General features: G+C 38.6%; 3 protein-coding genes and 1 pseudogene across 3 annotated transcripts; all 4 read right to left on the minus strand.

Moving 5' to 3' along the window:
* Nucleotides 1-1,999: 1,999 nt before the first annotated feature.
* LOC139712754 (vam6/Vps39-like protein) lies at nucleotides 2,000-97,419 on the minus strand. The gene is made up of 21 exons (XM_071624548.1): nucleotides 97,331-97,419; nucleotides 93,978-94,185; nucleotides 91,025-91,090; nucleotides 83,078-83,185; nucleotides 81,165-81,259; nucleotides 79,958-80,065; nucleotides 78,877-78,969; nucleotides 76,103-76,289; nucleotides 75,259-75,379; nucleotides 74,288-74,405; nucleotides 71,674-71,803; nucleotides 69,348-69,526; nucleotides 68,240-68,344; nucleotides 67,672-67,813; nucleotides 65,431-65,591; nucleotides 64,518-64,734; nucleotides 61,435-61,563; nucleotides 60,169-60,317; nucleotides 57,445-57,594; nucleotides 56,565-56,699; nucleotides 2,000-3,245 (listed from the first exon to the last, which is right to left on the minus strand). Exons 2-21 carry the CDS (start codon nucleotides 94,048-94,050, stop codon nucleotides 3,069-3,071), a joined length of 2,643 nt encoding a protein of 880 aa, XP_071480649.1. The 5' UTR covers nucleotides 94,051-94,185; nucleotides 97,331-97,419; the 3' UTR covers nucleotides 2,000-3,068.
* Nucleotides 97,420-101,504: 4,085 nt separating this feature from the next.
* Nucleotides 101,505-111,345, minus strand: LOC139712757 (thioredoxin-related transmembrane protein 1-like). The gene is made up of 6 exons (XM_071624551.1): nucleotides 111,157-111,345; nucleotides 107,918-108,079; nucleotides 106,601-106,729; nucleotides 105,836-105,881; nucleotides 104,649-104,750; nucleotides 101,505-103,748 (listed from the first exon to the last, which is right to left on the minus strand). Exons 1-6 carry the CDS (start codon nucleotides 111,294-111,296, stop codon nucleotides 103,515-103,517), a joined length of 813 nt encoding a protein of 270 aa, XP_071480652.1. The 5' UTR covers nucleotides 111,297-111,345; the 3' UTR covers nucleotides 101,505-103,514.
* An 8,052-nt stretch (nucleotides 111,346-119,397) lies between these two features.
* LOC139712756 (leukocyte elastase inhibitor pseudogene) lies at nucleotides 119,398-120,576 on the minus strand (annotated as a pseudogene).
* Nucleotides 120,577-128,622: 8,046 nt separating this feature from the next.
* LOC139712733 (steroid 17-alpha-hydroxylase/17,20 lyase-like) lies at nucleotides 128,623-143,091 on the minus strand. The gene is made up of 10 exons (XM_071624529.1): nucleotides 142,958-143,091; nucleotides 136,518-136,695; nucleotides 135,281-135,454; nucleotides 133,593-133,686; nucleotides 132,959-133,117; nucleotides 132,017-132,225; nucleotides 131,246-131,368; nucleotides 130,855-131,094; nucleotides 129,447-129,545; nucleotides 128,623-128,888 (listed from the first exon to the last, which is right to left on the minus strand). Exons 2-10 carry the CDS (start codon nucleotides 136,690-136,692, stop codon nucleotides 128,623-128,625), a joined length of 1,539 nt encoding a protein of 512 aa, XP_071480630.1. The 5' UTR covers nucleotides 136,693-136,695; nucleotides 142,958-143,091.
* Nucleotides 143,092-144,179: the final 1,088 nt, after the last annotated feature.

A 144,179-nucleotide genomic window follows, 5' to 3' on the forward strand; every position in this document is an offset into this window, starting at 1 on the left:
ACTGATGTAACCCTCAAATAATGTCACATTCTATCAGAGAGAAACATTGGTTTCTTTTATATGACTCCTACAACAACAAAAAAAAATGACAGTGTGTCCAATTTTCTGATCTTCTGCCAGCTATTGCACCTCACCTGAAATGCTATCAGTGATATCATCAAAATATCTTTGGAAGCGCTTGCATTGTGCCACTGTGTTTCTGTAAAAACTTGTTTTGTTGGTGTAAAAAAGTGCAAAGTTTTACCCTTAACATTCCATTATCACTTTGAAAATACAAGTTTTTCAAAATTAATATAGTCTATTCCAAATGCTCTTCTTTTGCACTAATCATTTATTAAACTGTGCTTACTGCACAATTCAGCTAGAATGATGATTGTTTTTTTTTTTTGGAACCCTCCACCCCAAAAGATATATGAATAAATAAACAACACACCACCAAAAAAGTGATATGTAAATGAGGGTCAAAATGATCACCAAATTTTCACATGTATATATTAATCAGGGACTGAACATTGTGAGAAACATACATGCTATGTTCTTCAGTACACAGTCTTTCATCAAACCAACAGAGAGAACCCATAACAAACGGAAGAACTTCAGGGGGCTTCTATTTGCCAAAGGAGTCCCTGGGTGCCGCTCATTCAATCACGTCCATTTAGTCGGTGGCTGACTGGTGAATCGGAGCATGCAGCTGAAGAATGGGGTCGGCAATGTTTATCATAACCAATACTACTTTGTCGTGAGAGGTGTCTCTGTAGCTGCAAAAACCTATTAGTCTTGATATCTTTCCAGAGTGGTGTGTCAAAGATAATGTGCATATTACTATACCATACAAAATTGAATAAAGAGACTATTTTCTTGTTATTTATCTGAAATGTCTTCCTTGAACACCTCCCCCCCCCCACATACTCTTTTCTGAAATGCCCACATACTAAGGTGTCAACATGGATATAAGACACACCTGTATTTCTCATCTATGTAGTGTAAAATAAAAATACAACAACAATGCATTGTTTTAAAACAACTTGAAAATAAGGGCCAGGAATTTGAGACAAGCTTCATTTTCTGTTTAATACATTGATGAAAATGTACCTTTAAAAAAAAGAAGAAAAAAAACCCCCAACATACCAGTTATCTGTACATGTACTATTAGGCATGCCTGATAACTGTGTGTTTTGGTGCCACTCCCCTTTTTGTGTACAGAATTATCATTGCATTTAAAGTTTCATTGTAATGACTTGGTATTGAGGAAAAAAAAACCAAATTACTTTTATAATGAATTTGATTATTACTAAGGAAAAAAAAGTATTACAGGAGAAAAGATATAGAGAATAGTCTTTGCTTCAGACGTCTCCATCATTGCCTTTGAGAGAAGAAAAATAATAAATGACAGAGTAATGTGCATATCCCAATATGGCTCCCTTTGGGAAAAATGGGAGTCCTATAAAAATGGCAAATTATGATGGTGACAACTTAATGGTCTACAGATGACAAGACAGATAGCAAAAATGTGCAATACTGTAAAGTCAAAAAATGTTCGCATGCATTTTGATTTCGCGAGAGCCAAGATTCGTGAACTTAAAATGCATGCGAAAGTTCTTGTCTACACTACATGCATGGAATGCCAGAGGCAATTTGCGAAAATGTCATGCTGTAAAAAAGGCTGTCAGCTCCCAATAGTGAAAATTTAATGCCACAAAAATATCTTGCTTTATATTATATAGATACTAGAAACATACTCATCTCTATTATTTTTATATTGCTTGCAGGTGTGTGAAGATGTGTCAGTCTCTGTGTATGTCTGTTTTCACATTTACAGTGACAGTGGACTTCTTATACATGGACATGACCATATACAAATCATGCTGATATGAAGGCAATACCATCTAACTAGCCAGTTGATGCAGAGTTTGGCAAAAAGTGACTGTGCAAATTAAAAAAGGGTGGGGTTTGGCATTCTTATAATACTTCCAATGCCCTCTACAAAACAATAGGCCCATTTACACACACTGAAAAAGGGTGAGTGGAGTCATGTTTCAAATCATGCTTTTTGGTGCTCTGGTTCACAGATAGACAGGCAAGGAAAAAATCGTGATCCAACTTGCATTAGTTCCCGTAAAATTATCTTGACTCAAATCGCAACGATTCAAGTGAGGCCAAACTGCGCGTATGGGAGTCTCTTGAGTTGACCTGACTTTGCCTTAATACAGATCAGTTCTTTGAACCGACTGTCTCAGCGTGTCCTGGAGCCTTGCATTATGGGATATAAAACACTTGCATGATCTTAATTGCACACTGTTCATACACACTTCACAGTGCAAATAATTGCAACAATTCTGAAAAAACAGCATGACTATTTTGGAAACATCACATTGGTGGTGCGCGGATTGCGATTTGAATCTCACTAACAGTTGTGATTATTAATGTCCACACATTAATGAAAAAAAAAATTGCAAATTGCGATGCAAATAATCGCAACTACTGGTGGCTGTGTGAATGGACTTAATGTGACAAAGATCTTGAAAAGTCACATGAGCTTGCAAATCTCCTTTCAGCCCACATACTGCTATGTGAGGGCACACTAAGACGATTATAAAGGAGACAATATATGCATGGGTGAACTATACAGCCCCTGGGATTGTAATCACGAAAATGTCTGTATTGGCAAGTCTCTTCACTGTACAACAAGCAAGGTATACTGGAGTAGCTGATACTAACAGAAAGCAGTGTATTGCGTCCAACACTTCTTGCTTCACACAGCAGTTGAGTATCATGCGAATATTTGCCTCTGCATACATGAGGTACGAAAACATGTTAAAGAGAGCTATGGACACATTTGGCATGATATGTCATCACTGGATCTCACTTTCACTCCAAGGCAAGAAGTTTAAAAAACAACTTTTTGAGGCTAAAAATAATGGCAAAACCTAGTTTGCATACCTACTTGTTATGTGATACATACGGGCAGAAAGATAGGAGTGCATTTTTTCCTTAATCAGCATTGTGATAAGAAGAAAAGTAATACAAAGATCAAGTTTATAAAAAGAAGTCAGTGTTGTCATTCAATGTCATGTAGGCTCTACGGGGCAGACGTCGGGATCTTTACAGCAGTAGTAGTGGACGATGACCTCGTTGGGATAGCGGGCGAAGGCGCTGTTGCCGATACGCCTCTTGCAGACCGCACAGTTCTTCTCGTCGTTGATGACGCAACGTTTGCTCTGGTAGTGGATATGTTGCTCACGGACCTGGATAAAGATAAGGGCGAGAGGAGCAAAACATTTTTATTTTCAACGATGTATTCAATTCTTGTTTTCGTTTTCCATTCCAAAATTCATCTTGACAGTCTTTTTTTGTCACAATAGATTTTGGAAAGGAAATACAATGATGCCAAGTTTACGATGAAAGTTGTGGAATCATTGCAAAGAAAACACCTGGTCATGTTTGGAGACATGCATAGCTTCTCTTTTTCCAATTCCCCTCATCTGAACAAAATAGATGGGAGGGAATTGAAAGGATGAGCCGAAATGCATGAATCACATTACAAGTCTGTGTAATCCCACCTTTGCACACGAGTGAGTACTTTGTATTAGCTAGGCCAATTGAAGGCAGTATGAACGTTTTACAGGGAAAATCACAACACTGCATGATAACAAAAAGCAAACAAACAAACAAACAAACAGGATACTTCTCGAAATCTTTAGAGCTGTGAAACTCTATATATTATGTATAAGTATACTTGGTGACCCAAAGTCCAGCAAAAAATAGGAATGGTGGATAGCTGTCAGTCACATATTAAACCAAGGCCTGTTTAAACTACTTTATCCCCACTCAACTACACATAGTCTTTGCCTGTTTTGGATGGCTGTAAGCATAGCAGTTCATAAGATGTGCCACTCTCACTCCTCCATTATCAACTGCCCTTTCTCCCCTGTCTCTCAGTCCTCTCACTCTGCCTTTTCACATCTCTTCCACTCCTTTACACATGAAAGGGTCAGACAAATCGTTGCGACCCCAATGTTTGCAAAGCGTCCAGTCCCCAAGAAGGAGACAACTGAGGTCTGGTGGGCAGGTCATCCAGCTGCCTTCGTCCATCTATTCAGCTGCGTGGTCTTACTTAGCGAGAGCCTACGGGGAATCCACACATCTAACGAAAGGCTATTTCATGCTCACTTGATGAAAGAATTACATTGGCATGCAGTTCTTCCCTGTTGTGGGCAGAATATTTCCACCATCTTTCCATATTCTCATTCATAGGGTGTCATGCATACTTTATGTAATAACAATAATAGCAAGATATGGTCATTGCAAAGATAACGCGGCCAAATTTCTTTTGCTGCATTCAATCTTACACTCGCATTCCAAGTACCCGCTACTTTGATTGTTGTATGTTGAGTTATTTACTTTTTAAAGAAAAAATATCTAGAAAGTGATTATAGTGGGACAACAGGTAATGTCAAAATTTATAGCCTTGAAAAAGAAAAAAAGAAAACACATAAGTATAGCTGTCTGAGTGTTTTCAAAAAGTCACGGAGTATGAAAATACAATATATTAGCAGTTACTTCTGAGGAATGCTTTTTTTTTTCTTCGCATGACTGGAAAATTCTGATTATTACTACGTAATAGATTTGGGAATACTGTTTCTGATTCAGGAGGAGTGATAAAACCACATTATTGGCTTTTTAAACCACTGACACAATTACAAAGACTATTATCTCACCAAGCTTGATCTAGTATTCAGACCTTGTATGCACTTGTGATTACTTGCCAGCTATGATGCTTAGACACACACCTACATGTAGGACATCCATGTGCTTTTTGACTATCCTAGGAATGTCATATGCTTATTATTATGTCATAAGACGATTTTGAATGAATACTCATTTGGTCACACAAAGTGAAGATATCCTGAAAATACTGTGCAACTTGCCTTCTTACCATCTCATTACCACACCATAACATGAACATGACACACACATACAACGTGAATAACTTGAATGAAAATTGACATGTACATGACCAAAACAAACAAAACAAACCAAAAACATAACTCATGATAAGTATTTTAAAAGTCATTATCACTGCCTGCAGGCTATTAACCTCCAGAAAGTCCCAATAACATAGTAGCTTGTTATGTCTACAGATGTTGTATGATCATTGTTTCAAACAGTCCTCATTGTCATGAACGTAATACTATGATATAGTAACACTACTTCCCACTGAACACCCTTAGAAAAACAACTGCAAAACCATCAGAAGTGCTTTAAAAAGCAAATTAAGAACATTTTAGGCTGCACAAAAAGTGCAATCTGTCATGTGGTAAGAGCTTTTTTGTTTGGTCAATACTGCTATTTGCAGGCTCACTGGATTTGATGCTCTGCATACACAGACAATACTGTCAACCATACCTTTGTCGATTTTAACACACTAAGCAGGCTTTACTATAGTATCACATAAGAAATCACACCTGCATTAGCATCCTACCTTAGTTGGAGTTTGTTTGTTTTTTTCCTTACCTAAGGTACATTTCTACAGCACAGCTGCTATGCATTATTTTTATATGATATACGATGTGCACTGCAATAGGATTTCTGCTTGATTTCTTTTTAGATTGTTTAGAGAGAAATAAGAGAAAGGTAAAAAAAAATCTTGCATTTGCAGGCCCACTTTATTAGTTTGACAATGAGAATACTGGAGACAGAAAGAGAGAGAGAGAGAGAGAAATGGGAAGTAAGATAACAAAAAGATTGATAATTTTTTGCAATCTGAAATGTATATCATGATATTGTGCAATATTAATCTCGCGATTCTTTTTTCAACTGTAATATTTTATATTTTATAGAATAAGTCGTACACTTCATTTGAGTTTGTTATGGATATTTATGTGTATAGTTCATCTGCTTGTACATGTATTCCTCTTTTGAGCTTTTTTATGTATTCTTTTATATCATTTGCTGTAAAGCATCACAATTCGGCCTTTGGCTGCGACGATGTTGATATCAATAAACCATTTCAATTCAATTCAATTCAATTCAATTTATCTGACTCTACACCAACCTGTCCACTGACCAGTCTCTTTATCCATCAATCTATTTACCTATATGATGCAATTGGCTTTGACCTTTGTGTCAATCAGTGTCAGCAGTATCCCTGATGATATGCTTTTGTTCATGTTGCAAATAATAGTGGGGCAAAACACTCAAGATGCACAGAGAATAAATTGACTGTCGCAAGCAAAGGTGCTCAAACAGCGGAGAATATTCTTCTAATTGTTTCCCACATAACGGGTCAACCTTTCTTTCTCTCTCCTCCTCTCTCTCTCTCTCTATTCATGGTCAGCCAAGCCCTAAGTCAGTGGTCAAGTACCCACTGGAATGTTACAAAGAGGACTGACATCAGATTAGCTGGGATGGAATAGGATTAGCTGACAATGAGCTGTCATCTAGAGAGCGCTGAGTTTTCTCTATGCGCTGGGAGGGGAAATCTGCGAGGAGGGACGTCGTCGTCCAACCTGAAAAACCTCCCTCAATGCTGCTCTTTATCGTTGATCTGTCTATCTCTTCCTAAAGTCTTGTTGGACCCTTCGGGCTATACTTGTGCGCAAGCTTAGCACTGCACGAGTTGGATGGGGCGCACCTTTCTCTTGTTGTCCTCGTTACAGTAGTAAATTTCTCAGGCTCTCTCACGAAAGCCATGCTATCGACACACATGCCTGCATATTCGGAAATGCTCATTTTCCTCACTGTATTGAAACATTTTCAAGATTTTAAAAGATGGATATTGCTCTCCCAGCTGCTGAGCTCCATTTACCTCAAATGAAAATAAATGGGAAAATATCAAGGCATTGAGCAAAACAAAACATGAAGTTGTGTGCACTTCAGGAATAGGCACAAGTATGGTGAAGACAGCGAAGACAAAGGGATAAAGGTGAAGTTAGATAAATGTTCACATTCGCTGCAGCAAAACATCCACTACGTAGAAAGGGTGACTGCCTAGAAGTGTCTTCTAGGGCACTTCAATTGCATCCCCCTGTATGGATGCCCCATTTCCTGGTGATGAGAGATTCCGTAGAAATTTAAACAACACGTACGATTATTGAATCCAGGTCATAGGAAGTACTACAATTGTATCTCAGACCTTTGGGGAACATAAAATAAACATCAACGTGAACAGCCACTAGGATAAACGACTACCTGATGGACAGATATCTCTAGATTGTATGCTTTTGATGAGTTCTGGGTGTACTCCTTGCTTCTTATGAAGCCATATGACTTTGCTAAATAAATTCCATCCATCCAAAACAGTACATACACTTTCATGTATCATGTTTTTTGGTTTTTCTTTCCTTTGCATCTTGCATTACCTTCTCTGCCTTCCTATGCAAAAAAGAAAAAAAGAAAAAAAAAAAGAGCCAAATTTGTTACATATGGGTTTGGGCAATCCTCAAATCCAGCTTGAAAACAGGAAATGATCCTGTAAAATGAAATTTGAGTCCTCAGCACCACTCTGTTCAGAGTGTAACCAGCCACAGAATCACTACAGTCTGTCACCTGCAGTACAAACACCTAAAAAAACAAGAGTCTGCATCTTGTGCTGCTACAAGTATATTGCCCTAGAGAGACTAAACTGTTAGTCACCGCTGTAAGTTCATATCACCTTTAGATTGTGATAAGCATCTATTACTTCCTTCCCTGCAGGAGTTAAAACGTGCCTAAATTAAGAATTTCTCTTAAAGTTATTACAATCATGTTTCCCATAATGTTACTTTTAACAAAAAACAAAAACAAAACAACAACAACAAACCCTAAAAAAACTGTGACTGATGGGAATACAGGAATACAGTTTCATTCATCATGGAGCAGAGCAAATAATGTTCAACTTGGACCAATTTCATAAATCATATTTTCATTTCGAATGTGACCGCATGACCATGAATGTGTTACTGTATATGCTGAGACTATTTTTGCATACAGATATTTTCGCGAATGAGGAGGTCACAGACTTTTTCGCGAGATGTTGTTTTCATGAATTGACACCTACGCCAACTTAAATGTACCATTACTCTAGCATCTGGCGACACTTTTGCGTGTTGTTAAATTCGCGATCCAACTGTGATTCATGAAATTCGCGAAAAAATAAAACCCTCGCGAAAATAACAGCTTATACAGTATTCTTAGCCTAATTCTAGCTTTGACAAAAACAACAACACAACGCATCCGTATGAAAACATGCTGAGCAGAGCAAATCGTTTAGATAGGGCGTTACTGGCCTGAAAAGTAGAAAAGATATTTTAGATAAGTATAATCAATGCAATAATGCTTGAGAGATTCTTGACAAAACAGGCCCATAAAATCACTGATGAAATTGATTAACTTTGTGAAGCACTTATGTTGGCATGTCAGGAGGTATGACAAAAACGGAACAAATTGCCTTAAAAATCCAACCACCTGTATTACACTGTCAGTGGGTAAAAATCACCAGAAACCCTGCTCAAATTTCATCACAATATGCAGACTAGTGAGTCAGAGACGGTGATGTTACATGCCGCTCATCTGCAAACATCCACTGGCGGAGCTGCTTTCCAAGTATGTGTCCGCCCTTGACGCAAATTGTCTAGACAATATCTGGGAGATGGGAGCTTTACTTTGGCCTCCCTTGAAATGACGAGGCAACTAATGAAGAGAAGAGCAGAAGAGGATGAAGTGATAGAGTGAACGAGAGAGAGAGAGAGTGAGGGATAGAAGGAAGGCGTGGAGGAGAGGAGAGCATGGAAAGGAGAGGTGATGAATGTTAAAATGATATAGTAAATGATAGAGTGAATGATGAAAACATTAACAAACTGATAGAGCCAGCAAGAGAGAGAGATAGATAGATAGATAGAGATAGAGAGAAAGAAATAGAGATAAATGATAAATATACTGCAAAGGAGAATAAAGAAGATATAGAAAAGGGGAGTGAAGGGAAGAGAGATGAGAGGAATAAAAATGAGAGGGTAACTGATGAAAAGAAGGGTAAAAATGACAGGAAAAAACTAATATACAATAGCAAGAGAAGGTGAATGAGATATTGGGAGAGGAAGATTAAGAAAAGGAAGGGGGGGGGGGAGAAGATGCCTAGATGGGGTGCTGAAAATGAATGATTCATTTTAGCTCTTCAAGGCATGACTCATGAGTTAATGCAGCGCTGTTTCTGGGCTGCTGCTGCTGCTTGGGGTGGCCAATTCTTCAACACGGCGGAGGGGGCAACAGCATTCATTAGCATTTCTATAAGGCCCTGAGTGATCCCTATTAGAACTTCTTTCCTGAAATGAACTGTAGCTCACAAACAGATCAAGTGTGTAAGTGCTGAGGGATTAATACGTAATTAATCAACACAGAAATGAAAAGAAAAGATGAAAATATAATACCATATCTATTTAATGAACAATCTTCTAAAAGTCACTTGTATGTGCTTTTCTTCTGTTTTTCTTGACACACTACAATATTCTCACTCTATATTGTCTGCATGCATAACATCTTAAATACATATCTCATCCTTACGGTACAACAATTTTTTTTCCCAGATTCTCCTCTACTGCCTTATCAAAGAGGTGTCAGGTGATATGCATTCTCCTAACCTGATTTATTTCATATGCTCCTTGAAAAAAAAAATTGCATATCACCACAGTCAGCTTTTTACAGTAAAGGCAGAAAGCCTAAAAAGTCACAAAACTTTACACCTGAGATATTTATTCACATAGTCATTTCAATTTGCAACATTGAATACATACAAGCATTCTATATTTGCATGTCAATGCCATGGACATTATGTCTAAAGTGATGAAAAAAAATTACATATCGGCAAAAGGTAACATGTGATATTCAAAATTTAAAAATGTGGCATGCACCAATCTGTGATTTGTTGGCCTTCCAAAATGAGGTATACTTGGTGACATACTTATATGAAATTGTAATGATTAAAATCATGCTCCATGCATGATTTCTTGGTACATTATCATCATGCACACATTGCAAATGCCACAACAAAGGAAGTCGTGATGTGCACAACAACAACTAGTACTTCACAAATTTGATGGAAATTGCTCATGTTGTACAGACCAGGGGCTGTGTTGGCAAAGAAAAAAAAAACAACACAAAACAAACAAATGAACAAACACATCATCCCAGGTGTTCAGAATTCCAGGGCTGAAATATGTTGAGGTGAGATGATTACATTTTCTAACAATGGCCAAAATTCTCCATGGTATGTGGTGTATTCTGAGGAGACTTTCAGCAACAATGGCTGGGCTGGATCAATCAAAGCAGTGACACATTATTACAACAAAGGAAGAATTCAAAGCAGACCGACAATTTCAATGTCATTCCTTGCAATCAAACTGCAAGAGTCTCCATTTCCGTACCTCTCTGTAACAAACAAGTTGCATGTACCAGGATAACAGAGAACGTAAAACTGAAATGTGTTCAAACATTACCTGGAAATATTTTTATTTTAAAAGAGGCAGTAACAATGGAAAATCTCTTTTATTCTTTTGTACACCATAAATGGGAATGGTTTCAGGCTTTGTGACTTCTGAGAAAACAACAGAAGTTAGAAAGACTGCTGAATAAGGATTTTGAAAGGACTGGAAATAGTACACAAATATACTTTGCCTTGAGAGTGTCTGGTTAAAACTATGGGCAGAGGCGACTCCAAATTAGTAATATTCACTGAGGGGCACAGATCCAAAGTGAATAGAACTCTTGGAGGCACTGAGGCCTATGATTTTAATCAGAAACTCGAAACTAGGCTGAGAGTACTCGTTTCATATTTTGGATAAAAAATGTAAACAAAAGAAGGAAAAAATGTAAACAAAAGAAGGGGAAAATGTGAGGCGAGAAGTTGCATGGTGGATGCAATGTTGTGGAAAGATCCTACACTGACCGTAAGAAGCAGCGTAAAACGTCTAAACTGCTTTGTGATGTCACAATTTTCTTGTTCGAAATTGTTACATTTCACAGAGTGACGGTACGATGCAGTACGCAATGTCAGAATTGCTTTGTGATGTCACAATTGTTTTGTTAAAAATTGTTACATTTCACAGAGTGAAGGTACAATGTCAGGCCTCGAAATAGGATTTTGGAGGGGCAAGGCCATTTAGAAAAGGGCACTTTTTCCAAGCGGCCAGGGCACTTAGGTCAGTCAGAGGGGCACCAAGGCCACATTGGAAAGGGCATATGTTGGGTGTTTATGAAAAAAAGAAAGAAGAAAAATACCGAGAAAAACAAACAAACACACACACACACACACACACACACACACACAAAGTGCAACGCACAACAAAAACCTCTTCCCTACGGCTGTAACACATTCCCGATTTCCGCGTTTCTATCCTAGGTGAAACAGCATTTTTTAAAACATGAATAAAACAACAGTAGGTATTGATTGAAACTCGACACCCTTTCAGGCCAGTCAGGCCAGGCTGCCATGTAACTTCAAAGCACATTCCGACAGCTGGCTGACAAAACCACAAGGCGAAGGAATTTGCGCGCGCGTGTGCGGTTTCTTCTGTTGATTGGTCTCTCTCTCTCCATCCCTCCCCATTCCCCAGTCTGGCACCTTGGCATCGTGGGATTTTTCTTTTTTCTTGGTGAACTTGGTGTTCACTCTTTACTACTCTATCTGAATATGCGCTGCCTAGCCTAGTAACTCTATGGCCGCTGCACTGCGGAGGCAGTCGGGACGGTAAAAGCCGGTCGGGCGTACATGTACGTACACGTCGTCTCGTATCGCGGAAAGATACTTTGAGTTTGAATCGGATATATTGGGACGCGAGTGAACTGAAGGTATGATATTTGAGATCAGGAAAGTTGTTCAAGCTTATTAAAGTGTAGACTTTGAGAAAGGGCATATTATACGTCATAAATAATAACTTTCATTCTAAAAGGGCACCACGGCCCCAAGGAAAAGGGCACATTTTTTTTGGCCGTAACTTTGATCAAAAAACAAAAGGCATTGCGGCCAACGAGAGGGGCACCGACGGCCATGGCCGTCGGTGGCCGTCGGTTAATTCGAGGCCTGCAATGTACAAAGCAGCATGCCATGTCAAAATTGCTTTGTGAATCATTTCACAATATACTATTTGGAAAATAAAAAATAAAAGTGATGTCACTTTGAAAATAGTACGCCACGGAGTGTCCAGCATGCCAATATTCTGACATAGCTGAAAATACCTATAATCATGTAAAGCTCTTTCAACCAATCACTAAAGATAAATTTTTGATCCAAAATACAATAACTGCTATTCATTGATGTCACTTTGAAGTTCAATGACAGACACTGCAAGCATGTATGCTGATTTTGTGTTATCTTTCTTGGTACATTAGCATTCACATCACAAAAACAAAAAACAAAAAAAATCTTGAAAACACCCAAGTTGACTGCTTCAAAAGAAGCTTCTATCAGGGGAAAAAAATTTGCATGGAAAACAGTAATGGTAGGCCCCTAATGATGGCAATGAATGCTCAAATGCAGTGATTATACCTATTAGTCCTAAACTGCATGTTTGTGATGAGAATAAATCTGCCAGTTACGAGACAGAAATAATTGCATAATCAAAACCAATACTCCACAGCTGTTATCTGCATTAAAATGTCTGCGTAATATTCCTGCTCTATGCGGATTTTTTTTCCCTCCTGAAATAACAGCTGCTGTAGTGAACATGGAGGAGAATATAAGCACTATTCATTTATACAGAAGTATCTGGAAGGATCCCCTCCTCCTTTTTACAGGAGTGTAGAAATGTCCTTACGAGACAGCCAATCTGGATACCATGCATACATTATCTTATACTAACATTCCATATAAATGCAAAATTTCCTCTCATTTCTTTCTCTTTATGCAACTGTTAGTTTTAAAAAAATAAATTAACTTGTGCCTGTGACAAAAAGGAAAAGGTCAACGCTTGGCCATCCCTTTGTCCTGTGATTAATGTTTCAGTAATAGTAGTGCACTAGAGAAAGACAAGATGTGGCTTTGACCACTACAGATGCCCTTCCTACCAAATTCCCCGCAGTCTGGACAGATATCTACAACTAATCCTCCCTGGAAATTCACCGAGCTCAGTAGCGAGACCTCCAAAGTACAAGCCACTTGTTTGAACGGAAGCGCAAAATGCTGATCATGAGTTGGAAAGAGCTGCGAGGGGAAAACTTGTGGCGAAACGAAAAAGTGTTCCTCCATCATGGTAATGGGAAATGTGCATCAATGCTAACAGAAAGCAGACAAGGCATGTCTCACTGTCAACGTAGAGTTCATCATTAGACTCTGTGGATTGGAGTCTTACCATAATGGTCTTGCCACCAGGAAATAATGATAATGGACAATTGCAAACTTACGTCACATGAAAGAATGCCGATCTTTTCTACTCAATTGTTATCATGTGTTCATGGGAGACATTATAAAGAATGTCTGGATGCAAAGGTTTTGCAGCAAAAATGGTTTCAGCTACCAAGATATTAATGATCAGATTATTGTAACAGCATTCACAACAATTCAGGTTTTGCAAGAAAATAAAATGATTTCATCAGTTCCAAAAGCAAGTGGTGATATTGACATGTGCTACAATGTAGTTCTTGTTGTGAAGACAAGTGGGATTTGAAGCCTTGACACAAGAATACACACATGATGTATCAATTAAAAGTAAATGCCAGGTTATTATCATCTCGCGGCTGCGAAGCCGTTTGGTGAGCTCTGCAGAGCTACGGGATACTGCCACACGACATGATAGACAGGCATGAATAGCTGGCCAATAATTTGGGTCACAACGAGCGGATTACCGCTCCTTTCCACCTCATAGCACTGCCCGCACTTGGGTCATGCCACGAGCAACATGTACGTTTTATCCAAGTGTGTGCAAGGAGAGAGTGTGAGCTATTTGGAGCATTTCAAAGTAATTGTGGATGAAATGTCAAGGGCACTGCTGCACCGGGCCATTTGTAGTCACATCTGTCAACGTTTAATAATCATACATGTCATAGATTGAGTAGAAGGAAATCCTCTGTGATCAAAACCTCGATAAGCCGAGAGCTAATGTATAAATCAGACACCTTTTCGACACCAAATTGCCTCTTGTTGGTGACTGCCTCCATCATTCATGCTAATATGCCCTTTCTGCAAAAATGTGGACAAAGTTAGAAGTCTTTCCATCGAGGAATTATGATATCTCTGACCATGGATGAAATATATTGCTGTGAATCCTGACTTGACTATATACAATAATTGCCTAAATTGAAAGTAATGGAAGACAATCGACTTGACAGTGACTGTAATTTTGACTACCTGCAGGTCATTCTAGCACTTCTCTGATTTTGCAGTCTATTTTTATTACCTAGTTGGTCCTGGACAATATCTACAGCTATTTGAGGATGTCTCAGGATGCTGGATAATATTTCATGTCATCATGCGAGAACTGATTCTGATCACAAATTGCTGGTAACAAGCATTTTGTTCTTGGCCAGTTTTCAACTTCAGACAGAAAAAAAGAAGAAGTTAGAATTATGCCTCGTGTGTGAGAAAGTCAGACCCCATTTACAGTGAGTGAAAGCGAGCCCGGTCGAGCCCGGCCGAGCCCGGCCTTCATTTCACTGTAAACGTGCAAAAGGCCAAATGCGGTACCACAATCGGCTGCGCATTTGGCCATGCTCTGGAGGTAATCTTGGCCACGGCTCCGCCGGCCGAGCCCGGCCATTTCTCACTGTAAACGCAAACTGGGCCAAATGCGGTACCAAATTTAGTCTGGCTTCCAGACCCTCTGCCTGTACTATTTCGCTATTCAGGATATTAACGCCCTCAACATCGAAAACTAGTGTGGTTTAAGGTGGTTTTGTCCTACAAAGGCCTGTGCCTTCGGCAAAGGCAGCGACTCTGTTGCGGGGCGGTGACTTCGTTGCTGCGGAGTCCAGTTGGCAAAGGGTCTGGAAACCAGACTATACCACATTGCGACCGGCGCCCTCCAAATAATAGTGTTCGTTTACAAGCAGAGTGCCACTACGACAAAATATTGAAAGGTTTGAATTAAAAGCCCGGGCCTAGCCCGGCACTGTAAACGGACAAAATTGCGGGGCCAAGTACCACAATTGAGGCCGGGCTCGGCCGCGGCTCGGCCCGGCCTTGCACTGTAAACGGGGTCTTATTCATTTTATTGGGTAATGCTGGGCAGCTGACAACACCAAAAAGAGTTGTACTGGGGATAGTGGTGGTGGTGGTGGTAGTAGCAATTCTATCCCCTGGTATTTCCACTCCATCGTCTCATTATTTCTTTGCCCAAAATCTTTCTTTTTTTTTCTTCCTTCTGTTCTGCAAGCACTATTCTCTTCCTCTCCTCTTTTCTTGCATGGAAAGTTACTATGTTATCTTGACAAACTTGTCCATGTGTTTCGCATAATGCTATCTTGAGATACAGTACAAATTTTGTTTACGTCTGTTACACAGAATACATCTGCTATCTCTTCTCCAAAAGATGAATGGAGTGATAATGAAGCACAGTTTTTCACTGCTCTATGGTTTCCAAATGTGACTTCTGGTCAGTTTAATGGTCAAGCATCCATATCTTACCTAGATCACAGTAAATGCCTTGTAACACTTTAATCAAGCTAGTCTTCTCAACCAAATGAGACACCTCTGCCCTGACTGAATTTCAGATATTTGTCATACACTCCATCCCACATAACACAGCTAAAACTTTTTATCCCAGTAGCCATAATCACTACATATATAACGCACTATCTAGTGAATCATTAAAAGTGTACCGTTTTGCACAGGAATATTGACTTTGTCACACAAAAATATACACATGTACACACCAAACAATCTCTTTGAGCAGAATTGTCTGACAGATTCACTACCAAATTCTTCTCTCCAGCGATAAAAGAAGTACATGCAATGAAGCACATGCATGCCATTTAACAAAAATGTAACTGGGTTAACCCAATTTTCCAACGATGTCTAGTGCCTCTTCCATGGAAGTGAGACTTCTTCAGACATGCTGTTTTTCAGGCTCCATCTGATTCTTGCACAGGCCAAATCTGATACAGTGAGGGGTTGGGTGGGGTGGGGTACCCACAGGAGGGGACTTGTAGGGCCAGTCAATAAGAAAATGAAAGCAAGAAATTAGATGTCACACGATCAGGGGCATCTTAAATCTTGTGACCTCAAAGTGCAAGCATTCCATCAGGGCTCTCTACTCCAAAAGATCACTGCTTCTACACCCCACAATACTGCAAAACCAGAAATGTTCGCATTTTAGTAACTTTCATGAACTCTGCGAGGAGCCAAAATCAGCAAAACTAAGTGCATATATGAATGTTTTTGTCAACAATCATTGAACGCGAGTGGAAATTTACAGAAGTTTCATGCCATGAATGTTTGGTTTTACAGTAGTTTTTGTAAATGAACCCTCCCCCCAAAAAACAACAACAACAACAACAACCCAGCAACAAATATCAGAATGCTGTGTTCTATCGTCCAATACAATGAAAGAGGATTTCCAGTTGTATAACAAAGGTACAGTACAGGTAACTTTGGAATGAAGACATTGTTGGTTCCCTATTTTGTAAATCATTATAACTGATTTTAAAAAAACTTGCTGTTCAGAGAAAAAACAGCAGTGTCCTGGCAATGCCTGTACATGATATGTTAGTATTGCTGCCTTGAGAGAATGTGTTGTTTTCAGAAACTCTCTTTGTTTGTAACCCTCTTGAGGTTCTATCGTATTTCATACATAATCATCCAGCCATCATAACTCTCCATATATGCACGCCTTTCATTCCAATAAGTTTTTTGCATGGGTTATTGATGCAAGTGATATTAAACTTATACTAACATCCGTCAAGGCAGGGTCTCTATATTAAAAAAGAAAGAAAACAACTGTTCCACACATAGAGATAAGAAAAACCTTATTTTCAAGGATCACTCTTTCGGCTGGGGGTTACTCTTCAATTTTCACCAGACTGCTTTCCAGAATTTAATCCTGTTTATCGATGCCATCTTCATTTTTATCATGCATGCTTGTGTCACTGTATGAACATCCGACTCTCTAAAAATAATAGTATGTTGTAGGTTGCCATTCATCCCCCCCCCCCCATCTCTTCTCACAGGAAGCCAAGTTCTGCTTTTGTTTAGACTCTGTGAATAGCATTTCGCCCCTGTCATAGCACCCTGGGTGCCCATTCTGTCACCGGCTATTACCCCTCAAACAATAAGAAAGGTGGGGAGTGGCAATTTGTAACTGTCATCTCCAGTGTCCGGACCGCATGTATCAGCAGCGGGGCGCGGAAATTCTCCCCCAATTCTGCTCAATATCGCTTAGCCAATGTTTGAGGGGTGGGTGGGTGGTGTGGGGAGCTAAAGCGCTCACTTATGTCTGAATATCATATGGCTGACATTTGGTTGCTACCACAATGGGATTGAATCTCAACTGGAGGGCTTCCATGCCCTTATCACTTTTATCTCTCTTTTTTTTTTGAACATGTCATGTTCAGTTGTTTTTTTCTTTCTTTCTTTCTTTTTTGAGCTTGAGATATGACAATTCTGCATGCTGTCTCCAAAGAGGAAATTTGGGATTTGCCACAAATTATGCTCAGCACACAGCACATGAATCTGCATCTTTTTCTCCTACGTAGAGTCATACATACTTTGAAACTCACAAAAGTGAAGTAGGCCCTATAAATTTAAAGAGAAATCTGTGTGACATATCAAAACACTTTCTATCACTTTTTAAAATCATAAATCCTCCTGCTGTATTCACTGCAAGGTATGAGTAAGTAATTAACCAATATTGAGCTGCCACCCTTCAAATTAACAACATCCTACCCTGGATTAGATAACAATGGAACCATGACATGTTTGCCAGAGCTAATGAACTATTGTAGAAATAGGGTGCTTTTGGCAATCAATATTTAGCATGATATCACACTAGATTGCTGCTTCTCGCTTTGGTAGATATAAACTCTCATATGTGCAAATAAATTTAGTAAAACTGGGGCTCATTTTAACTTCATTCTTGCAAAAAGTATTGAAAAAAATCATTAGCTTTTTATATATTCCTAAATCTTAACCCGTTCCATACTGAATTCTGAAATCCCCAAAGACTCAATACACAGGTCACCAGGTTCCCGTAGGAAAACGGGTTAAGTACATGCCCTCAGACAAAAAGATACTTCCCACAAGGTAAACCAGTATCCTGTCAAACTAAAGACCAAATGTGTATTGCATCATTTTGGTGAAGGCATGGCAAGTGCACTAGATACAAAAATGACATGACATCTGAAATCTATGAATACATGAGAATCAAAAATGCTTTCTTCCATGAGGAGGACATCAATTTAGCATACAGACAGACAATTCAGAATCAAAAAGGTGGAAGAATCCACAGTCATCCTGGTTCTCAACTGATGTCTATAAGCACTGTGACGACCAGACTGCTGAACACATAGACATAAAGAGACATGATCGTTGGGGAAGTCCACAAGATTTTGTGTCGATATACCAAGCCGCTCTCCATGAATAGATTATGGAGTCCTTCATATCTGTCACGGTCTGGCAAATTTCAAAGAGGAGAAGTGCTGAGCTTTGGTGGAATTGAGATTCCAATAGCATTAAGTGTCAAAGAATTTTTTTTTTTTTTTTTTTTTTTTTGCTGAAAAGGAAAGTAGGACAGAATATTCACCACATGACAATATAAACATGCCTCAGGTTTATCTTTGCTGCTGTATGATATTAGCGAGGAGTAAAGAATTGAATATCTCCACTGTAGTATAGCTTTCATTACTTCTGCCTGTCAGTTGCAATTATTCAGGTGGAATTGCACCAACTAAACTCTTCACAGCTTTAGAAACACTCCTTTAATTATGCTCTTTCTAAATCCAATGCAAGTGATGTCATGTGAATGTACGCATTGATGTACCCTCTACTTTCATAATCTGCATTGCATTTCTTCTTACCTAGCACAAGTGTTCTGTGAAATGTTTGAGCAAATACTGCGCACACGTGATGGTGGACACAGATGCTGGGGTTTTTAGAATCGTACCCCTGCTGCACCAGCAGCTGCGGCTGCAAAATGGGCGCCGCATGGATACAATAATACCAAGGTGAATCCGACTCGCGAGGAAGGTCCATGTTGACAAGGCCTCTGAGTCTGATATTGACAATGGGCCCTGTCTGTGTTTGCTTTTAGCACTGCACGACTGGCTGCGTGCCACTCCATCGAGAGCACTCATGTAACATACCGTACATGCAATGTCTATGTAGCTATATCTCTCTCCTGCTCCCTGTATCTCATAGCACTGCTAGACGGCTGGAGAAAACCAGTCTCTCGCGCCATTGATGTTATCACCACCTTTGTTTATGCTGTCATGTTTGAAGTAAGTCGCCCTCAAGAGCAAAGTAGCGTGGGTGTGTGGGGGGGGGGGAAGGAGAATTGGCTCTATGCAGCTTGCATATGATGACTCATAACCTTTGAATTTAGAGTTGCAATGTAACATTTCAATGAGAAATAAAAGATTTACTCTCATGTGACTCCAGAATGCCTAATATGCCGTACGAATAAGTGAATAGAAATTACAGTACATTTTGTTTCCTAATGGTTAAAATTGAATATTGGTTAATCTAGAAATCTTTAACTATGATACCTAAATCAGAGAAGCTGGGAAAACTTTGCACCAAATTCAAAAGAAAGAGAATCAACACAAACCAAAAGACGTCTTTCACAAGTGACATGTGGTAAATGGCTATAACTAATCTGAAATATAAACTGACAGAGAACACCACTATGGAAATATTGTCTGTTACCCTCTGTTACTTCTGTACCTTTCAAACTCATATCTGACGACGTACTTGATTATTTTATTAACATTTTATTTTTCTTTGGGTCTCTCATGTAAACAATGTCCTAAATCTCTGAGGCATTCATGAACGAGATGTATTTCTTTATGTGTGAGGGAAACAAGTGTTGTCAGTTTGTTGGGTTGTATGTTGCTATCTTGTAACCATACGACCATCATAACATTATGATGACTCCACAAGTGGTTTACTTAAAAGCGAATTGTTTCGACTGGATGCTGGTATTTATGATGATGATGCAGTCTAATTCTTACAAGAGAAAAAAAAATGTCCTGCATACATGCATACCTACATGGTAGCACTTTTATCACTGAAACATTTAGGTATCATAAGCGAAATATCACAAAGTCAAGTCCTAAAGAAAAATAAGAAGGAAAGGCACAACATGTACAATTTTTTTTTTGATAGGTGAGTAATCATTGTCAATTGACCCTATTCTGTTAGAGCAACCCTTCAATTTTTCAATTCTGTTGCAAACTGTATTTGATGTATGTGAAATGCATCCATATTATCAACCCTCTGCAAGCTGGTTTGCCAGGAACATCAGCTAAAAATGTATGGTAAACTGAGAGTGACGGATCAAGGAGCACTTGCTTCTGATAGACCAAACCATGGGACCCGTCATATCCGTCATATCATTGTGGATCTCTAGCTAGCTCAGATCTATATTTGGTTGCAGTGTATTGGGAATTGTAATTCGCTTGCTCTCATAATCACATGAGTTCTCTTTATTCATTTCCAGCTTTTCCCCCTGACATTTCAAATTCGATTGACAATATCTGGAGTGAAAACACAGACAATCTTTATATTTCAATATTTTACCTACTGTGCTCAGCAAGTGGAGAAAATGCATTTTCTAGATGCACTGTAAATAGAACATGAAGGCAAGGAACAAAGTACATTTATTTGTGCAGTAAATCCAAATGAGAACTTGATTAACGAGCAGGATAACTTCATCCCATGCATTCATTGTCTTAATTTGTTGTTGCCCCCTAAGATATGACATCTTCTTCACTGACAAATGAGTTAGGCACAGTTGTCCAGTAATGAAACGATCTCTGCATGATCTCTGGGTATATTCTACCAAATTGATGATGGGTGGATGATGCCAGGCTGTGTTTGAACTAGCCCACTTGAAGGAAAGTTCATAAAAATATGGAGACAAATACATTTCTCTCCCAACTTCCATAGAATTTTTTCTAATCCTCTACTTTAGCCAAACTACTTTTTGAAGGAAAAAAAAGAAGAAGAAGTTTATACTGTTATATTCTACCAAAGTTAAAATAAGGGCAATTTGGCTCACTTAATTTCTCCAAAAGATGAATTTTTATGATGTATGTAAACAATGCTTGCTCAGATGTTTATGACCATTCTGAGGTTACCAGTGCGAAATTATTCTAACCTGCTCTAAATAACTCATTTTGAAATGTTTGAAAGTTATTTTGATTTTTTTTTTTCCAGTCCTAACTTATTCATAAAGTTGACATTATCTCCACCTTCTAGCATGCAAGAGTGCTTTGACACTATCACAATCATTACTGTTCTTCAAGGACAGTATGGCATACTGGTATTCCCAAGTGTTTTCATCAAATACTGTTTCATAAACTGCAAGTATATTTCATGAAATGCACAAAAATTTAAAGATATGAAAAGAATGACACACTCGTATTTATCAACTCTAGTTAGGTGTGGGCCAGTAAATGTCTAGTTTCCATAAAGTTGTGCCTAGCCACATAGCATCATGTCGCTACACAGGGGGCCAAAAAGATTGCATTTGAACAGACTTTCACTACACCCCCTCCCCTATCCCATCCTCATTACACCTCAGTCAAACCTTCCTTTCTCTTGCTTTCTCTCTCTCTTTTCATACATACCTATACACATACACATACATACACACATACATATGTACAAGCATGCCTGATATGAGCTCACTCACGTACAATATCTTCCTCTCTCAGCAAATATGCAGATGTAAGTTGAAACCCATCATGTTGATTTTTTCGGTGAAATTGGATCGGCATCATCCCAAATCATGAATACCCCACTCCTTGGGGTAGAGAAATGTGGGGTAGAGAAACTGGCCATGAACATGAAGGCCTCGGTGCTGGCTATAAACAACAGATACAAGATGTTTGACAGCAAAGTGTCAATTCAGAGGCCACACTTCATGTAAAAATGGTTGAGTGTTTGCAAGAATTGATATCATATAGCTGTGTTTCAAATGAAAAAGAAGTAACATTTGTTCTTCATTGCACCTAAGAAACATGAGACAACTTGCAAATATTAAAAATGTTTTAAAGCAGTGCAATATGCGTGCATGCAAATTATACTTCTGAAGGTTTTACTTTCATTTTTTCACTCTGCCATTGCACCTGGCAACCTTCCAGCAGAAATGTCAATACCATTTCAATGTAGTGATGATAAGCAGATTAATTGCAAGGCATCTAATAATCTCACGGAGCCCTCCCATGATTTGCAGTATGTCCCATATACTGTATGATATGATGAGAGTGTCGATAACCTGCCTGCCATACCTCATGCAACTGCCAGGTTGTTGAAGTACGGGAGATAAAAAGCCTCCTGACCAATAAAGCTACCCTCTTTGGGAGGCCCCTTGCTCATTAACTATGCCTGATGATGGAGTATTAATAATTGATCACTGAGATAATTAGCAATGGATTTGTTGCCTAGCCAAAATATAGGGTACAGGGATATAATGATTGCCATGCTGCATATACTTGGCGGAGTGCATCGGTGACAAGTGCAGTTTATATTTACATCACATTTTGTGGGCTATCACAAGCAAACACACACCCACTTTTTCTCTTGATGTTTTCCATGCTAATGTTGACTTTCAAGTTAGTTATCCTCACGATGAAGATGAGACACTTCTCATGAATATGGATGCTTTCTTCTTAGTCATCAGAAGGGCAGGTCATTTTCCTGATGTACACAAGCTTTTTTCTTCAGCAGATCAATCCTTTTCTATTCTCTACTGCCGCATAATCCTGACCACTTGGCACCAAACCGGCCAGAAGTCATCTTCTGTAAATTTGACCACACACTGACCTTTTCGGGCAGGTATTTGCATTAGGCCGCCAGCTGACACGGAACTCCGTGTAACGAAAGCGACGGGCTGCAATCAAAATGGGCAGGACAATCGCTGTACGGCCAAGTGGGCTCTTATTGCAGAGAGCCTAATAGCAAAACCAATCTAACACTTGTCTCAATTTGCAAAATTTGCTAGCCTCCCTACACAACAAGGTTCTCTCTATCGACGCTACATGGAAGCTTTCCATTTTTGCCGAGATGCAAAGGCACTTTTCTGAATTGTCCATTTCTCCATGATATGCCAATCCTGATGAAAAGTGTGCAAGAGGGAACAGCAGAAGTTGGTGGAAATACAAAATTAGATTCCCCCTGCCATGACATGCACTGCAATCAAATGCGCACTCAGAATATCAGAAGGAATTGTACGTCTTCAAAGATAAATTTGCACTCACAGACATAATGGGCTGATGTGCTTTCATCAAAGCTTAAGGGATACATCTGCACATACCGTCGCTGGGAAGACAAGATTTTGTATCTTAAATTTGGGTTAAAATGACTTTTTTGGATTAATTGTGGTTTAGAGTGGTCCACAATCTACAAGCAAGGCTTTTTAGTGGACCTCTCATGAGTTCTCATTTTTTACCCTTCAAACATAGTTCTTTGTAATTCCAATATGTGTGCATATCTTTATAAGTCTGTTGATTACCATTGATTGTCATACTTTGTAATGTATGCTTATGACTGAATTTTTGATTTACTTTGTGTTATGTTTTGTTGAAAGAAAAATGAGAATGAAATAAATGAAATGAAATGAAATGAAATGAAATTGTCACATAATCAGTGAAGTGATGTCCTGTCCAAATCCTCCAGTTTGTAGCTGTAGTACCCCCAAAAATAAAGTCACCAAGCCATGTCAAAGGAAAGGTGATCTCATTTGTTATAGTGCTCTGGCTGATGTGTGTGTGTGTTTTCTCTCTCCTGAACATTTGACATTTTTGAGGTACGAGGTATAATGTCGCCCCAACAGCGATCAGCTCTCTTTACAGAAGACTGCAGATATTGCAGGAGCCAGAACAGCGCCACTACAAGAAATACTATAAAAGTGAAAATGCTTTTGGTGGCGTATTTTACGCAACATGAAACTGCTGTGAAAATAAAAGCATGCAATTTGTTTGATCATGTCATATTGCTTTATAACTTTGATTTCAAGACAGGTATATTTTACGGGTGTGACTGCTATGTTACAATGTGTATTTGTGTTTTTTTTTCCATGGTTTCTAGGCCCTGTGAGTGAATTTGTTGTCATAATTTTGAACCACTTATCTTATTTCTAAACCATAGTATGTGCACTGCCAAAACTGTTCAGCCGCTTTGGCAGCAGTGAGCTGTTTGAAGTGGTGTATAGTTGTATATCTCAATTGTGACTGTCTGCAAAATTCATTTTACCCATCTATTTATCTACTATACAATGTCGAAGTTTACAGCAGGTTATTAGTCCTACAAGCATTATACTGATGACAGCATCACTCCACATTTCTGCTTTATTTCCTTAATAATACAAAGAAAAGTTCCTGGACAAGAAAATGCATTGAGTTTAATGTTGCTATTCACACTGAAAATATCATGATAATGAATTATACTTCTGGTGAGGGTAATTCTCCAATTGCAGAAATACTTTGAGTGGTCATCTACAATCTATTCGTGATAATGCTTGGAGCAAAAAAGAAAAAAAATGTGTGATCTATTTGTTTGCTGTTTGGATATAGGCCTATATTGTATGGATAGCCATCATTTCCTATAGCAGTGACATCACACAGTTAATCAACATATGAATGCACTCAATCTCAACTTGCTAATCACCCAGGCTCAGCTCCATTCAGCACATATATCGTAGCTCTTGATCTTCCCAACACAGGACGTGCTGCAGCCCCCTTCCCCCACCCCCATCCCTTCCAGCCAAGAGCAGTTCTCTTCATACTCTGGAGAGTCAACCCCTTGGGGCCTCCACCAGAGAGAGAGAGAGAGAAAGTGAGAGGGTGGGGGAGTCAGCAAGTGAGCGAGATGCGAATTCTCCAAGTCCAAATGCAGGGATGCGGCTGTAATCTAGCAAATGTGATTATTCAAACACTGAATGTTCGCCTTTTGCGAAAACATGCGGATCCATCACCAGGTGCTTTGGGGACAAAAAGGTAATCCATTCTCCCTCCCAGATGTAGTCTCCTCTGCAGGGAGAACCATATTTGCAAGAAATTTTCCATCTCCCCTCCCCCCCCCCTAAATGAATAAACACATTTAATTGTATAATTAGTACTTACAGAAATTTGGGAAATGGCTGTAAAATTAAGGTATCATTAAGATATTCTCTTCCAACTGTTTCTGTCAGTATTGCCATTATCAAAAGAAAAGAAAGACTATTAATATGCAGTAACTACTGAATCCCCAATCTGCGATCCCATGAGTTAATCAAGCAAAGTAGCAAATTCTCATAAAAACTGCAGTTGTATCTTTGCAGTGAGACAAAATCCATTGGATAAAGAACTTGCAAATACTGCGATGAATCAAATTGATATAATTATAAAGGTTAACTTGCTCTGATTGGCTGATGATGCCATCTAAGCTCCTTGTTATAATCATTACAGATCTATGATCAAGATCAATGGAAAACTCAGTCAAAGGCATTTTGTCTGTTTCAGTTGCATCTCAGGTTGCCGCTTGCCACAAGCAAGGGTGGTCTTGAAAGAGACTAATTCTGGGGAAATTATGTTCAGTCCAGTGAGATCCAGAAAGGCATGAAGCCTGCTCAAATCTAGTGCTTTTTAAACTGATAATACCTATGTGCAGTATAAGCCACTGCTCGTTAACTCCCCTTCTACGCGAAATAATTGTAATACTTATGGGCAATCAAGTTTCGTCACATACTCCATTCTTATGATAAAGGAACCAAAATCAAAATTTTAAACTGACTCTGCAAACTAAATGTTCTACTTTGTAGCAAATAGGAGAATTGTTTCGCAATGATCCATCAAACCAAGATTATTATTGAGCACAGAATGCTTTGTGATAAACTGTATGGCTTTCCTCAATCATTTCACATACCCCTGCTTTCAAAAACATTCAGCATAATGATATGCCTGAAACTGAAGAGGGATTTATTTGTGGATGAGTAATGATCAATTTTCCCTAATATTGTTATATTTCATGATATCTTCCTCTTTTCTTTTTTTTTTATTCTATGTCATAATTTGTAGACTACATCTACACATGTACCAGAGGTGTGATATATTAGGTATTATCTCTGCTTCTGCTATCAGTGCCCACTACTTACTGGTTGATACTGCACTATCAGTATGAGAAACCTAGCTAAGATAGATGAAGTATTCCCCCCCGTTCGAGAGATGCTTGGGCCCCACTCATTATGCCCATGGAGGGGGGCCTCTCGTTACAAAACCGGGAGATGTTGATTGTTGTCTCCGGGGTGATGCGGCATTAGGCTTTCAGGAACAGACACTCGTCATCTATGCTTGACATTGCATGGATTCCAACCACTCGCATAACAAATTATAAATACGTCGCCCAAGCCGGCAAGCGACTTTATCGTCTCGCTGTTCAGGGGGAAAAAGATAAATAAAATGCCAAGCCGTAGTTCAATTGTGCGAGGGGGAATCCTAGGAAATGAGAATGAACAGTTATCAGTGCTCATGTAACCCAGGAAATCTATGATGAGGTGATATGAAACACAACTCTCAGTGAATTGGCAGCAACGATATATATTACGTAGCAGCAGCATCCCCCAATGGCAGAGCATGATGGCCAGAGATGAATAGTGGCTATGAGCAGACAGGGCGCATGTCACATAGTGTCTCGGCCATTGCGTCGGTTTACATTGCTGACATTCTTGCTAACCGGCATCATGTCCTTACTGCAGGAGTACCAGAAGGCATTAACTTGGACTTCATCCACCAGAGTTTGATGCCCTTATGGCTCCCATCTGACAAAAACGTCTTATGATTGACACACGTACACACAATATCTTGCTCTTTCCCATTTGTATTCAAAGGGTTAGAGGTGAAAATTTTCACGAAATTTTGTACTTTTTCACTTTCAAAGGAAAAGAATCTATAATCAAACACCAAAGCAATCAAAATGCTGTGTAATACCAGGTTAAAAATCTGATAATGTTTGAGGAGGGTAGACCAATGAAAGCTATAATATTTCTTTCATACAACAACCACTGATAATTGTTTATAATATCAGAAACAACACACTATGAAATCAGTGTTGATTGTAATATTTGTCAGGGTGAACTGAATACATAAATCACTGGGATCTGATAAGCACACACATACACACAGTCATCTCTATGGTCAGATTATTTAGCATTTTATTTACAAATCAGATTCATCTCGGATTTGATTAAACTAGATACAATTGGACCTTCATTCCTGTATCTACTCTACACTGATGGTGATGATGATCGAACTTGGAAGTATTGTAGTTACAACCATGAAGATATTCTGCAGGTGGATATACTATCACCTACTCAGTAATGATCTATAATTTACACATGTGAGACCTCTGGAGCACAGTAGAAAATGTGTTGCATGATGACACATCATTATGAACTATGCACCAAGACAACAGTACAGAAATATATAGGCCTTCTGCAAATAAATAGAAAATAACACACAAACTATTTGAAGAGCACATAACAAACTTTGTTTGTATAATAACAAAATATTAAGATTAAATATTTTGTGTAGGATAAGATAAAGTACTATCACAACAGATAGTGGGTTTAACCTTCACAAAAGGAGGTCTATACAAGGTTATAGTTGATTCTGCAAATATACTTTGACAAAAGACAAATACTAAGATACTACTGTGTCTTGCTGAATGCACAACAAGCTTGTCATACAAGTTTCTAACCTTGTTGTTTATTGTTGTTTAAATTGCTTTTGTTGTCTTTTCAAATGCGTGGGCAGAAGCAAGGTTCACTACCCTTTATTCAAGTTTGGCAAGACAATGTATACACAGCATTTTCACACAGTGAACCAAGCTTCTATAAAGTCAAACAAAGAGTGGGGGTAGCAATCAAATGTGTACCTGTGCTCATGAATACATGGATGTATGCAGAGGAATTCTTAAATTGATCATGTGGCTGGGCATGACTCCAATATGCACTCAACAAAGAGAGGATGATATCTGTTTTGTGTTTTCTTGTATCCACTCTATATAGTTCACACGGCATCTGTAATTTTTTGAAGCTTTAAACTTTGATGATTAGCCTGTAATTTTTAAAAAAGCTGCAATGCCTGTCTACACGATACCTAATCTTTAACCCATGGAAGACTAGTCCCGAGTATACTCGGGCAGGTGTCTGTGGGAAATGTGTGCTATAGCAAAATCAGTCCGTCCTCAACGGGTTAAAAGGATTGTACAGTATTGGTGGAGATGAGAATTGGGCTTTTAACTTTTTGCGAGATATCAAGAAAACACTTTTGATATAGTACAGAGCATACCAATTTAAAAGGAATTCAAAGTTTATTTGATGTAAATCGGGTTTGAAATGACTGAAACGTCCAAAAACAAAGTAAAACAAAGCGATCGCAATAAAGTGTGGGTCCCACACTTTATTAGAATCGCTCTTTTTTGGATATCTCAGCCATTTCAAAACCAATTTTCATCAAATAAACATTGAATTCCTCATAGAATTATGTGCTCTTTCATATTTCATAAGAGGTTTCTCATTATATCACCAAAGACTGTTAGAAACCTGGAATTAGGTCTCAACCAATACTGTACGATCCCTTTAAGTGTAAACTTTTGAGGAGAGTCTCACTGGATGATTACACCATACATTTCATGAGCATAATATTTTACCACTTGGGACAAGTGAGATCATCATGAGAGTGGTTGAATTCCCATCTTTTCACAAGTTGTTAATTTTGCAAACATAACTCAACTCACAAAACTTGCAAAAATCAGAACACAACGTATACTTTCATAGCCGTCTGATGATTGATTACAATGACTGATACCTGTGAAAATATGGCAGTCCGATTCTGGTAATTTGTTTGAATTACCAAAGTGTATATCTTGCATTAAGGCAATGAATATGACAAACTGAATATCTTGCCCATTTTAAGAATAATAACTTTGATTTATAATTTCTTAACAGTCACTGTGAGTTCAGCTCTTACAATACCGGTAATTCAAATTCACCACATCCTTCTGAACAAACTCATTCCTACAGGGATGCCAGCTGCTTCCAGTTCTGCAAAGAGGAAAACTTTTAAGCGGGTCAAGCAGCTGTAATTTTTATGATGAAGCCGGCAACATGTGCAATGACTAATATTCTCCACTGGAGGGGAAGACTCACTCAGTCTTTAGCAGAAGAAACTTCATTCACTAACATTTCTCTGACCCAACCATGAACTCATACCTGTTGTTCTTATGAGTAACTTGTGGAGGGAGATATAAAAAGGAAAGGGCTGCAAGAGAGTATTATAAGTAAGAGAGGAAAGGAAGGAAAAAAGTAGGGGTGATATAGTTCATGCGTACCTGGCAGGAACATATTACTTAGGAGCCGGGCATTGCGCAGTCATGTCTTGCCAGAAAATCTGTTGCCATGGAATCTTAGGATAATGAAATTACGTGGAGTGACATGTGGCTGAGCAGGTATCATGTGGTGATGGGGAAGTACAGGGTTTTCAGATATGCTGGATGGTGGTTACCAGGAACAGAATTTGGGCTGTATTCTTTTTAATATGCTCTCCAATACAGCATAGAGGGCTGAAGCAGTTTCTGCTTACCTTAAAGGACAAGTTCACCTTCATAAACATAAGGATTGAGAGAATGTAGCAATATTAGTAGAACACATCATTGAAAGTTTGAGGAAAATCAGACAATCCGTTCAAAAGTTATGAATTTTTGAAGTTTTTGTGCAGTACCCGCTGGATGAGAAGACTACTGCAGTGTATGAATAACTTAGATGTCACATGCGTACAACAATATAAGGAAAATATAAAGAGAATTTCACAAAATTCCATCTTTTGAAAAAAGTACACATTCCCCTGACTCGTTTACCGATAAATGTTATGGGTAATATTATTCCCCCTGCCTTTAGAATGAGGCAAGTCAATTGCTCTTTTATTATGCGAAAAAAGTGAAAATATGTTGAATTTTCTTTTATATTTTCTTTATACTGTTGTACGCATATGACTCACAAGCTGTAGTAGTCTCCTCATCCAGCGGTTCCAACACAAAAATTAAAAAATTTCATAACTTTTGCATCGATTGTCCAATTTTCCTCAAACTTTCACTGATGTGTTCTACTAATATTGCTGCATTCTCTCAATCCTTATGTTTATGAAGGTGAACTTGTCCTTTAATAGATAAGTAGCTGGGAGCAGAAGACTGGATGAATATTGCATAAATGACAATGATCAAAATGAATTCATTTCTATCTGTATTTCATCGCAACTTTCTTTGAAATATTGCACTAAGTACTGCTCTGTTTGTTATGGTAGAGTTATTTATTTGCTTGACTAAAAAAGAAAAAGAAAATCATGGGCCTTCAGGCTTGCAAAGCCTAGTTTCTGTCTCACATCACACTGCATAAGCCTATATGTTTTGGTCGTATTCTGTCAGGTACTTCTGGTTTCAAATTCACATATCGCAACCATAATATCACCTAATCACAAGCCACATTTAAAGTGTCCTACTCTAGAAATGGCATAACGAATTTCAGTCAAACACTGTATGTACAACTTTCTCTTTACAATTCAAGACATACACTTGAATTCTATAAACTTGTCGAATTTAAATACACTGGATTGTGTCTTGAATTACACAAAAAAGAAAGAAAGACAGACAGACAGACAGAATTCAAACCTTTCCACAGGGTCTGAAGCGAAAAAGACTACCATTTTTCCCCAGGGTTGAAAATTTCAGTTTGTTTTCCCCTACAGAGAATACTGCTTTATTCCGTTGCCAGCATCAATTTATGTTCATGTGATGTATGTAAAAATGCGCCGCTTGGTATCACCCATGAAACATAACACAGCAGGACCGCACAGAAACCGAACATCTGCTGCAACATAAAGGTAAGGAGAGAATAAAGAAGGGAAAAAAAAAAACCACAACAGAATTCGGAAGGCTGAGGACGGCGGTAATGTTTAAAGCAGGGAGGAGAGAGAGAGACGGGGAAAGTAAAGGGACGAAATGGTTGACAGGTGTCAAATGAACTTGTCCTTTTGGACAAGTACCTTGCGTGAATATGCTTATTCCTTTTGGAGAATACACAAACCGTACAAGAAAACTGAAAGAGATATCATGGAAGACAAATGATGTTCATTTTTTTGTTTTGTTTTGCTGGCTATAAAAAAAACAAAAAAAAAACTGCGTCATGATAGTATGTTTGATAAACAGTATCCCAACTACCAAAATAATTGGACACTGCCCCCCCCCCCCCATTACCCTGGAAAATATAGATGGGCATGGGGGTGGGGGGGGGGGGGGGTGGGGAGAGAATACCGGTATCCTGGCTGAAGGAATACAAATTTGGGGACAGAGGTAAGAATTATCGCAGGCTCTGATATAGCAGTGTTTCAGTGTGATTGTGAAGTTAAGAACAAAATCATGCAGAACAGCATCATGCCATTAAAAAGAAAAAGAAAAAGAAAAGGGAAATCAGAGCAGTCCATGAAATTAGAAGTAGATTGAATAAAGAAAATAGATCTATGGGAAACCACTGGACAGAATGTTATTTATGCAGAAATAGTTATAATACTGTCATTCAATCATGCGGATAATTGTACATTCCTACTGAAAGCAATTCTGAAATAACAATACTCCGATCTGACCTCTTCCTTTAAAAGCTACAGGGTAGAGGGACAAACATGTCGGCGAACTGCAGGCAAGTCAATATTTCAGTTTTCTTTCTCTACGAATTGTCACTGCCTGTACTCATATTATTGTGCCCATCATAGTCGAATAATCGTGGTGTGAAGATGATGCAGAGGTTATGAAGCATTGCAATGCATGACAATTCTGTTTATTTATCTATTCATTCATCTACGTAGCAGATTTTCAGCCAGGATATGACTACATAGAGCCATGCCCAGAGGCTATGCAACAAAACAAGTATGCAAATACACAGAATACAACTGCACAGATACATCTAACATGTTTCATTGAACTTCACTTGCCTTTGTTAACATGGGCTTTCACTGGGGGAGGGGGATGATTTAGGCATCACCAAACTTCATGATGCTAGAGTACTTCTATCTTCAAAAAGCATTTTTTTTTGGGGGGGGGGGAGGGCAGAGAGTACTGTAAAACACAATATGTGACTCGCTACAACAAAATGATCCTAAAGTCGGGCGAGGTCGATTATTTGAAAATTGCATGACACAATTCCCTAATCTTTCTGCTTTAAATTGATATATAACATGTCTTATAAAAATAATCGGCTGCGGAGATATCGATGTTTAAAAGAGCGCATGTCAAGACGTCTGGGAAATCACTGTTTCGAGAAAAGCGCCCTAAAAGTTCTCCTTGCGACGCAATCACGATCAAGGGACACGCAAGTCAGTATTCACCTCCGGACAATAGAAGTTAAGCCCTAGTAACCCCCGTAATGCTCATTCAAACTCAGCGACGGCGGTCTCCTCACCGACCAATCAGTGACCAGGATGTCAGGGGAAGCGGCTAGGCATAGCGCAACCCGCCCGCACGCACCAGTCAACTGGGCAGTGTGCGAGCTTCACGCTTCGGTTAGCGGCAAGCAGCAAACTGACCTATGAGATCACTCTGGTCGTTGTTAGGGGCGGAGCCTATGTGTGGCGCTCCATCCAAATGTTCGAACCAGTTTCTGCTTCGTTGAAACGCCAAAAAATCATGGCCCAGAAAAACGCTATTTTTTTGTCTTTCCTTTCATCATTTTGCTTCAAAATTTCGACAGATGATAGAAGACATGTCAGACTCTAATAATATGTCAAATTCAGAAAATCATAAGTTTTGACCAATTTTGATGCTCTAACTTCAAACTTGATTTTCACGGCTTCGACCGTGCGCGACTTTAGGACCATTTTGTTGTAGCGGGTCACATATTTTTGTGACATCAAATTTTCGCGAATTGGAGCTGATGGCCTTTTTTGCGGCATGACATTTTCACGAGTTACCTCTAACATTTAATGCGTATAGTGTAGAGAAGAACTTTCACATGTATGCATTTTAATTTTGCAAATCTTGGCTCTCGCGAAATTCACGAAATTAAAATGAACGTGAACATTCCTCATTTTACAGTAATCAGTGATATGAAACCTGTGGGCAGTCAATCAGATGACATTCAGTGATTTCACAGAGTCATTCCCGACATTAATGCACAGACTGATAACTTGATTTACGGGATCGTCTAGACCTGCTTGATTATCTTTCACAGGGGGCCTAGATTGGCAGAGGTATTAAGACTGTCCTGGGCAAGCATGGCAAGCAGTCCAGGAGCACATTTAATCACATGTCATGTGATCATCACTTTGGGGATTTCTGATTTTCTCCTGAGGTATGAGGTGTGTTAATCATGACTGATTTAGTCTTTGCATAATATGCAACTTGTCTGCCATTATGATGAGATGGACTCTGTCGGGAATACACTGAGCCTCTACCGTTCCTCATGAGGGGAGTAAGACTCTGGTCCTGCTTGATTCAGTGTCAAAGACCCCGTTTGTAGTGCGGGGCTGGGCTGAGCCACGGCCGAAATGCAGCCGAGCCCAGCCTCAATTGCGAGGCCGAGCCCCGCAATTTTGTCCGTTTACACTGCCGGGCTCGGCCGCGCTTTTGATTCATACCTTTCAATATTTTGTCGTAGTGGCGCTCTGCTTGTAAACAAATGCAATTTGGTATTGTCTGGTTTTCAGACCCTTTGCCAACTGAATTCCGTGGCGACAAAGTCGCCGTACGGGCAAAGGCCTTTGCCGAAGGAAAAAATACTTTGCAGGACAAAACCACCTTAAACTATACTAGTTTTCGACGTTGAGGGGGTTAATATCCTGAATAGTGAAAGATACAGGCAGAGGGTTTGGAAGCCAGACTAAAATTGGCCGCGCATTTGGCCCAGTTTGCGTTTACACTCAGAAAAGGCCGGGCTCGGCCGCGGCTCGGCCGAGACCACCTCCAGAGCGAGGCCAAATGCGAGGCCAATTTGGGCCTCGCATTTGGCTTTTTGAGCGTTTACACTGAAATGAAGGTAGACTCAGCCGCGGCCGAGCCGTGGCCGAGCCTTGCACTGTAAACGGGGTCAAATAGGCGTAATCAACACTGTGTCACACGTCCATGTGATTTTTAATGGTGCAATTTGAACAAAGTACAAGGATACAGGCCTACAATGAACTCGGTATGCAGATAACTAACATAAAATTTTACTCTTTTATGCAGAGCATGAAATTAATTTCTGTAAATTATGGATGACATTTTACAAACAATGACAAACACATTTGGAGTATAAACATGCTCTCTTATGCTCTAAAGTTGATTTTCAGGTGAATGATGCACTTTAAGAGTCATATTAGACATTGCGTAGTACAATGTTATTTTATCATTTGACTGCTATACTGAATGAGAAGTTGCTACATGTCTTAATTATATCAAATATTGAATAGAGCATAACATGATCTACATGAACACAGTGGACCACTTGGTGTAGGTTTTAAAACAATTTTCTTTCATCGTGTATTGCACATCAATTGCACATTAAGCCTACATATCGTCTGAAATTATTATCAGCACATATCATTTTCTCATTGATTTTACACTCTGTGGCTTTCATTTTGATTCCATTCAGATGCAAATAACCATTCATATTACTTTTAGGTTAATGAGCTCTCTACTTCTGTAAATATGATGGCATGTCAAAAACAGCCACTTCTATGCAATTCATGCTAACCTTCAACACACGCAGCAAACTAGCAAATTATGATAACCTTTTCTTGCCTGTATTAGTGATACATAAAAGTGCGCCGACTAAAAAGCACACCGCATGACGGAACTAATTATGGAGATGATCCCGAATGCACAGAATTAACAATCCCCTTGAACAAACAGGGGCACGAGGCACCGTACTCTTTGAGGCAGCCAAATATTCACGCATCTCTTGTAGTAACACTGCAAATGTGCACCTCTTCATCGAAAAGGCAGAATATATGATGTGTAATGAGCCAATAGTTAACATTGGAGGTGAGATGATATTGTGTGTGTGTTGTGTGTGTGGGTGAGTATATCCTTGAGATCAAAAAGGTCGAGTACCCCAACTTTCCACTTATTGCAGGAGAAATTTCTTCATGATTGAAAGTCAATTTTGACAAATTCACAGATCTTCAAAAAAGAAGAAGAAAATAATAATAGGCAAATCTGTCAGATGAAATAAAAGTTGTGATAAACTGAATGTCATATTTCTTTCTTTCTGCACACTCGGCCTGCTCTCAAAACTATAAGGGCTGTTTAATCTTGTGCATTTTCAAAGGCAGATGAAGTTTATTCCTTGACACATATTCTTATATATTGACAACTAAAAATAAATTCATTGAATCGTTGGCTCCTTCAGTAGAACATTAAAGGACAAGTTCACCTTCATAAACATAAGGACTGAGAAAATGCACATATATTAGTAGAGCACATCAGTGAAAGTTTGAGGAAAATTGGACAATCGATGCAAAAGTTATGAATTTTTTAAATTTTTGTGTTGGAACCGCTGGATGAGGAGACTACTACAGCTTGTGAGTCATATGCGTACAACAGTATAAAGAAAATGTAAAAGAAAATTCAACATATTTTCACTTTTTTCGCATAATAAAAGAGCACTTGACTTGCCTCTTTCTAAAGGCAGGGGGAATAATATTACCCATAACATTTGTCGGTAACGAGGCAGGGGAATGTGTACTTTTTTCAAAAGATGGAATTTTGTGAAATTCTCTTTATATTTTCCTTATATTGTTGTATGCATGTGACATCTAAGTTATTCATACACTGCAGTAGTCTTCTCATCCAGCGGGTACTGCACAAAAACTTCAAAAATTCATCACTTTTGAATGGATTGTCTGATTTTCCTAAAAATTTCAATGTGTTCTACTAATATTGCTACATTCTCTCAATCCAAATGTTTATGAAGGTGAACTTGTCCTTTAATACAACATTCATGATGTGGCAAGATTCTCCTTATGGCAGCTATCTTGAAGACTCCTCACAAGGCTTTGAAGATCTTTCTAACATCCCCATGCCAGATCCCATCAGCTCAGTAAGAATTAATAAAAGGGGCGCAAACTTGACTCTCGACTATGCATTCATCCACCTACGATACGGCCTCGTCGGAGTGGTTATTAAAACATGACCCAATTACTCCTCTCAAAGCCAATACCTGATCCATGATCCTTTGGGAATATTTGGCTATCGCTTCATTGCTTGCATTTACATACTGGATTCTACAGTGGGGAAGAAATCTGCATGGTGGGTCCTGGAAGCAGTCGAGATACCTATATACTGTAGATCATAGAGGATAGTACTACATGAGGCATACAATGGGACGTTTGATGGTTACTGAACACCCATAGTACACTCCCAAAAATTATGCATATCAATGTGAAAGAAAAATTTGCACATGTCACGGATGTCAGTGCATTCAACCTTTTAACTGAATTCTAGTACACTTCCTGGATAGTGTGCTCAGTGAATCTCTATCTCACATTTAAAAAAAAAAATGAAAAGCCAACAAAACAAAGGATGGTGTGCAGTGAAGTGCCTCCACCTCCTCATACTCATTGTGGCAAAACATAAACATAGTGCTCAAAATAGGTGTCCCATCTTTGTGGAACATCAAGGAAATTTGTCCATCCCCCCCCCCCCCCTTTTAAGGTCAGCCCTCCCTCTTACCATAATTAGTGATACTCTTCTTATGAAATTCATTGATGTGCCAGCGCTGTTATACAAGATAATCATTCTAAAATCAAAATTGGCACAAGCATCATCGAAGTCTAGAAGATTGATTCATAGCAACCCGAAATTCATCATTACATTTTCAAGTCACTACATTCAAATAAACTGTCCAAGGCTTGAACTTCATGATCATATGACAGACTTCCCTTCTGGAAGATGTCACAGAATCTCAGAATATGCCAAGGAACATATCATTCCATACAGTAAACCCATGGAGAAAAACTTTCAAGCATCTCCCTTGAAGGCATCAATTCTCTATTAAAATGAAGCTGAATGTAATATTTACGTGTCTCAAACCTCCTTGTTACCTATGCTGAAATGGCAATCAGCTGAGCAACAAATAAATTATCAATATTGTGTTCTTGTTTTTAAACTGTGAAATAATCTAATACCAACTTATTTAGAATCACTGATATGTAAATGAATTGGCAATTATAGGACACGTTATTCTTTGAAATGCCCCACCCAAAGACAAAATATAAAGAATTCCTTTGAATATATGTCAGAGCCAGTTTGTTTAATGCATTCCCTTTTAATGTTAAAACATGTACATCCCTTTACACAATGTAGATTAAAAAAAAAAAAAAAAATGACGCATAGCCATCATGTATACTTATTTATCATTAATCTACTCTCGATGTACACTATGTAGTTTACAATGTTTCCTATAGTTGTTTTGTATTTTGTATTTTCATATATAGAATGAGGTTTGTTATTACTGCAGGGCGCCTTTGGAAAGCAGTTTTACAAAACTGAACAGGCCAACCCTACAGTATAAAATGAATAAAACAAAATAAATAAATGATAAATAAATAAGAAAAGCAGTCTAGGGAAATCATCAGCTCGGTTGATGAAATCATAATGTTAAGAGTCACACCCCTTCATTTCTGGGAGTGTAGAACAACACAACCTCGAACCGCTCCTTTGCCTGACGGATTTGAAATGGACGGCAGGGTTTTCAGACATTGTGTGGGCGGGGCCAAGTGGGGAGAGAACGACAGAAGAGGCAGTGGCATAACGTGGTCCATGGGATCATGACGCAGAGATTTAAATGAAAACACGCAATATGTGGCATCAATTACTACATGTCTGCTCCCCGTGATTATCCACTAATTGATATAGGAACTAATCACATGAAGATGATAACTGCGGACAGTACAGAATCAACTACATGCATGCCACACATCTTGACATGCGTCTCTGGGTGTTTTACACTGCAAATTATCTTGTATATAATTTTTTCTGTCTCTAAAATCATTTGTGACAGGACAACCCCTCAAATTATAAATAGTAGGATTTGTTATTAGATTTTTGATCAGATTTTGAGATCAGCAAATATATGTACAAATATGACATTCTATTTTTATTTTTTATTCTGGAACTGAAGTGAAGGCTCACTCCAAACATGCATGCCAGGCTCAGTGTGCAACAAAATAGTGTTGATGCAACAGCTTAACAAATCTTAGCACATACAGTTGTATAGCTCTCCTGACTACTGGTAAACATCTTGATTTGTTACATTAAGTATAGATGACATTTATAAGCTTTTATAAGGCAATCAATATCCCCTGAATTAGCAGGATATCAGTCCCTTTATAAAAAGTTCCTCCAGTGATCATCCTCTTTTTCCACATAATGACAGACATGGACGTATCTTGGGAAACCGATCCTAACATCTTCGTCGGAACACACACCCAACAACTGACGACACAGCCTGTTTGTCATATTTCAGCCTCATCTCGGAAGGCCGTTTATAGTGCAAATATTAAATCCATATCAGACTGCCTGCCTAACAATGGGAATATTAATATAATTATTGGAACATGGAAGGAGAAGGGGAGAGGGGAATCAATATCAACGGGAGACTGGGAAGAACATCTGGCACTGGAGTGAAGATGGCACATCATATAAAGAGATTATCTATGTGATAAATTGTCTGTCTGATATGAGCATTATCGTGGGGGGGGGGGGGGAGGGAATTGTTTTCTATTTTGTTTCAAGTTTTTTTCTTGGTGCAGGATAAGAACTGGTTTGTGACAGATGAAGCAGGACAGAAGTAGGGTAGAGTAAACACAAGGCACAGGTATCATGGTGACTGAGAAATATTGTATTATATATCTAATGCAAGTGAAATAGGTAGGAAGAAGATAGCTACAGAACAGAAAGAGAGCATGGTATTATGGGACAACGCTGTAACACACTGTCAAAGAAAGCTGCAACTCCATTACACTAGAGTCACTCATGTGCAATACAGCCGAAATCAACATTTGAACAGAAAACATTTCACGCTTTCGTCCTGCCTTTCAGAGCTAAATGAAGATTATTGTCAATACTGACACAGACACAGCACAGGTACTATTTGACGAATCTTATCAAAAACTGCATTAACCAACCATGTAACTACTTCCTGGATTTTGCAGCCTCAAATACTTCTTTATTTTTAGTCGGCACACATGAAGGTGCATATAATGCATTCATGCTGTCACCCATGGTGGCTTGATCCACTGCTTTTATCCTGACTTTCCATCATGATGATGATTTATGAACCCGGCTTGCTCTTTTATTGACCTTGTATGGTATGGAGTCAGTGAGCATGTTCTACCACTTCCATTTGATATTTGCTTTTGCTATAGGGCCATTCTCATTGCAAAAAATCGTGATATGAAAACTTGTGATGTTTTACCCTTGCTTCCACATTGGCAGGTAAACATCGCGAAGTTAGCTCCGGTGCCAACAATCGCAATCTTTCATGATGTACTGAGCATGCCCAGTTTACTCCAATTGCGCGCTTGGCCTTTGTTTGGGGTCAAGCGGATACTGAAGTCACGTGAGTAATATCGCGATATTTCTGCTGCGTGCCTTCTCATTGCAAAACTCCTTGCAAAGTTTCGCTCGAAGTTAAAAAAATCGCACTCCGTCTTGCGATTTTTCGGGCGATGGTTTAGTGAGAGTTACTAGGCAACTTTCACCGTAACTTCGCGATTTTTCTAATATCGCGAGTTTTCACCTGCAATGAGAATGGCCCTTATTTGTGCCAACCATAAAAAAAGTTGGATATCAACTCAACAGAAAATGGAACAGACATTGAAAACTGTGGTAACGTGTCACTGCAAATGATCTGATCACATGGATTAATCTGTACATCTACGTTACAAGCATGTCTACAGTTGTACAATTTACTGCTGAGACTCAATCTTTGCATTTCCACAGTATAGTATATTATCCTATGGACAAATCAACTGAAATTTCTTCATTTAATAAAAAAAGAAACAAAAAATTAAACATATTCTTTCCCAGTGTGTTGTCCAAAAGAACATGTAACTCACTTTTCATAAACACAATGAATTATCAAAACTTACTGAGAAAATGAAACCTGAAAAATAATGTCTGACATACATGTATATTACAAGTATCGACATCGTCAAAAAATCAACAACCTCCAACTCTAATAACTGCATCTTCTTTCCCTCTTTGCTTGCTGTCTGTATTCATTTGCTCGTGTTTATTTTCCATTCTCAAGGACATATTTCCATTAGACACAAGAAGGATACTATATCAATCTTTTACTGCTGCTGTGTTGTGGTATGGAGAAAAAACTTTAGTGGGAAATGCCATCCTATAGTATGCTGCTTTGTACAAAAGAAGAAGTAAATCATCAATATATGGAATAAATTGACTGCTTAACAAAATGAATGAATTGTATAACATATGAGAATACACAGGCAAATTGGCAACTCTGCAAGAAGTACAGGTATTGAGCAGCTTTCCATTTTTGTACAATTGAAAAAAAAACCACCAATTTTGATTTTTCTCATATATTTTCAGCACAGACTCAACTTGTTCACTGAGGAGGACATGCAGAAATGTATTATTCTTATCACACACCCAGAAGAGGTCTGAAGGATTGTTGTTGTTGGGTTTCTTTTCTGGAGAAAAATAAAAGAAAAAAACCCCATTAAAACATGGCCAAGTAAGATGGTCATCAAGAATCAAGGATAGAGCCATACTAATTGATATGTGCTCATCCACCATTCAATGACTCTGCTATCATTTCGTCCCTATGTCCCAGCCGATAGAGCGCTGCCAACATTGTGGCTGAACTACTAAAATCCGAAATCAAAGGCCCGTTTGCGGTACATCATGGCAGATGGCGCAAACAATGCACCAAAGCCACCTAGGCTCACTACCGACCCAGTTTTGGAATCCTGAATTCTATGCATTTCTTGGCATGATCAGCGCATTCTCCGCGGCGGTGTGGCAAAATGTCGTCTGAGGATTTGGCTCCGACAGGAGGAATGGATATTTTTAGATACCACGCTGCTTGAGGAAAAATAATCATCTCATACAATCTGTTTTTCAATATCTGCAAACTTTCTTCATTGTGTAATTGCCTGCGAAGCAAAGCAAAGCAAAGCAAGAAAAAAAAAGAAAAGAAGAAAATTGAACTTAGCTGTGGAAATGCACTGCTAAGATATATTATATGCTAACAGAGAGCAATTGGACAGGTTTTACAACACATTTATCTCATTCACTCTTAATCATTTTTGTCACGAGCTCTGCTTCTTCCTAGTGTATAGACTGTGTTCCTTTTAGGATAAGGATGATTAATTGCACTATCTAGCAGTGTATCAGTCACAGGAAAGGCAGGAGAACTACGTTCTTGCTGAAATATTACCAATTTAGCATCTCAAAATTGAAGAATATCTATCACGGGGCACTGACATGCAGGAAAAACAAAATCCAAAAGAACGCTGTGACGGATGGTGTATAGACTTTTTTGCATTGATTGTTTTTAACACTATGAATGGGCAGCACTGATATTTGCCTTTAGTTGCTACCTTGCCATTAGGAAACTTCTGAAAATAATGGAACTTTGGCATACACTACAGTCTATAATATGTAAATACCACATAATCAATAAGAGGCAAACAGTTAAATACTGTTGTATTTTGTTTTGAATTATCAATTCTGCTGCAATTATTATTTCTGTGTTGTCAGCACCTTGCTATTTGATCGAACTAACCTGTATGCTAAAATTGTTTTTTTTTTCTTTCAAGGAAACATTGCGTGTGAAATTTACAAAGTCTATTAACTTTCTTAATTCATGTTATCATATTCTAATGTTTCTACACATTTGTTTGCTTGATTTTACCCTAATTTTTCAGAGTAAAGTGAAACATGGAATGGCATCTCATTCTAAATCACATTGAGCAAAATTACTGATTGGAGACCTTGAATAATATTTCAAACATGACAGCTTTTGTCTTCCTCAAGAAAGCGGAGAAAACAATCTCCTTTTTCTGTTCGTCATCACTGAGAGGCCAATATAGAGGCAAGGAACTGGTTATCTCCGGCAAACAGCCTCCCCTCTCCCAAAAACTGTTCACGTCAGCATTGGTAAGCAGGGAGGGTGCTATAAACAGCACATCCATCTCAATCCTAGAACAGCCCCCCCCCCCCCTTAACCCTCACAACTCATCCTCCTCGCATCTTGGCATCTTCTTTTCCCCTCGGAGGATGCTGCTGCCTGCTGAGAGTTTCAGGCGAGGAGGGCAATCCCAGCATCACCAGCTAGTCTACTCATCTAGACAGGCTATCAACCTCTCCAATGAGTAGTTCCCCCATAGTCTGGTATTGTACTGTGAGCTCTATTTCATTTCGGGAGGGATGAACGGCTACTTCTCGGCATGAAGAGACACAATCCACATCTTCTCCAAAGCTCCCTTATCTCATGTTCCTATTAAAAAAAAAAATTCAACCACCTTCGAGATATGGAGAGAGTTGGAGTCTGGTATTAGAAGACCATCTATTTCATACCTGCAAGCAACTATCACGATACAGACAGACCTTCAAGTTGACCTTTTTGCAGGGACCATCTCAACAAATCTCCTTTACAGTCACATGTATGTGAATCAAGTCTACAGCTCCTGCGCACCCATAACGACATCTGCACCACCTCCACTGATGATTGCATGCTGCATTCTGCACACACTTAACTAGACACACTGTGAAAGTGGCCTTTTATGCCCATGTTTGAAAAGCACTGCAGCAGATTTACCAGCTACAATTGCATATATTGGAGCATAATTTTTAGTAGCATTTTATGTACAGCTCTGTACTCTGACCAATTTTAAGATATTCCCTTTGAATTCTTCAAAAGGAGGCCTTACCTCCATAACAAACTTGATCTGAATGAAATCAGTGAGGTTAAAGTATCAGATCAATGACAATCTGATGATGACTGACATTTTGAATGTCAAGTTAATAATAATCTAACAAGTAGTTGCCAAAAAAAACGTGCAGTCATATGACGTTGATATCAAATTCACAGAAACCTCTGTATGGTTTTGCTCATGAAATCATTGAAGCAATTTTTAATTTTCTCCATTCATGTCACTTGATATGACATTCTGTATACATCTTACATATTTTTTGAGAAAAGTTATATTATTGGCCAGGGGAAAAAAATAGTGACATTTCATACTAAGATCATATAAAAGTTGAATGTGCTGTGAACCATGACATGTAATTAGGATGCCCACTGCACAGCATAGATGACCTCTAGATTTTCATATAGAAAATGGTCAAAAACTCAAAATGTCCATGTTATTTATGATTTTTTTTTTTGGTGTGTGTTTGTGTAGTAACTTTTGCCAATTTATTCCTTTTCTTTTGCTGTGTTCAAGTACTACAGATCTCCCAAGAGGGTACATACTCCGTAAGCTTGAGGCATTTGGAAGCCAATCTGTGAGTTTACAGCCTGTATCAAGAGACTAAGCCCAGAGTGGGCGGTCAGCATAACTCTGTGCAGTGCCTGAATTAATGTTACTGGGAGGTACCTCTGAGGGAGTCAGCCAGTGTGGCTCCTGCATTGCTAATGCGGCTACAACCTGGATGCAGTGAAATTCAAGGTGAGTAGATGTTAATGAATGCTTGTCATGTCTCCTATAGACGGCTCAATTTACAGAATGTGCAGGTTGAGATTTGCAATAATGATGGCTACAGAGGCTTCCAATAGGATACTCTTGTATCAAAGTATTTACAGCCTACTTTTTTTCTCTCATTTCAAAGCAAAACTCTTAATTACATACATTATGTCGATAGTTTATCACAATGGACACAAGGCAAATTGTCATTAAATTGGACCACCGCATCTAGGAGACTAGTACGAGAGGAAAGCACAACGGATAATGTCGATGCATTGGTGTTAACCTGGATGAATGCACGAGTAGAAAATGTGGGTGTGGCACGGATACAGCCTAGGATAGGCAATATCGGGTGAAATTAAAGCTGTCTTTTTTTTCCCTTTCATGTTTGCATTCTCTCTCTCTCCCTCTCAGCGACAGAAAGGCATTAGCCACTTAGCCGTCTAATTGCGATGAGATAGCTCCCGTTCGATGACCAGTTTATACCTCAATAGACGGTGCCCCCTGGGACAAGTTTCTGAGATGAGTATGAACAAGATGCCATCGTCCTGTGACACGGCAGGACAGCACCCCTGATTGAAAATGGCAGTGCCCCATCAACAACCCTCCTTGACATCACTAATACCGTATTGCTCCTGACCCCCCCCCCCCCCCCCCACACACACACACACACATTAAAATCTACACATTAAATTCGCTGTGGTCTATCAAAGGCCATTTGTATTCTATTTTGGTAAGTACATTCTGGTCATAATTAGAAAATGTATAGAAATTACAGAAACAGCACACACATACATACACACAAACACACACACACACACACACAAAATCACGAACAAGCCCCCCCCCCCCCCCCCCACCCACCAAAAAAAAAAAAAAAAGAGCATAGTACTCATCTGCATTTTCATGTTTTCTCCCAGACTGACCAAACTCCAATGTTTACATAACATCTACTGGTAAGAAACAAGCTCTGTGTATCCAACTCTTGCTTGGTACAGGGCTGACATTTTCCAAACCAGAAGCAGGGTGCCCTAAACGAGCGACATTTACTTTGAAGTCACACTTGGCAATGTTATCAATGTATTTGAGTGATATGCTCCCTGGCAGTCTTTTCATTTGTACTTGTTCACGGCTTAGATGCAAGTATGTAAAAAACATTGAGCTCAACTCAAATATAGGCCTACTGAACTAAATGGATTTGATTGATGTTAACATCAGTCAACTGAGGATTTTTTTTTCTGTCCTTAATGGACATTTCTAAATGACATTAAAGGCCAAAATGGTTTCATATCTTGCTATATATCATGGCCATCTTTACCATTTCATGAACCCTATGCCTGCAATGCATACAGGATAACCTTGGCAAAATTGAAAATGCTGTATCAATTTGATATTGACTTTAAATTGGGGGGGGGGGGGGGATATCTGATTTGAGCCTGGAAGGGCGACTGTGTTTAATATAATGTCTCTTAAAACCCGTTGAGGATGGGCTGATTTTGCTACTACAAGTATTTCCCATAGATGCCCGTCCGAGTATACTCAGGACTAGTCTTCAACGGGTTAAGAAAGCTCTACCCTAAAATACCAGTACAATACCTAACATCTCTAGGCAGATGTGACTTGACCCTAACACAATGGAAGTTATTCCTTTGTCTCATTCCATTCTCCGCTTCTCCCAAGCAGTCCTCTCCTTTCTCTCCTCATCTTTTCAAGCCCCCCCCCCCCCCACACCTTCATTATTGCCCTCTCTCCATCCACCCATATATCCCTTGAGCTGAGCCTCACTCACTCCCTAGCAGCATTCACACACACCAGAAAGTACTGGCTTTTGAAAATCAAGTTTTGCAATGCAATGAGAAAACTGTGGACACACACAAACACAAAAATTATCAACTCTCGCAATATGCATCATGATGTGACTTTTGAATGTCTAAATTGCCCTGCATGGTGTGTGTGTGTGTGTGTGTGTGTGTGAACAGCATGCAAAGAAACCATCAATTGTTTTAATCTCATAATGCATATGACCCCACATAGGCCTACAGGGTAGGTCCTCACACTCGGGTGCCCAGGGTCATGCCCCAGTCATTCTTCACACATATGCAGTCTGGAGATCTAAAACATTTCCTTTGCAGTCACATGACTTTTTTTTTGGCGAATGTGAGCAGTGGCAAATACAATCGATTTTTCGCATCGCGATGCAAAAGCTGTTAACTCCAATGTGTGAATGCGGCTAATTGCTGAAGCTATGATTTTCAGCACGTACTGCCACACATTATGTAACAATAGCTAATTTCATCACCTTTCCTGCAATATGTGTGGAGATGAGAATTCACACTTAGTTCTTGGAGGACTTCATCACACAAACACCTGATCTACTCTTTGTGGATCTGTCAAAGAATTTAGGTGTCTTGTACAGCCAGTATCTTGTAAAACCAGAACTGCTCTCCAATATAAACTCTTTAGAATATGCATATTAATCATATTTTCAAGTAGTATTGACCATAAACTGACTTCAACATTGCAAAAGGATGGTTTGGCAGTAGCCTATCGACATGATCCTACTCATGAAGAATGGAACAAGTCTGACGGTTGATTCTCCTACATTTCCTGAAGAATTTCCTCATCATTCAAAATACATGAAAATTATAAATATTAGAAGCAAGAAATATGTACTTACATGACTCCTATCCTTACAGGCGAGGCTCAGTATATTATCCCCAAAAGACAACATGATAATTGATACAAAAACACTCAATTTCTTTCATGAAGGTTTAATAGACTGTTTATAAAAAAATGATGTATGGATATTTTCACCACAGAGACTCATTCTACCAATGTTATTGTAGTTAGACTTTGTATCTCAAACACTTTATAGTCTTGCATTGTCTTACATTATCAAGTATGTTTTGATATGTGTAAACATTAATTTTCTGCTATAGTCATGGGTGAGGGTAGTACAACCCAAATAAGAGGCTTGATTTTTTTTTACTTACTTACTTGGTAGAAACTGTGCAACATTAGCTTTGAATGGCCAATTATCTAAAACAACGCTCTCAATTCTCGTTTCTAAAGAGATTGTGCTGATCAGCTTTTGAAGTAATGAAATGACACCAATAACATTCTTGTTAAAGATATACATACAATACATTACAAACTATTATAAATTAATGAGGTCATTTCCTGTTCTGGAATACAACGAAACACAGAACGTGCAAGAGCTGTTTTTATTTTTGTCTTCTGAATCATCATACTGAGAGTTATTTAATACAGTTGTGGATTTTAATAATGTCATACTCTGCCTCATTTTTCTTTTTTTTTCTTTTTTCTTCTTGAGGGGGGGGGGAATATCTCACAATGATAAATTCTTTTTACCCATTGAGGACAAGTCTCAAGTATACTTGGGCAGGGGTCTATTGGAAATGCGTGTTGCAGAAAAATCAAACTGTCCTCATAAAATAAAATCTTCTGATCTTTCTTCATTCTGTCACACTGAGGCAGCTACAGGCTACTAACACAAGTGTGTAGAGTGATACATCTAGAAAAAAAATGCATCACGAATGTAAAATGTGTGCACATACACACAAATACATACTGCTGCCCACAAGCCACTCGAAACAACTGCAATGTTTGTATTGCCACACCTTCCAACCGGAGGGCACTGTTGTGTCTGTACTCCATAGAGGGCGGACAGGGCGAGTATCAAGTGCAATGTTTGTACTACAATGGGAGGAATTTGTCGAACGCATGCCCAATGTTTGCTCACTATCCCCATAACCCCGACTGCTTTGCATTTCAAAATCGTGAGGAGGAAGACGGACTCGGCTAATGCTCCATAACAGCAGCCATCTTGATTGTTCCATTTTGCTACAGTATGCAAGTTCTTGTCAAGAGAGTGCCTAAAAGTCACACAATATATTACACCAGGCTTGATGTGAATGGATGAAGGAGTGGTCGTATAGTATGTTATTCATAACAGAAGGATCAGGATTCAAATTCCAGGGATTATCACTTCAGGACATCTTCAGGACACTTTTGAAGAATAAAAATATTGGTAGTATCAGGTGTATTTCATTCTCAGATAACCTTAAAGCCATTGTGACACAGGTTGCCCACCCAAAATTCACTATCCCCTCCCCCCTGAGATGTTCCCATATATATCTCATATCATGTACTTTTATATGTCTTACATCTGATCGCTTTGACAGTGATACTATGAAAGCCATAACTGTCTTAATGAAAACTTTCCAACTGCACCTCATTTAACATTCAGTCATTATGAGATGGCTGGCAGTTAACTCTGACTTGAATACCAGGCTCCTGATACAAGCATGTACAGTCATGGCTCCAGCTGTATGTGACAAGAACCTGCACACTATATGTCAAATACACATGTATTATGCATCAAAGAGTATTCAACTGTGCTTATAGGCTCTTTGATGTGGCTCTGTGACCTACAAACCGTTTCATCATAAAGGCTATTCATAATAATCACATGATACACAGGACCTTGCTCTCATTCATTTTGAGTAAATGGACCAGAGGTAATCAAACCACTCTAAGAGGATCCTCATCATATGACGGAGTGTGATCAATGCAGCATGGAGAAACGAAAGAGAATGTGTGCACAGACTAGGGAATGGTTTTACAATGTACTCACAGGAGCAGTGGTGTGACATCCCTCCTGCCCCCCTCCCCCAACCCTTCCCCCCACCGCCCAGCAGTCAGGTCTCAGTGTCTGAACAGTTTCCCCTCTAGAGGGCAGCAAAGCAGTAAAAAGTATGCTGGACACTTTCGGCCATGACACTGATTCCCCTGCCGTAACACAGGTCATTGCTTCTTTGGTCAAGCAGGCTTTTCACACAACTTAACATTACTCCATCACTAAACAGGTGATACTAGTAGTCATTTCTGTCTTTACTTGTCAGTCTACAGATAATCACAGGTTGTTGTTTTTTTTTTCATTATTTTCATTATGGGAAAACACTCACTGAATGCCCAGGGCAAATCCTTTCCAGTTTCCACAGGGAAAGCAATGTTTGGTGTTCTTGTAATACCACAGCATATTTTTTTTCCTCACAAAGAACTCTTAACGGAAGAGCCCGGAGGTTAGGAGAATAATTAGCTAATGTGGATAACAAATTCTTCCTGACAAGCACAACAATAGAGAAATAAATAACATTGACAGACTTCCTTCCTTTGAATGTGTTAAGTACACACAGAAATGACAGGCAAATTCAGAACACCAACAATATTGCAGGCATGTATTGAGAAGTAAAATATACCCTCTTGGGGCCTCCATTGTAAGCAAACTGACCTTGCCCTCTCCTGATTTTTTTCCCCATTTTTAATCATTTTTCTTAAGTCTGGTCATCTAGACGATGTTGAACCAGTATTATCATGCCCTATCCTCTTTGCCTACATTTTTACAAAATACTTCCTCGCCGGTAACACAACCTGTACGCTAAGCAACAGCAGTGCTGCCATGTTCACGGCACATGTGGTGTAGGGTAGGGTAAGAGCAGGCATAAGGAAACGAATCACTCTCCTTATTTTTTTCTTTCTGAATGAAGTGTGTAATTTGCAACAGATGTCTGTTGGCATGGCAACAGGAACCCTTGATCCCTTACTCACAAGCCCCATCTCCCGCAAGCCGTGAGTGAGCTGGCAGCCGACTGCGGGCGGCACTTGTGGTCAGTGATGTCATACCCTCTCCCTCTTCACATGATAGGAGGTCATGTGAATAATCAAGTAAAATGAGATATGAAGAAATGGAGGGGAAAATAGGAAGAATTGATGGATAGATGGATGGATGGTTGGTTGGCTACCCTGGAATTCTGCTGCACTTCATTACAGAAATTTTAGTCTCTGCTCAGCTCTTATTTTATTACTTCCTGTGGTTTATTCAAGTCAGAGTCAGACGGCATATCTATAGTCATATGATTCTACATAGTGTTCTGCATATTCTATCTCAAGAAAATGACTTCAAAAAAAAAAATCCCTCACTTTCAATGTTGAATAGTTCCCTTCAAAAGTACAATGTAGTTAGATGACAGCACAAAAAGTAAAATACCATGTGTATGGTTGCTGTCATGCACTCACAAGTTGGTGTATTATCATTCATAATCTCTTCCACTGCCTAATTTTAGTTGCAATACACAATTTCTGATATTTCCAGTATCTACATGCAGGCTAGTGCTGGGTCATTAAAAAAATGTATCAACATTTTCTTCTGAACATACTGGATACCATTCAAATAATAATCAAAAGCTGCCTCAAAAACTATAAACACATTTCCCTGATAACACTGTGCCAAAGGCAAAGCAGGCACATCATCATCTACATTTGTACTAGAATATATATACTCTGGCAATGTGAAAAAACCAAATTAAATTAAACCAAATCATATGCATCTTGATTTCACTGTCTACCTGCTTTTGTGTTATTCTCTTTGATGGTACACAGCATGTTTTTGTCTTGTTATGATGCAATAAAAGTTGAAATAAAACACAAAAAAAGACCAATTAAAGAGAGCTGAAGTATAATGCACAACTGCATAAACAGCAAATGCAACTCCCTTTCATGGAATGGCAAGAACTAGAGTAAGAATGAAAAGGATGAAGAGATGGTCAATGATTTCTATATAGAAAAAAAAGAATAAACAAACAAAAAACAAGCATTAGGCTGTTGAAAACAAATGAGAACAGAATCCACATGGTCTGGGCCCCATTTTATGAAAGTTATGATTGGTTATATAGTTGATTTCTATTAAAAGTCTATGGCAGCCTGTGTGGTAAGGAAATTTATAATCGATTATATCTATTGAAGTAACGGGGCCCTGGTTTCACAGGAGTGCATTCATTTTGCATAAGGTATTATATTTACACATTATGTTCATCTATGCTTAAACATACAAAAATCATCCCCAACACACAGAAATGTATATCCATCATATATTAAAGTGTTTTTGGGGTCATGCTGTATGGTCACAAGCAAATGGTATGAATTGTTTGCAATCGACTGCAGAGTGGAATCATCGGCTAATTGCTTCTACATCACAAGAGCTCACAAAGTAGAGCCATCAGGCCTTGGCATTCATATCCCTAATTAGCTTTCATTATGCGCACAGCTAACAGACCTCCACAACACATCAGCACTGAAAGATATGATATAGGCAGCCTCGGGGGTGCACAGGGCCGATGGTACTGGTAGAACAGTCTGAGGTTAGAGCAATATTAATGTGGCTAGTGCTGGCTATGTTAGGAGGGATCCAATTTCATAAGAGGGGTGGGGGTGGGGGAGCATATAATCGGCAAACCTGGCGCGCATGTTACTCCATGCGTGAATCATACCCCAGCCAGCAGCATTAGTACAGAGCTGGGCTGTCTCCCAGCAACTGATGGCTAGATAATGTAACTGGTGCCATGTGTTTTGTGCATGAGTATGTGTCCCAATGTATTGTGTATGTGTGTGGCGGGGGGGGGGGGGGGGGGGGATGGGGGTGGGGGTGGGAGGGGGAGATGGAAGAGGAAGATAGAGAGACAGAAGAGAAAGGTGGAGCACAAAGTAAGATGGCAAGTAAAACATAGAGAAAAGGAGTGATAGAAAATGTGAGCAAGAGAGAGCAAAAGAGGGAGAGAGACAGAAGGGATGAATTTTTTTAGAGTAACAGGGATCTAAATGAATTATGGTAACATGAATTAGAAATAAGAGGAAAGTAAAGGAAATTTTGGACATATACGAACACAGGAGCATATTAGAGAAGGAAAAAGATAAAGAGGTATAGCTTGCCTAGATACATTTTGATAAATATGTGGGATCAACAATTTTATGGGTTGATATGAAAATAGACAGATTGATAGACAAATGAATAGAAGGGTAAATCAAGAGAGGGAGAGAGGGTGAGAGAAAGAGAAGAAAGGCTGTACAATACGTGTGTGACATGGGCAAAATTAAATTATAATGAATTATTAGCGGTGAGGGTTCAGAAAAACACTGGTAAGTGGATCAGACGCTTGATTGCTAAGCTGGAAACTGGAATCTCTTTACCGTGGCAGCAACAGCTCATGATTTATGCTCATGGCTAGGTGCTGAAAGGGGGGCCCCTAGTCTGCAAAGTGGTTGAGGAAGATATTTTCAACTCTGGGGGAGTACACACAAACTGTCCTCTCTCATACAATGTATCTATTGAATGCTTGCCATCACATCTTCAGTTAACCCACTGAGGACAAGCTGATTTTGCCATCACACACATTTCTCATAGACACCTGCCCATGTATACTCTGGACCAGTCTTCCAAGGGTTAACGCAGAGCAATTTTAAGGCAATACAACTTGTATAATCTGTAATGATATGCTAGACTCTCTGTAACATATAAATACTGCACAGAAAAAAGAATCAGCTGAAATAAAGCTGCTTAAACCAATGGTAGCTAGTCAGTAGAGTAAAATGAAGTCAAAAGGTACCTGAGCTTTGTATAAATACCTAAAATATAAATCATATAGATACCTACATCTACTACTGATTTTGAACAAGATTCTCTACTTTTGAAAGCCGTATGTTGACAGGTCTTACGTTCAGATACTTTCCACTTTTTGCACAACAAATCACTTCATTGGAACGAATTTGTATGCTTCACATTGTAGTGATGTCATTGATTTTGCCAAACAAGTTGACCATCTAAATAACTGAAATAACATGCACAGAGTACTCCACACACAGAATATAAGCAACTTTAATTTCCATAAAAACTACATGTAATTTTGTATCATCACACTCGAATGGTATTTAAACCATCAATGTGAATTTCCTGCCTTTATCTATGCATGCATGCCATCTTGTATCATCATCAAACTGTAGGATTTGACATCACAAAATTAACTGACATGCTTCTGCCCTCTCTCCCCTCTTTACTCATACGGCAACCTTCCCTATCTGTTTCTGATCAATTTTCTCCCCTGAACCCCCTGACAGTGGTCTAATACATGAGCAACTTTGACCTTTGATCTCTGACTTCTGACGGATGAAAACTAAAATTCAGTCACTGTATATCTATCTTCGAACCATACTCCCCCTGCCATGCAGCTAAATTTCTTCATTAACAGGGCAAACAACAAATTTAAACGTGAACTTTGAACCTTGACCATCATATTCAATGTTGTCTCAATAAACTGCTCTGAAGAAAATCATTTTCTTGTGTTTGGTTTGAAACTTGAAGGAAATTTCTCTTACTTTATTCTACCTTTGACAAGAATTGCAGAGTTCCAAGTATTTTGTCTTGACCTTCACAGGTTTATTTTCTACACGCACATGACATGCCTCATACCTGTCTATGGCATTTAATCACACTTTTATATTTCATTGATTATTGTTCTTGTGGGAAAATACAGGTATAAAATAAAAAAAAATACAATATTGTACTTTTTGCTGTATTCAATATATGCATCATTAAAGTTCCCCTATAATGTGAAGGTTTAGTTTTTAAGTCTTACTCAGTGACAAACAACCACATAACCCTCAGGCCAAGAAGTTTGTAAAGGTACAGTGTACATGTACATACGATTCCAGGACATTCGCTCCTGCGACAACTGCTCCCATGGAATATCTGCATGCTATTAAAGCCAAATATAAATTCTGCCCACAAACACAACCCTAACCCTAATCCTAATCCTAATCTTCACATCAAATTAAACCTACGACCCTATCACAACCCTAATCCTAAGCATTGTCGCAGGAGCAAATGTCATGTCACCATACATTTTGTACAAACACATATCAAGTTTGGGAATACACTGTATGTCATTTTCTAGTTATTATAGTGATGAGAAATAACTGCGTGGACATACGACCTCAAAAACAAGAAAACTCACAATCACGTGTATATGTAACAGATGCATTGAAAACATGCAATGCATATTCTCCTCACTACCTTTACACATCATCTATACTTAAGTTACAGATATCTTCGCAGGCCAATTCCCAGATTCTACCCCCTCCCCCCCCCCCCCCAAAAAAAAAAAAAAAAAAAAAAAAAAAATCAAAAATTTTACAACTGGACACTTTGGCTCAGGATCACACCAATACACACTGAACATTCCCTGGGTGGACCATATGGTTGGCTTCCTTCTTTTTATACACTACCATTTTACAGTGTTATGAGTGCTCAATACCAATGAATGCTATTGCCATTAGAGGTGGTATTTCTATAAGATGATCCTTATTCATACTATGTGGCTTTTGTGGCAAATGTAAAATGTGCATACAGGGCTTCAAGCTTTGTGATTTTTTTGATATTTGATTTTTTTTTTTGATATTTGATTTTTTTTTTTTTGGGGGGGGGCAATATTTTTGTCAATCATGCAACACGACAAAAATTTCAGAAATACAAAACCCTCCTTGTTACCTCAGAGAGGAAAAAGAGGAGATATCACAGAGTTAAAAATTAACACATAACATTTGTCAAGAAAATATCAGGATGGATTGTCATCTGTCTTTCATATTTCTCTATTTCATGACAGGCAGCATCAATTCAATTAAAGTAAACCCTAATTCCTCACAATTGACTCTATGGTGGTAGTCCATGGTACGTATGTATATTTCAAACTCATACAGTATATGTGTCATAAACAAAATTTGACAAAGTTCTGCATTTCCATGCACCAGTTCATCTCTTCTTTATCAATAGTTTATCATAAACATGAAAATTTCGTAATGCTTTTTAACAGCACTTCTAATTTAAGAAAAATTGACATCCTGCACATTAAAGATTAAAAGTGTACATGTTTTCTTCTTGGAAATGATATTGATGAGATATTCAAATTTATTAGTCTGGATGATTTATACCCACTGTAATTCAGTTCGATGAAGTGAAAACATATGAACACCTACATGTATAACTGGCAAAATCAAGATGCTTCAAAAGGTAATGTTTATCTTGATTAAAGTTTGCTTCTATATCACTGTCCCAGTTATGATTTCCACAGGAACACATTCATGCACACACAATATCCATTGTGTGTGTATTTCTATCCACAATAAGGAGCTATATTGCCACATGCTAAGAGAGTCTCTTTATTGATCATCATTCTTTTGAAGATTGAAATCTCCCGGGCTGTTTCATTTGACTGAACCTTGCTTTGACTTCTGTGATTCAATTACAGCAAAAGGGCATAACTGCTTTGAGTGAAAGTTCTTGTTTGATTTTTCTTTTTGCTTTTACCCAGTGCAATCTTGTATCACAAGGAATTGTCCAGATTCTTCAAGTGAAAGTTTTTGTTTGATCTCTCTTTTTGCTCACAAAGAATAGTTTGAGTTTGTATGAGTTCAGTGTGATGAAGACAAGAGCACATAATGATATCCACAATACATGACTGGCATGTGATTCAGACAAGGCATTATCCAGTCACTTTTAAAGGAATCTTGTGAGGAATAATTAGAATCTTCGTTAAAAAAAAAACACACACACACACCAAAACACCCATATAAACAAAACAAAGCAAAAAAAAAAAAAGAGAGAGAGAAATTCACCTATGAGTTGGTGATTTGAAATGTTAATGGAGTGGATATATCCATAAATTGACAAGCATGTTACAATGACACATCTTGTTTTGTATTCATCATTTGTGTTGTGCACTTATGTCCAAGGTACGTAGGATGGGGGACATGCACAAACACCGTAATCACGACATAACCCGAGTAGAATCAATATGATGGTAATTCATCTTTAGAACATGGAAATTGATTAATTTCTCACATGCAGTGATATCCCAATCATACAAATATAGAATATTGTTTGTGGTGCCTTCCTCGTATGTGACATGTCACCACATAACCTTGATACAGTCCAGGTATTAAGTCTAAGACTACAAAATATGATATGATTTGTTTGAAAAATAGGAAATTCTGATATACATGACATTGTGTACATTTCACAAATCAAACGTTTTATATGATAATTACCTCCCATATACATTTCCACATCTAAGAGTGCCCTAAAATGGAAAACTTATAGTATTCACAAAAAATTCTACAGTGGTGTGTGAAATTGACCAGTTTTATGTTTTGATGCTTTTTACCCTCATGCATGCTGGACTGCATTCAAACCTACAGACCAATTCAGTTTGGGTACTGTTTTTTATGGTAATTTCTAACTGGGGGCTTCAAGTATGCCTAACAAAAGATAATTTATGCACGGACATATCAATGCACCTGGCTCATTGCATAACCCATTGAAAGTTCTTTTGTTCTTCTTTGGAAGCCCACCAGTTACAGCCTCAATAAGTTACAGTGCTCTGAAGTCAGATTCATCTAAAGGCTGATTTTGCACTGACTGTATCATATGGTTACCAACTTCTTTTTTGATATCATTTCTGCAGTAATTACATGGATACAAGGTGGGGAAATTACCAGAAGCTGAGAATGCAGGGGATGCAAAATCATCCAAATCAGCAAATGATATCTGCCAACTTTATCTGACTTTCATGGTGACTAGTGACATATGCCTCACAGATACCGAAATAATAGGAATTTTTTCTTTGCGGTCACAGTTCACTGAAAGCTTCTGCAGTCGGTTACCCATCTCTCAACAATGAAACTCAACACAACTTTCACTCTTGGGGGAAAAGGGGGGGGGGGTGGTGTGCATCTTCATTTTACACAACAACAACATGATCCAAACACCACAACAAAAAAGACAAAATATGTGTCCCACGAGGAAAACACTTGCTCACCTGGAGATTCTCGGAATAGAAGAGACTCTTGAGGACCTGGCTGTCTCTCTTCTGCATCGCTTTGCCTTCCATCACCTTCTCCAGGAAGCCACATATATCCTTGACCTGGATGTTGTCCGGTAGCATCTCCAACGCCTGGTTAGTGGTGGAACACAAAAAACAACCCCAAAATTAAAATCAGGGATGCCTGTCAAGCCAAGCAGCATTTTGTTTTTCCTTTTCTGTCCCATGAATGCGAGGGATTCACCCCAGTGTGTAACACCGATCCTGCAGAAGCGTTTGTGGGTAGATGAGGATCTCACCCAGTCTTGTGTGATTTTCAACAGGTGCACCAGCACATATGACTGTGCACGATAAAAACATCACAATCACAAAGAGGGGTGGGGCACAAAGTGGAGATATACTTTGCTTGCTTTCGACAAGGAAGTGAAGATTTAACTTGTCAGTTGTGCCGACAGCTATGTTTCTATGCTTATCATAGTACAGAATATCACAAAATTGTATTAGCATAGAAAATAAATGAAGTTTGATATCATTACAAAAGTGGTGTGCTGTACAAAAGGTCGAGGAATAAATGATATGAAGGCAGTGATCACACAGTTGAAAATGACCTTTAACTATCAAGAAACTCAAGTTACTCTTTCACCTTTCACATTTACAGAGTTCAAATTACACAGTGATGTTCAATATCAATAGATGCAAATATTGCATGCTGCGAATTTCCTTATCAATAACTTAATGCAACAGATGGGAATACATGCTTCTGTCTAACAGAAAATTTCCTTCTTCGAGTTTGTTATGACTTAGGATACAAACACAAGCAAGAGCCCTACTGTGGTCACAGATTGTACTTTGCTGGATGGAAACTGTTTCAACTCACCCTGGCAGTATCGATCTTATCGTGGTAGACTTCGAGAACGTTGAGGGCAGCCTGCACGTTGGGCTCTGGGGCGGGAGTGTTATTCATCATCAGCCTCATGGATTCTGGGTCTGGTGGACGGATGTACGTTTGAAACAGGCAGAGGTACACCTGCAGAATCATTTCCAGGAAAAAAAAAATGAAAGTAAAAAGAAAAAGATAATGACATAAGGATGCAGAAAAGACTGGACAATACTGAATTATATTGAAATGATTTTATGTTGATCAGATACTGATATGTTTAATCAGGTCCAGGGCTCACAAGAAACAAGTGCATTTGGATAAAAAACAAAAATGTATGAGAATTTGCAAGATATAAAGCAAGGTCTTAAGTTGCACATGACAGCTTAGTTGACATCAGACATGTTTCAACCTTCATGTAATATAGTGAGCTGCATCAAATTGGAAACAGGAAATAATCAATATGAAACAGTTAACTGTGGTAAAAAAGAAAGACTCTTGTTTTCAATTTGTTGTAGTGGAATCCTACTATCATGGTACTTAAACATAAGGAAATACAAGTAATTCCTGATGTTCTAATGGTGCCCAACATTACAATAGTTTCAAATCAAGTTATGCTAATGACTGCATGTAGCTTATGTTTTCATAAAAAGCAGTTTACTGCGATTTAATAACCTCGCCAAAGACACTGCAAAAACAATCAATCGCTACTAGCTTTTTGAACAGCAACAAATCCATTGGTTGAAATTGTATTGCTCTCTTCAAATTTCATGGGTATGGCTCATGACCATAATGTGCTTTAGGGCAGTACACCCCTGTCTTCTTTAGCACACGCTACTACACCTGGTTGACTCCGTCATGCTACAATAATGGTAAGTCCTCTTGATACCAGGTCCTATCAAGCACAAAAACCCTCAGGGTTGTCATATACACACACACACACAAGAAGATTTAACAGCTGACTTGTCAAGAGCTGTAGCTACCCCATGTTTAACACCTCTATTCTATGTGCTCAGCTTTGAGTTTAATCCCTGTCGACTCTAATACGAGGCCTAACAGCCAGTCTCTAGGCTGATTTCATACGGACCTCAACATACCATGATATTGGAGCCAGCCACTTGCCTGTTCCACTGTTTTTCAATTCATTGGAAGTGGCTGTTGTAAAGACCATAATTTGTCTTGTGCATGTATATATGTGACCGTGTACCACAAAACAAACAAAAAATCGCACCCCTTGATTTTACGTGAGGGCTTAAAAAAGGTGACATTGGTCAACCGAGTCAATCTTGAGTTTTTCATATTTTCTGAAAGAGCTATCCTTCTTCTACATTATGCTTTAATTTGGGATCATAACATGGATGAGAAAGTGCGTTTTCAGCAGTTTTTCTACAACCTTTTTTTAGGAGAGTAGAATGTTCAGGTCTGCTTATGAGGCCCCTTTTCCTTTCTCGAAATCCCTAGCACACTCTTCAATTTCAAGTCTAATAACTTTTGAAAGGATAATGCTACTGCTTTGAAAGTTGGCATTAATCATGGACAGAATGTGTTTATAGAACATGCTCAATTTCAGCTTAATCTGAAAATCCCTTCATTGTTGTTGCTCCAGTGGTTTACATCCTGTGTTTTGTCCCTTTCACTGGACAGTTCGCACAGCTTGGTGAAGATTAGGCGCTTGAATAGACTCTGCACTTCAGAGCCTCTTTTCTTGGTTCACACTTTTCCAGAGTGTGTGCATTCTTTCCAGTATTTAGATAGGTTAGGGGAGTCCATCTGAATTGAGTTATACATCATTTTACAGCTTAGAGTCTTCTCTTTCAGAATCTGCCCTCAGCTAAAAATCCATGTCTGGCGACTTTTTGTGTGCTTTGTGGTGCAGGGTCACATATGCATGGACGGAAATGGGACTTTTGACAATATTCTTAAAATGTTGCATCATTGAGATGCAAGTGTCCCTTACACAGAAGTATAAATTCTTAATAGGTAAGACACAATGAAGAAAATCAAACCATGGTAATCCCCCAGCGAGTCTTTGAAACCATATATCATTGGTTTGATGCTGTATGTTGTTATGACAAATTATATCATTCACTGCAAGTGTTTGAAATGACATAGAAAAATGTTTTTAGTTTGAGCTCCACTTTCACTCTTGTGTACCATCAATTGTTTCAGTTGCAGAAATATCAAGAGCCTCCTTGCTGCTAAATCATTAACCCATTCTTAAATTGGTAATATATTGAAGTAGATTTGAGTGCTTGTTTCTATCTCAAACATGACAATTTTTTTTACCTTTTTTCTTGACTTTGATTACAATTAGTGAAATTCCAGTACACTCCAACATAAGATATGCGGTAAAATTCGGAGTTGCCAATGTAAGGACAGGAGGTAATTTTTGGAGCAACATTTCCAGAGGATCTGTATGGGGTGATGTGAGACATGGTCGAGAACACTGATGTCTATGGGAAGTGTCTGGATATCTCACAGGACAATTGCTTTGAAGCCACCACACCGCCATCTTTAATACCACGCCAATCGCCCATACACTTGTGTACAGAGCTCAGTACATCACATGATCAAAATGACAGTCTCTGCTGAAAAATGTGTGCATGTCCACATACAGTGTGCCTGGTAAGATGGCGGCGCAGCGGCTTCACTTGTTTGTACAGCAGGAATGGGCCAATGAGATATCCAGATACGTCCTATAAAGCTCATTGGTTGAGAACTCACATCATTTGTCCCTTCCTTCTCCATCGAGGCTGTCCTTCTGCAGTACTCCTCAGCCTGCCTTGTGTCCTTCAGGATGTGTGCATACACTGCCAGCGCTTGCTCGTGTCTGCCGAGCCTGCCGAGTAATAGCGCCCTCTCTTCAAAGAAACCTGATGGAACGAGACAAACCAGCAAAGTGACATCATCCAAAGGATAGTACTACTATAGAATTACAGAGCATTTTGGAGATACCTTGCAGTGCTTAGGTTGATTTTGGATCAGAACATCCACCCTTTCCAAATGAAGCAACAGCTGTCTGAAATCGGTTTATTGCCACTTGGTCTAATATCAGATGGTCTACTTCCCAGTTCGTCTAATACCACTACGGCTAAACTCAATTGGTCTACTATCAATTTCGTCTAATGCCCGTTTGGTCCAATCCTCACTTGCTCTAATGTCCAGTTTGGCTAATTTTCATTTCGTCTTATTAGATGGTCTAACTGCAATTTTTACTCCTTGGATTTTTTTCCCCATTTTGTCTGATAAACTGTGGGTACTAGACGAAATGGGCATTATTGCCCATCTGGATGTAGACCAACTGGTAATGAGGCTAAGTGGCACCTGGACTAAATGGTCATTAGATGAACTGGTTGTAGACGAAACGGGATTAGACCATGTGGGTTAAGACTAAATGATTATTAGATAAAGTGGGAGTAGACAAGGTGATAGATCACCTCTGAAATCCACCTGAAAGAGAAACTGCAGAATTATGCAGAAATAGAAATGCTATTAATATTCTTGGCTGTTTAAGAGGTCAGTTATGTCAGTGGAAGGGACATTTCTGATTCATCGAAACTAAATATTTTGTTTTGATACATAATATAATTGATATGTCAATAATATTTTGATCCTAAAAGGCTATAGTTGGATATACTCCATGCTAAACCACATATTGTATACGCTGTTATTTTTGGGAATGAGGAGGTTGTTAACATTTTCATGAGATGTTGTTTTCGCGAATTTTGCCGACGATTAATGTAAATGCACTATTACCCTAGTCCATGGAGACGTTTTCGCGTGTTGTTAATTCACTATCCATGTGATTCAAGAAATTCACGAAAATTAAACCCTCGCAAAAATAACAGCTTATACAGTATATTTTACCACCAATCATTCCTCATTTTTCATGCAGGGGCATGATTCACTCACATACACCAATATCACTTCCAACTCTGCTCTATAGCAAATCTCCTTTTGCTGCGACATTGTGGCAAAGCAAGGACTTACTGTCAAAGGGAAACCTGGTAAGCAGTCTCTCTGGCCGATAGTGTTGTGACGTCTCCAGGAAGAAGAGCAGCTTCCTCCTGATGTCCCCCAGTTCTCCTGGCTCGGATCCGGCTCGCACAAAGGACTGACCTGTGCACAGATGCACACACAAAGAAAAAGTGAGGATTGGAATCCTTGTGGAAAACTTCTCGGAAAGCAGCTGATACAAACCTTTCTTTGAGATATAATACATCTTGTGAGATACTCTAAAAGAATAAATTTTCACACTTGTCCGGGTAAGTTGAATTTCATGTGTGTTGTATTCCGTGGAATGAAACCATTACATAATGGTATATACAGCAAGCAAAAATATTTGCATGCTTCATTTTTGCACTAGTTTCTGGTTGTGCAAAATACACAAAAATTTCCTCGTCTACAGCACTGCAAGGATCATTTCTCTTCTTCCCATGTGATACTAATAGGACTAATGAGATGACGTGAAAAAAAAAAATTATATAAATGTATGTAAATCAAGCCCAGGTATATGTAGTAAGCTTTACACATGACAACCTTATGGCTGAATCAGTGCTTAACCCACTGATATTCTATACTTCATGTGAACGCTGCTCTCACTGACCAATGGGATAATCCATAACAAAAGTAACTTGGACAAGGACATCATATAAATCTTTTCATAGCCTGTGAACTTTGACCCCAAATCCCCTAGTTTCTTGTCCAGCTTCCTTTCACTATTGTTTAGATTTTGGCATTTACTTTAGAAGTTTACAGCTAACAGATTAGGTCTACATGTATGTGGGATTGAGCAATACAGTATGCATACACACTGTACTGTAGTCCCACCCATACATGTAGGTTTATGATTTAAACCACAGCACCAATCAGTTTCCATTCCACATTTCTTCACATCAACAAGTACATACATGTATTACACCTTATCAGTTAGATACTATTGGAAAGCTTACATAACAAAGATTTAAAAAATGATGACTGTCTTTCCATATAAAGACTATTCCTATTTTCATAAATGGTTTCTTTGGAGTACATGATATGATTATTTATCAATGCGAACTTCATAGGTAAATATTAATATTATGTTCATATCACTATATTACAATAAATGCCATTATTTTCTCTTTCAACTGATACAGAGTTTTCCATACTTCTTCTGCCCATAAGTGTCAGTGACATCAATTTGAAGTTGAGAGAGCACAGCTGAGTGAACATGCATGAAATGGCATCCTGCACCAAGAGCTCATAAAACTGCATTACACAACAGGCGGATATGGGTTATAAGTTTTGTGATGCTTCACTACACACAGAAATTGCAGAGTGATCAAAGAGATCTTCCAATTGGACGAGAGACTCTGATTACATCTGTGATAAAAGTTTCTTGTCAGTATAATAGAAGTTGTTTTTTTGGCTGATCCTGCTACACAATTCTCTTGTGATACATGCAGGAAAAAAATCTAATGTGTGCGCATCCTGTTTGAATAGGCAGGGCACATCCTGCTCACTGAGTGTACATAGACACCAATGATCACACCTGAGGTGTGAATCAAAGAATGACCGTCACGTGCAAAACAGACTGTAGATAGGTGCTTCTCTGTAGTGTGTCTGTCTCCCTGGCTCTCTCTCTCTCTCCCTATGCATGTACAGCTTACCATGTGTGTAGTAAGCAAATAATCAACGTTGGTGAAGGTGATGGGACAAACTAATCACTTCCGAGGCGATCTGGATGTAGCTATCTTTCCGAAGCGCAGCTGAGGAAAGATAGCGTACACATTCAGATCGTCGAGGAAGTGATAGTTTGTCTCATTGCCTGAAACCAAAAGTTGATTATTTGCTTTATATTCCACATCTAGGGTCCTAGATATTCCCATTTTATTCCACATCTGAAACCGTTTTAGCTGTCTTAGCGTATCCTCAGGGCTTAGGCTACGTAGTTTACTTTAGACGTATGCGCGTAGATGACAAAACAACAAATTTGCTCCGTGCCCCGCGCGTGGCACCGAAATAAAAGTGCGTTGCACTGTGGTCGATCACTTGACCCAGGTCAAGTGATAGACCACAGTGCAACGCACTTTTATTTTGCGCATACTCAAAAGCGTAAGTTATATTGCTCGTTAGGACTGTGTGGACTAAGAGATCAGTAAAATAAAATGACTATCATCATAGAGTGTAATGAACTTTTCTTCTCAGGTGATGTGATGGGCAAAACTACAGTACGCTTTATCACGTGTTCAGCTCTTGACCAATCCTATAGCAAGATTCTTGGTATGTGGAATATAATGACGACTAAAAGGGGGGGGGGAGGAGAAGAAACAGATCGCTGACAGTAATGATAGAGTTCACATATTATTTCTCTCTGATGCAGATTGTATTGACCATAAACGATAGTAGGAGACTGCAAAAACAGATTAGAGTGCATACTGTCGGCTGAGGAACAGAAGGCTGTCATCGCAATTTCGGGGGGTATTGAATTATTGGTATCATATTGTAGAGCGCTATCTCCTCCACATTATGGCGTCAATTCTTAACTATTTTCATTTTCAATAAAATGTTACGAATTACAACTGCAAAGGTGCCCTTTTACCCGATATTTGGAACAATACTTATCAATCTACCCACTTTTTATTAAATGACCTTTTCATTACATGAAAAATAATTGTTCGTCTTTATTTACACATGTAAATCATAGAACCCGAAAGCACCCTCCTGGTTCTCAGTCGATGGATTATATTTCTTCCCTCTTAAAGGAAACCAAAACCCAAATATGAATAACATTACCCATCACAAATGTCAGTAACAAGTCCATGGAATTTGTCCTTATTATGAAATATGACATTTAGTGAAAATTAACCTTATATTTTCTTCATATTGTTTTTCTTACATGACGTTATGAACTGTGGTTGTCCTCTCACCTAGTGATGATGGCACTGCAACTTGAAAACTTTAGAATTGATTGTCCAATTTTCCTCAAACTTTCACTGATGTGTTCTATAGATATTGCTGCTTTCACTCAATCCACAATTATACTTGGGTTTTGGTTTCCTTTTTGTCAAGATAGACGTAGAATAGCTTACCCTCAGGAAGGGTGTGCTTGTAGTCCTCCATCAGGAGCTGTATCCGGTCCTTGTAGAGGTTGACTAGCCGGTTGTGGAACTCTGGCGTTTCGTCGGCACAGTTCATGATGACGTGCTCGAGGTATGGCACGGCGAGGTCCTTGGCTGTGCACATTAGGTAGTCCAGGACCCGCTCCCGGGGCAGGCCCTCCACTTCTGGGATGTCCTCTGTGAAAATCTGCCGAGGAAACAATGCAGGATTTGGGGTAAAAAAAGACCGAAAGGTAAGCAGTGGGTAGGGTAACAGTGCTCATTACAGAACGGGCTGAGAAAATTCTGTAAACTCATTGTTCAAGAGCCGTCCATCAATTTTTACTGGCAGCACATTGGATATCGAATAATCATTGTGATCACTGGCGACAGACACTGTAAACATGCTATCATGCACTTGTAGCAAAATTGTTCAGCACTTGCATAGCGTTCATACGATCGTGCACTTAGCCAGAGATGACTAGCTGTGCATCTGTGCAAATGAGTCCACACTTGAATGGCAGTTAAAAATGGCTGTAAAAATTGAAAGTTTAACACAAAAGGATTACAGGTACCAAGAATGATACTGTTCAAAAGCTTTGTGAGTGAAAGGATGTGAGAATTAAAGGATTGACAAAAAAGCTTTCAAAATTTCTACTAAGGAACAGCTTTGAAAAAAGAAGAAGGTAACATTATGATAACAAGCTAAGGCTTGTAGAAAGACTGGCTAACCGATGCAACAACAAAAAAGCAAAGCAGTTGGACGCAAATGTTTCCATGCTAGAATCACAACATGGGAAATTTATGAACATTGTCACACAGCAGATACACTAGTATTCCATGTGTACATCTGATGGCGCGGGATAACATGATCAGACTAGAAACGTCCACTACCGGTACTCACTTTCAGTCCATCCTCTGGGTGAGACTTGAGCACCCACTGGGCGTACTCGCAGATCAGCTCAAAGTGATCAGCTCCTAGCCTCTGGAGGTAGGCCACCGTCCTCTCATGGCCCTTCAGGGGGCTGCTCACCTTTTGAGACTGCCTCAGCAGGAGGTCAAGGGCTAAAATAAAAGCAACAAGAAGAACAGGATGCATGAAACTTGAAGGAGGTAATCTGAAGCACAAGTCTCTAAGAATGATTACATCATACACAACTATAAAATCCAGTTTAGGTATGCCCTGAATATTCAACAAAAATATTGTTAAAATTGTGATAGTTTCATGACATGCTTTTTTTCATGTTGATATGTCCTAAAAAACTGTTCATATCCATTTCCTGACATGTATGCACTTAAAACAAACCTTAACCCATTGAGGATGAGCTGATTTTGCTATAACACAGTCACGTATCCCACAGACACAGAATATAATCGCGACTAATTTTCAACAGGTTTAAAAAAAAAAAATCACATGGTAAATTCCATTGGAATAAAGTTGAGAAGTTAATGAGCTGCAAGAATGTTCACCAAATAACTGAAAATTAAATGCACCAAATATCCAGTTTATTATGAATAACAGCATAGATACAGTATTCATCGCATAATCGGGACAGGTTGGGAGTAGCAAACACGACCCCTTTAAGCGAGGTGCCCGATTTCGCGATGAGTACTCACCACACACTAACGGCATACGACATGTACATGTAGTGCACACACAACACACACACACACACACACACACACACATGCATACTGACGTACTGTACATGTACATGAGTACACAACACGCTACCCCTCGGCGCGACCCTCCAGCTCTCCCTGCATTCTCGCAATGATGTAGAGTAATCGCAACCGGGTTCGATTCTTCTGTCAAACATGCGTGTACACGTAATCAATGTCAGCTCATAGTCTAGATTCATAAAACGTTACGTATTCGCACATACATTGAACCCTTCTCATCTTTCACGCTCTCCCTCCCACTCTCTCCCCCATTTCACTGACTACGTAACTGTTCATAGCCTTCATTTCAATCACGTAACTTTTGCCCAGTCACAACTGAGGAAGATTGTGACGTACACACAGATCACAGTGTACAGCTGTATTGAAAGTTGAAACCAAAGACAGTAGATAACAAGATACGAAGGCGCGCGATAACAATGGACTTTGCCCTCAGAGTGTATGACTGAGATTAAACAACGCACACAGCCTGGGCTGTATGAGCGAGGCATGTTTTTTATTGGATGTGAGTCGAGTAGAAATTGCAAGCGAGCACATTGGGCTTTGCTTATGTAGGGGAGAAGAATGTTCGCGAAGGCATGTGCTTTGCAATGGCATGGATACTTATACACGGCGCTTTCGTGGCTATGCATGTACATGTACTGGATGGACGGAGGTCAAAACACACCAATCCGAAGCTTGCTTTGTAAGTTTGTTATAAACGACAACTGATACTGAATCTTTGAAACATTGTTGTGGTATTTTGGTAGATTTTTTGTGTAAAATATTAACAAAATCAAAGATCGCTTGAAGAAAAATTGTCCCGTTTATCAGAGTCCCCGCCCGATTATCCAGTGAAAATTACGTGCATTGGAAATGTTTCTGGGAAGCGTATATCATTTAAGCGAGGATCCCGATTATCAGATGCCCGATTATGCGATGAATACTGTATATCTCTATCAAAGTTTATCAAAAGAAAATGAAAATACTAGGATAGATTTAGATCTACCAACTATTCTGATTTCTTGAGAGTACCTTGTTTGAAGATAGGATACTACTTTCATATGATTACTAATATTGTAGTTAAATTCTATTATACCTCAACAATATCCTGTCTAATTTTCTATTCATACAGGCAAACTTCTTGAAGGTACATTATAAAGTCTATTTCACATGTGCAATGCAATGAGTAAACCCTGTATGAATGAACCTAAAAAAAAAAAAAATAGCATGACCACACGACCAAAGGTCATGAAGTTAAATCTACTCCATTTCAGATTACTCGTAACTGTGCTTGTTGTGATCTAGTGCAAATAACAAATATCAAAGAAACAACCGAACACACACACTTGTTATCATAAAAAAGGTTTTGGATTTTTGACAAGATTTTGTTAGTTCACTCTCAGAGGTAACAGTAATCAACTTTCTGGGTGAATATTCATTGGTTTTAATAGATAAGTACAAAAACTGAATGTGAGAGGCAAACCTTTCTTATGCATTCCCTTCTTTTCGTACAAGATGATGAGTTCACTGTACTTCTGGTATATCTTCAAGACTCGCTCACTCTCCTCAAGATGGCAGTTGTTGTCTTTCAGTCTCAGAAGTGGGGCAACCAGAGCGTCATTGGTCTACAGAGGATGATAAGAGAAGAGGATCAAATTTTGCAGTACATTTTGTAGGTATGTGTCTGTGCCTCACAAAAGCAACAAAAAGTCGAATTCCCCAATTTTGAGTGAAGACTCAAGATAGGTGAAATTGGTCAACCTAGTCAATCTTTACTTTTTAAAAAACATTTTCAGAAAGAGCAATTCTTCTTCTAAATAAATCTTAAGTTTGGAATCCTGAGACGAACAGAATTCTTTTTTTTTTTTTTTTAGTTTTTCAAAACCCCTTTTTGGTATAATAATGTGATTACGTACATCTTACAGGCCCCTTTTAATTTCTTACAAACCCTGTCCACTCTTCACATTCAACACCAATGGATGTCACTTGACAAATGTCAATATCATCTATGTTGCACATCATTGCAGACCGACTATCTATCGGACACATACCTGTAAGTAGCATTTGAGGAGTGTTGTGTCTATGATGAGACTTCTCTGCCTCCTGGAGGTCACGACCTTTGACCCCTCACATATCGTGGATGGTGTGGCAACAGTCTGTAGGAAAGGAAAAACAGCAAACAAAAACATAACATCGCTGATGATTTGTAGATATGGAGGTGAATAAAACAAACATTATTCTTCTTTGTCAAGATGGTGGTGATTTTCTATCAATGTTGGAGATACTGGTCACACTCAACTGCGACTCATTCATCTATTCTGCTACGCATTATTTGATAATAATAGAGAATCTCATAAACCTTTTATATTCTCATGCACTTCATAGCTGTATCTTCCAATGTCATTTCATGAGCATCTGGCTGATTCCCTCACAAACTCAGCAATAATTAGAGTTGCAGAAGTGCACCTACAGTGTAGGCACAGCAAAGGTTAATGTGCTATAATAGCAATGTGGAGATAGCCCCTTTTCCCTGACAGATTATTCAAGGATAAATGTGTCGACTAGCAGAGAAGACATGACAACATGTGTGTTCTTGATGAAGAGAGTGCAAGAATGGTTAATGAAATGTCAGAATCTGAGAATCTCATACTCCATTTATACACAAAGTTGGGTCCAGGAGTACTCCTCAAGCGCTTCCACTTAGTCCCCTTTGAATTTGTTCATTCAGAGAGTCACCACTCACCAAGACCACACGAGAAGTGGCCCAGAGGGGCAGAAACGTCATGGTGACCTGTGAGTGTGCGGGAACTTCTAACATATAAACTGTATGCACATTGTACGCTACATGCCACTTCCGCAGGGACCTAAACATTGGTAACCACTTATACGGAGTTTAGAGCACTTAAGGAACACTCCTGAAACTAGCCTTGAGAGGGGCGTATCTTCAGAATGCTTCAGAGCCTAATTGTCTGTTGATACATTATACAATGTTTAGAGGGCTTCAGGAACACTCCTGGAGTGCTCTAAATGCCCTGTATAAATGGGGAGTCAGGCACAGCCAATAGAAATGGAGAGGTAAGGCAGTGGGTGGAAGGGGTGGGGGGATGGGGCAGAGATTGGGGGAAAAGGGTGGAAGAAGAAGGGGGTAATGAATTTCACCTGCTGGTTGCACTCCTTGGCTAGATCCTGTCTCTTCTGTGTCAGATACTCTATGAGGGCGGTTAGACCCTTTTCAAGGTTAGCTCCACTGAGCTCTGTCGGGTTGCTGGGATACTGCAGGACCAGCCGGTACTCCTTTGGCAAGAGGTCTGGGAAGAGGCCTATGACTTGGGCTGGGTCTATGGGTGTTGAAAAAAATAAGAGACAAATTATCATTTCTTAGACTTGTCATTCTAAGTGTACTTCCAATCTTTAGAGGAATTCACTGGGTTGTGCACTACCTCTACTTCTTGCACAAGATCAAATTATATCTAACCCCTTGATAGTCATTTGAGGAATTGTTGTGGCTCAGTGGATAAGACCACAGACCATTAATCACTAGGTCCCTGGTTCAAGTCCCCTGGCTGCAGCAAGTTTGCCCCTAGGCTAGGCATCTCATCCTCACTGCCTAGTCCTTTGGAGTGGACTGAAAGCAGTTGTCTCATGGTTGCTTGTCCACAAACATTTATGGTTTCCTAAGCAATCATGTGAAACAACACTCAATTCAAATCAATTCACTTCAATCTCATTTAATATACTGTATACGCCAATATTTGCGCGTACAGATATTTTCGCGAATCACGGTATCAGTGGCATTTTCGCGTGTTGTTAAATTCGCGATTGATAGTAGTAGTAGGGTCTACTGCCAAGCCCGAGAAACACGTTCAAACACTTCTTGCCAACGTACTCGTAACGTTTTTCCATTTGCATTGTGACTTCCCAAACATGAAAATAGAAACGACATAGTAGAAGATTTATAAAATTAAACAATTACGGCATTCACAAGTACTGTAAAACGAGGAATTTTCGCGTGCATTTTAATTTCGCGAATTTCGCGAGCGCCAAAATTCGCGAAATTAAAATGCACGCGAAAGCTTTTGTCTACACTACATGCATTGAATGCCAGTAGCAATTCGCGAAAATTTCATGCCACGAAAAAGGCTGTCGGCTCCAACTCGCGAAAATTTCATGCCGCGAATATATCATGTTTTACAGTACTCAGTACCTACCAAATGTTGCAACAAATAGACTACAAAGTTTCAGAGCTGCGCTAGCGCTAGCGAAAGTTTTACATGCATCCTGTGTGTATCGCTGTACACGAGTGTCGCGCTAGCAACACCTCTAGCTGCGCATGGCGTCTGCACGGCCCTGCGCACACGCGGCGTCTGGTCGGGCTACATGCATCCGATATCCCTAGGCCTCACCCGTGTACCCAACCACGTCGAGCCGGTGTTCGTTCGCGTAAGGTAACAAAGCACGGAGATTGCACATTTTAATGCACGTTTAGCATACTGCACTTCCACAATCGGTCGCACCGTAGCGTACGTACTAGTAATATAGTATGTGTACGTACTGGCCGACGTAACAGCCGCGTTCTAGTCCGGCCAGCGTTGGATGCATTTTGTCATAAATTTGCACATAAGGTATGACGGGGTAATATTTTCGCGTGTCTTTAATTTCGCGACCAGCCCGAAGCTCGCGAAATTCGTGAAAATAAAACCCTCGCGAAAATAACGGCAATAACGGCGTATACAGTACTTTGCTCGGCCTCATCCACATTTGAATTAGAAAGAGGCCATGAGGCCAACGGTCATGATGCCCCATCAACTGGCCACGATGCTCCTCCACAATTTGAAGAGTTGAAGGGCACTACTGGCCATGACCCTTCTCTGGCAAAAGTAGCTAGAAAATCAATCAGATTCGAATACTCATTTTTTCTCTGCCTTTTTATAGAATTGTATACTAGCAATACAACATCCTCTCCAGCCATATCTATTTGAGGCAGTCCTACCACTTGTAACTTTTCATTCACACCAAATCTTGCACCACCCATTAATTTGTATGGTTAAACAGTATGCACTTGATCCAACAGTGTAAAGAGAAATCACATCATTAAATTTCATAAGATATTGAACATTATGAGGAATGATAGATTAAGAATATGGGTGAATATCAAATTGATTATAGCTGATTTCCATGATTGCCATACATCATCACTGCATCTTCATCACCTTCCCTGATGAAATGCATTTCCATTTATCAATGTTGTATGTTGTCTCCTGTGTTGAAGCTGTGTGAGCTTGTAGATCACTGATTTTTGCACTGTACTTAAATATAAGGAAACCGTTGTAATAATGTACATGACATTTTTTTCATCTGATTCTATACATGAAATGGTTTCTCTAAGATTGACAGAATACATGTGACTGACGACAAATGCCAGTATTTCATGAATAAGGCAAGTTCTGTCTCATAGCTAAGCATGGCATTTTAAAGCTCTCTTTACCAGTCCCAAGTTTTGCAAACATCTTCATGGACTCCTCGAAGCGGTGCTGCTGGAACAGGTCGAAGGCGTACAAATTCTGAATGTGCTGTATTCTTCTCTGCCTGTCTGCCTCCACTTCATCTGTCATGTACTGCACAGAAATGAGATGAACTTGAGTAAAGAGATGCTGTTTCATCTTGCATTTTCTGTAAGAGGGCAACATGCAATCTTAAAACTAAAAATGTCGCTATGACGACTAATAGGCCTCCGAAATAATGCATGGTTCTCCCAACAGGTCTAGTATCTTGACAATGTGAGACGACAGTTCCACATAATTGGCCAAAAAAAAAAATTAAAATGACGTGTTGGTCACAAATGTGTAGAGTGTTTACTTTCCTTGAACTAGATTTTATGTGGATGGATGGCTAAATTGTTTAAACCTGAAATCATAATGCCTCTGGCGACACTTCGTGGTGGAGGCATAAAAATGGGTAATTTCGGCAGTCTCTCAATGATATCACCAGTGTTCACAGTGCCTCTTTCTCACGAACAAGTTATAACTTGAGATTATTTCTTCTTCTTTTTTATTATTACATTACGTTATCTGAACAACATTCCGCTCCCTAGCGTATAAACGCAAACAAGCAAGTATGAAGTCAATCTAGGAAACCAATACATTGTGAATGAAATCAGTAAACCTTGGGGTTCTATCTTGTAGAATGGAGACTGGATGGCTTGGTTACTATCCTCAAGCAGACTTCATCAGAAGAGCTAACGTGATAACACATTGCTCTACATAATGTATTAATTTCAGACACATTATACACAAATGCCCTAAAATTTAGTCAACAGGAATAATGGGGAGAAAATAATTGGCAAAAAAAAACAAGAGACCCGCGGGTCTAGCGCTCACCTGAGTATCGCAAGTTCACCTTTCACGCAGTCACTAATCTAAATTATTCACAGCTCTACCAAAATTTGACCAGGCACTCTCAAGTAGAAGATGAAAATGTACAATAAGGTAACATTTTTTTAAAGATTCCTTAATTTGGGGGGGGGGGGGATTGGGGCCCCCTGGGGCCCTCTGGGTGGGGACTGGTGCTCATTTTGATAAATTGTGATCCTGATCCCCTAGGGATGCTACTTGCCAAGTTTGACGAAAATCCATCATGAGGTTTTCAGGAAGAAGATGAAAATGTACAATTTAGGCCCCCATTTGGACCTTCCCAACCACCCCCCCCCCCCCCCTCCCCGAGGGGCACCCCTGGATCTCCTATGAACAAACTTGAAACTACAGTCATTAATGTACTCACTCATAGTATTATCTTAGCTCTATAACTTCTGATACTAGAGAAGATTTTAAAAGATTCCTTCATTTTGGGGGTGTGGGCCCCCGGGGGCCCCCTGGGTGGGGCATGGTGCCCATTTTAACAAATTGAGATCCTAACCCCTTAGGGATGCTACCTGCCAAGTTTGGTGAAAATGGGTCATGGGGTTCTCAAGAAGATAAAAATGTACAATTTAGGCCCCATTAGGATCCCTCCTCACCCCCCTCCCCTGGGTCCCAAGGGGGGCACCCCTGATTCTGCCATGAACAAACTTGAAACTACAGTCATTAATGTACACACTCATAGTATTAACTTAGCTCTATCACTTATGGTTCTAGAGAAGAAGATTTTTACAGATTCCTTAATTTTGGGGGGTTTGGGCCCCCTGGGGCCCCCTGGGTGGGGCATGGTGCCCATTTTAACAAATTGGGTTCCTAACCCCCTAGGGATGCTAGCTGCCAAGATTGGTGAAAATGGGTCATGGGATTCTTAAGAAGAAGATGAAAATGTACAATTTAGGCCCCATTAGAACCCCTCCCCACCCCCCTTCCCTGGGTCCCAAGGGGGGCACCCCTGATTCTGCCATGAACAAACTTGAAACTACAGTCATCAATGTACTAACTCATAGTATTAACTTAGCTCTATCACTTCTGGTTCTAGAGAAGAAGATTTTTACAGATTCCTTAATTTTGGGGGGTTTGGGCCCCCCTGGGGGCCCCCTGGGTGGGGTATGGTGCCCATTTTAACAAATTGAGTTCCTAACCCCCTAGGGATGCTACCTGCCAAGTTTGATGAAAATCGGTCTTGGGGTTTTCAAGAAGAAGATGAAAATGTAAAAAGTTTACGCACGACGCACGACGGACGACGGACGACGCACGACGGACGACGGACGACGCACGACGCACGACGCACGACGCACGACGCACGACGGACGCCGGACGAAGGGCGATCGCAATAGCTCACTTGAGCCTTTGGCTCAGGTGAGCTAAAAATTGAACTTTTACCAATCTTCCATGCATCACTATTAAATAGCAGGTGTTGACACAAACAGGAACCAAATCTTGACTGAAGCCTCTTCTTTCCTAAGAAATAGTAATGTTCCTTTTAAATGAGAACAGTTGGCAGGTAAGTACACATCTAAATGTTCATGCCTTTCTCAAATCTCATCAACTTTTTCTCCTCTGTATTCCCTTTATTCTTGTGTACATGAATATCATTCATTTCTCCACTTATTTGCTAAAGAGGAACTTGCTATAATAACAACATAGGCCAACAGAATCACATGCTGTGAAGCTGTCAAAACTCACTGCTAGATGAAGAGCCAACTCAAACTGCTTATCTTCAACGAGCTGCTGGATCTGCCTAGGTAGGGGAACAGGCTCCAACCTCCAGATGTAGTTATTTGATGCCACATAGACGTGCCCACTGGAATACAATACAGGAATCACAACTTATTGTACAAGTGATATTAAATGTGTTAAAGTAATGATTTATTTATTTGAAAAATATATCGCAGTATCTTTTGAAATACTAGTAATACAAATGGACAGCATTCCATTTTCCCCAGATTACAATATGCATGTGCACCAATGTCTTGATTTATCGTTTATATGACAAAACCTCTCAATAATACCTATTATAAAATGGGCTTTAGAATCTCTGCAATCTGATGGGTCAATTATCATGCAATGATTTTTACTGATCCATACTGTGCCATGCATCCGCTAAAATCCAAACGCACGGTCATGCGTCCGGTACAATCTGAATGCATGTATAGTGCGGTAGGTGTACAGGACGCATAATGGGGAAAATCGTTGTATTTCATGAATTTTTGGGCCAATTTTCTAACACAAATGATGCACAGGCCTATTTTGTGGATCAGTGAGAATTGGATGCTCTCGTCTAACTTTGGAACAGTCTAAAACCCACTCGCTGTGCTCATGGGTTTAAACAGTTCCAAAGTTAAACTCGCACACCCAATTCTCACCGATCCACTCTGTCCTGTGCATCATTTGTATACTGTCAGTCTAGCAAAGCAACTACATTGGTAGAGATAGAAAGCTTTAACAATCCACGTTTGTGCCATTACATTGTACATGGATTGCGTTGCTATAACAATCCACCTTAATCACGTCATTCACCCTTGTCCTGCCAGCCCATCTTGTTCCACAGTCTGCTGAGGTTTTCGACTACTTGCGTATTACTTGGGAAGTTCTTAAACCCGCTAAATATATGGCATATACAGTATACCTTAAGCCCTGACAGCAGTGTCACTCACCTCCCTTGTGTGATATATTTTGGCTTGTCCACTTCTATACTCTGGACCAATAAGCGAGGATCCACCGTCCTGACTTCGACATACTTGGGAAGCACGGCAATGATGTATGGTTGATCATGCTCTGAAGATTTTTTAAAGATATACATAAATTGTTGTTCTTGTTGATATAACTCAAAAGGAGAAAACAAATACCTACATGAAAATTTTACATGTCAAATGACATTCTGATGGTCTGAGGCTCAAGGATGATGCTCAGGTGCTTATTTTCCACAGACAGGGTTATGGATAGAATCCCAAACATTAAGTTTCTTCCCCATTTTTTCTATGCCCATGTAAGAAAAATGTGCAAAAAGAACATACTCGGCATATATACACAGACATAGCATACTACTCTGGCATAGTCCAGTGGCTAAGAGTGTACTACTGTTGCAGAGGAATCTGCAAAAAAAAAACGGAGGACAGTTTGAATGTTAAGCCACAGGAAATAAATGGGTACATTTTGTACATATCGCCCCCTGGGTGACAAGACTTCTTTATATCTCAAAACCATTGAATTTTTTGTGAAGTAAAAGAACTTTTTATTTTTCGCAACATTTTTGTAAAATAACATCAATGTTGACATGAAATAATGTAGAAACTTTCTCTTGGATTGAATCCATAGCTACTCTGTTTTAAACTCCAATCAGTACTTGTATGTGTAATATCAAAGTTGAGTTCAGAGGTTTTTAACGTATACCAATTAAGACACGAGGTCTTATCACCCAAGAGACAATATACAACATTTTCGCTTTATTACAGAGCAGTGACAGCCAGTCACAGCAAAGGCAGTCCAGCAGATGCTCACCTAATACTAGGGGGAAGTCGGACCAAGTGAGGGCGTACTTCTTGGCGGGCTGCCCCTCTGAATCAATGATGATGCTCATGTTGTCCCTGCACAGTGCCAACATGTCCTCCGACAGCTTGGTGACGGTGGGCTCCGCCTGGGAGGCGTTGCCGGTGGTGAACAGGTCCTTGGGCTGACCGTTGTCAATCTGGACATCAACGAGAAACACACACAACGTGAACAGATCATTCAGATGTGGTTTGTTTCCTGCAGTTGATAATGATATGACTTCAACCATCTCATTCTTTTTCTGTCTTTTTCATGTAATTCATTGGGTAGTATGTTTAATAAAGATATTTACACATATCGGAGAAAGTTTACTCTTCAAGAATAAATGAAAGTATGACAGTAGTATCAGGAAATTAATTTTGATGTAACATCAACCATCTCTTCTTATTTTGATGCTTCTCATTACACATTCTTTGACTTTAAGCTACAGCTTAAGGATAAGGCTAAGGTTTAAGCATAAGGTTTTTAAGCTACACAGACTCACAGAAGAACAGCCATTGGCTGACATGAGTGACCTGTGGTGAAATTAAAAAAAAAAACAAAAAACTCAAAAGCTCAAACTCAAGCTAAGTGGTAGCTGAGCTTTGTAAGCAGTCTATTTTTTTGCTTCTTTTCTTTTTCCCCTGAACAGAGTGAACAATGTGCTCTATGACAACAAAAACCTTGTTGTCAAAAAATTCTTTGGAAAGATTCCAATAAAACTTGATGCTCCATTGCAGGAGTTAATCCTGCAGCAGTTGGCTAGAAAATCGGTGAACATTGAGAAAAGGGCTTTGTTGACATGTGACTTTAATATGATGAAAACAAAAGCCTAGCAACAAACAAAAACAAAACATAGTAAAAAAAAACCTCATCTCAGCCAAACTTTGTTTGTGTGTGTGTGTGTGACAACAATGTATTGCAAAACATTGATCATGTTATGAACAATGGACTGACTCTACAGGCATTTTCTGGAATTACATGAAACAATGCAGTGTGTATTATTTCAGGCAAACACCACTTCGTACAAAAATGTACTCTTTAAACTATATTTCCAGTTTTTAGGTAAACACTACTTCTTACAAAAACAGCCACATTCACATATACAAAACAGCGGGTTACCAAGCGCACTCCACAACTTGAGTTTTTTTTTGCAACCGTTCACATGTACAGATATAACCAGCTAATTGTCGATCGATAAATAGATAAAACCATTGTTCTTGTGCCTCACAGTGGTGTGGAGTGCACGCTATTGTGATGCTCACTTTGCACGATGGGACATAAAAACTCGAGTTTCTAAACCCAACTGTTCACACGTACCGCCAGGGCAAATCAGCGCACCAACTAAGAACAAGATTTCTTGGGTTTAGCATCGTGCTGCTGATCATTTTAATTTTGGGGTGTTCTGTGTCCACATGAGCAAAAAAATCGAGTTTGCTAGAGGGTTACAAAACTTGAGTTTTGTAACCCGCTAATTTGTAAACATGTGAACCCCCCTAATGTGTTCTTTAAACTATACTGTTCTTTTTCCTCAAAAGAACATTGGAAATGTCTTGTATGGTATTGCACTATTGTATTCCTTTGAAAGCAGAGAAGTTGGCAGATGCTTTCAACTTGGCAGCATTTCTCACCAGTGGAAATGTATACACACTTACTTCTTAATTTTTGGCTTCATACAATGACTATGGGGCCTATGGTTTTCTAGCTGTTGTGTTTGATCTTGTGTGCTGATTTTTTTTGTGTGTGCTCAACTGCCCCACATCATTCAAATGTTGCTATGGAGGTGCACCATGGGAAAATCAAGCCTTCTACAGTCTTTGGTGATGGTGCCCCTACTGACTGCACTTTTACAAACACACACACAAAAAAAGTGAATTTTGCAAAGGTACAATTGTGTGTGGTCTATAAGCTATATTAGTGAACACATTTCCATCACAGATTTCATGAAGCATAGAGGTTTTGCTATGTGTAGAAGACACAGACAGGCTTAGGTGGTGCTGCCCTCAGTGATTGGTCTTTTTCAAGGCCAAAAGTTACACACACCAGGTAAACATTCGCAAACCGCGTATGAATACTAAAAACGATTTGGCTGTTACTTTAGAACTCATTCAAACTTGGCATGGAGCTGTAAAGTTGATCACTGTAGATTTGGCTAATGCTGCCCACCGTGTTGTTTCAGTTTCAATTTCAATTTCATAATTCATACTTCTCATATATCAATATAAAACATCAAGAATGATAGCACAAATTCTTGTACCTTTGTCAATTAACAAACAAAAGAATATACATACATAATACACACAGTAATTACAATGATACCTAGTCAAAATTGAAATTGGGTTGTACGAAGAGAAGTATGACAGGACCCACATAAAAGGAAGCTTGTTTGGCTGTAAGCTCCAAATAACAAGTGTTCGTGAATGAGAAACAGAGAGCAGATATAAGAAGTGCAGACGAAGTAAATTAATAATGCCACGTAAAGGAATGAGGAATGCCTATACAATTATAATGTGATCTTTAATAGGGTCAAAGGTCAACGTTAACAGAAATTCTTGTGTGTGCTCCTGAGGCCCTCCTGAAACCCTATACATTTGCAATGCAGTGCAGTGAGCATTTCTAGCTTCAAATTGATAGTAGTGAAGAGTGAAAGTTTAACAGGAAATACCACATTAATTGGAGGTCCTTTTCTCTGCTTGTACAAAGATAGGGGGTTTAAATCGACACCCTCCTATTAGGTTGCCCCTTACATTTATGAGGAAATAGTCCCTTTTAAAGCCGACACACAGGGAGTTTCCACACCATGACATAGCCTTGGGGACATCTGGCACACCAAGATCTGGCTGTAGGTACGAAAAGAACAACATCAAAATTTTACACAAAGATCGAAGCAGAGTGTATACAATCTTACAATTCCCTTTTATTGCCAAGGGACAAATCATGTCATACGTACAAAATCCAATATCCTCATTCCACATATAAATTCACAAGTTAAACTATCAATAAGAAGCTCATAGTAATAACAAATTTTAATTGTTTCTAACACATATGCAAATTACTTCAACATCTAAGAAACAAAGAGTGTATACATGTAATATGTGAACAGAATTTATTGGTCAGTGGGGTGACAAGACCTTGTATCTCACATTTTAGAGAAAATAACTTTTTGGGATCAACTTCAAATGAGATAATCAATGACGTGATGTCCTGTCCAAATCCTAGCTGTCTTACCCCATAAATGAAGCCACCATGGCATGCCAAGGAAAAGGTGATCTCATTTGTTATAGTGCTTTGGCTGCCATGTTTTTTCGCTCCCTGAACATTTGACATTTTCGAGATATGAAGTTTTGTTGCCCCTAAAGCATTATATATTGATTGGTGTTGCCCCTAAAGCGTAATACATTGATTGGTTCTGGTTAAAATTGTAAGATCATATGATTTAGAGTTCAGGGGAAAACTTTTTAAAAACTTGGATTCATTTGCAAAGTAGCGTTTCATTTTACAAGGCTGGGCACATTGTTTGCATTGATTGACCCAGATGTGACAGACAATCACACAATATGTCCTGTCCCCATTTCTAACGTTTGCCAGCAATGTTCACCTCTACCTGCCACGGACAGGAAACGTAAAGATCACACTACACATACTACAGCTGACATTTGCATGTCATTTGCATTTCATTATGCAGTTCACATCTTTATCAACAGCAGTGTATGAGAGAGATCATGAGAGAAACAGGGAGAGGTCAGAGGGAGGAGATAGACAGACAGACAGACAGACAGACAGACAGGCAAGATAGACAAACAAACAAACAGATAGAACAGCTCTTACTTTGAGCTCTTCAAAAGTGCGGCTCCTCCAGATGAAAAGCTGCAGTTTCCTCCTCACTGCTACGCACAGCTTGAGAGTGAAGTGCACCCCTCCCCCGCTGTTGCCCTTCTGTTGAAAATCACACACAGGAAATGCAATGCTAGGCAGCTGAGTACACGGGTCTGTTACTCCTTTCTTTTGGTTTTGTCGCTATCAGCAACAGCACTATCAAAACTCAACTCGTCCTTTCATTCTTGCATGGGACATTGGCATATGAGGTGGGAATGCTGCCATTTCACAGCAAATGCCTTCAAGAGTTGTGGCGCCAATCAGAGTTTTCCAGTGACAGCACAAAAATAGAACCACCACAAGTGACTGAAAATATGGCTGTTTCTTCTGAGTTACGTCCTCGTAAGACATTACAGAACATACAATTGTATTTGACAAAATAATGTTTTGCGTAATCTTTTTGGACAAAATACCATTTAGTCATTGTGAGAGGCAACCATGTATTCTATCTCTAAATATGAAAAGGTGACATATCATCATATCTACTACTTATAAAGGGCCAGATATTCATAACATTGGCTATCATTTTGCCAATTTCCAGGCTTCACTTCACAGCACGGTGAAAAGGCATTCTTTTATAAAACCTGCCATCACAAACTGGACTTATGTGCTACCGGTACATCAGATCTGCATCGAACAGTATAAAGTTGCATGCATACACTGTAAATCATGGGAGTGACCCTCATTTGCTACTTCTCATGGGTGCCACATGGTTTCAGTTATACTTATGAGAGTAGGATTAGAGTGGCACGTGCCAAATGTATGACAAAAACTGCAACCCAGTCTGGCTAATGAAATAAGGAAATTCTTGAATTTCTCATTATACCCTCTAAAAGGTAAAGTTCTTTTAGTGTAAACTTGCATAGAGTCAAATTTAGATTTCACTTTTGCAATACATTCACAAAATGGATAGTCCTATTTAGCTACGGGTCCATTTCTATTAATCAGATAAATTCACAAGGAAGCTCTGCATATGAAAGCTAATTCACATCAATTTACATAATCAAATTTGGCAATTGTTAAAATGGGAGCGGATTCCTGTCCAAAGTCTGCTGGTATTGTCAGTGTACAAACCACGCACGGGAAATGACCAACATAGCAGATGCTTCCATGTTCAAACTCTTGGCAAGAAGATGGCACAATCTCTGCCAAATCGTACCTGCATGTCCGTCGAGAACAGGGTCGCCCCTTTTGTTTTTGCGATGCTGGTGATGGGCGTGAAGTGGTTCAGCTCATGTACATTGATGACAGCATCTGTATATCATCAAAGAATGCAGAAAAGACTTTCTGTTTCTTTTTCTTTTAAGCAATTTCAACCTCTATGTGTGGGGCACAAGGAACTAAGCATAATCACTACTTTGGTGATTAGATTTTACATTGCAACCAACTCTGCATCTTTGTTTGTTGCTACTCTCCAATACAGGACACATAGGTTCAGTTACAGAACCAAGTTGACTCCTGTTGAAGAAAGATACAGGAAGTAGCATCTGGATGATGACATATCAAATACATAACTCCAATAGAAGAACTGCCTGAAATGCATTACATTGAACAATATGGGTCAATGTAAAACCTTTGCATTATAATGTGCCAGTTCCATCTCTCCCTAGATAACACTAGACGACAAATCCTGTTATTGCACTTTACACCACAGACTATTTACTATCTCTACCTGTCCTATCAATACAATTTACATTTTTTGTTTTTATTATCCTCTTCCACATGTAAGCATCTAATCATTTAAGCCAAAATAAGTTTCTGAAAATTAGCTAATGTTATCCACAATTTTGTCAAACTTGCTTAAATCTAGGCAACAAGAGTGACCTTTGGAATGTTTCCAACACCCAACACAAGATCATCACTGTCAAGGGATTGTCACTCGATCCATGAAGTGAATTTTGACTCTTCACATCGCACATACTGTACCTCTACTAAAAGGTCAAGTTGGGATCTTATAGACAGAGAGAAATCAATATGATATAAAGCCACTTTCTGTGATCTATTTTCATAGCAGCTGTGGCAAAGGCCTTCCATAAATGTTAACATCCTTTACATTTTATATGCATAGATCCATAAGAATATTGGGTACAACATTTGGCTGAGAAGTTTGTATCTTATTTTGACTTTTTTCCCCCTTAAGTCGCGGCATGAACGTGGAGGATTAACATAACGGTCTTGAAGTAGAGCTGCATGTTTCTTCTACAAAAACAAGATAATTCTCTGTCGAACAAGTTCAGCACAGTTTAAGCCCATGAAGAGTGACAGGTGTTCTGATCTGGCTGGCCCAGTTATTTTCACCTTTAAGACGTAGTGCACCTGAATGTGGTGGGCAGATCCCAGGTAACTATGTGACTCATACCACCTTCCAAGGTCTGACTCAATGTCTTGCCCTGCGTCACAGTTTGCGTCAAGTGAGTTTGGTTTGTTGTTATTGCTCATTGCACGATGGAAGAGAAATCCACCTTGATGCTGAGACAGACTAAGAGAATCATACGTACCAAGCCGACATCTCTGGAACTCTTTCACGCAGGAAAACAGTCACTTTTCTTTTTCTTCTTGTTTGAGTCATGACAAGCTTATGCTTTAGTACTCCATATCAGCTTACTTTGTGCAGTTCCTCTTGCCATGCTCAGCGTATGTTTTGGAAGGTCTCCTTCTCTCTGTCAATCTCTACACACCATTTCATGTGTGCACTCGGTTACAGCAAAGTTTGTTTTGGTTTGTCTGTAGAAACAACCTCCTTTTTTTTTTCAAACCTTTACCACATTTCATCTGCACAACACATTTGGCATCAAGAAAAGGACAAATTGAATGCACTCATGGTACATCCTTGCGGTCTAATATCTAAAGCTGCAAAAAGGAACTATTTTTAACCAGTGCTGGAATAAAAATTCTTTCATGTGCTCATTTGTCTACATTATTATGATAATCTGCCTAAAAGTTGTTTACAATAAAGCAAAGGGTTCTTTCCATATTATAATCTTAATTTGTACAGCTTAATTGGCGACAAAACAATCTTTACACATAGATACTGTCATGAGTGACTGAAGGTAAACTGTAAAACCCCCTCACCTGAAAGACTAATGACAATCTGCATTTCGGGAATGCATTCCAGTTGTTGGATGGGTTTCTTCGAGAAGGACTTGAAAGACTTGAGCAGATCAACTTTGAACGTTCCATCTACAAAACAGATCACATGGAGGAATAACAACAACAGCAATGATGAAACAATTTAATCTCATCCTGATCATCTCATGAATCCATCATAAGAATCATAGGAGTTGGCTAACACATGAATCAGTTCAATCTGCACAACACAGCCCTACAACACCTTCTGAAGGAATTCAATGTTTTCGGGTAAATATAAATGTTTCCATATTATGCTATTTATGCAATCAACACACAAAATGCCATCAACCCATCCCACCATGAATTAGGGTGATACATGTATAACCCCTTTTCATGATTAATCATATCAAGATATTTGAATTGCACAGTACATATAAGTGCAAAATGTCTCCTTCAGGTACATCTATGTGGTACATGTATTGCTAAGGCTTGAACTGTTGAATGCCAGCCTCCTCAATGCCAACTAATGCAGCAAGATAACACACAAGTAGTGACGTGAAAACCACTTCCTAACATTACATGTACCTTCACACCAAAACCAATACATTGTATACATTGTACATTGATAGTCTAGTGCACTATGTGTATGTATGATAGCAAACAAAAGATGATTTGTTAAAGATATAAACTTGATTTTGTAGGGGATATGTTATTGTACTCAATGTTGAGAAAGATCACTAGAATTTAATACATTGTACATCACTATCCTATCACAAACCCTGTGCCTATAGTCAAATAGGGAAAATAATAAAGTCATAAAAATCAAAACTGCTACAAAGCCACCACAAGAATTTGCCCTTTTGTTTTTATCTCTCATTTGCTTGTGCGCTGATAGGCAAAACAAGATGTGAACTGTCTTCACATACTGTTTATATACCACTGACCACTTGGGCATCCACACAAGAAAACATCACAGAGCACAGTATTATCTTTAAAACTTAAAAATGCCACAGACTACATTAACTGTCTTGATGAATAATTGTTCTTTGAATTAGTCTACATTTGTATTCATATCATTGTCTCACAAAAACAGCTCTCTGATTAAATCCTAATGTATCCAATTTCCTTCTGTCTTTGGGTAATCCCAGTAGGGCAAGGTTTCTAGCTTTGTGGTAATTCCAACCTTCCACCCCATGCATGCAATGTGAAACACTGAACGACAAAGTCCTGTTAAAAATAGAACATAAATTGGTAATTTGCCTGTGTTTAAATGTTACCAAAAAACTAGCAAAAATGATGCTCATCATTCTCACAATGCATTACTTCACCTCTACAGAAGCAAAGGATTTGTGTCCTCAGCTTTGTGTCCAAAAGCAGAACATACAAATTTTCTGTTATCTAAAGTGCACCGGTTCCGAAGTATATGACTTGTCATGACAAAATTGCCCAATAACGTAGAAAATGCCACTGACTTTTGCGTAAAATGAGCAGACTCACTACATTGTACATGATTTGAGCAAAGCTAGCAATGCTTTCATACGATACACAGTGTGCACTTTGATACGCTACTTGTCGATATCTACTTGCTTATGACTTCAATCTCTGCATGGCGTAGAATTGGATGAAAATTTGGCATACGGACGAGTCATTTGTAAATATTGGACAGCATCATTTCACTTCTTTAATTCACTCCTTCACCAAAAGTAAAATGTCCCCTGCTTTTTTATGGTCCTTGTAAATATTTCCATATCTTTCCTTTTATTCAAACTCTTGTGTATGTACTGTTCATTATGTTGGAGACAGAGTAAAATAAATTGGCACTTTTGAACTGGAATGTCACGGAATACCAGAAAGTAGTCCAAAATAGGGCTAAGCACTGCATCAGCAAAAGGTCAGTTTTATTTGTGGGCTCAACTCACATAACAATTTCTGGTGTCCTGTTCATTGACATAAAAAGTATCTGACATAGTAGATGCCAAGACAACATTATCTAATGTATGCAGCAAGCATTTTTGTACTTAAACTTACATTTTGTACAACCTCTGCAGATGTTTACATACACTGCATTTATGAATATCAAGTTGATTTGCAATCTTGTGAGCACATACATAACAACATGCCCTAAAAAATTAATATACTAATCTGTTGATTTGACTTGACTTCAATCGAAGTACAAGCTGTAACTACATATCCACGCCAACGGTAATCCTAACAAATGCAGGCAACTTCCTGTGGATTCATCACATGTCTATAAAGTGAGGTCAACACAGGTGTGACCAGACTCATGCCATCTAGCGGAGAATCAGAAAGGATGCCACTGATCATGTGACCATGATCAAATTTAGAACTTGTCTTCTTCCTTGACATCAAGGTCAGATAGTTCTTTCCTGCACTGCCCAATGAAAGCAGCTTGCAAGAGCTCAAAAACTAATTTGTTAAAGAATAAGAAACAATAAAACAAATTCTCCTCAGTCTCATTCTCTTTCTGAGTTAAAGCCAATGCTGGCAGAAAAACGAAGCCCTCGTGAACACACAAACACAAACTTGCACATTGTATACCTGTATTTTTTTATCAGCTCAATTGTTTCTCATAACCTGAATAACAACTTGTTACAGACCCATGCCTGTCCACTTTCAGTAAAAGCAGCACAATATGCAACAATTTGGGATACATTTAAGAGATCAATCTTCTCTATGTGAATCTACTGCAAAAAAAAAAAAGTTATTCCCACCAAATCCAAAGAGACCATACAATATGTAACATTTTTTCTGACTTTGCCAATTGCTTGACTTGTGTGAGTTTACACTTTTTTTGTCCTTCTTGGCACTTGTTTCCACATATTTCAAAGAAAAAAAAAATATGTTGTACTGTCTTTTGTATGTGTTAGTGAATCTAAAATAGAAACGGACATAAACTGAAAGGGGAAGTCCAGGTCATTTTCATAATTACACATCACGCCTGCAGTATATAAATTGATAGCTCCATGTTTAAATTTGTGGAATCAATTGTAGTCCTTGAGAAGAGAAACCAATACTTAAAAAACAAGGAAAAGTAGAGATTACTCGGTGCGTAATATATGTCCCCGCTGGAAGTAGCATTTTGTAACAAAATGTGCAATATAGGTAAAAAATCAAGGTCAAAGGTCAAAGAAGTCAAAGGTCAAAATTCTGTGTAGAAGTTTTGAAGCCCTCACCTAGTGCCATCACATAAAGCAAATGGAATCGAAATTGGGTTAGAAATGGCGAAGGAGTAGCATTTTGTAGCCAATGTACAATATAGGTCAAAAATCAAGGTCAAAGGTCAAAGAAGACAAAGGTCAAAATTCTGTGTAGAAGTTTTGAAGCCCTCACCTAGTGCTATCACATAAAGCAAACGGAATCGAAATCGGGTTAGAAATGGCGAAGGAGTAGCATTTTGTAGCAAAATGCACAATATAGGTCAAAAATCAAGGTCAAAGGTCAAAGAAGTCAAAGGTCAAAATTCTGTGTAGAAGTTTTGAAGCCCTCAACTAGTGCCATCATATAAGGCAAACGGAATCGAAATCGGGTTAAAAATGGCGAAGGAGTAGCATTTTGTAGCAAAATGTACAATATAGGTAAAAAATCAAGGTCAAAGGTCAAAGAAGTCAAAGGTCAAAATTCTGTGTAGGGGCAAGTCCAAGATAAGGTCCCCTCAGAAGGCAAAATTTCATCTTTGCTCAATATTGACATATTTGGTATCATTTTGAAGCTTATGAGTTGAAGTTTTGATTTCCATGGAGGAAAAAATGATATTATGTAAATTTATGCAAATTTAAAGGGCGTCATTTGCATAAATGTAAAACACAGCGTTACGTATGGGACATTTATAAAAATTCATATTTATTCAAAGGAAAGCAATTGATATTTGATTAATATGTGGACATAAGAAGTTCATCAAATAGTTTAACTTGGTATGAAAATTTAGGGATTATGCAAATGATTATGCAAATTAGCTCGTGTCCTATCATGAGATGTCCCATATGTAACAAAATGAGGTCATTTTTTTAGGTTTTTTTCTGAAATTGCTAAGGTTATTTGAATGCCCTTTTGGAAAGTTCTAATTCATTGTTTAGAGAAAGTAAATACCATAGAAAAAAGAAAAAACAGTAAAAGAATTTTTTTTTAATAGATATTGAAATATTGTTACGTATGGGACAAATGCGTTACGTATGGGACATCCACATATATATTGCATGTAAATGCATGTAGCTGGCTGGGAAGGTCTCTCAGTACACAAATGAAGAAAGCACCCCAACTTTGTAGATACTTTTTGAGTTGAATCAATACATGTACTTGACTGAACAATTTTCATAAAGGGGGAAGGGAAGATGGCAAAATACACTTATGAAAATCAGCATTAAAGGGATGGTATAGTTTTTGTAGAAATGGGGATTCAGTTTTCAATATTTTATGAGATGACTGGAAACCAATAATATGAATTACTAAAGAGCATACAATTCTAAGATTAGAGGAATTCAAAGTTAATTTGATGGAGATCCAATTTGAAACAGTTGAGATATTAAAAAAAAAAGTAAAATGATTTTTTTTTATTGCAAGTGATACACAAATTGTCCTTATTCAGTTGTCAATAGTAGCCACAACAAAATTCATGGGTATACATACTGAGGTGTGACTCAAATCAATGACCTGACTGCTAAACAGACATCATACATCTACTCGATTACTGAAATTCCAAGCATCAGGTATTGCTTATAATATTTCATGTGTCAACTTGTTTTTTATTGAAACTAAATGGCAAACTGCCCTTCATCAATGGAAGTAAACACTTTAAAACTATTCAATTTTTTAGTCGTAACTATCCTGATAAAAATAGGGCATACATACTCAGGTTGGTCATAAAAAATGTAGAATATGATTGAATATGATAATGATGGTTTATTTCGGGGATATTGTTCCCTTGACAATCTGGATCAGTATTTGAGTAATTTCAACTGATTCCACCTCAATAATTACGCAAAAAAAATTGTTTATGGGTATTTTGCAAAATTATTTTGCAAAATACCCGTAAACATGGTTCTCCACACACCAAACGAATGGGGGACAAAGGGCATGCATACTCAGGTTGGTCATAAAAATATAAACATATGATTGAATATGACTATGATGGTGAATATTTGGGGAATATTGTTTCCTTGACAATTTGGATCAGTATTTGAGTAGTTTCAACTGATTTTACTTCAATAATTATGCAAAATACCCATAAACATGGTTCTCCACACACTAAATGAATGGGGGACAAAGTGTCCCATACGTAAATGTCACACGTCATGTCTGTCTTTAATTAGAACCTGTAATTAGAGCTTTTTGCCTCATGACATGAACCTTACATTTGTACCTGTGATAATCTTGAGTGTTGTGACTTTCATCACAGTGAGTTACAAGTTGTAGAATGATATACTTTCAGAGAGTTTTGAGGTTGAAAAAAATGTTCAAAAAAACAAAATTTTTCTGGTCCCATATGTAACGGCACATACTTTCTCTTCTAGAATATAATTGTCAAGGTCATTTTTCTCAATTTTTTACATGATTATACTTCTCCTAGATATCAATCACCATGATAAAGTTCAATATGATCAAAGGCCATTAACACTATTTTTCAGGTCATAAAAGTCTCTGAATGTCCCATACGCAACGCGCGTGTTATCTTGGACTTGCCCGTAGAAGTTTTGAAGCCATCACCTAGTGCCATCACATAAAGCAAACGGAATCGAAATCGGGTTAGAAATGGCGAAGGAGTAGCATTTTGTAGCAAAATGTACAATATAGGTCAAAAAATCAAGGTCAAAGGTCAAAGAAGTCAAAGGTCAAAATTCTGTGTAGAAGTTTTGAAGCCCTCACCTAGTGCCATCACATCAAGCAAACGGAATCGAAATCGGGTTAGAAATGGCGAAGGAGTAGCATTTTGTAACAAAATGTACAATACAGGTCAAAAATCAAGGTCAAAGGTCAAAGAAGTCAAAGGTCAAAATTCTGTGTAGAAGTTTTGAAGCCCTCACCTAGTGCCATCACATCAAGCAAACGGAATCGAAATCGGGTTAGAAATGGCGAAGGAGTAGCATTTTGTAGCAAAATGTACAATATAGGTCAAAGGTCAAGGTCAAAGGTCACGACTGAAATTCTGTGTAGAAGTTTCAAAGCACCCATGTAGTGCTATCATATAAAGCAAACAGAATCAAAATTGGCTCATAAATGACAGAGAAGTAGCAAATTGAAGATTTTGATCACACACGGACGCACACACGGACGGACACACGGACACACGGACGGACGGACGGACACACGGACACACACACGTACGGAGCCCGTTTCATAGTCCCCTGCTCGAACTCATTCGGCGGGGACAAAAAAACCTAAACAAAGTACAATGAACAAGGTAGCAGTCTCACCATACACGAATGCATGAGTGGGGCTCACCATATGAACGAATGAGTAGGAGGCTCATATGTAATGCTCCATGCAATTCATCATAATACTGCTTGTATTGACAACTACACAATAAATTGGTTATTAAATACTGGGCACAGAGTTTCACAATTTATTATGGTTGAGATGAGGAACAAGAATGTTTTCAAAATGTTGTAACAAATCACAATGAACAAGGGTGATGTCATGGCAGCTTCACCATATGAATGTATGAGTGGGGGCTCAAGAAAGCAGAACAAAAGAAAGCATGCATAAATTCTACTCAGGTGAACCTGTTATGCAAGCGGTAGTGTAATGGAATTACATTGTACATTGCTACATTTCTGAAATATGTGAGCCCCCTATGTCATCATCCTTATTCAGTGTAATCTGTTTTGGGGTTTTCAATGTATCTGCTTCTCTGCTAACAAAGGACCACAATAAATTCCCCAAAATATGGAGTGTATGTACTACATGATGTGAAATTATGAAAATCGTCTGACTTCCCCTTTAAGAGCAGAACAATCGAGTCTGGCAAGTCAAGCCTGAACCATATCAGGAAATTCTCCTTGACACAGCTGATGTGGGCTCACATTTGCAAGAACACAGACAAATCTCACTGAGGTTTTCATTTCAGCAATACTACTTGTACATGTACCTGACTGTTCCCCTTCAGGAACAATATGGCCCAGCTGCACACAATAACATGCACTGTATTCTTTTAATGTTTCCCGACTTCCTCTGCCACACAAATGAGCAGTAACTCTTGGTTAAACTTTCACTTCATGTGGCATATCCGGAAGAGAAAATGCAAACATTATGAAGCTCCAGCCCCCAAACAGCTTTGTTGCGCAAAACCATTTACTGATTATGAAGTTTTATCAAAACAGAGGGATATCAGCTGTTAAAGTTAACTATTGAAGACAGGCTGATTTCGCTATAACACGCATCTCCCATAGACACCTGCCCTAGTATTTTCGAGACTTGTCTTCCACCCACGGGTTAAGAATGTACCTGGCACTCCAAGTATCAACTTGTTGAGTTAGTCACAGGTCAAAAAATCACACCAAGGATTTACAAAACTACAGTTTTGGTCATGTTGCCATGCTAGCTGGTCAGGTTTCAAACACAGTTGATGATTAGTTATAAGTCGGGTCTCAACAACATTGGGTCTCACGGTCATGTGAGTCAATACATCATCAAATTATCTCAACAAGGTAAATTCAAAATAGCAAGTCGCTCAGCAACATGTTACCTCAAAGCTGTTTTAACTCAGAATGTGAATCTCTTTCACATCATTTCAACAACTGTAAACACAAGCTCGTACATGTACATTAAAGTCTACCAATGTTTCGTCAACTGGTTTTAAAAATAAACCACAAACCTGCTTTTGATATCAAGCATATTACACACAAACATACACGTATGTACACACCTTCACCACTCTTGGTTATCTCATGTCAATATCTTATTGCGAATCACTATTGACAACTCCATAGTACTCACGTTGGCCACCGGTGATGCTATACACAAGCAGATGACCTGGCTTTGTTCCAACCAACAGCTGATCCCCTGTGAGAGTTAAATATAAAAATAAAAGACAACCATTCCGTAATTACCAACTTCCACAGGTTCTTTCATAGCTGTGTGGTATCACAATTAGCTAAAAATACAACGATTTCCTATTGAATAATCCAAATCCATGTCATCCACCGTAAATATGAGCACATAATCCATGGGAATAAATTGAACAAACCTACAACAATTGAAGTGTAGATAGGTTAATATGATGGATGATTAAATCATAACCAAAGCAAATGCAATACAAAATATACAAAAATAAACAGGCAGTGATTTATTTTGCATAATTTAGAAAGTTGTCGAAATGAGAGTAATATTGCTGGATCTTCCAGGGAACAATAGGCCATCATATACGCAGTCTAAAGTTGCTTAAGGGATATAAAACCCATACTATTAAGTCTTGTATCATGGTAAAAATGCAGAACCAAACAATGATTAACTATAAATCAAAAGCGTGAGAGCAATATTGCTGGATCTTCCAGGGAACAATAGGCCATTATGTACGCAATCTTAAGTTGCTTAAGGGATATAAAACCCATACTATTAAGTCATGATATCATGGTAAAAATGCAGAACCAAACAATGATTAACTATAAATCAAAAGCGTGAGAGTAATATTGCTGGATCTTCCAGGGAACAATAGGCCATTATGTACGCAATCTTAAGTTGCTTAAGAGTTAAACCCATACTATTAAGTCTTGTACAGCTTGTATCATGGTAAAAATGCAGAACCAAACAATGATTAACTATAAATCAAAAGCATTAAGTATTACTTGCATCTTGTCATTTCCACTGTTTCCAATATCATGTGACATGGTAAAAGAAAATAAATCTGAAATCTGACAAGCATTGAAATGAAATGGCACATGTGATGGTCTAATGCACACACACACACACACTTTTTATCGAGGAAAATAATTGTTGGTTCGATTGCAGGATACAATTCTATCTATACCTTTTACCTTCATATTCACATTTTATCTATCCCTATAACATTCATGCATCCATTCTTCTTTTTTTTGGAGGGGGGGGGGGGTGGGTGGGGGCAGACTTTACAGACAAACTGACTATGGTCTCCATGTGCACGCTCAAAGTGTGGATCATTAGGTACATACAGTGTAAATACATAGTGTAGTTGAATTGATGGGTAACAGTAAGATATTTACAATTGTGTACGTCGAGGAAAAAAAAAAAGGTCTAACAGGTGTATCTTATTTCCGGTTGTAGTTGTTCACCTGAAATGTTGACACCATACTGCTGAATTGTGGCAATGTTTTGTTTTGTTTTTTGTTTTTTGCATGCTCGTAGCCTATAATGTCAGCATGCACAACCATTTGTAGTGGGAGAACATGTAGCATATGTATTTATAAGGCCTAGATCTGATAGATTCGTAGTGATCTGTAAGTTGCACCCAGAGACATTTGCTCAGGATGCACAGTGCAGGCAGTTGTCCACTTAGCAGAAATCACTCCTGTGATAAATCTTGATAGATCGTGATAGGATTTGACCTTTCTTCACTGACCCACATGTGGCAAACTAAGTTACATAAGAACCCTTCAAGTTCATGTGTACACCAAAATGTGTGTCACATGCTTCTAAAATTATCATCTATTTATGGCATTTAAAGCGGTTCGTTCAAAATGCAATGTTTTGTCTGCTTGATTTTCATGTGCAATATCAGAGCATATTCAATGAAACACAGTGTATTAAATCCCCACAAGCTAATGTGTATAAGGCTGTGCCATGATAAATGTATTATTTTTGTTTTGTCTGCTGCGCAAACACTCACTGAAAGTGCAGAATCTTGTTACAAGTGCAAGTAAGTAGTACCTATTTTATACAGTTTTTTGACTGAGCCCTCAGATGTATTTGATTACACAGAAAAGTATATTGGATGGCATTATTTCATGGAATACCAGGAAATATTATACGAGTTAGGGCCAATATTCCCTTGTATCCCATGCAGTGTCATCTAATGAGTGATGCCATATCACAGTACTTAGGGACATCTTGATCTTCAAACACCTACATACAGCTTGTATATATAACCATAACAGAGCCACAAAGGACAAAAGTATTAAGACTTAACTTTTGACTCATCTTTTGATTTCTCAGTGGATTTTCCTGATTTTCCTTTTTTTTTTTTCTTTCTTTCTTTCTTTGCAGTAACAGTGTGCGGCACAGGGTTGCAAATAGTTACAACTTATAAACCAAAGATGTGAAGTTTATGTTCACCCCTTTAATTTCCTTCTCTTCCTGAAGGAAAGTTTCTTTGAATAATCTAGGGTGGTCCCCATTTATAAACACTGATTTAAATGACTATTTCAGAGATAATTTCATTTAGATTTGCAAAGGGGTTAAATACAATTGACTCTTTAGTTTTCCTTTCTTGGTTTCACCAATGTGTGTGTGTTTTCAAGTAGGCTACACACAATCTGCTTCACTGAAATGTTTTTCAGTAATTCACCACAGGGCCGCAGAACATCTCCTCTAGGGAAAAAATAGCCTTACAAATTGTACGTGATTATACAGCTTTCATGGACCAAGATTATTTTCCTTATCTAGGCTGACCATAGCTTCTCTGAAGCGCTTGATTGATACTTCATACATGACCCAACATAGTCTTTACTATTTGGACTGACAAAAGGTGAGAATAAAATGAAGCCAAGCATATATAGTAAAAACAAACAGTGCCTAAGGTCACAGAATGATTAATTCTTTTGTAGGATCCTGAATCAGCAGTAATGAACTTGTTTGTAGCTTGTGTGTCCTGAAACTATTTAAAAGCTTTAAGTTACTTTACAAGTTATATTTGTAAAATTAGTTTAATATCACTTTCTGAACTTGGTGATTAGTATGAAAACCAGAAGGCACTCACCATGGCAAGCAATTGACTCTATTGGAAGAGGCAGCTTTTCCAGAATGGGGCGGGCTTCATAGGCATCATGCATGATGCCCTCTTGAGTGGCTTCTTACACAGTGACAACAGAGGTCAGGAGATTTCTTGGGACACGTCCTTCTCCACGGAGGCTTGTATCTCTTGATGGAAGACTACTCAGCTCTTATCTTCCATGCAAGACACTGTCCTGAAGAAAAATCAGCACAGATGTTGATCAATACATTCATTGAGTTTAATAGTCAAAGAGACACATTTCAAATACATGTTTGATACATACTGTACAGGGACTTATCGATTTGAACATTCACATCCTGGACTGGGACATGTGACATCAATTATTTAAAGGTATATGGTCCCGGTGTTTTAGTCAAATGCGTATGTGGGCGCATGGCGCAAGTTTCCTATAGAGACCTACGCTATCGACTCCTTTTTAGCGCTTACGCTGTGGCCCACTTCCCCGAGTCCGAAGAAGTCCGATTCACAGTAGTCAGTGGTCCGATCACAGTTCGGCTCATGATTCGGCTGAGGGGGATGACAGCTCTAGCAAACTTCTTTTGTGATGTCATAATAAGAAGCACATATGCACGCACCCTGGCATTACTACAGACTGCGTGATGCGCAGAGAAGACAACGAAGGTAACGTTACTTAGCAACACCTACGCGCTTTACTTTTGATGACAGCTCAACTTCGGCAATTTCCGTATCAATGCTATAAACGGTGATCGGCACTTTCATTCAACAGCGCCCTCTACACTACCAAGACTATGCACCTTTAAGGCAAAATGCAAGTGCAACAACCATCTACACGTGTACACATTCTCTCCCAAAATCTAGAACACGCTTTCCTTGATTTTCACATCGTTCTCAATCTGCGACGATGGCCTTGTCACTGCTCGCACTTCCCTGTTTTTTTCTGCCACTGTAACTGCTTGCACTGACTTTAAAAAATGGATTCAGTCACCCTTTACAATATTCTGCAGAATGCAGTGTTGGAAAGGTGAATTCTACGAGAAATACACTATGTGCCAAACTTTGATACATATATGTACAAGTAAAATGAATTGTCTTGTTGCAGAATAATCCATCAAATTATAGCGCCTTGGTGATGCATCGCAAACCGCAAACAGGCAACGTTTACATAGTCCCATGAACTCAATTTTGTGTTGTATTTTGAGCATTTGGCATCGCTACCCAGCGTCACTGCTACAAAAAGTTGAATGAATACTCCAATAGATAAGAAAGCATTCATCATTTAATGCCACATGGATAAATGTTAGCCTTATTTTGTCTTTCTTCAAAATTCATTCAGTCTGTGAAAGGGAAAAGTGTGTGCCAAATGTCTGTCTGGTCAAGTTAGTGTTCTTGTGACTGGCAGTTATAATTGCATAGAGGCTGGCAGAATTACGTTCATGTTGTGAACATGCATGTGTACAGAAAATCGAAATGAGTTCTAACTGGCTGGAGGTAGTAAAAAGTGAACCGCAACCATCTGGCACCTCTTGAGAACGAAAACGACATTTTCGTCCACACAGTCGAAATGTCCCTATTGTGATTAGCACTACAGTACAAGACATGAGACCACTGTACTCACTACTGGGTCCTCTTGAATAGTCTTGGCACCATACAATACCCAATAGAAACATATTACAGCTGTTGTACATGCTTAGCACTTATGGTAGGTGTTCAACACACTGACCGGGTCCATATGAACCGACTGCGTTCTATAATGGCATTGCGCGTACAGAAAGAAAATGTACGCATGTTACTACGCGCAACGGTGTTCGATTCTTCACTGGGCTACGCTACAGAGTAAAATGAGGCGAAAACAAATGAGTATTCCCTCTCAATTACTGAAATTTAGCAAAATAGAATAAGATTTATCTTGTAACTACATTAGGCCTACCTTTACTGACTCGCTGTTAGATGTAGAGTATCCTTCCGTAATAAATTTGATGATTTTGACCGCAAAATTGTCATTATGCCGCTCTCTCAAACTCCGCCGCTTGTACGATCGTGCACACACGTTACACATACACATGACATAATAAGTTTGTCGCCCGCTACGACCGTACGAGTTGAACCAGAAAAGAGAAATGAATGTGAAAAAAACAAACCGACTCATCTAATCTATTTCAATTACGATGAAAAGTTTCCTAATGAAAATCAATTCAAATTCATCAAACAGTCCTTCAAAAGTAATATTGAAGGATTCAAAATATATTCAAATATCATTTGGGGAAAAAATGACAGCTAGAAGAAAACAGCAGCTTGTCGAATAAAACGCATTTAAGTGCGCTTTATACGTATTGTCAGGGTGGTCAGTTTAAATGTACAGGGCAACAGAGCGCGGAAAAAATGACACCCCACGCACACGTTCGAAGCCGCCATCTAGAGCGCGTACCTCTGATCGCATTTTCAGTGCGCGCTTGTGAATCCGGAGTATTTTCTCCACACGTGAGTAAAATTTCAGGTAAATTGTGAGATTTTTCACGTTTCTATTGATAGAAAAACGTTAGGTGGTCGGTGTGATGAACACCCAACCATACTTGGCGTTGGGTTAGACTAGACTATATAAATTACGCTGTTTGAGCAATATCATTATCATACACTTAGTGAATGCTCAAGAGTGCAATGTTGGCAATGCCAATAGCTCTAACTATGCAATAAGCAATTAAAGGATATCACGAGACACAAAAAAAAATGAGGCACTCAAATAACGTTAATCTCTATTCCACCAGGCAAAGCTAAGCCTCACTGAAAAGAGTAGGCCTAATCTCTAGTCCTAACGGGTTAGATCATCTTATGCAAAATTTTGTGTCATTATATCGCAGGAGTAAAGACCATGTAAATTTTATGTCCATTTGTTTTTAATACTTCAGACATCAACAAATCTGGCCATCAATGCCAATTGCGAAATGTCACGCTATGCCTATAGAATCTACATGCGCATCTATCATAGCATCAAAACTAATGTTAACCCGTCGAGGACGGTTTGATTTCGCTACAACAACACGCATTTCCAGAATTCCCATAGACACTTGCCTGAGTATAGTATACTCGGGACTCGACTCTGTACCGAGAGGATTCTACGTACAACTGTACTAAGGTATGGCTCTCTCTTCCACCTCCCTCGGCCCTGCACACACGTATGGTCGTGGTCTGTAGTATGGAGCGACGTACTCGCTTGCTCACGTACAATGTAAGTAGTGAAATGTATACAACAAAATCCCAAACACTCACAGTTACAGCTCATTACAGATGTCGATTACTGAGGTCTGCCCTTCTAGTTTGCTAGCTAGGGGCTAAATACAAAACTTTGTGAAGTCGCTTACCCGTCCATATCTTGATTATTGATCTCATCAACCAACCAACGAACGTACCGTATGTGGCGATGTACGGGCGGATATCGCGGAGTTTATGTGGGACTAGCCGACTGCTGGTGGTGGGAACTGCACCACCACCACCGGCGGCGGCGTCAATCATGTGAAATTATACGAAACGTTGCCGAATGCGTGCGTTCATCCCGTGATTATGGATCAGTCGTTGATATAATTGCTCAGTATCGTCTGCTAGAGAAGTCCAGTCAATCACGCAGTGCACTGTTCTTATCATGCCATGAAATTTAAATGACCTGTCACTATGTTCGACAACTTTCTCATCCCTTATGCATACAAATTATGGACAGAAAATTATTTACTTGTTTTCCCCCTTCCCTTCTACATCTACAATCTAACGTTACATGTCAGTTTTCAACTGTTCGATAAGAGTTGAGATTGTAGCAACAACAAATTGTTCATGTGCAAAATTAATACAAATTTATCACATGTATTCAGCTCAATCACTGCATAGCCAAATGCCACAGTCTAGGAAAACTGTGAAAACATGATAAAGATCAATTAACGTGTCATTTTGTGTGCTCTTGTTTGTGTCCCAGTTTATGTGTACATATTACAGTATGTACTTAATATATTCATATACATACACATACCAGAATACATTTGTTTAGCAGGAACATTCAATGTATTCTCATAAAGACTCCCATTAACAAATTTGTCCCCTTGTCCCAATGATTTTACTCTTGATGTTGATGATGAAAATCAAGATTAATTAAACTGAATAATAAAACATTCTGAGAATTTCAGATGAAATATATCTGGCATTAATCAAGCAAAAGAAAATGATTCAATTTTTAGATTTGGGCAAATCTGTTGATCATTGCAAAAACTATCCACCCAATATCACAAGAGGCATACTTGCCAACATTTTCATTTGAGAAAGCGGTAGAATCCAGGATGCCTTTGCGAGCAGTGCTAGCTTGAATGCTAATAAAATCTTTCAAAAGCGGTAGTCTACTGCCAAATGCGGTAGAGTTGGCAAGCATGAAGAGGGCGTTTGGATTTCAACGTCATTATGGACCCAAACAAATCCACATTATAAGATCATCGAATTCCTCTGATATGATATCATATTAGAAGTGATTACCAACCAAAGCGAATTTAAAAACACTCCAGATCAAAAAGCAGTGAATTTTTCAAATGTGTATCCTGGGTACATAGAGTTAGATGCTAAATTATATGTGACAACTTTTCTCTAGAGTTAATGCCTTATAATAAATACGAGTAATGTAAAACCAGAGACATTCGTGGCATGAACTTTTGTGAATTGGAGCTAACAGCCTTTTTAGCGACAGAAACCTCTTGCGAATTGGCAACCAGCATTAATTACACTGTGTAGACAAACTATTGAGTCCATTTTACTTTTGCGAATCTTGGCTCCCTGCAAAATTTGTGAAAGTTTCATGCACACAAAATTTTCTGGTTTTACAGTTTATCACACTCCTCTCAGCAATACCTCCACATCTAAAACAAAAATATACGAATGAGAAAAACATGTATTTATATCAAAGTCTGTTTATTGACATTTGCTTTAGAAAAAAAAAAGTAAACTGTGTGACACTGGTTCAATATGCACTTTGATAACACTTATAATATATGTTTTTCCAGTTAATGCAGAGAAAAATGTGACTGACATTTTAACTACACTTTATGAAAATATGCCAAAACTAAAGAAAATAAGTGTTCGAGCAAATTATGCGAAAAATTGAAGTCAAGTTAGTCAGGTTTCTCACACAGACAATGTGAACAATGAACACAAGCATACATCCCCATAAAGTATTTGCAGTTGTAGCAGAAAGAAAAAAGCCAGATTCTTAGAGAGGAACTGAGATTATGCAAAACAGATGAGATTTTCACTCAAACTTGACTATAATACACTACAGAACATGTAAACAGGAGACTTTTCTTTATTCTGCAAGTTGTGTGGTTCACTTTAGTGGTCCCATTGATTTTAAAATCTTTAATAGTTTATCATTTCAGAATTTCTAGATCGTGTCCACATAAACATTTACAAGTCATACAGTGAAGCTGATGGCAACCATGTAGTCCAGCATGGGGTCATCCCACTAGACCGACACCCACGAGTCATACAGCCCACGAGTTAGACATTGAAAACAGGTCCATGAGTCATACAGCTCACGAGTCATACAGCCCATGAGTTTGACACTAGGCAAATAAAGCACATGAGTTTGACACTAGGTGAAAACAGCCCACGAGTTCGACAGATCACAACACGGCGCGTAATGTGTCGGTCTCGTGGGCCTTGTTGGCTTTGTGTCGAACTCATGGGCTGTATGACTTGTGAGCTGTATGACTCGTGGGCTGTATGACTTGTGAGCTGTAAGACTAGTGGGCTGTATGACTCGTGGGTGTCGGTCTCGTGACGTGCACCCACATGACAGTTCAGAATCAGTGCAGAAGCCCATGTACAGTCTGTAATCATGTTAGACAAGAAGGAGCTTCCACTTTAATAACAAAATATTTTACACACTATGTTGTTTCCAAGTCCAATATTTCAGATGTCAACACAGTCCTCAATATGCCTGCAGAAAATGTTAATTTTTGCTCTACATAATGGGCACACAGTGCATCACACATGTGTGAAATAACGCTATGATGATAGAATTTCTATTGGGTAATGACCAAAATATAAAATACAAATTTTGTATTTGCCAAACAGGTATGCATTCATCAGCTACAAGTGCTACAGTGCCACGTTAAACACTTTTGAATGATCTTGAATCTTGCAATATCACAAGTTACAACATTCACAGGCTCCTACCGTACCTTGGGTAGTTTGCACCAGCATCATTCATTAATCTACACAACCCTACCACAAGGAATGATTTGCTTTACAATAAAGATGACAACCTCATGTGACCTACATTCATTTAGATGATGATTATCATTCTGGAACACATAAATGTAACACTAGCCATCAGTTGTTTACTCATATACGACATAATTTCAACCCTTAAAAGTTGATTAGTGGAAGACCAGGATTTCATTCACTGTCAAATTGCACTCTGGTAGAAACACACCTTACACTCTGACAGTACTCACATAACGGATTGACCAAAAAGACATGAATAAAACAAACTACAATATTTACCATCTCTGCACTGACCCTCCTGGCCGCATGAATGAGCAATAACAACGATAATAATAGGGTACATTTCCACAGCACGCAGCCACAGATGTTATACATACACACATACTCTCCTGTGGTGCAACATGAGACTCCTGTCCGCCTGATTTCTTATAATATATATCCAAAACATATAAAAATCATTCAAAAACAACAAAAATTTTTAAATTCATAAATTATTACAAATACTTACAATTGCCCATTTAAAAAAAAAAAATCTGAATGTATTAACTCCTAATGGAAAGAGATGTTTCAAAATGTCACAATATGGGTGATATGTACCGAGGGTTGCCTTATCAGCAATAACACAGCCATTCTTCAGGCTCTGTTATTTTCTGTTTAGTAGCCAGCCATTCACCTGCATGAAGTATGGGCATGTTGGCTAACAAATCTATGTATTGATGTAAGCATGTATTTGGCTTTAATAGGTAAAAATAGAGGACCACAAGTTTAAAATGCTGAACCATGCTCTTTGACATCATAGAGATCCAATGTAGTGCTTTCATACAGATCCACAGATACAATTTCATGGTAAATATCACTTTATAAAGTCTCTACTTTGAAACAGATGACACACGAAAAACACACCAAGTACAAGAAAAACAATATTTCAACTGTAACAACAAATCAATGACTTTCATGCAGTGGATTTTTCAAGTGCTAGGATATGCCATACACAATGTCATTATCATCAGTGCATTTCTTGACAAAATAAAAAAGAGTATCTGCAAGTATATAAGTATGTAGCTACATCCTCAAATTGGGATGTTTTAAAATACAGTGTACATGTATCTACATTAAGCAGTATATGAGTTGTCAAACCATGCAGAATACAAAATGCATTAATTTCCCTTGAAGTTGAACAGAGAGTAATTACTCAGTACTTATGTAACACAACATGGGAATGCTTCAGAGAAAAATTAGACATTCCCTCCCCCCCCCCCCCAAAAAAAAAAAAAAAAAAAAAAAAAAAAATGTATTGAACCAGTTAGCAAACTCAAAGTTATGAGTGTTTTCCATCTGCTTTTCGGGAGGGACACAATATTCATATCAACTGCCACTTATAATTTAATTCTTCAGTTGTATTTTTGTTGTTGTTGTTGTTGTTTTATTTGGTCATGTTTATATGTTGTTATTGTCAGGAGATCTTACTTCCATGACTGACTACAGTGATTGGAGAGAGTCTTCATAGAAAATGAATGCAAAATGGACTGGTCTATCATGATCATTTTGTTCCTCTCTTAAGTGGCTGCAACCCTTGTTAATAAGCATCAAATGACATGTTATTAACAAAGATGCATCATTTCCAGTCTTTGAGTTGACAGAACACAATTGTATTTACAACCTGATCATTTCTGTTTTGAGATACAATTTAGACTTTTTTTTTTTTTGGAGCTCATTGCAACAAATGTCACGACATGATACTAAAGCTGAAGAGACAACATTGATAAAAACCAAAAAGTAGCAAAATGTTAAAGGCACTTGAACAAAAACGACAACAAAAAAGCAAACCAGAATATACTGCCAAGACCTTTGCAGTCAATGCTAAAGTCAGCTCCATATGGTACTCGACTGAAAATAATCAGCTGATGCGTACGCAAATTTGCCCTTCTAGTCCCTCTGATGTGACTCACACACAGATCTCTTGAATAAGCAGAAATGATTTTGGACAAACCTGGTATAGCAAGTAACAACAAATGAGAACATAACAATAATTATACAATTTTCCAGTAGCTGGCTGAACTGCAAAATGAAAAGTTACAATGCAGAGCAAACTGAACTGTGGCAATAACCAAAAAGGTTTCACAAATAAATCTGTGTAAATTTTTCCAAACATGCAACATATACAACAACACACACCGAGTAAATGCAGTCACTAAGACCGCCCCCCTCCCACCATTCAAAAAAAAGTAATGTCTTTTTCTTCAATCTTTTTTCTTTCTTTGTTCTTTTTTTTTTACCAGCAGATGGAACTTAACAAGGTGGACAGAAAAGAGAATGGCAAAAGTAAAAAAAAAAAAAAATCAAACAAGTGATTTCATGCTATTTGGATCTGCCTGCTCTTCACCTAAGGATGACCAAAAGCCATGTTGGACTCCTCTGGTCTTACAGAAGCCACAAATATGTGGCTGAACAAAGAAAGAGCCAAAATTTATCTGCTATAATGGAGGAAGGGGCAGCTGTAACAAGAACATGAGTTTTTCTTTTACAGTTCTGGGACAGCACAAAATTTACTAACAAGACCATCCATATTGCTAGGCGGTCCCTTCTAAACTAAACATCTGTAATCTTTTTTGCTGCTAGAATATTAATTCTATGCACTACAAATAAACATGGGCAAGTTCACATATTTTCTGGTCAAGGCAATTATAATGAGTTGCGCTTCAAGGCGGTTTCATCAATCCCACGCAACTGTGTCACACCTAGTGGTTGGTGTACTCCAATTTACTGAAAATATGAAGATGTGGTTGCAATGTAGTTCTATAGACCATGAAAAAAATAAAATGATAACTTGCAACTCCTTGCAGACATGATTGCATACAGAAGTCCGCCTGTGGAATATTGAAATTGTGAAATGACATGATTCAAAAAATTCACAAACCTTTCTGTATACTCCAGACACTGGTACTTCTCAATGAAATACTGTGTCAAACACCCTTATTGAGAAGTGGGCAGACACAAACCCACACACCCACACACACACCCACACACACATTCACACACACAAATCAAAAGAATGGTAACAAGTGTAAGGAATTGCAACAATCTACAAAACTGATTACAGGCACAGATGAGCATAATCAGTTTTCATTACACACGTATGTTTCCTTTCCTGTGAAAAATCCTAGCCACATGGATACTCTGTGTAACACTGAAACAATAAGTGTTAAAAAAAAGAAGTTTTAAAAATTCAGGACTCACACCTACAGTCACCAAAAACAAGCAAACAAACAACAAGACAAAAATTGAGACCTAGGATGCTTTTTCTGACGAAGTTGGCTCCGATTCTATCTTCCGTTTCCTGACAGTCCCATCTCCCCTCCCTTCAGCTTGTCCTGCATCTATCTCATCGTTCTCCCCTGCAACCTCCTCCTCTGCCTCCTCTTCTTCATCTTTCTTCCCTCCATCAACTGGGACAGGTGGTGGCCTTTGGTACTTCTCTCTGGGCTTGACGGGCCAGAAACAATCAGCGATGAAAACCAGGATCTGCGTGAAAAATGAGCAATAGCAGCAATATTGACGTTGATAATTATGCTAATTACTGTTACTATGACAAATGAAGGAACTCTTTTTTATTCAAGTATCATTTGACATCTGTTGGTGTCTTATCTAAACAAGCCTTCGCTTATTTCCTAAATCCTGCTGCACAAAACAGATATGGTTACTGTACATGTATATGTGGTTATTTTCACGTACAGATATTTTTGCAAATGACAACATCATTGAAATTTTCGCGTGGCGTTATTTTTGCAAATTGACGCCAACACTATTAAACATCAATGCACTATCATCCAAGCGCATCAAGATATTTTTGCATGTGGTTAAATTTTGTGATCCAACTGTGATTTGTGAAATTCACAAAAATAGCAGCTTATACAGTATGTGTAAATGAAACAATTACAAGGTACATGTGGATTCTCATTCCTTGAAAGTTTGGTTGTATTTTCTCACATACATATTCCCTCAAGCAACAGGATACAGACTATAATTCTATCTATAGAATTGCCTCATTGAAGAATTTGAAGGTTTATCATTTACATCATAGACACAATGGTATGTGATTACAAGCCTTTTTGTGTACAATACATAAATTGTCTGAGCATCACAGACACATGCATGGAAACAGAAAAGTGCAATGAAAGAGAACAGGTGGGTCTACGGGAAGTGGCTGCTTTCTTTTTTTGCTGATTATTTCCTCCTTCTCATTGATAATTCCGACCTTCTAGAATCTGCAAAATACAATTTCCATTTCTCTTAAAGGAAAGTACTAAATGAATACAAAGCACCAATACATGAATACACAACTAATATCATGCTTACAAATACACATGTACATTTGAAACATCCACAGCAAAATTCATATTAAGCATCCAGTAGTTTACTTACCATGCCTAGAAAAAGTCCCAACATGATTGTGACAACAGCAAAGAATCCATATGAACTCCAGGCTGGGAACCCATAGTCTTCCGTTAGAATTGAGTGAGTAACCTAGGATTTTAACAAATACACACTAAGTCACTATAAAACACGACAAATGAAATAATGTGGTTCATGTACAAAGCAACACAATCACAGCAGCTGCTTGTGCATTCCTATTGGAGAGGCACATTACAGGCAACTGTATCTGGTAGACTACTCCAGTACAACTTTAGTACCTGCTTCAATGGCATCTAGCACGCATCATTATCGAAGCACTCGCAACACAATGTGTCATTAATCACAGTAAAACAGGCATCATCGCAACTCCATTCCAATCTAGCAAAGGGACAAGTGAGGTTCTGGATTAAAAGCAATGAAATCACACAGGCTATCAGATGAAACAAATGAAGCATGTGAGATACAAACCAGTAGGCATGTAAATAAAATTATACATATGTATCCATCATGAATTTGCTGCTACGTCATTTAATAAGCAAAAACTGTTCTTTCATTTTCAGGAGACGATGGAACAACCATGCGTAAATACAGCTCAATGATCAAATGTAACATAAGCCATTTAACAGGCACATTGTTATTTCTACTACATAAGACAGGAATATTGACATTACCAATTTGAGTTTGTTTTATCTATGTGTTTGCTAAGAAAGCACTTAAATTCTCATAAGCAAGCTACAATGGGACTACTTTCAAGGTCCTCTCCAAAGGTTTAAACAATGAGGATAGAATGCCTTGCCTACGGCACAACTGCTGCTACCATTGGTTGTGAACCAGTGACCTCACAATTAAGTCTGAGGTCTTATCCACTGATCCATGACAACTTCACTGATAGCTGTTTTATTGAATAAAAAAAAAAATAATCATAATAATCATAATAACAAACAAAAATTGTGCTACTTGTACAATACAGGCAACTCCTGCTACAACCAAGTCTTTGGGACCAAAAGTTTTTTTTTTTTCATTATATTGAAATTTCGTTATGTCTGAACTCAAAAAGTGTATGAAGATATCTAACTGACAATGTTTGACCCTGAATTTTACTTTAAGCAGCATTTTGTTATAACCGTGTTTGTTACAACAGGAGTGCACTGTAAAAGCAGGAAGACCTAATTTAATTAATCAATTTGTAAACTCACTCTGACAAGCATTGACATCTTAAAAACCCAAGACAGGATGGTCATTCTGCATAAGATGAGAAAGATAAATTGCAGGAAGAGAGTGAAAACAGATGAAATAAAGTGCAATAATACAGGCATTTTTGCTCAGCTGCATGTACATGTATGATGACACATGACCTATGTTGTCATGCTGAATAAAAAAAGAGTAGACCCTGATGTACAGGTGCAAGATCCAAAAACTTTGGTGATCTAATGCAACATAATGTCAGCAAACACTGACAAACAAGGCTCCACTTTTGCAAAGCAACATCGAGTGCACATACAAATTTGTACTCCCAAAATCAAAGATGCAGTCATTTGAGACCGGCAGCACAATCTCCCATAACATACATCAACAAATTTGACAGGCTTGAACACTGAAATACATGATTCTGCAATTATCAATCAGAGTCAGTTGGAGGACAAGTACCTAGATGGGGTAACTGTTATGACATGTCAAAGTCTATATCTCACTTCTTGCACATAACAGGAAGACAACCCCATGAAAAGGTAAACAGACTGCTCACACAGCAATGGGAAGAAGATACCAACCGCTCATGGCTCATTCCAGGTAGTAGCTATACAGTATGTCAAATGCTTCACATACAACAGCACACTATGTGCTGCTTTGAAAGCATGGCGTTAAAGAAGAAAATAATAAAAAAAGAAAGAAAAAAAAAAGAGCCATCAAGGGGCTGCAAAGTTTGTAATACCAAAAGAATTGCCTGAAGTATGAAAACTTACGATATTGAGTTAGGCGATTGCCAGCCTGCTACTGGCTCAATCTCGGCATACTTCTTGTCTTCTACCAGAGTGATGAGCTCATCCTTGGTTCTCGGTCCTAGGTACCTTCTGAAGACACCATCCTTAGCACTGCACAGAAGGAGACAGGGTAAAAATAATAACAAAAACAAAAAGTATACATATCAATGAGGAAAGTAAATCATGAACCGCTGAAAGATAAGTGAGCAGCTAAATAGATAGAGAGAGAGAAAAAAACCCCATCTAATTTCATGATTGCAGCTCCAGATTAACAGCCAACAACTGCAAGTTTTGATGCAAGATATACTTTTACACAAGCAGTAGAGAAGCTATGTGATAAATGTATGAGCCACAAATATATGCATCATCTTCCTAACATGTCTTTGTTTTTTTAATATTCAACTTAGTTTTTCTAAACAAATACAGAGTAATTAAGAAAAAAAAAACAAACAAACAGGTGAAAACAGCCACTTTACCTGTGAGAATATCAAAGGAGCTTAAATATAATTCATATCAGTGAATTAAAAGTACAAAGGTCAAATCGATTGAAGAAAAAGGCATATTTCCTGATGCAAACTATGATAAAGATGTACTCGTAACAATTCCACAAAAATTCACTCATTCGTCTATATACCATTGACATTATGGGATAGTTTGCTTTGAAGCAGCTTGCCTTTATTTTTGGACAAGAATCTCTCATTGCCACAGGTGTAACTGGCAGAATGTGGGAAGCATTTATTTCACAGTAGGCGTTTTTACATCAGCCCGACGTTTCGAAATAGCGTGCTATTTTCTGACTTGAGAAATTATTCCGATAGCGAAATAGCGCGCTATTTGATAATGTGAACACAAATTAGCGTACTAATTGTATCGCTCTGATCGAGAAAATATCTCGAGTCCAACTCGGGAAATTACTGAAATAGCGGGATAGTAGCGCTCTATTTGATAATGTGAAAAAGACTCGAGAAATTAGCGCAATGCATCCCATCATGCCTAGCGTGTTTGACTCGATTGATCGAGGCAAACTGCACACAAATCATGAGGAATTTTTGAGAGGGCACACACATTACTGATGCTGTTTGCACATACTCAGCTGTCGAATTAGCTCGAAAAAAATTCGGGAAAAAATTCGGGCTAATTCTCTTCGGGCTGATGTGAATAAAAAATAAAATAGCGCGCTAATTCGCAATTGTGAAAAATATCTCAAGCTTTGATTTTTATCGGGCTGATGTGAAAACACCTACCAGGGTATACACTGTAGTTTCACTCGAGCAGCTAAAAATTCTCAAAATATCTTACTGATAGATGGTTGGTAAACTTGTTACAGCAAAGCGACCACTGAGTCCTGGCTCCTCTGTGACATCAACTTCAGCGATTTTGGTGTCCAGTTCTTGGCTCCATTCTGAAAGCTCTATCCACGTTGGAGCAATGGCCTTGCACGCAGGGCACCATGGTGCATAGCTGCGATGGTTTGATGGTGAGACACACAAAACTATAAGCTGTAAACATCAGTGTGCATTTAAATTCAACCATTCAGCATTTCATTTTACCCGGCATCAATATAATGGTGGTCATATCAGAGAAGTTACGCTCGGGTTTAGATTATTGTTTGTGAAGCGTTACTGGCCTACAGTAACACAGTCCACACTGAAATATACATATTGTATAGTGGAAATCTATACTGTTTATTGTCAATTTGCTTGTGAATGACAGAAATATACTATATCATATCTCAGCTGGTCACCAAGACCATTGTAGTGTATCTGACAATCTGCACAATCAAAGATTCAGATCAAATTCGGTCACAGTCACTTGGCAGTGCTTGAGAGGTACACAGTAAGGCTGCCTGTACAAGAGTGAAATTACACTTTACCATGGGAATACCAGTCTGTTGTCATTAAAATGAAGAGGCTCTACTAGAGCCTCTAGAGCACTGAGAGCTTCCAGAGTTGGAGAAGCATGGAAGTGCGCAATTTGTAAACTCAATAGTAACACACACGCAGTCTATAATTTGACCACATCACCATTACAGAAATTCACAGAAACATGCATGCTGCCTATAATCTGACCACAATGCCATCCAAAATTCAGCTGCCTATAGAAACCCATAATGCTTTTGCGCATGGTCGAACCTTGGACCAAGGTGCCAGCGTCGATATCAAAATACCCATTGGTGCGCTGTCAATTCATTTAAAATTTACCTACATGTATATCATAAATATAGCACGTTCTACATGATAACTTATGACTAGGGGCTTCTATCTAGAACTCATCTAGATTATTCATAGTAACGTTCATCATTCAGCGTTAGATGGCGCTCTCGCGCATGTACATACATCGTTTTCTACACACGCAGTGTTCAACTTCTGAGCCCATTCGCGACGATCGCTAGCTGTAGCAGTTATGACAGGGGTGCACTGATATCATTCTTTTCAAAAGTAATATGGCCATATGGCAAACAACATGTTAAATCACACACCTGAACTACTTTTGCCTTCCTGTACATGGGTTTGCATCTGCTAGCTACCGCTAGTAGCCCAAGGAGGACGATCTGTTCAACACGCTAAGTCAAAATTTCACACTTATTTGTCGTGACCTTTGGTGTATTTTGTACTTAATCCACATTGCGCAAAATATGGCAGTATCGAATTGAAATGTTTTCTGATTTTTTGAAAGGAAGATTTATCGACCGCACATATTAAAGCGCACATGGTAAGAACAGTACACGAAATGGACCTTACATGCCTGTTTCAGTGAAATTGGCTGCCCGATCGGAGCCAGAAGAACTTCGTAGTTGCTGCCGCAGGAGTCGCTATGAGTGTTGTGTGATTTACGACTGCCCGCGGACACCGCACGCTGGCTCAGCGCTAGCGAGCTCTCTACTTATGATAATGGGCGAATCGAAGCCGCCACTACAATGGGAAAATCGTGAATGCGAAAAGTTATTAAAATGCAAGATTTTTTTCAAGAAAACGAAAAAATCTATTGATTTAAACACAGTTCATGTCTATATTACGTATCAATCTACGGATAATTGATCTCATTTCATGGCTTGCTGTACATCTGATTTTCATATGATAAACGCTATTCATAGTCAGGAACATTTCATGTACAAATTAGACTACGGACTATGGCCAGTGCATGACAGTCAGTGATTTGTGTAATTTTATTATTAAAATTAAAATGTACTGTAGGATTGTAGGTACATGTAGTTTGTAAGTTAGGTACGGTACCTAGTAAAAGTAAAACCGCACCGACGACCCCAACACGTTTGTGTTGCTCGCACTGGTCACCACAGTGCCCTGGCCTGGGGTTAGCTAGGTGCCTTTAACACTTGTTACATGTAGAGCAATGCAATGTCAATGTCAATGACAATGTAATCAATCTGCCATCACATCATCACATCACAAGATGAAGACAGGTAAATTTTACGGCATGCGGATAGCCTCTCTAGTTCTACATCTCTGTGTAGTCGCCTCCTTCTTGGCTTCACTATCTGACTTTACCTTTGTAGTAAACCACATAGTTTACTGAAGTAGCTTACATTTAGCTTCATAGCCTACATTACTTCCTGTTAAAACACAGTGCCTAGAAAAGTGGGCTAAAACGGGGCTAATGTCATTCAAATTGCCAAAATGCTAGATGATCCACTTCACAAAAAGGCGTACCATTATTCCAACTTTATATACACTCTACGGTTATCGCCTTGCAGAGGTGTCACAACACAAGTATTTGGGAATAACCCTGTCATCGGATTTAAAATGGAATACACATATTGACAACATCACCAACAAAGCAAGCAGTATGCTCGGATTTCTACGGCGTAACCTCCATAGAGCCCCTCTTAATGTCAAAGTGCAGGCATATAAGAGTTTAGTCCGCCCTCACCTGGAGTACTGTAGCCCTGTTTGGGACCCGCACACTTTGAGGCTTATCCAGAAAGTAGAGGCTATACAAAGGAAAGCTGCCCGTTTCATAACCAACGATTACAATTATGGAAGCTCTGTAACAACCATGCTCCAGAATATCAAACTACCCACCCTGGAACATAGGCGTCACATGAACAGTATCATATCCATGCATAAAATAATCTATGGCCTGGTTGATTTGCCCTTCGAAAGACATGGTGAATTCAACCCTGAACCACTTAGAAGGACCAGGAGTTGGAAGCCTCTTCAAATCAAGCTCCCTACTTCCAGAACTGATCTCCATCTACACTCATTCTTCCCAAGAACCACCGTGCACCAGATACCGGTACTGGAATTCCTTACCACAAGCAATGTGATCCACGTTCATTTAAAGATACATTATCCAAAACATTTTGAGTATATGTCCCTCCTACCATGACCTACGAACCAAAGTTGAGTGTTGCTCTACCAGGGCTGATCAACGTACACCATCAAGATCAAGATCAAGATCACATTGCCATTATTGCTTGCACGGCTAATCACACGATTCATTTGCACGGCCTCCGCCCTGCCTCATTCTTCAATATGTGGGACTGATGACTCTTCCCTACGAGTACGAACCATACGTACAATTTTATGAGCCATTCTCCATCCAGAGTCTGCCTCCAGTTGCCGTCTGTAATCTTCACAACATCTGCTTTTCCCGTTTCTCCACGACAGCAAATACTGAAAAACAGCAATAGGCCCAGAACTACAGTTTTCAGCTCCATAATTCACCGCCTAGTTCGAGTTCTACAACAGAATTAGCACAGAACATTAGTCTTGTGCTATGGCTGTGAATTCAATTCGTTGCAAGTCACTGGTAGGGTCCTTGGCGCTTGGAGAGCCGAGGGCTTCTACGATTTATTCAAAACGAATTGAGCACACGTCTAACACGCAGGTTTGGGGTTTACTTCCGCAAGTAACAACACGTGTACATGTTTAATCTTGGTCAAACATGATCAGAGTTCGGTGTAGGAAATTGAAACATCCGTTGAACATTACCTTTTACTAGTACAAGATGTAGGCCTACTGAGTAGCATGCACATTCTGATTGTCTGTTAAGACTTTTGCCATCTCACTCAGCCCCCCCCCATTTCACATGCACTCTTTCGAAAATACCCGAACGCGATTCACTAGTTTGTTCTTTTACTCTCTTCTGTTTAATTGCTTTGATATTTAGTTCAAATTTTTTCTTCAGTCTCTTATTATTACGCGAGTAGGCTTTGTCGTTTCATTCGGGTAACATCGTAGATAACACTTATTTTGTCGAAACATTAAGCTCTCGCCGGAAGGCCCTCGAGTTCCGACCAGTCATGTAACAATGATAATGATAATGGTGAGGCCCTGTATAGGTTTCCCGGTTAATATCATACCCGGGCCCTGTTTCATAAAGCTGTTCGTAAAGTTACGAACAACTTACGAACGACTGGTGATCAGTTCTGATGTTGCTATACTTAATCAGAATTTCCATAATTCAGCACAAGAACTGATCACCAGTCGCTTGTAAGTTGTTCGTAACTTTACGAACAGCTTTATGAAACACCCCCCCCCCCCCGGTATTTTTTTTCCTTCAAGTTCTTATTCCGGCATTCAATTTCAAGCATTCCTCTGTCACAGCACCGAATCAGTAATCAGATTCAAAATACGGTCTTTCATATTCACTATCGGAGCACTCAATGTTTAGATAGGAGCACGCGCATTTCAGCAATGAACATTCAAATTCATTTCAAGCTTGGGAGACGGAATCTCGTCGGTTAGGTCACTCATATTCGTGAAAAGGCAACCATGTTCCAAATAAGTGCGTTAATTTTAGTGAAAGAAGTCTTGAATTTAGTTAGCTTGTAGCCGTGTGTGTGTGTCTTTTTCACTTAGCTTTGTAGATTGGGCTTTCGCCTTTATGATGAAGATTTCATTTTGCCGTATGATAGGTCCACCTGTTTATCTTACGGTACTTCATATTTGAATTAATTAGGAGCACTGAAGGAAAAATGGCAGACATACACAGGCACATTAGCCACCCGTGTACAAACGAGCACTAAGGAAAGGTTGATTGACACCTTCGAGAAAAACAATTTCAACTACATTGAAGCAGAAAATATAAACATTGTATCTCTCTCTCTCTCTCTCTCTATATATATATATATATATATATGTATATATATATGTGTGTGTGTGTGTGTGTGTGTGTGTATGTATGTATATATATAAATAAATATATATATATATATGTATATATATATATATATATATATATATATATATATATATATAGTTGAGACAATGTAGATAACAGAAGATGTCGCATGAAACCGGCAGAGTTGTGAAGCTTTCGACCGTGGTCTTCCTCAGCTTTAATGTCTGTTTGTGAAACGAAATATATATTTTTGAGCATAACAAATCTGAAGTCATTAACACAATATATTAAATATAAATTGAGCATGGGTTAATAGTTACATGACATACTTGGCAATATTTTTTGGCACTTTGCAACACATTCAACAATGTATAACTGTAAATGAGTGTATAGTGAGTAGATATAGCATACAAACATATCATACAATAAAAATTATCAAACATATATCATAAATAAACTAAATAATGTAATTACCTGCTAAGCAGACGTTTGCGTTGCCTGGATGTCTTGTGGCTGTCTTGTGGCGGGATGTGAGTGATCATGTGATATTGGGGGAAGGTTTGTGTGCGGTGGTGCATGTCAGGCAGGAGTGGGGTAGTATAAAGAATTAGGTTCAGTGTTACAAGTGTGTCAGTCGTGTCAGTGCAGATAAAGAATTGTTAACAATTACGATACAATGAACATTCTCGTGGTCATTAGCCCCTAAAGCTGATTTACCAACAATCAAAATAGCAGGCATGGAACCCGGGTACAGATAGAGTGTGGATAGAGAGTGGATAGTGTGTTGATACTTGTCCCTAGGTACATAACATCGAAATATACAATATACACATTATTTTATGAACCAAAATTATCGCTAAAACAATCATCATACTCTTGCCACATAATATAACAAAATTGTGTCGCACAGTATAATTTTTCTGTGTACACCTCTATCAATCTATCTATTAATCTATTCATAATTCATATTTATTTATATATATTCATATTAAGATCATATATATACATATATATATACACACATATATATCCATATACATATGCATGCATACATACACATAAATATCATATACACACATACATACATATATAATTATATAATTCCTTCTCTCCACATTATATAATAACTGAATATATAACAATAAATATCAGTTAACCAATACAACATTAAACAACACAACACAACACAACAATATTGTGTTAATGACTTCAGATTTGTTATGCTCAAAAATATATATTTCGTTTCACAAACAGACATTAAAGCTGAGAAAGACCACGGTCGAAAGCTTCACAACTCTGCCGGTTTCATGCGACATCTTCTGTTATCTACATTGTCTCAACTATAATTTCACTTAAGATGACAGAGGCGTGCGGTAGGAATATCAGCATCATCACACTATATATGTATATATATATATATACATACATACATCTATATATATACATACATACATGTATATACATACATCTTGCGCTTTTCCAAAAAGGAGGAACAGTAAGAGGAATAATGATGTCAAAGCTACGCACCGATTTCTCCTTCCTTTCTCATATCTTACATATATATGTATATATATATATATATATATATATATATATATATATACAGGGCTCGACACTAACTTTTATTTTTGGTGGCCCGATCGGGCCACCAAAATCATTAATTTTTATTTTTTGGTGGCCCGAAAGTAAAATCTGGTGGCCCGAAAAAAAAATCAAGAAAAACATAAGAAATACTAAATCGGTCCTATATGAACCCAGAAAATGAAATATTAAGTATTACTGAAGTGATACATGTACCCATGTCTAAAACAAATGAAGAGAAAATTCAATCATCTTACCGTTATTCTGAGTTCTAAGATTTATGCAAATAGGCTTATAGATTATTATAAAGTTGATGCCTATTTAGGTGGTCAAAACTTACGTTTGAAACGATAGAGTGGGAGCATTTGCAGACATTATTTTGTGAACATCCGACATCTGTTTTGGCATTATAAAGAGCTGGAAGTTACCGTTATTCATTTCTGATTGTAAAAGCAAATATCCAACATTTACTAGTATTTTAACACCGTACGGAGCCGAATGTTACTATTAATTTTTTTTTTTCAAATGTAAAAGCAAAGAACTGACATTCATTTTAGCATCTTACGGAGCTGAATGTTATCCTTATTCATTTCTGAACGTGAAAGCAAACATCCCCAATTTATTTTAGTATCTAACTGAGCCGATTGATACCGTTAGTCATTTCCAAATGTAAAAGCAATAATCTGTTATTCATTTTAGCATCGTACGGAGCAGAATATTACCGTTGTTCATTTAAAAATTTAAAAAGCAAACATCCAACATTTGTTTTATAATATCGTACGGAGCCGAATGTTACTGCTGTCCACTTCCGAAAGTGAAATGAATTATCTGACAATTTAGCATTGTAAGGAGCCGAATTTTACTGTTTTTCATTTTTGAACGTCAAGGCAGACATCAGACATTGAATATTTTACCATCAAACGCAGCTGAAAGTTACTGTTATTCATTTCGAAATGTAATAGCAAATATCCGACATCAAGACTGTCCGACATTCATTTTAGCATCGTATGGAGCAGAATATTACTGCTATTCACTTCCGAACGTAAAAGCAATCATCTGACATTTATTTTAGCATCTTCCTTAGCCGAATGTTATTGCTATTTACTTTCGAAAGTAAAAGCAAACATCCGACATTTATTTAATCATCATTCGGGGTTGAATATCATTGTTATTCATTTCCGAACGTCAAAGGGCAAGGGATCATTCGACATTTATTTTAGCATCTTCCGCACCTGATCTGTTATTGCTATTTACTTCAAACTGAACGTGAACATCCGGTATTTATTTTACAATCTATATGGAGTTGAATATTATTGTTGTTCATTTCCGAACGTCAGAGCAAAATTAATATCCGACATCTATTTTAGCATCTTCCGGAGCTGAATGTTGTTGCTATATACATTCGAACATAAAAGCAAACATGAGACATTATTCTTATCATTCACCTGACCGTGAACATCCGGCATTTATTTTACTATCTATATGGAGTTGAATATCATGTTTATTCATTTCCGAACATCAAAGGGATCATTCGACACTTACTTTAGCATCTTCTGGAGCTGAATGTTGTTGTTATTTACTTTCCAACGTAAAAGCAAACATCCGGCATATTTTTCTTATCGTACGGAGTTGAATATTATTAGTATTCATTTCCGAACGTTAAAGCTAACATTCCACATTCATTTCAGCATCTTCTGGAGCCGAATGTTATCCTTATTCATTTCCGAACGCAAAACCAAACATCCGACACTTCTTTTAGTATCATACGGAGCCGAATATTACCGTTATTCATTTCCAAAATAAAAAGCAAACATCCGGCATCTATTTTCTCATCGTACGGAGTTGAATGTTATTAGTATTCATTTCCGAACGTCAAAGCTAACATTCCACACTTATTTCATCATCTTCTGGAGCCGAATGTTATCCTTATTCATTTCCGAACGCAAAATCAAACATCCGACACTTATTTTAGTGTCATATACGGAGTCGAATATTACCGTTATTCATTTCCAAAATAAAAAGCAAACATCTGACATTCATTTTAGCATCTTACGGAGCCGATTGTTACCGCTGTCCACCTACACATCCGACTTTTTGGTGGCCCAATCGGGCCACCAAAATCTTCATTTCTGAAATTTTGGTGGCCCGACGCGCGTTTTTGGTGGCCCCGGGCCACCGTTAGTGTCGAGCCCTGATATATATATGTATGTATATATATATATATATATATATATATATATATATATATATATACATATATATATATATATATATATATATATATATATATACATTATATGTATATGATTATACGTCTTTACAGATAGATAGATAGATAGATAGATAGATAGATAGATAGATATACGTCTTGTTTGTCATGTATTGCTATCTTATTGGTTTACTTTTGCGGGACTATTTGAGATCACTACAGGGGCGGGTCCGAAAAGGGGGGGGGGGGGGCGCCAAAATATTTCTGGTGACACTTCCGGGTTTCATCCGCTGACGCTTCAGCGCGAAATTTTTCCATTTCTCGTGTCACTATGACTTCCTGGTTTCATCGGCTGACCTTAAGCAACAAAAGGAAAAAAAAGTACTTCAGCGCAATTTTCTGCTCCCACTAAGATGGTATCTTCAAAGAATTAAAGAGGGGGGGGGGGGCGCCCGCGCCCCCTTTCATTTTTTCTTTATATTTCTTTTGCTTTAACAAAAAAAAGAATAGGGGGAGGGGGGCACGCGTGTTACCGTCTTAAAGTGTAACTCGGTCTTAAAGTGTAACTCCATGCCTAGGCTTCTAAAAATATGTCTCGCGTATAGAACCTCACCTGTGGTTTTGGATACGTTTACGGGCCAGTTCTTTCAGTCGTCTGCTCACTCACCACTCACTTTTATATTTGCCTTGGTTTTAAAATAGAACGAGTAACATTCATTCTGCATGCTTATATTTCAACTTGTCACGAATGAATATCATTATTTTCTTCCCTAAACTCTTGTCATTATGTATGAAGTGTGCTTATTTTTAAGAGTCATTATAAAAAAAGAGGTGAATGACAGATGGGGAGATGAGGGAGTAAATGGCACTGAAATGGGGATGGAATGACAGGTATATGTTTAAAACATCACAACTCCATCATACTGGAAACCTTCATTTAAGAAGTTAAAATTGTCATCTTTTCATAATTTGGTTTTGTAACTAATTATATGATACCTTGATGTATGTGAGTGTTAATGTATTGATGATGCGTGATGTGCGAGTGTCTTGTATATGACTTTAAGCAGCAATATGATACTAGTACTTGTACAAACTTCTACAATAGTTTTTGATACACCAAATTTTCCTTCTTGCAGTGAGTTGTAAAATGTTTCTACTTTTAATAGTCACAATAGGCATGATCATTTCTGCATGCAAGATATTTTATGGGGTGCATGTTTTCGAGAACAATCATGCACAATAAACCACACGTTACATGGAGTAGACATAATACCTATCACCTTCAATAATTATGCACGTCACGAACGCGAAGCTGCAGATGCTTTAAGGGTCCTATATGAGCAATTCATTTCATTTATTGCTGCTTCTGTATTAGACAATTAATCAAATCACTTTCGGAAACGTACTTATTGATTCATCAGTATTATATCATAATTATGGCTAACTTTGCACATAAAAGATAAGGAAATCATCATGAAAGAAAGCAGAGATAAATAAATGGAAAAGTGTAAGCAAGAGGAATGAAGTTTGCATTTCCTGATAAAATTGTGAAGTTCATCATACAAGCAGTTGAAACCTCATCGATCAGGGGAAAAAAATGATAAAATAAAAATCATGAAATCACTTTCCTACGTTGCATCAATGGCCACCATGTAGGATTTCAAAGTGAAAACCATAAAGGACCTTTCTCATCTTGAGATGTGAAACAACCAGGATGGTGTTATAGGCAAAAATTGTAAAAATTAAAGCCCATAAGGGAGTTATTAATTACATACACACCAGCAAAACCGTTACAGTGTTTATGTAATAATATATTAGATGCTGAATTACTGTGGGGATGCTACCTGCCTTGTAAAGTAAAAATTTTAAAGATTTTTCAACAAGATGTTACAAAATATGAACATTACGCCTCCTCCTCTCACCCCATCCCCCCCCCCCCTCCTTCGGCATCCCCTCACCCACCATATCAAATAAAAAAATACATTCATATATTCACTTTCTAGGTTTAAAACTATCGCATTGCATCAACTCTGTTACTAATGCTTCTGAAGAAGATTTGCATGTATTTTGTTCAAACAGTCCCTTATTTTGAGGCCTTTGGACTTGGTGCCCCTTCAAACAAAGTGGGATTCCATTACCCAAGGGATGCTACACATTTGGTGGAAATGGACATGTTATTGTCATAGAGTCAAGAAGATGCTGAAAATGTGAAAATTCTGCCTCCACCTATATATACCAGGACACGCCTGGATACCGCCATAATCTAACGTGAAACTTTCAACTTTGTGTCTTCATATCAGCATTTGCCTATAGCTCTATTATTTGTGGTTCTATATAATGAAGGAGGTATAAAAAAATCCATAATTTCTAATTATAATGCATAATGTTTTGGAAATAGACTAATGTACACATTCATTTGTTTCTCCTTTAAATCATGTACATTGTTATATGATATTTATTCATATATTTCGCTGAAAATAATTTTGATTCATATAACATGAAAAAGTTGAAGGAAATAAATCCTACAAACAAAGTAAGAAATACAATATGAACAATCGTATTTATCTCTTTATTGCTGATTTTTCTCTTGCTCTTGATCTAGTCTTTGTATTCCGTTAAAACACACACACACACACACAAATCTATAAGAGAATAAATCCCGTTAAAACGTCAGAAGGTAGGTGCATGTATACGATGCATTGTATAATACGTATGCTACTTGATTATGGAGAAAATACAAAATATAATGTGCCTTTATTTACATGTCCTTGAGCACTGGGTCTTTCTTGCAGTCGAAAAGTGTCATCTCTGATAAGCATAAAATGTTTGATGCAACTTAATATCATTTTACTTTATTTTGATGACACTATCACAGACGGAGAGCGTCAACAAAATTGCGAGATATTCATTTTCCCGAAGTGTCCATGACCCTACCAACGAACAAAGTGCTCTGTGTAGGGCGGTGCCAAATCATGAAAAGGAAAGGATGATCAGCTCTGAAGTTAATTGGCTTCCGGTCGTCGGAATAGCAGCTGTTAACTACCACCCTACTAGCAGTTGCAGCGGCAGCCTCACTGCCCTCTTCATTGATCTCAACGAAGGCCTTGTGGACCACATCAGAGATATACAGATCACGATTACCCGTGATGCCCTCAAAGTTGGCCTTGTTTTCGTCAAACGCATCTGTCATTCCCATGTCACTCAGGACCCTGCTGAGATGGAATTCATCTTCCACTCGGACTTTTGGCAGCCAGATATTGACCAGTCTCCTCTTGAGATTATCATTCCATCGTTTGAGCGAGTCAACAGACAGGTTGGCATCAAGGTGTGCGAGACCATCATCCTTGTTCGGCAGAGCAATCAACATGCTGAAATGATTGCCTTCGTAAGGCAACTCCAACACCATGCAGTCCAGGGCGTTGTCCTCTGCTAGTTTAAAATCATCGGACTGGTGCATGAGTTGCACTGGTACTGTTTTCCTTTCATCCAGGACCCTGAAGACGGACTGCTTAGTTTGGTAAGATTTGAATGGCGATGCCCATGGTCCTTTGAAGTATATTGCATTCACCAGCACCATGCGTGTAAGACAATTCAGAGCTGAGGGTGAGATCAAGTTCTTCATCTTCCCTTCTGTCTGTTCAGAGACCCAGTAGTTGATGGTATGGGCTACTTCAGGTAACGTGAAGTCGGCAACCGCTTCTACGGTGGAATTATAAAATGCTGCAGCGGTGTCTAGGAACTCTTTAGAGAACGGATATCCAGCCTTTCCGTACAATTTGTTTGCAGATTTGAGCTCACAACGCGCGATTGGATCGTGCATGTAGGAATGGAGTTGTTTGAATGCCTCGTGAAGTTGGTCACCGTTCACAACCCTAAATCGCAACACGTTTGACATTTGTGTCGCTGTTTTACCGCTGGCTCCAGCGTAGGTCATAGCCAAGGCAGTTGAGATGCTCAAGGGGGAAAAGAAGATGTTTTGTCCCCTCCGTGTACCTGCTATCTTTTGGTACATGTCTAGCGCGAATGTATTGTTGGCTTCGGCAAGCTGGGATATAGGTATCGTCGGGTGGGTCGATGATGCCATGGCGTACAGAAGAGGTAAAATCCTGTAGGTAGAATAAGGGCAGATAATATGTTAGAGAATTTAGTCACAGAGATATGAATTTGGCAAATTTGCATAAGGATGATTGGATGAATAATTATTAATGAATGAATGAAAAATGAAATGAGTAGATCTTATGTTACAGTTCAAGTGCAAGTTCAATTTCAAAGTTATGTCGCTTTTCCATGATAAATACTTTATTAACGTAAAGCCTACTTTCTTCAGTGACAGAAATAATGCATTTTAAATTGTACAGAGAAAATAATCATTGAAAACTTGCAGTAACGATATACAAGTGTACAATATATAGGTGCTGTATATATAGTCGTCGCGCCCCGTGTAGTATCTTTCGTTTGTTCTGATACATGGACACGAATAATCAATGTATTGCATATATATACCGTGTAGTGATTTATGTCAACGAACTTACTTTATTTATGTTGGAAGATGTCTTTGAGCAAAGTAGCTAAAATAATTCTTTACAAAAGACAAAAAGGAAAGAAGTATACATACACAATGTATATACTAAACCTATGACAGTGGAATAGAATATATAGGGTACGTACAAAGGAATGTTCATTTCGTCGCACTTAAAAAATCATTGAGTTATACCCCATTCCACAGATTTTTTTTTTCTCTCTTCGGTCGCTCGTCGGATAGAAGAATCGTTTTGTTTTAGCTTTGTTTTTTAATTCCTTTGTTTTTTCTTTCACCCAACCACCGCAGTATATCTGATTACGGTCTGATAAATGCTACTTGCGTTAGTCAACTATCAGGTTAGGGTAAGACACGTCAAGCGTCATCCACATCGTGCGATCTTGCCCCATCGGATCTATCGCACGACATGGCTGACATTGACTGACCTGATAGTTAACTAACTATACATTATGGTGTTTGGCTGTTTCAAAACACAAATAAAAAATAATATGTAAAGTATATAAACTGAAAAAAAAATGAATGCATCGTTCAAAACCCTTATCATTTCAGGTCGATGTCACTTTGAGCATGGATTCAAATATATGCACATGACGCTGTTCTTTTTCTGTTGATGTATGGATTCCTCAGTAAATCAGCAGTTATGTGATGAGGTTATTAAAGCATTCGTTAGTAGTCTTATGACTATTATATGAATACGATCATTTTACTTGCTGACATCATCAAAAGTTAACCTTTTTTTAGTATATCTCATACATTCCAGACTATTAGCTAGATTTCAGCATGTGGTAGCTTATTCATTTGGTATTAAAGTTAGATGTAGGCCTATAGTTTTTTTTTTTCATCAATTCGATGACGTCATCACTGCAGAAAATCGATTGAAGTTAGCTTATAACATTTGACCATTTTACGTTCTATTTCCATTACGGTCAGTTTTTTCGGATGCACATCACGAGACCGACACCCACGAGTCATACAGTCCACGAGTCATACAGCTCACAAGTCATACGGCCCATGAGTTATACAGCTCACGAGTCATACATCCCATTAGTTCGACACTCAGCTAACAAGGCCCATGAGACCGACACACTATATATAAGCCCCGTGTTGCATCTGCCGAACTCGTGGGCTGTTTTTACCTATATAGGGTCGAACTCATGGGCTTTATTTGCCTAGTGTCGAACTCATGGGCTGTATGACTCATGGATGTGTTTTCAATGTCGAAGTCGTGGGGTGTATGACTCATGGGTGTCGGTCTAGTGGGATGACCCCCTTTTTTTCTAAGTGCCAACTGACATGACGTTATCCACTCAGCAGTAGCTAACTCATCCTTTACACTTTAATCCTTTGTAAAATGCATAATATGCCTTTCGTTTGTCGACGACATGTGTGGGTTATGTATATACATTTTTGCTTCAACCTAATGGGGTTTTGTGTAATAATCATCGTTTGTGAGCAGGACATGTATAATATCGGCCACAAGATGTCAAGTTCGAATATGTGTTCTATGATGAACATCACTGAGATTCATTGCATGGCCAATCGCCCTCGATCACTAATTGAAAAGATCACCCAATTTGTTATATTCATGAATATATTGTGTAAATTATACTCTTCCTTTAAAAAAGACATGGCATGAGATGTGCTCGTGCAGCAAGTGGAAGTAAACGCAATCAATAATCACATGGATGTTTATCGCTTTTCAGATTTCAGTAGCTTACACTTCCGCCTAGGTTGATGGTATTTGGTTTGTTAGAGGAAAACTGATTATTGGTTTAAAAGAAAACCATCTTGTGGACGATTCATGACTGCATGTGTGTAAAGATATTTGCCAGTTCCTTCAGCAAACTAACATTCTCAATTGATGCCGCATTAATTAAATACACCATGTTCTTGGCAACCATCGTGCACGACAACGTCGTTTCAGGCCAACTTGGACAAAACGGGATTGACGTAAAACGATGAGACGGGATAGGCAAACGTGACAGGCCGTGATTGCCGTTGATCCTGTGTCAGATTTTAAACTGTCAAAAAAAAAAATTGCCACGGCAGTCACGGCGCTACTGAAGAATCCTGTATACTTTGATAAAATGGATAAAACGCAATGAAGCACGAAGGCACGTAATGGGCCGTAACAAAATTTGGAGGCGGTCCGTAGCGGGACGCGACGGAAACTACTTGTATTGATAGTCTAGCCTGACCAGACGCCGTAAGAACAGCGTCTGGATGATAGCTATGTTCACCGGGGCAAGGACTGGAACAAACAAGACTAGAATGTGGGGGGAGGGGGTAGGAAAATGTCTCATCTACCCACGGCGCACTGCGTTTCTGGCAAAATGTGGCCGCCGGGAACATGGTGAAAACGCAGCATTTTCATAACTTGAATCTTAGATTGTAACATTATTTCAGTTTAAACTCGTGAACTTTTTATTAGATCTCATAAGTGTTAAAAAAATCTTCAAGTGTTAAGAAAGAAAGAGGAAGCTTTGTTCTTCAGCTTAAACTCCTGCAAGTTATGGGAATGGATGCTTCAGGATCAGGGTCGCTTCCAGAGATTTTATCCACGGTAACAATGAAGAACAACCAATTGAAAACGCATAGCTCAGATGGATATACATGTAGTGTGTATAGGTGTTACAAAAAACATTTCCCACTTGTTATCCTTAATAGTTCGAAAACTATATATCACATAATACTGTCATTGATATGAACAATGCTGAGTAGTGTACAGTTTAATTTGAAGTGATTTAAATATAGCCTAAATCAGTTTCATTAAATCCATGATTAATTTCGAAGTTTGGTTCCAGATTTTGGTCAAATTTTAATTCTCTGTATAAAACTTCAACTTTACATAGGAACCAATGAATTTATTGTGTGCATGTGAGTGTGTGCTTACAATGACCCTGAACAATGGACATGAATACACGTGCCACCTTTTCAGAGCTCTGGTGACTAGGCTTCTGGTCTTGCTCCAAGGCACATGAATGTTTATTAATAGGTCGTGACGGATTCACTGGGCACTGGTAGTCTGAATTCATGGTACAGGGTAAAATGCATGCACAGAAAAAAGTGAGCACATTAGCACATGTTTCCATGTGCTTGCATACATTACATTTTGAGATGAACAAAGACTAGGTGTGATAGTGGAATTACTCATGAATAAATGATGAAGCATTGAAACCCTGGAGATTTTCTGGGTGTTAACTACACACCCCAATACACATCAACTGACACTTTCGCAAAGTTACAATTTTGTCGGGTTGAAAATAAAATTAACAAAATCTGTACCCTATCTTAAAACTTGATCTTGAATTTGATGAAAATGATTTATGCTTTCATTGTTGAATTCCTCCAACAAAATTGTACGCTATTAAGTTATTTCTCATATCATTGTTAGTGTTTTCTGATAATATATATTAATATATATATATATATATATATATATATATATATATGTGCAAGATTTGCTGTCAAGATATATATATATATATATATATATATATATATATATATATATATATATAGTTGAACCTCTCTTATCCGGCCTCCCTTTATCCGGATCTCTCTATTATACGGACGCAATCTCGCCGTGATTTTTTTTTTTAATAATTACGGGAGGAAAGAGGGATTCCCAACTCCTTGAGAACTCCTACACAAACACACATGAATAACATATACTTGATACATTTCTTCATAATTATTTAGGTAAATCATCCCAAGAATTTATAAAAGAAAATGATTTCATTCTTGCAAACACGAACCTCTAATTTGGGGTCTGTTACTGAGTGTAACAATGAAAAGGTTGCAGCATACACATTACTACATGTGGTACTACAATGGGCTACATCAGTACATGTGTATGTATATGTACATGTACAAAGCATTGAGTCTCCCGTATCCGGCCAAATCCCTTATCCGGATGAGCCCCGGTCCCGACTTGTCCGGATACGAGAGGTTCAACTGTATATATATATACTCAGCAAAAAAAAGTAAGTTCCCCCCTAACATTTTTGGATATATCTCAAAAACTATTTTACAGATTTTCATAATTCAAACGGGAATGGATAGGGAATTTCATTACGTATAACATGAATGGCATATCATTGCTACCAGATATCATTATTGGTGTAAAAAAAAAACGCATTTTGTGTCAAACTGCATGGGAAAAAAGTTGCACTTCAGGCTATATGACGCATATTGTGTACATTTCCTACGTAAGTTAGCAAATTACCTTTTCTAAATTGTGTAATTCTCAGGAATTTCTTCAGGTACAATGTGCTTCCCTATAAAACAGATGTTATGTATACTTTTCAAACAATAGGCATTTTCAATACGAAAATGTTGGTAGAAGCCATGTGATTTGTAATTCCAATTTGGATTGATCACATTAATGCGCCTATGGCTATTTTGCATCATTCACTCCAGTCGTATGGTAGATCAGTCTGTCCAGGGAAATGGCATCGAACGTATGGAGTGATGGCCTACAAGATCCCCTGACTGTAATCCAGTAGAGAATCTTTGGGATATCATTTGTGGAAAGCGAGCAAGAAGGTGATAAATGACACTTCACTGCAAGAATTTCAGCACATCTTGCAGAGAGCATGGGCCAACATTGAGCAGCGCCAAGTACAAACTTTAGTTAACAGTATGAGGAAGAGATGCCGGCTGGTCATTGAAACGGAGGTGGACATATTAATTATCAAATAATTCGCTGTATGCTCATGAAAAGAAAGAGATAGAGAAATATGCAATAAGCCATGCTTAAATGTTCAGAATCATGAGTGATTATTTGATTATTTGTGTGAAAGTCATTGCAAATCACTAAAATGCAACATTTGTTTCCATGCATTTTGACCTAAAATGCATTTTTTCACAGCAATAATGATATTTGGTGGCAATGATTTGCCACTCATCTTATGAGTAATAAAATACCTTATCCATTTCCGTTTGAATTATGAAAATCGGTTAAGTACTTTTTGAGATATATCCAAAAATGTTAGGGGGGAACTTTTGCTGAGTGTATATAAATAAATAAATATATATATATATATATATATATATATATTAACTATTGGGATCAAAAGTGGCAAATATTTTTGTAACACCTGGTTCAGTAAAAGAACTTGGCCTTATAAACTGTAACCAAACACATCCCTGTTACTTGCATGGATGGGTGCCGCATCACTTTGATGGTACTTACCGTGTACAGCTATGTTGTGCAGCGTTTACGTTGGAGGTTTGTAGCCCCAAGGTGCATGCAACGTGGTGATCAGCAGTAAATGTGTATCGCTGCCAAAAGTTTTTAGCTGGCAAAATGCACAGGTAACTTCAGAGTGCACATGAAGTGCCTTTTGCTACTCAAAAGCATGAAACACTAACACGCCGAAGTCTCTGATATCAACTGTGGGGTGTGGAGGACTTCAGACGTGAACCGGGATTTTTTACATGCAGCAGCCTTTACGATTCAATGCATAATACAGTTGATTGACGGGGTGTGGTGTGTCACGGATGTGTACCCTCTAGCAGTGGTGTGTTTATTGATAATCCACAAACCTCGAAACAGACCTAGAGACAAGGCCAGGGGCGGATCCAGGAATTCTGTAAAGGGGGGGGGGGGGGGGGGGCGTAACTATTATTTTTGGTGCCACTTCCAGGTTTCATTTCATTTTTTTCTTTTTATTTCTTTTGTTTTTAACGATACATAAAGGGGAAGGCGTGCGCCTCTTGCGCCCCCCTCTGGATCCGCCACTGAATGCGTAGGCATTGTGGGACCCACACACACACACACACACACACACACCAAAAAATGATATCATCATCCGTTAGGGGAAAAACATACTGTAAATATCGAAAAGTGCACTATACAACTGAGGAAAAGAAAGAAGCAAACAAGCATAGAAAGAGAGAAAGAAAGGAACGACACAATTGAATTGAAAGCTATGATGAATACAATCTCTTACTTAATATTATTTGCGATACAGGATAATCTGAATGTTCAAGTAGACTAGTAAATTAGGATACAGTTGAATTAATACTTCGATCTCTAAACGTATCTTGTCTCATGTGGGGTTTTGGTGACCTTACTACAGAGGTAATGAAATGAGTGTCCACAACTGCACTATCTCACTTTTCTTTCTCAGGTTTTTCTCCCTGATTACCTCACATCGGAACCATTATCCAAATCATTGAGATTTTTCAGGAAGTGATTTATGCAAAGTATGAATTATAGGTATGTAGGCACAGTTGATGCACTTATACACACAACACAGTTCAATTTTCCATTTGGTTTTATGTTCCTCAGACAACGAATCAAAATACTTTGTGGTATAAATACAACGTTTTCGTAATGCGCCATAGTTAAACCACCCTGTGGTGTATTGTAAAGCAAGAGGAGAAGTATACAATACAATACAATCATCCTGTGTCCTTCAACATAATTATAGATCATCGCTGCGGTATTATTCAACAAATATTAGTTTATAGCGATGTAAACATTTGCGTATTTGGAAGTGAGGAAATCTGTCTTTTTCTCCTTTTTTGGCTATGTTTTGCTTTCACAATTATTTCTATGAAATTTATATTCTGTACAAAACTCCACCGACGATCAACAATTCAGCGGAAAGGATATGAATTAGATATAGTTTGTGTGCACGATTTTACTGGTTATTTCTTGAAGCCAACTTGACCACGGAACTGCACATAGAGGCCTAAAGCTATAACTTAAGATAGTTTGCCTTTTGGACAAGTTCTCGAACAATGTCATCGTTATCCCCATGTCACACAGTCCTTACAAGTGAGGACATGAAAATTTCGTCATAATAATGTGAGATTTTTCGGAAAGAAGAATACGTTACACATTTATGAAATTCTTGCGTATTACTCTTTCGTATAACTCTTTAACAAATTGCTCTACGTCGACCTTAACAAGCACTGACTTAATCACTGTTTTAGTAAAGCCATGATAAACACTGACCATTTTAGAGAGCGCTTATATTTGTCTATATATACGGCAATTTGACAATCAGTTGAAACACTACGATAATTAACAAAGACATAAAACATACATTTTAATCATTTGAACATTAAATGTCTCAACCTATAGAGAATATCTTACGGATGCATTACATTCATATAGGCGCACTATTTTATTCTTCTCTCACGTGAATATAAGCCCAATCATGAAATAATCCGTTATGCACCAAATGGATGAAACGAGAAATCGTGTTCACCAGGGCATCTTTTTTGTCATACATTGTATATCCATCCTATATCTATCCCAGTTTGATTTAAATGACACAAAATCATTTCACAAATTTGACATAAAATTGAGTCACATTATATGTTCCACAAATTCGCAGCATAAAAATCATGATCATTATACAGCGATCTATAGATGCTATAGATACCTTTCTATACAGCAAAATTAGATAAAATTCTGTGCTAGGCGACTATAGCTCATTAAGACACTTTTGTCTATATGTATCTACCTTTTCCCAATATATACAATGATAGAGCTTTATTTTTGATATGAAGATTATCAATAATCATGTAATAATAACCCTGAAAAGAACTCAAGAGGAGTGCTACTTCAAATTACTCTTTGCCCTGCCTTGGTGTGATGATGACCTCGTAGGGGGTCAGAAGACGGCCCGCAGCCGTTTTTGGGATCATGTTCAGGAGGCTCTCATTCTCCTTCCCCGGCACTTTGGCGAAGGTGTAATTCTGACAAAACCAGGTGAAGATGAGAAAGAGGTCGGCCTTGGCTACCGCCTCTCCGAGACAGCTGCGCCGACCTGCCCCGAAAGGCATGAAGCTGGGAGGGTGCTGGCGGACAGTGCCACTGTCATCCAAGAAATGTTCTGTGCAAGAGATCACAGCATATGTTACAAATGATATCCATATGTTTGCATGGTAGAGTGTGTTATGGAAGCAAAATCATTTTCGAAGGGTTATTTGTGGTAATATGTTAACTATTCAATGTTTGAACTATTGGAAGGTAAGCCCCCCCCCCACAAAAAAAAAATGCATTGCTTCTTAAACCTGCGCAGAAAGTATTAGTCTGTAGAAAAATTCGACATGTTTACATTATTTTGTTTGTTTGTGTGTCTGTGTCTGTGTCTGTGATTGTCTCTCAGACCCCTTTGCATCTCTCAGCGTAGGCCCTATATTGTAAAGGATGATTAGCGTGAGCTTGGCACGGTCGGTACCCCGCACTACGCGACTCTACGAAAGACCCGTTGTGATAAATGTTTTTGCTTTAAATACAATGTACTGTATTTTCAGGTCGGGCTTGCGTAGAGTTGAGTAATGCTGAGTACCTACCAACTACGCTGTACCCTTCGCTGTGGCTGCGCCGGCCTAACGCAACACCACGCAACACTAAGCTATTGTGAAAGCCTCTACGAAGGACAACAAACCTGGCTTGAAGGAGTCTGGGTCATCCCATTCCTTGGGGTCAAAGTGCATTGAGTAAGTGTTGATCATGACAATGGCTCCTTTAGGAATAATGTAGCCATCTGAATGTGGGGACAGAACAGGAAGCTTTTTCATATTTTATCACAAGAGTTAAAGCAGTGACACATGTCGATTTATCAAGGATATCAACTGCAGAAATATGGGTTACAGCTCGTTATTCCGAAGGTTCTTTGGTCCGAAGGATCGTTATTCCGAAGGTTCGTTATTCCGAAGATTCGTTATTCCGAAGGTTCGTTAATCCGAAAATGTGATGAGGTTTGTTATTCCGAAGGTTCATTAATCCGAAATTGTAATAAGGGTCGTTATTCCTAAGGTTCGTTAAATTCGAAAATGAAACAAAGCTCGTTGTTCCGAAGGTTCGTAACGGACCCTATATCACATCGGATCAACGAACCTTCGGAATAACGAACCCTATTTCATTTCCGGATTGACGAACCTTCGGAATAACGGACCCTATTTCATTTTCGGATAAACGAGCCTTCGGAATAGCGAACCCTATTTCATTTTCGGATTAACGAACCTTCGGAATAACGAACCTTCGGAATAACGCCACAAATGTTCGGATTAACGAACCTTTTTTCATTTTCGGATTAACCTCTAGGTATAGGGAATTTGTGTGTTTCGGATTAACAAACCTTCGGAATAACGAACCTTCGGAATACTGAGCCTTCGGAATAACGAACAGCACCCGAAATATGACCCCTACAGTAATTCCTCGAGTTTTCAAATAGTGCTAGCAGAATTATACCAGTGGTCTCCTAGCTACCCACGAATGATTTGTCATGTCTGCCACTCACTTTGTCATTGGATACCACTTTAGTGATATATTCATAATACAACCATTCATTAATTTGGGACTTGAGTAGATGCATATATTTGTCAAGATGAAAGGACGACATGATGGAACCATCGACAAGAAAAACGAAGGAAAACACAGCTTTTCCTTAATAAATTCTGCAACACTCTCAGAATTCTACTTTAATCAATCATTAACCTGCCACTAAAGAAATTTAAAAAAAATCATTAGATGTTAAAGAGGCTCACTGGCAAGGTACATGATATATAAAGTTTATGCTAGTGTTAGTTAAAAATACACTTAACATAGCTGTTCTGTATACTTTAATTTTTGGCAGACACGACAGTTGTCCTGTTGTAAAGTGGAAAACAATCGGTAATATGAATAAACACAGAACTCCAATCGCGAACAGCCGAGCTGAGTTTCATTTGACCGCACTGTCACAAGGATGTGGTTATTCTGCAGGAACACAGTGATTGCGTAGTACATCCTGTTCATACAACCAAAGAACATGAAAAGGAGAGTCACCCTTCAAAGCTGATTATCATACTCACGTAGTTCGGTGTCCTTGGTAGTGGCATGTGGAACAGCTGTGGGAGCAATGCTGCTGTAGCGCAAGATCTCATAGAGAGTTGCCTCCGTGTAAGGAAGTGTGCCACGATCCTCAATGGTTGGTACACGCGTCTGACCAATAACTGCATCAATTTCGTTCTGTATCTTCTTTTGGATATCCGGAAATTCCGCGAGAAGAGCAATGGCCCAGTACAGTGTTTCCACAGAAGTCTGGATCCCAGCTGGAAATATATAAGACGATCAAGGGGGTAAGAAGATGAGAATGATACTTGAGAAATTAGTAACGCAACACAGAAACTCATCTGGGAGCCTGACTGAATCGCTCTATGAAAAAGAAAAAGAAAAGAAAAGAAAACAAAACCAAAAACTCGCCTCCAAAGATGTCAGCTACGGTCTGGAAGACATGGGTGTCGGTCAGTTTCTCCACATTCTCACCCTCCTTTCTTGCATCGTCCTGGGCCTTCAGCATGAGGTGGTAGAAGTTATCAATGTTTTCTACAAGAGAAAGAGCGAGAGCAAAAAAAATCCAGGCCCAACAAAAACTTCAATGGGCAACAGAATGACTTTCAATCTCTAAGTTCCCGTAATGATTCCTGCCATGTATCTTTGTTTTTATCATCTATACTCAAATATGCCCCAGGGACTCCCTGTCCATAGCGATTACACGGAAATTCTCCGCATAGAAAAGGGGTAAATAGCCCGAATATAGCGACCATCTGAGTGATGCGACCAGCGATCACAGATGCATTTTTTGCTGGACGACCTTAATGTACAATTACTGTTCAATCCTTCAAGGAGCTTCAGTCAGCTAGACAGGCTACACTTTTTTTTTTCAAGTAATTAATATCTTATGAGAAAAAAAAAACACACACCAAAGAATCTTGTTCAGGGTTATAATCCCAACGACCTTTTTCTCAACTTTTAACTCGAATGCCCCTTTTCAGGGCTCTCATCGTACTGAGTAAGACACGTCCCAGTTGTAGTGTCACTCATTTCTCAATACTATACTTGAAATAGCTCATTCTCACACAACAATGCACAAAAATTATAAAAATAAAGAATATAAATCAAAATGTGAAAATGTAAAACATTTAACTTAATAAAAACAAAAGTGAAAGAGCGCCAGAAAAGCTAATACAAAACCTGGATCATAAGTCTTCTCCGTCCCACTCAGTTGTTCCCTCAAAAACCCAAAGAATGTGTCAACTGTGTCGCGAAGCAGCTTGGGTCCACTGGTAGGAAGATGCTTAGCCCAAGAGAAGAAGTCTGCAGCAAGGCCAAGACCGATACCCTCATTCAGGTCGTCATTAATCTTCATCCAACCTGCGACTCTGGGGTCATCAAGGTCATACCTGGTATTTGCAGATGTAATGACCATTTGAAAGGAAAAAAATATGAAGGAATAAGCTTTAAAACCAAGAACTATAGCTGTTTGAAGTCGGCCCCATTCCAAGTTTTGGACGGATGACCTGTCTGCATTGGCACTTTTCTCTCAAAGCAGATTACCTTGAATTCATTGTTAATTTTCCACCAATTTTTTTCCTCCAAATATCTTATGCGCCAGAGATAATGACAACAAGTCCAGGTACTGTAAATGACACAACTTTAAATCGGAGATCGGTTGTCCAGATGAGTTATTCATGGTAACGGGAACTCCATCAATGAATACAATAATTTCAAAGAAGAAATCATACACACTTTGGATATTATTCCCTTTGAAACACCTTGCATGTCATGTGTGAACCACTACATACACTAGCACTCTTGCCCTATTTTTGCATAGTGAAGAACAGTGGTTAAAGTGTTAATCTGTCCCTCCTATACCTACAAGACCTGTAACATCGGGTGCATAAGTTTGCACCATTAATTTGTAGTATACTGACATGAATTGAGGTTTTACTTGAGGTTGTACTTGGAGAACAACGGTAATAGGTAATATGTCAGACCAATGACACACCATCTACATTCTACTCGTACCACTGTGAAACTCAGTTATAACACAACGTGTTCTGACATTATGTGAAGTAGATTGAAGAAACTATAATTCAGCTGTAAATTGAGAAAATCGTGAATATCAAAGCTTGCCTTTTTCCGAAACACATCTGTGAGAGGATGTTGTAGAGGAGAAGATTGAGGAGGATCTTTGGGTTGATTGGTTTGCTGCCATTCTCACTCAGTGCCTTCTCCAGCTTGGGATACATGCTGGAGATCAGGTTCTGCAGAGGCTCCCCGGTGGCAAAATGTCTGTGACAGGAAGAAGAGAAAGTAACATTCAATAATCGTGAGCCAAAGGGCAAGTAATCATTATTTTGTTGGTATCGTGAGTGTCCAGTCACTGTCAGGTCAATGTTCAGTTAGATGACAGACTGGCTAATTGTGTGATGTATCTCTTTTGCAATGCTTGTGGAGCGAGGAGATATACAGATTTACCCACCCATCTGAGAATGTTCTATTTGCTCTCGTTATGTCCAGGCAAAGATTCGAATTGAAAAATAAAAGTTATGGCTCACATTTACAAGCACATTTGTAAGTCATGTGACTCCTTCGTAAACCAAAAACAAAAACAAAAACAAAAACAACCAAACAAACCAAACAAGATATGCACTCATGGGTTAGTAGCACAGTATGCCATATAAAATGAACATATTGCGCAAAACTCGGGGCAGGATAATTTCTTTATGTTTGTTTCAAAGAAAGATAAGAGTTATTTCCAACTTACCGCAGGGCTGTGTGAGCCAGCTTGCGATGAAGTTTCCAGGTTTCAGAGAAGGGTCCAAACACAATGTCTTTATAGCCTTCAGTGAATATCTCAACTGGAAATGAAGGAAAGTAGTTATGAAATACAGAATCAAACATTAAATATAAAGGCTAAATATACCTCCCTCCCCCATAAAAAGCAACAAATAACTCCCTCATAGAGAGGTAACAAGAATTCCTGCTTCATTTTTCAACATGTCGAAAAAGTTTTAAATCAACATGTACTACCAATTCCAGCTTAGTGAGTTTATGAGGTACAAATCATGAGACGGGAACAGTTCTCAACTGAGTTTCAGCTTTCCTGGCTTCCCGACACATTATATTCAATACCTGCTGATTCTCATTTCTACATGTATATCTTTATCAGTTAACAGTTATATAAATCACAAGCACAGTGTATTGCTTTTCAACTTTGGCATAATTTTGTACGTCGTTCAATCGATTGAAAAAGTACATGTACCAACATCAAAATGGCTTGTCAAACAGAACATATTAATAGGCCTATGCCTTCAAATCTAAAGACCACGCATTCTATAAAGCTCCCTTAACAAATGTTTCTTGGCCTTGTAAAAAGCTTGTCCAATGTTAGTACCACACGTAAGTCCACTGGCTTTGGGCTCTTAACAGTATACCAAGTGTTACATGATGGGGAATGACAATATTGTGCCTGTTAGCGACAGTAATATGCGTTTACATTATGAACCGACAGTGGTGGATGAGAGATATGTAACTTTGGACATGGATTTGTGTGACATTGGCTTCGGAGCTACTATTTGTGATGTTGCTACTGTTGGACAATATATACAGAAAATATAAAGAGAATTTCACACAATATAACTTTTTATGAAGAGTATGGGCTCCCATACATTTTCCCACTTATAACTGACACATTTTGCAGGTATTATTAAGCCTGCCTTCCGTAACAGGTAAGCCAACAGCTCTTTCATAACTCAGTATATGCTAGAAAATGAAAATTTATCTTAATTTTCTTTATATCCTTTGTACATAGTCGTTCAAACACGACGTCACAAAGTCTTGTCTTCTCATCCAGCCATGGTGAAACTGAAACTTAAGAATTCATAACTTTTGAAGAGATAGTCCGTTTTTCATCACACTTGATTGATGTATTCCACTCATTTTTTCTGCTTATACTCACTCCACACATATATTTGGGTTCCATTTCCCTTTGAGTAAAGAGAGAGGTTTAGACTGTGACCTATAGACATCTATGTTTGAACTTGCAATCAAACATCACGAGAGAAAAACAAATAAATTGTATCCATCATAACAGTAGAGTTTGAACCGTGACTAATATTCTTTTCCTTCTGTGCAATCAGATGAGCCAAAGTAATACCTGACCGGCTCCCACATTTAAGACCATTGTACTGTACCGTATATGTATATATCCAATGAACCGTATTCTCTGGTTCCTATACGTTATAATCTACAGAATCAATTTAATCGGCTGCATGCGCCTAATTGAATGGGTCATTTCATCTTTCACATCATGAAATATTCTGTCTATACTACACTTACAAAAATTCATTATTTGTTTAATATGTATGAAATCAAAATCAGATTATGTAAAGCAATGCAAAATCACCAAAATATAACCATTCTTAGACTCAGGTTTTGTTCTAGGGAACTTACGAGAGTAAAATTCTGGCCGTCCAGCAAAATCCACTCCTTGTTTGATGACAGCATCTTTGATGGCCTTTTGGCCATTAAGAACCACCATCCACCGTTCTCCAACCTTGAAACCAAAGATGTTACCATATATCTTGGCCCACTGTCCAAATACAATCTCTGGGCTGTTATTCATAGCTGGATACAAACATCGTGAATCAAGAGGAGAGCAAACAAGTGATAGTACAACCTTATCACACACATAGTTAAAGATAAACAATTCCACATGATGGTAAATGGCAATGACTTTCAAATGAAAATAAATCATGCCATATTAAAAAAACCAGCACAAACAACAGAATCGTCAGTCAGATTTCTGCAATCATTAAACGATGACGGTATATTTCGTTTCAACACACTTCATACAAACATACTATTGTTGAATATACAGCAAAACCGTTAAAAGGTTCAAAATCTGAATCAATAATGTTTGATACCTATAGGACATGGTGGCTACGGAATTCTTCTCTGGCAGATGCATTTCCTGCAAAGTCCAAATAATCATAGACTTTCTGAAGTCAGCGGTAAATTAATTTTGTTTGTCATAGCTTTGCATGTACTTCTTCAATTCTTCAAACTACAGTAGGTAACCAAAATCTGTCTGATTTTCCAGTTGAAGATGTATGGAATGATGTGATCAATGATGTTTACAGAGCCAATTTCATCTTCACTACAAAAGTGATGGCACTAACAGGCTCCGTTGTTAAACACTATAACAATTTGATCTAAATATCAACTATATAAGATTACTCAGCATTTCTTACGATGCATGTGGTGTATGTATATTATGGTAAAGCTCAGGAAAAAACGCAGAATAAGGCAAATATTATCACTTAAATACACTGACAGCTTGAAAAATTGCCCAAATACTCAAAATGCCCTCATTACATTTATGGGCAAATTAGGCAAATAAGTAGGCCTTATATCTCTTTGACTTGAACTGAGATGTCACCTAATTAGCACAATCATGATCGACATTGGTGATTTGTGCATAATATACGAATCACTAGTTTTGGTCATTTGTTTCTGGTGCAAGACATCGGGCTCATTTCAGTGGTCTAGCCTTCTGTTTAATTGCAAGGCGCCAAAACTGCAGGTACCAATACATCAAACAAAATACTCAGAGATGATTCCTTGTTAATGCAATCCCTGCTGCAAATAACTACAAGTTGCAAGCGGCCCATTGTCTGGTGTTGCTTACCAAAGATACTCCCCACGATGGGGAGTCCCCTCGGTCCAGGAGGAAAGCGGCGTGGTCTCTTCACTGACCAATAAGCCAGAGTTAAAGTGACCAGTCCAAGAGCTGCTGTGATGGTCAGACTATTAATCTGACGTACACTGGAAACCGTTCCTAGTATGTCTTTCATACTGGACATCTTCTATATGATTGTTTGGAACAATGAATAAAAGAGAAGTCAAGTGTCAATATGACATCACAGATCGAGGATAGTAATGCCCTTCTCACTAGTCAGTAATTTTTTTACACACCTATAATTCCTTCTGCGACAAATTTTGACCACACAACAGATGTGCGAGTAAATCTTCATTCATTATTAGACGCTCATTATGTAACACAACACCTACAATTATCATTACCCAGTTCTACAATGAAATTATTCCGTCATTAGTCCATTTTAATTCAGACAGAAAAAAATACAAGCGTTGGTCTCTAATCAAAAGAACTGAAAATTCCTATTCGAATGTTTGCATGTAGGTCTAATAATTTGAATGTTCTTTTACTATAGATAAAAAAAATGTACTTGGCAATTTTCGCCTCTGTTGAAACGTATGATACGATATCGGTGATGAAATAATAACTATCGATGACTGACTCTTCCGTAGTCCTGTCTGAAGAGACAGAAAAAAAATTGTGACACCACTGATGCTTTGCTGTCTACTGATTTCCTATCCTCTAGCCTGTTAGAGTCCACACACACACTATCAAACACTCACAATGACCTCTGCATACTCCTTCATTATATAGTACAGCGTATTTTTGATTGAGCTTCTGCATTTGTTGTTAAAAAACAATGGGTCAAACCAAGTCTATATGTATTATCCTCCCTTAATGTATAATGACTCATGTAATATCGACCCCAATTATAATAACGCTGCATGTAATATCGACCGGAAAATATAGCTTTTAACCCTAAGAGAAGTGCAATTACACCGTTAACCTTAGACGCTACATTAATTTTAATAACGTCTAACTTAAAATGTTATAAAAGAGACAACTCTTTGATAATGTATTGCTCTTTCTTTTTCTTCGTCTTATATGATTCTACATTTATAGGGTTGACATTATATTGCGTTGCATTACAATTATGGTGTTAGAGACTACACTATACAGTGGCCTACGAAACCTTGATTCTACCCCCACTTGCTAACAGTCTCGATCTGATCAGGTGTTCTCCCACAATCACCATTACTAGTATACTCAACTCCATTTTCTCCAAGATATGTGCATAACAAAAAAAAATGTGTTACAGAAAACTCCCTAGGGAGTTTTCTGTAATGTTCCCAACTACTGTAAGACTAGTCCACCACTTATGAACGAGGACTGGTATATATAATGTATAATCTAATGCTGTATGTGAAGTTAGCCCTTTCCATACAATGCATGCTTGAGCTATCATAGGAGGTGGTCCAAAGGTTGTACTGCATGCTAAGTTGGTAAACTTCGGTTCGTGATATAAACAGAAGAATAGGCAAGAAAGAATTAAGCGAGATAGGGAGTGGGCTGCATGATCATGGCTATACCAGTGTAATTTAATGACAGATGTCTGTCATTAACATATTACCAATTTAACGCTTATGGCTCATTAATCTGCTTTGGAATGCTGATTCTTTGTCGAAGACTTGATAGACTTAGTCTGGGTGCCAAAGCCACTTTTTAGGCATAACCTTGTTTTACCGTCCACCCAACGTTTTTTGATGGTTTTACCCTATTTCGAGGGTGCTGAATCCGAATCTGGATGATGCAACTCTTGCATCCTTGAGGATTTTGAGATATTCAAGATGGCCGCCAAAATGGCCGCCCAAACCGGAAATTCCCATGTACTTCCTTCTTAATGGTGAGAAATTGAAAACAATTGATGGTTTTACCCTATTTCTAGGGTGCTGAATCCAAATCTTGATGATGCACCTCCTTCATCCATGAGGATTTTGAGATATTCAAGATGGCCGCCAAAATGGCCGCCAAAACAAGAAATTCTCACGTATTTCATTCTCAATGGTGAGAAATTGAAAACACGTGATGGTTTTACCCTATTTCGAGGGTGCTGAATCCAAATCTGGATGATGCAACTCTTGCATCCTTGAGGATTTTGAGATATTCAAGATGGCCGCCAAAATGGCCGCCCAAACCGGAAATTCCCATGTATTTCCTTTTAAATGGTGAGAAATTGAAAACAATTGATGGTTTTACCCTATTTCCATGGTGCTGAATCCGAATCTGGATGATGCAACTCTTGCATCCTTGAGGGTTTTGAGATATTCGAGATGGCCGCCAAAGTGGCCGCCGAAATAACCGCCAGTTAAAACCAGAAATTCCGATGTATTTCCTTCCAAATGGTAAGAAATTGAAAACAATTGATGGCTTTACCCTGTTTGGAGGGTGCTGAGTCCGAATCTGGATGATGCAACTTCTGCATCCTTGAGGATTTTGAGATATTCAAGATGGCCGCCAAAATGGCCGCCAAAACCGGAAATTCTAACGAATTTCATTCTCAATGGTTCAAAATTGAGAACAATTGATGGTTCTGTCCTATTCCGATTTCAAAATGGCCGCCCAAACCGGAAATTTCCACGTATTTCAATTTTAATGTTTCGCAATTGAGAACAATTTGCTCGCCAGGATGTGAGAAATTGATAACAATAAATGGTTTTACCCTATTTTATGTTTTCGTCAATGGCAGAATCTAAACCCACCCATACTTTGCTGATAAACGAACGCATATTGTCCTTCCCAGTCTGAGCTTGCTGTACAGGGAAACCAGCTTTACTGGATATCTTGGAGTTTGTAAGATACAGCTGTGCCAGGAATGAATCCTGCAAGACTACAGATGCGGTTGAATATTTGAAAGATTACACTGTTTCGTCTACATATCATTGATATGTTTTGAACACTAACAATCAGTGGACAAGACATACCCATCTCGATCATATTGTGATAGTGATGTAGAGAAGTTTACTGAGATTCCCAATATTACCAGTTTTAATCCATGACCAGTTTTAATCGTTTCATCCATGAACACTCACATTGGTTAATTGGTTTATATTGGTGGTCTTGACGACATTGTTGAAGACAAGAGTTGGACATTTTTATAGTTCTGCTTCAATTTTTTCTTCAATATGATGTAATATTATATATATACATATATATATATATATGTATATATATATATATATATATATACATACATATGGGGCGACAAACCTCGTATCTACAAAATGTCACATGTTCAGGAGAGAAAAACAAAAACAAAAACAGAAAGCAAACAAACATGGCAGCCAAAGCACTACAACAAATGAGAGAACCTTTCCTTTGACATGCCATGGTAGCTTCATTTTTGGGGTAAGAGAGCTAAGGTTTGGACAGGACATCATTAACTGATTATCTGTTTATTCACAAAATGTCATTTTCACTAAAATTTCAGATACAGGGTCTTGTCGCCCAAGCGACGATATCATATATACACACGAGGGGATGGAAAAATCACAGGTAACGCGCAGTAAAAAAAAAAACCCAAACAAACAACAACATCCAAGGTAATAGTTGATAGTCCAGTACTTACGAATATCATAAGCACGCAGAGTGCTTTTGAAATTACCCTTGTATTGATAATTATCTACTATAGTGGTCATGAATGCAACCATTTCTAGTGACGTAATCAGAATATGCCACAAGTTTCATAAGAGCACGCGGCGAGACTCATAAGAATACAAGACAAATTTCAACACCAAATACCAGCAGGCCATAATTTGATATTACTCTTATAGCCAAAGAGGATTAACTTCACATCAGTTTGCGGAGCCCTTATTGGTTACCACAGGCATCATAACAATTGCGCATAAAGAAATTTTCAGCCTTATCCTTGTGTTTGTACGTTTCAGTATGATGTCAATATCATTTTTCTTTCCATTGCATGTTAAAATTCCGTTTGAGACATATCGGAATATCTCAGTATATTACAATACCATTGTGACAGTCATTTTGGATGCCATTAATTGTTTGCTGATTTGAAAAATTTGCTCAACCGAGTTGAATTCAAGAATACGGATTATTGCATTTAATCACTCGCTTCACGTTATAGCGCAATATTTCACAATTTATAAGATAATATCAAGGAATTTCCGTTTATACAGGACATTTGTAAATACCTCAAAACCTTCAGCACCCTCGAAATGGGGTGAGACCAATTTATTTTTAAATTGTCACCATTTAGAAAAAATATTAACGTTGGAATTTCAATTTCTGTAAATTATTTTGGCGGTCATCTTGGACATCTCAAAACCCTAAGGAACGCAAAAATGGCAACAACAAAATGTCGAGGGTGCTGACTGGGGTCTCAAAAATTTCAATATTGACAGTTATTTTGGCGGTCATCTTGGAATTCTCACCCCCCCCCCCCCCCTCCCGCCAAAAAAAAAAAACCACACAAAAGCTGCATCAACCAGGTTTGGATTCAGCACCCTCAAAATAGGGTAAAACTACCAATTGTTTTCAATTTTACACCATTTAGAACGAATTAGGGGGCCTACATGGGAATTTCCGTTTTTTACGGTCATTTGGGGGCCATTTTGGCGGCCATCTTTATAATCTCAAAACCATTAAGGATGCAAGAGCTGCATCCTGCAGCTTCAAATTCAGCAAACTCAAAATAGGGTAAAACCATAAATTTGTTTTCAATTTTACACCATTTAGAAGGAAAAAGGGGGTCTATATGTGAGTTTCCATTTTTGGCGGTCATTTTGGTCGCCATCTTTATCATCTCAAAACCCTTAAGGATACAAGAGTTTTATCAAGATTCTGACTCAGCACCCTCGAACTAGGGTAAAACCATCAATAGTTTTTCAATTTCCCACCATTTAAAAGGAAATACAGGGGAATTTCCGGTTTTGGCGGCCATTTTGGCGGCCATCTTGAATATCTCAGAACCCTTAACGATGCAAGAGTTGCATTATCCTGATTCGGATTCAGCACCGTAGAAATAGCTTCGAGCTATCAATTGTTTTCAATCACTCACCACTAAGAAGGAAATATATAGGAATTTCCGGTTTGGGCGGCCATTTTGGCGGCCAATTTGGTGGCCATCTTGAATTTTCAAAATCCTCAATGATGCAAGAGTCGCATCAGCCAGATTCGGATTCAACATCCTCGAAATAGCTTAGAACCATAAATTGTTTTGAACTTCTCACCATTTATAAGGAAATTCATAGGAATTTCCGGGTAATTTGCCTGCCATTTTGGCGGCCATCTTGAATATCTCAATATCATCAAGGATGCAAGAGTCGCATCAGCCAGATTCGGATCCAGCACCCTCGAAATAGCTTAGAACCATCAATTGTTTTCAATTTCTCACCATTTAGAAGGAAATACATAGGAATTTCCGGTTTGGGCGGCCATTTTGGCGGCCATCTTGAATGTCTCAAAATCCTCAAGGATGCAGGAGTTGCATCATCCAAATTTGGATTCAGTACCCTCGAAATAGGGCAAAACCATGAATTGTTTTCAATTTCTCACCATTTAGAAGGAAATACATGGGAATTTCCGGTTTGGGCGGCCATTTTGGCGGCCATCTTGAATATCTCAAAACCCTCAAGGATGCAAGAGTTGCATCATGCAGATTCGGACTCAGCACCCCCGAAATAGGGTAAAACCATCAAAAAACATTGGGTGGACGGTAAAACAAGATTCAGCCTTTGGCACCCAGACTAACTCTCGTTATAGCTAGTTTTCAAACCGTCTTTGTTCCTGGCGTTTATGGAGAATTAAGGATCGAGTGAATGTTGCTGGCATTGGTGACAAACTTTCAAGTGGGTGCAATGAAATGACAATGTTATATGAAGTTGTCGACATCTGCATATAGGATCTGATCAGGCCGTGTTTAGAATAAGTACCAGCTGAGAATAATTATCCGTAGATCTATTTTCCCATTTCCATTGGTACAAAATATGTGGCATTTTAATTGACGATAGACGGTGGAAACAGCAAGCCATATTCGACAATAAAAGATTCTGCCATCAGAACTATACAACCAGACTACGTGGGTCCACAAGCATTTTTCTGTCAATCGCTCTATGTATATCAGTATACCAAGACTTTCGTTAACGTCACTGCACGCACACGCCATACAACGGCCACTGACGAGTTGACATATCCAGGGAGGTGGTCTCTCTTCCACCTCCTTAACATATCCTTGCCTAGCCTGGTCATCGGTCAGTGACTTCATGGACAATACACAAGCAAAACAGCTACACAACACACGCCAATTCCAGATTATAGCAGGTCTTTGCTTCTTAGACTCTCATACACAGTCTAGGCCTATACCTCTTTACCGATAGTTTTAATTTCGGCATGAGAGAAAAAAAATCCCTAGAGTGATAGGTGTCATAGTGCTCCAACAAGAAAATACTTACGGAGAGATATGAAATGATAATATTCGGGTAGTAATGAGTAGATCTGACGACACCTTCTCCAAAATCCGTCAGTGGGTAAGGTCCTCTCAAAGCTGATTAAGCGCACAGCCTTGGATTGTGTCCGTGTTCCAAGTTCTGAGTTAATATATCTAGTTTAGGTGGATAAGAGACTGTGAACTCCTTGGGTGAACAGACTACGTGACGTCGCCTTATGTAGAAATGGGATTAGTTTGTTGACATGTAGTGTGCTCTCCCCCCCCCCCCCTGCTCATGATACGGGTATGCAGAATACTATACTACTGTTTGAGGATTTACTTTACTCCAGCTACTTACGTAACAACTTACTCTAGCATGATTAAATTTTGATGTGGTGTATTTATTACAGCATCATTGGTCTCCAAATTCAGCGAAGCTAGGGATCATCTACAGCAGTTAAGCCACAGTCATGTGATGAATGAATGAGAAATGATCCAGACCAGTTTGAAAGGAAGAGTGAAATCATACAAAACAGTGAATATTGGATCAAAATCGATTAAAAGTGAGGAAGTTTATACTAAACTTTAGTTCGTTAATTTCTGTACAAGTTGTCGAAGAGCTGATATTAATATGTGAGCTGATGATGTCATCACAACAGAATTTTCCATTGTTCGTGAACGTGAACCAAAAATGATGAAAACTAAAATTTTCTTTTCTAAAAGTATAAAAAGTAATATTATTCCTGGTTTAATAAACTTCAAAATAATGATCAGTCAGATGTTATGCTGTATCAGGATGTGAGACCGGGTCAATATCGCATGTGATAAAAGAAATAAGATAATGATGAAGAAATGAAATTTAAAAATGGTAAATTGTTAGAGGATGACATCAATTTTATCAATTTGCATACACATACAGACTGTTCAAGAACTAGCAAAATATCACAACTTAGTAACTTCCTTACTTTTCACCCGATTTGATCGAACTGACAGTGTTGTGCTTGTGAAATTTTTCTCTTTCTTTTCAGGCTGACTTTTGTTTTTCCCGGATTTCCCCTGCAGCAAGGGTAATGGCCATGCACATAATCATAGAACATGGATACCAGTAGGCCAAAAGAAAGGGGGTCAAAAGGAGTTTCTACCTGAGGGGAAAAAATGTAACAAGCAATTTTTTTCCCCAGGATAGATCTGAATTTAGAAATGATAATGTCTAGAATAGCACACTGAAAGTCTCATAAATTCTACCT

Source organism: Diadema antillarum, unplaced genomic scaffold (assembly GCF_040938485.1).
Source record: "Diadema antillarum isolate AM-2024a unplaced genomic scaffold, OU_Dant_1.0 seq00001849_RagTag, whole genome shotgun sequence".
In the NCBI taxonomy this organism is placed as follows: Eukaryota; Metazoa; Echinodermata; class Echinoidea; order Diadematoida; family Diadematidae; genus Diadema; species Diadema antillarum.

Coding starts and splice junctions, on each gene's coding strand:
- LOC139712754 (XM_071624548.1), bottom strand. CDS start 94,050: ATGCATGATGCCTATGAAGCCCGCCCCATTCTGGAAAAGCTGCCTCTT. Junction 81,260..83,077: donor GATTGTCATTAGTCTTTCAG/GTGAGGGGGTTT, acceptor GATGATATACAG/ATGCTGTCATCAATGTACAT. Junction 78,970..79,957: donor GCACTTTTGAAGAGCTCAAA/GTAAGAGCTGTT, acceptor TCGTACCTACAG/CCAGATCTTGGTGTGCCAGA.
- LOC139712757 (XM_071624551.1), bottom strand. CDS start 111,296: ATGGAGCTGAAAACTGTAGTTCTGGGCCTATTGCTGTTTTTCAGTATT. Junction 108,080..111,156: donor GGAGAATGGCTCATAAAATT/GTACGTATGGTT, acceptor AAACCATCGCAG/CTATGCACCATGGTGCCCTG. Junction 105,882..106,600: donor CAATCGCCTAACTCAATATC/GTAAGTTTTCAT, acceptor CATCTTATGCAG/AATGACCATCCTGTCTTGGG.
- LOC139712733 (XM_071624529.1), bottom strand. CDS start 136,692: ATGTCCAGTATGAAAGACATACTAGGAACGGTTTCCAGTGTACGTCAG. Junction 133,118..133,592: donor CTGGCTCACACAGCCCTGCG/GTAAGTTGGAAA, acceptor TTCCTGTCACAG/ACATTTTGCCACCGGGGAGC. Junction 129,546..130,854: donor TACCAAGGACACCGAACTAC/GTGAGTATGATA, acceptor CCCCACATTCAG/ATGGCTACATTATTCCTAAA.